General features: G+C 44.2%; 7 protein-coding genes across 27 annotated transcripts in view; 2 read left to right on the forward strand and 5 right to left on the reverse strand.

Annotated features, from left to right (window-relative positions):
• Window positions 1-736: 736 nt before the first annotated feature.
• Window positions 737-30,039, reverse strand: VSTM1 (V-set and transmembrane domain containing 1). 2 transcript variants are annotated; one of them, XM_064294232.1, is made up of 10 exons: window positions 28,417-30,039; window positions 25,714-25,746; window positions 20,935-21,216; window positions 18,440-18,478; window positions 10,918-10,956; window positions 7,096-7,188; window positions 6,231-6,258; window positions 5,976-6,013; window positions 5,843-5,874; window positions 737-1,041 (listed from the first exon to the last, which is right to left on the reverse strand). In XM_064294232.1, exons 1-10 carry the CDS (start codon window positions 28,451-28,453, stop codon window positions 982-984), a joined length of 681 nt encoding a protein of 226 aa, XP_064150302.1. In that variant the 5' UTR covers window positions 28,454-30,039; the 3' UTR covers window positions 737-981. The 2 variants fall into 2 exon arrangements, 1 of the variants encoding a protein (XP_064150302.1); XR_010323407.1 differs by lacking the exons at window positions 7,096-7,188; window positions 10,918-10,956; window positions 18,440-18,478; ... (1 more) ...; window positions 25,714-25,746; window positions 28,417-30,039 and adding an exon at window positions 6,846-7,085 and having other exon boundaries at window positions 988-1,041; window positions 5,976-6,258.
• Window positions 30,040-33,611: 3,572 nt separating this feature from the next.
• LOC111749564 (T-cell-interacting, activating receptor on myeloid cells protein 1-like) lies at window positions 33,612-49,082 on the reverse strand. 9 transcript variants are annotated; one of them, XM_064294226.1, is made up of 9 exons: window positions 48,778-49,082; window positions 45,074-45,166; window positions 41,526-41,561; window positions 41,087-41,389; window positions 40,505-40,801; window positions 39,075-39,249; window positions 38,498-38,679; window positions 34,866-36,741; window positions 33,612-34,750 (listed from the first exon to the last, which is right to left on the reverse strand). In XM_064294226.1, exons 1-7 carry the CDS (start codon window positions 48,809-48,811, stop codon window positions 38,652-38,654), a joined length of 966 nt encoding a protein of 321 aa, XP_064150296.1. In that variant the 5' UTR covers window positions 48,812-49,082; the 3' UTR covers window positions 33,612-34,750; window positions 34,866-36,741; window positions 38,498-38,651. The 9 variants fall into 9 exon arrangements, with proteins under 9 accessions (XP_064150296.1, XP_064150294.1, XP_064150300.1 ...); XM_064294225.1 differs by having other exon boundaries at window positions 33,614-34,750; window positions 34,866-35,810; window positions 36,581-38,679; XM_064294228.1 differs by having other exon boundaries at window positions 33,615-34,750; window positions 34,866-34,966; window positions 36,581-38,679.
• Window positions 49,083-62,566: 13,484 nt separating this feature from the next.
• On the reverse strand, window positions 62,567-83,764 carry LOC104845571 (T cell-interacting, activating receptor on myeloid cells 1). Of its 7 annotated transcripts, XM_023543483.2 has the most exons (12): window positions 83,596-83,751; window positions 81,772-81,968; window positions 81,289-81,324; window positions 80,851-81,153; window positions 80,269-80,565; window positions 69,265-69,315; window positions 68,662-68,709; window positions 67,412-67,507; window positions 67,280-67,307; window positions 66,832-66,881; window positions 65,987-66,024; window positions 62,567-63,496 (listed from the first exon to the last, which is right to left on the reverse strand). In XM_023543483.2, the coding sequence occupies exons 2-12, from the start codon at window positions 81,920-81,922 to the stop codon at window positions 63,353-63,355; spliced, it is 1,242 nt and encodes a 413-aa protein (XP_023399251.1). In that variant the 5' UTR covers window positions 81,923-81,968; window positions 83,596-83,751; the 3' UTR covers window positions 62,567-63,352. The 7 variants fall into 7 exon arrangements, with proteins under 7 accessions (XP_023399251.1, XP_023399254.1, XP_064150303.1 ...); XM_023543486.2 differs by lacking the exon at window positions 81,772-81,968 and having other exon boundaries at window positions 83,596-83,764; XM_064294233.1 differs by lacking the exon at window positions 69,265-69,315 and having other exon boundaries at window positions 83,596-83,753.
• A 22,059-nt stretch (window positions 83,765-105,823) lies between these two features.
• Window positions 105,824-112,931, reverse strand: OSCAR (osteoclast associated Ig-like receptor). Its single transcript, XM_064293179.1, has 4 exons — window positions 112,895-112,931; window positions 108,435-108,971; window positions 106,475-106,756; window positions 105,824-106,162 (listed from the first exon to the last, which is right to left on the reverse strand). The coding sequence occupies exons 1-4, from the start codon at window positions 112,929-112,931 to the stop codon at window positions 106,026-106,028; spliced, it is 993 nt and encodes a 330-aa protein (XP_064149249.1). The 3' UTR covers window positions 105,824-106,025.
• A 4,065-nt stretch (window positions 112,932-116,996) lies between these two features.
• On the forward strand, window positions 116,997-120,271 carry NDUFA3 (NADH:ubiquinone oxidoreductase subunit A3). 4 transcript variants are annotated; one of them, XM_064293381.1, is made up of 4 exons: window positions 116,997-117,062; window positions 117,308-117,382; window positions 119,335-119,412; window positions 120,078-120,271. In XM_064293381.1, exons 1-4 carry the CDS (start codon window positions 117,053-117,055, stop codon window positions 120,218-120,220), a joined length of 306 nt encoding a protein of 101 aa, XP_064149451.1. In that variant the 5' UTR covers window positions 116,997-117,052; the 3' UTR covers window positions 120,221-120,271. The 4 variants fall into 4 exon arrangements, with proteins under 4 accessions (XP_064149451.1, XP_003406646.1, XP_064149449.1 ...); XM_003406598.4 differs by having other exon boundaries at window positions 117,006-117,062; window positions 120,129-120,271; XM_064293379.1 differs by having other exon boundaries at window positions 117,048-117,142; window positions 119,295-119,412.
• On the reverse strand, window positions 120,234-134,188 carry TFPT (TCF3 fusion partner). Of its 3 annotated transcripts, none has more exons than XM_064293374.1 (6): window positions 133,834-134,188; window positions 133,083-133,341; window positions 129,389-129,459; window positions 121,177-121,246; window positions 120,995-121,090; window positions 120,234-120,473 (listed from the first exon to the last, which is right to left on the reverse strand). In XM_064293374.1, exons 1-6 carry the CDS (start codon window positions 133,854-133,856, stop codon window positions 120,354-120,356), a joined length of 639 nt encoding a protein of 212 aa, XP_064149444.1. In that variant the 5' UTR covers window positions 133,857-134,188; the 3' UTR covers window positions 120,234-120,353. The 3 variants fall into 3 exon arrangements, with proteins under 3 accessions (XP_064149444.1, XP_064149443.1, XP_064149445.1); XM_064293373.1 differs by having other exon boundaries at window positions 120,869-121,090; XM_064293375.1 differs by lacking the exon at window positions 120,995-121,090.
• A 105-nt stretch (window positions 134,189-134,293) lies between these two features.
• PRPF31 (pre-mRNA processing factor 31) overlaps window positions 134,294-141,609 on the forward strand; it is a 15,125-nt gene continuing 7,809 nt past the window's right edge. The window contains exons 1-8 of the mRNA XM_003406854.4: window positions 134,294-134,413; window positions 135,088-135,272; window positions 135,397-135,457; window positions 135,933-136,016; window positions 137,264-137,361; window positions 138,473-138,579; window positions 139,960-140,129; window positions 140,844-141,001. Of these exons, the coding sequence (XP_003406902.1) occupies window positions 135,096-135,272; window positions 135,397-135,457; window positions 135,933-136,016; window positions 137,264-137,361; window positions 138,473-138,579; window positions 139,960-140,129; window positions 140,844-141,001 (855 nt within the window). The 5' untranslated portion in view covers window positions 134,294-134,413; window positions 135,088-135,095. The remainder of the gene's footprint in view (window positions 134,414-135,087; window positions 135,273-135,396; window positions 135,458-135,932; window positions 136,017-137,263; window positions 137,362-138,472; window positions 138,580-139,959; window positions 140,130-140,843; window positions 141,002-141,609) is intronic.

Raw genomic sequence — 141,609 nt, forward strand, 5'->3', positions numbered from 1 at the left:
TGTTTTTCATGTTGTGCCACTGTCCTCTCTATTCTTTTCCAAAATATTCCACCACCGCTAACATAAACTCAATGCACCCTGTCTTAGTTATCTATCTAGTGCTGCTATAACAGAAATACCAGAAGTGGGTAGCTTTAACAAACAGAAATTTATTTTCTCATAGTTTAGGAAGCTGGAAGTCTGAAATTAGGGCGCTGGCTCTTGCAGAAGCCTTTCTGTCTCTGTTGGCTCTGGGAGAAAGTCCTTGTCTCTTTTCAGCTTCTATTCCTTGGCTCCTCGGTGATCTCCATGTGGCCTGGCACCTGTCTTCCCCCGTCTCTGCTTGCTTGCTTATCTGCTCTTTTTATATCTTAGAAGAAATTGATTCAAGACAAACCCTACACTAATATTGCTTAATTAATTTAACAAAGAAAACCCATTTCTAAATGGAATTATAACCACAGGTATAGATCCCACTGATAGTGACCCTATAGGACAGAATAGAACTGCCATGGAGCTGCTGGTGGGTTTGAACCGCTGACCTCTTGGTTAGCGGCCCAGCACTTAACCACTGTACCACCAAGGTTCCTACCACAGGTCTACCACAGGTATAGGGGTTAGGATTTACAACACGTATTTTGAGGGGACACTATTCAATCCATAACACCCCCCAAAAACTCCCCTTTTCCCCCTCCCTCCCACCCCTGGTAACCATTCATAATCTTTGCTTCTCAGCCTGTGTTTGAAGTCACACCATTCTAAACTCACACTCCAAATTTTGTGAAAACCCACCCAGTAATATTTGAGAGGTGTAGAAGAAAAAAGAGAGAAACTTATTCTGATTGGTATGGATTATAAGTGAAGAACATGGAGTCATCTGGGTTTCCATATTTCCAGTCACCTCAGCTGTCTTAATCCAGGCTCTCCTTCCTTCTCCAGTGGCTCCTGCTGGCTTCCTTCTACACCTTCAGGGCTGCATATTCACAAGATCGTAGGGGCTTCTCAGTAGGAAGCATAGGCTGCCTCACACAGTGCCCTTGTATTCCCCTCGGAGTCTTCAGCCTTTGAGGAAAAGAGACTGTCATAAAGCCAGTTTGGATTTCCAGAGTTTGCTGCCTCTCCATTCCTTCATTCCTCCTAGCTGTCCTGGTGGCACTGGAAACCCTGGCAGTGTAGTGGTTAAGTGCTATGGCAGCTAGCCAAATAGGGCTAGCAATTTAAATCTACCGGGCACTCCTTGGAAACTCTATGGGGCAGTTCTACTCTGACCTATAGGGTCACTATGAGTTAGAATCGACTGGATGGCAAGGTTTTTTTTTTTTTTTTTTTCCCTAGTGGCACAAGCGGTTTGCTAACCCAAAGATTGGTGGTTCAAACCCACCCAGCAGTTCTACGGAAGAAAGGCCTGGATAACTGCCTCCATAAGGATTACAGCCAAGAAAACCCTATAGAGCAGAGTTCTACTCTGTAACACATGGGGTCACAATGAGTTGGGGGCCGACTTGATGGCATCAAACAACAACTGCGTTTTCACCCGGTTTCTGGCATGGCAGTTCCTATCTTGTCACCCAGTCTCTCAGCAGTTATGGGCTCTAGCTGGCCCTCCTAGCCATGTCCTATATGGTCTCCCATGATAGAGACCCCATTGTTGCCAGGTAACCAGTACTCCTTTCCCTACCCAGCCATGTCCCATATGGATGCTGGTGATGAAAACTTCTCCCTTTTCCCACGCTTATTGTTGTTGTTAGTTGCTGTCGAGTCGACTCGTGGAGACCCCATATGTGCAGGGTAGAACTGCTCCATAGGGTTTTCAAGACTATAACCTTTTGGAAACAGATTGCCAGACTTGTCTTTCGAGGTGTCTCTGGCTGGGTTCGAACCACCAACCTTTCAGCTAGTAGTCGAGCATTTAACCATTTTCGTCACCCAGGGACTCCTTTTCCTGAGCCAGTTCTCTAGAAACTTTTTAGTTGATCAATAAGACTTCAGTATGCACTAACCCCAAGATCCAGGACTCTCCTAAGATCCCAACTTGTTGCCTTGTCCTGGGTGCAGCCCCCAGTGTGGCCTTGCGTGGAGGTGCGCTGTGGTTTCCTCTCTGGACTAAATCCTATTTGCAGCTTGCCAGCGGCCATCTAAGATACAAATCTATCGGTCTCTGATCATCTGGAGCAAAGGAAAGTGAAGAAAACCAAAGACTCAAGGCAGCGATCGACCCAAAGGACTAATGGACCACATGAACCACAGCCTATATGACCCCGAAACCAGAAGAGCTAGATGGTGCCTGGCTACCACTACCAGCTGCTCTGACTGGGATCACAACAGAGGGTCCCGGATAGAGCGGAAGAAAAACTGTAGAACAAAAGATCAAATTCACAAAAAAGACCAGACTTACTGGTCTGAGAGAGACTGGAGGAACCCCTGAGACTATGGCTCTAAGACGTCCTTCTGGACTGGAACTGAAGCCATTCCCAGATACCACCTTTCAGTCAAACCATAGACAGGCCCATAAAATGAACAAGAACATCTGAGAGGAACATGCTCCTTCCAAAAATACAAAACCAAACCCAGTGCCATCAAGTCAATTTGGACTCATAGTGACCCTATAGGACAGAGTAGAACTGCCCCATAGAGTTTCCAAGGAGCACCTGGCAGATTCAAACTGCCGACCCTTTGGTTAGCAGCTATAACACTTAACCACTACGCCACCAGGGTTCCCAAACAATCAATTATACGAAATCAAAAGGGCAACATTGCCCCAAAACAAAGACGAGAAGGCCGGAAGGAGTAGAAAACCAGGATGAAAGGAAATGGTTAACCTAGGACGGAAATGGGGAGAGTGCCATCACATTGTGAGGAATGAAATCAATGTCATGGAACACTTTATGATTATAAACAATTGATTGGGAAACTGATTTGCTCTGTAAACTTTCACCTAATGCATAATAAAAAATTAAGTAAAAAAAAAAAAAAAAGAATAATAGGAAAAAAAATTCTATTTCTTTTCTGGCCTTCTTGCGTGAGTCTCACCTCCTTCTGCCACACCTGACAGATCATCCAAAACTGGGGGAGCCCTGGTGGCCCAGTGGTTAAGAGCTCGCCTCCTAACCAAGAGTTCAGCAGTTGAATCCACCAGCCACTCCTTGGAAACCCTATGAGGTAGCTCTACGCTGTTCTTGGAATCAACCCGACAGCAATGCTTTTTTTTTTTTTTTTTTTTGCTGTCCAATATGCCAGCCACTAACCACAATTAGATATTTTAAATTCAGGTCCTCAGTTGCACTAGCCACATTTTAGATACGCAATAGCCCTGTGTGGCTCATGGCTGTCGTACCGAACAACTCACATAACATAGGACATTTCCATCACCCAAGAAAGTTCTATTGGACAGCTTTGTTCTGGAGTGACTGTGCTTTAGGAAGAATGAGGGTTTTGGCTACGGTAATAATATAACAATACTATTGTTGTTGTTGTTGGGTGCTGTCAAGTCAATTCCAACTCATGGTGACCCCATGGGACAGAGCAGAACTGCCCCATAGGGTTTTCTAGGTTGTAATCTCTACAGGAACAGACCACCAGGTTTTCTCCTGCAGAGTTGCTGAGTGGGTTCGAATCGTTGATCTTTTGATTAGCAGCCGAATGCTTGACCATTGTGCCTCCACTACTCACAATCGATTATAACTGGTGTTCATAAAAAATAATGCAAATGTATGGTTTTGAGAATAAGAATTACCATCCTATAAGAATAGGTCGCCATGAGTCTGAATGGAGTCAATGATAAATAATCACAACAACAACAAAGAATAACTACCAGGTACTTTTTTTTTACATAAATATTATACTATTATAATTGTGAACTGGGTGGCACAAATGGTTAAGCACTCAACTACTAGCCAAAAGCTTGGCAGTTTAACTCACCCAGAGGTGCCTCAGAAGAAAGGCCTGGCAATCTGATTCCACAAGGTCATAGCCTTGAAAACCCTATGGAGCAGTTCTACTCTGACACACATGGGGTCACCAAGAGTCAGAATCAACTTGACGGCAACTAACACCACCAGCAGCCACTCCCGTGGAGTCTATAGCGACCCTGTAGGATAGAGCAGAACCGCCCGATAGGGTTTCCCAGACCATAAATCTTTATGGAGGCACACTGCCACATCTTTCTCCTGAGGAGCAGCTGGTGGGTTCAAGTTGCCAACCTTTCGGTTAGCAGCCAAGTGCTTAACCACTGTAGCACCAGGGCTCCTCCAACAACAATCATTTTAATATTATAATAATATTATCATCAATTAATTGATACTATTAATCTGAGATTTAAAATACAACCATTCGTTAACTGATGCCAATAATCTAACATTTAAAATTTCTCAGACTTGCTGGTGAGCTCTTCATATTTGTTATATCACTGAATTCACAGAAGTTTTTTTTTTTTTTTACCAAGTTGATTGTCACAATTTCTTATTTCTCAATCTTTCCTCTTTTAAAAAATTAGATAGAATTTACATACAGTGAAATGTACAAATTTTAAGTGTACAATAGAAGGCCAAACCTGTTGCCATTAAGTCGATTCTGACTATTAGCAATCCTATAGGACCAACTCAACGTTTTCTACATGCACAATTCAGTGACATGATTACAGTCTTTAAGTTGGGCAACCATTCTCATCCTCCTTTTCTGAGCTGTCCCTCTGCCATTAACCTAAACTCACTGCCCCCTAAGCTTCCTATCTAGTCATTTCAACTCACCTACTTTGGACATATCATCAGGAAAGACCAATCACTAGAAAAGGACATCATGGTTGGTAAAGCTGAGGGTCAGTGGAAATGGGGGAAACCCACCAAAAGATGGATTGACACCGTGGCTCCAACAATGAGCTCAAACATAGCAAAGACTGTGAAGATGGCACATTTCATTCTGTTACACGTAAAGTCGCCATGAGTCAGAGCCAACTAGAGGGCAACTAACAATACATGGGAGGAAAGTAAGGAAACATGGACTTGCTGGTGACTTGTCTAAGATTACCCAAAACCAAAAAACCCCAAACAGTCAACAATTCCTTTAAAATGAAGATGAGAATTTAAGGGGGCAGGGAAACTAGATTAATGGAAATGAAACAACCAGAATGGAAATAATGAGAATGTTCACACATTGTGATGAATGCCACCAATGTCACTGAACACCTTGTGTAGAAATTGCTGAATGGGAACCTAAACAGCTTTGTAAACCTTTACCAAAAACACAATAAAATATTATTAAAAAATAAAATAACCCATTGCCATTGAGTTCACTCCAGCTCATGGCAACCCAATGTGTTACAAAGTAGAACTGAGCTCCATAGGGTTTTCTTGGCTGTAATCTTTACAGAAGCAGATCTCCATGCCTTTCTTCCATGGCACCACCATGTGGGTTCAAGCTGCCAAACTTTCAGTTACTAAAGTCAAGCTCAAACCATTTGTACTACCTCAGAGCCTTGTCTAAGACTACATGGGTGATAAAATAGTAGACACTGGCAGCTGGAACCCAGCTATTCCAGAATTCAAAATGTTTTTTAACCACTATACTATCTGACCTCTCATCTATTGTGTGAGTTGGGAACACAGATACTCAGAAGCCAGAGGATATGGGCCAAACCAGGAGGCAGACATGAAGATCCCAAGTATGCAGAGTAGAACTGCTCTACAGGGTTTTAAAGGCTGTGACCTTTTGGAAGCAAATAGCCAGGTCTTTCTTCCGAGGCACCTCTGGGTGATTTTTAAACCACCAACCTTTTGGCTAGTAGTTGAGTGCTGAACTATTTGTGCCACCCAGGGACCTTTCACTTCTCCAACTGAGTTCTTGGAGAATTTCTAAATGGAGAACTCACCGAGAGAGATGTCCTTTCTGGCTTGGATAAATCTATATATGATCAAGAGGAAAAAAAAAAAAAATCAGTTCCCAGGTTGCAAGAGTCAGACTTTGATCTTTGCACCCGCAAGATTCTATCATTTATCACTTACCTGTTGCCTCCTGGTTGGGAAAATTGGAATGGCTGCTTCTGAGAGAGAGAAACCCATTGAAGTATGGGATCTGAAGAATTTAGGGAGAGGATAAGGGCACTGGAGAAGAGAGGAGCAGGATTCCAGCAAGGGCTGAGAGAGGCTGGGACAAGGGCCAGGGTAGGTTTGGACAGGGGAATCACTGATATGCAAATGGTGCCTCTGAGGAACGGAAGAGGAGTTGAGTGGAACATGCCATATGTCAAGAATATCTACCTCCTGGTGGATTCTTCATCTGCTGAATCTATTTAAAAAAAAAAAAAAAGGAAGGATTTTATCACTAGATAAATTAGATAAAAATCTTTCACTTCCCCCTCAAAAAAAAAACAAAAACCTATTTGCTGTTGAGCCAATTCCTATTCATGGCGACCCTGTGTGTTTCAGAGTAGAACTGCTCCATAGGATTTCTTGGCTTTGATCTTTACAGCAGATAGCCAAGCCTTTCGTCTTCTGTGCAGTGGGTGGGTTCGAACCACCAACTTTTAGATTACTGTTGTTGTTAGTTGCCATCGAGTCAATTCCGACACAGGGCAACCGTATGTGTTACAGAGTAGAACTGCTCTCTGGTGTTAAAAAAACAAACCCTTTGCTGTTGAGTTAATGCCGACTCATAGTGACCCTATAGGACAGAGTAGAACTGCCCCATAGGGCTTCCAAGGTGAAACCTTTACAGAAGTGGATTGCCACATCTTTCTCCCATGGAGTGGCTAGTGGGTTGGAACCACCAACCTTTTGTTTAGCATATGTGCACTTAACCACTGCACCAGGAGGACTCTCTTGTAAGAATCTATTAATACCACGGGTTCCTCATGAAAACATGGTGATTTGCACCTTGTTGTTGTTAGTTGCCATTGAGTCAATTCCTACTTATGGTGACCGCTTGCGTGCAGAGTAGAGCTGCTCCATAGGGTTTTCAAGGCTGTGACCTTTCGGTAGCAGATCACCGAGCCTTTCTTCTGTGGCACTACTGGGTGGGTTTGAACGGCCAACCTTTCAGCTAGTGGTAGAATGCTTCAACATTGGTGCCACCCAGGGATCTTTCACTTCCCAGAGTGGTGGGTCCATTCTTCCCTGAACTCACCATACTGAACACATCTGTAGATGAGGAAGATGGAGAAGAAGCTGAGGAACATGGACAGGCAGCTGAAGACTGTAATAAAAATGATCCTGCTGTCTGGTGGAGGAAGAGCACATCAGAGAATCAGTCTGGTTCCTAAAACACACTGACACAGTTAGGCAGAACGGTGAAGCAGAGCCAGGCAGCCTGCCTTCAAATCTTGGCTCTGCCACTTCCAAGCTGGAGCTTCCAATTGCTTTGGACAATTTCCTTAATCCCCTTGTACATTGGCTTCCCCATCTGTAAGATGGGGATAACAAAAGTACATATTTTATTGAATAGTACCCCAGAACCCCATTGCCGTCGAGGTGATTCTGACTCACAGCAACCGTATAGGACAGAGTAGAACTGCCCCATAGGGTTTCCAACCCTATAGTGTTTACAGAAGCAGGCTGCCACATCTTTCTCCAGCGGAGTGGATGGTGAGTTCAACCCGTTGACCTTTTGGTTAGCAGCCGAGAGTTTAACCACTGTGTCAGTGAGTCAATACATACAAAGAAGGTTAGAACAGTGCCTAAAATGAACAAGCAAAAAATCAATTGCCATTGAGTTGATTCTGATTCACAGAGACCCTGTGTGTGTCAGAGGAGAACTGTGCTCCACAGGGTTTGCAGTGACTGATTTTTCAGAAGTAGATCACCAGGCTTTTCTTTCAAGGAGCCTCTGGGTGGACTCAAATCACCAACCTTTCAGTTAGCAGCCAAGTGTGTTGGCTTGGAAATTTTTAATAAATGTTAAACCGGTAGCAATAATATTCATGATTTATTGAGAGCTAACTCTGTGTTGGAAACCCTGGTGGCGTAGTGGTTAAGTGCTACAGTTGCTAACCAAAAGGCTGGCAGCCCAAATCCACCAGGCGCTCCTTGGAAACTCTATGGGGCAGTTCTACTCTGTCTTATAGGGTCGCTATGAGTTGGAATCGACTTGACCACAATGGGTAACTCTGTGTTAGGTCTTTCATATACATGCTTTCCCATCTTGACAATAAGCACATAAATTGAATGGGGATAGGTGTACTATCCTATCCCTGTTTCATTCATAAGCAAATTAAGTTCCAAGAAGCAAAGTTAATAGCCCGACTAGGTTGAGCTTTGAATTCATGTATGTCCAGATTCATAAACCAGTCTCCCTCTATGCCAGTATAACTCTGTGTTGGCACTGGGTATGAAAAGACGAGATAAATGATATTCTGAACCTGTTCCATGGAATTCATAATCTGGATATATAAACATTTACTCAGCTACTGTAATACTCAGAGTCCCTGGGTGGCATAAACAGTTAAGCTCTCGACTACTGGCCAAAAGATTGATGGTTCAAACCCATCCAGAAGTGCCTCAGAAGACAAGCCTGGCGATCTGCTACCAAAAGATGATAGCCTTGAAAGCGCTATGAAGCAGTTCTACCCTGCACACAGGGGTCACCATGAATTGGAATCGACTTAACAGCAGCTAACAACAACAGCTGTAATACCGCGGAGGCTGTGACAAGTCTGATAACAGATGCATGAAAGTCCAAACTCCCACCCAGTTCAAGAATCATTTTCTATCCTTTTGCTTTCAAAATGACATTCACTTGCCCTCCCTCTACCTCCCAGGCCTCCTAATATTAGGAAAGATTTTGCCTCTGTTTCTGGTAATACGATGCTGTTGTTAGGTGCCATCAAGCTAACTCCAACTCATGGCTACCTTATGTAACATTGAAACATTATGAAACATTGCCCAGTTCACACTATATAGGACGATGTTGTGACTGGCTGATTTTTGGAAGTAGGTTTCCAGGCCTTTCTTCCTAGTTTGTCTTAGTCTGGAAGCTCTACTGAAACCTGTCTACCATGAGTGACCCTGCTGGTATTTGAAATACCAATGGCGTGGCTTCTAATATCATAGCAACAGGTAGGCCACCACAGTATGATAAGCTGACAGATGGTGGGAAATATGACAAAAAAATAAAAAATAAAATCCATTGTTGTTCAGTTGATTTTGATTCATGGTGGCCTCATGTGTACAGAGTAGAACTGCTCCATAGGGTTTTCTTGGCTTTAATCTTTACAGAAGCAGATCACCAGGCCTTCCTTCCATGGTGCCACTGGGTGGGTTCGAACTGCTGGTCTTTCAGTTAGCAGCCAAGGGCTTAATCGACTGTAATGGTAGACCAGAAATAACCTAGCAAATGGTGAGGAAAATCAATTCTCAGATCTTGTAGCAGAATGGAAGGAGGTAAAAAGTGCCACTGACAATTTGAAACCACTAGCCAACCCTCTCAAGAATGTGGAGCCCACATTTAAAGAACCTGGGATGAAAAACAAAATGAGACTAAACAGGCACACCAGCCCTGTGGCGAGGACGAGAAGAGGAGGGGATAGGAAAGCCGGTAATGGGGAACTCAAGGTTGAGAAGGGAAGAGTGTTGACATGTCGTAACCAATGTCACAAGACAATATGTATATTAATTGTTTAATGAGAAACTAGTTTGCTCTGTAAACCTTCATCTAAAGTACAATTAAAAAAATTTTTTAAATAGCCAATAAACACATTGAAAAGAAAAAATAAATCAAGTACCATAAGAAAAAATTTTAAAAAGAAAGAAAGAACCTGGAGTGAAAAGAAAAATGGTTAAGTGCTTGGCTGCTAACTGAAAGCCTGGTGTTTCAGATCCACCAAGCAACTCCACGGGAGAAAAGACCTGGCGATCTGCTCCTGTAAAGATCACAGCCTAGAAAACCCTGTGGGGTTCTATTCTGCCGCGTGGGATCACCATGAGTCAGGATCCACTCACTGACACACAACAACAACAACAAGAGTGAAAAGAGCATGATTTAAGTACAAAGAAGAGTTTATTATTATGGAAAAAAATTTTTTGGTGAAAATATACAGAGCAAAACATACACCGATTCAACAGTTTCTACACGTACAATTCAGTAACAATGTGTAACTATTATCGCTATCCTTTTCCACATCATTCTTCCATTAACATAAACTCACTGCCTCCTACATTCCTCATCTAACCTTTCAAGTTGCTGTTGCCAATTTGATCCTATATAGACACTTCTTTAAAAGAGCACAATGCTTCAGGCAGACATTCTTTAATAATTCTGCTAAATTATTGTTTGTTTTAAAGATGACTTTGGGGGATAGTTCAAGATTTAAGGTTTAAAGATACGAAAGAGTTCTCGAAAATGAAAAATACTCATCCAAGGCAATGAGTAATAAAATGAATATTCTTAAAAATCACCTTTTAGGAATTGACTAAGAATGTAGAGTATTTATTGTTATAAAAAGAACGTTAAAAGATTTTGAGAATATATTAATATCCATAGCATGGGGATTCTTCTAAGATGCACATAGAAGAGAGAAGCAATAAAAGAAATAATAGATAAAAATTGGCTTCGAGAAAGGTTTAAACTTTTGCATAGAAAATAAAATGACAAGCAATAATTCTAAAATTAGAAAGATACTGACAAACTTTTTTATAAAGTACACTAAAGATTCATGGAAAAAAATTATTGAACTTTAGATATAAAATAAGTATAACCCATGAAATACATGTTATCTCTTTAAACTGTCATAAACAACTGCGTGAAGCCAGGCTTTTCATTTCTTCTGCAAAGAGAATATTGAGGCTCAGAGAGGTTAAACCAGGAGGATCTGACTTCTAATGCCCATTCTTTGAACCAACAACCCTCCAGATGAGAATGAATGACGAGAATCTCATCCCTGCCCAAAACCGCTCATCTCATTTCTGAACAGCTCAAACACTTATTAATTTCACTTTGACCTGATGTCATTACCTTGTTTTGAAGATAAGGTGCCCAGGTTTTCATCTCCTCCTACAAAATAAGTTACATTGTAATGGTTAGAAAGACACAATATGTATATCTAAAGAAACATTCCTGTCTTACTGGTAGACCCATGTAGTAGCGAGGGTTTTTTTTTTTTTTTTTCCTAAGTGGCTGTAGTGGTATCTAGGGAGGCCCTGGGTGGTGCAACAGGTTAACATGTTCGGCTGCAAACAGAAAGGTTGGAGGTTCTAGTCCACCCAGAGTCACCTCATAAGAAAGGCCTGGCAAGCTGCTTCTGTAAAGATTAAAGCCAAGAAAATCCTATGAAGCAGTTCTACTCTGTAACACATGGGATTGCCATGAGCTGGAATTCACTTGATGGCAACAGGTTTGGTTTCTTTTGATTTAGAGTGAAAAGGTGCAGCTGAGAGCACTCAGAGATGATCCCTAATGTGGACAATGTTGGCCCAGGGTAGAGAAGAGTGACTAAAACTAGAAAACATCATTCTCAAGAGATAAAGTTCCCACCAATAAACTAAACTCACTATTTAGCAATATTTATGTGCAAGACTACATCATAATATTTCTAATTCTTACAACAACCATGTTGTTGTTGCATGCTGTCAGGTCGATTCCAACTCACAGCAGCACTATACGAAAGAGCAGAGCTGCGCCATAGGGTTTCCTAGGCTATAATCTTTACAGGAGCAGATCACCAGGTCTTTTCTCCTGTGGGATGCTCGGTGGGTTTGAATCGCCAATGTTTCAGTTAGCAGCCGAGCTCTTAACTGTTGCGCCACCAGTGCTCCTTAGACAGCCTTACAAGGTAAGTATCTTTATTCCCATCTCATTGGTGAAGGACATACATATGTGTGAGTCCTGGGATTACTACACAGAATTGTATCCAAAGCTCAATGTTTTACTTAAAAGCAGGCAACATACAGTTGAGGCTGGTCAGCAGATTCTATACGATTCCCCCAGCCCTTTGTTTTTCTTCATACCTCAGACTAAAGAAACACACATTGTGAAACTCAGAGGAGTAGGAAGCTGAGAGAGAAGTAACTGAAGGCAAAAGGCTTGCTAACCATAGAAACACCTCACCGAGATCCTCCTTGTCTTTGTTAGTGAGCTTCAGGTCTTTCTCTGGCTACATGACGTTCAGTGGTCATACTGCAGAGCCATATCTGAAGCCCTTAGCAGTATCTTGCCCTCTGCACCAAAAGGGTCTCCAACTTGGACCCTTTCTCCACTTGGTCCTATCACTGTCTCTATGTCTACATTTCTGTATATCTATCCACCACCCATCTGTCAGTTTGTCATACCGTGGTGGCTTATGTGTTGCTGTGCTGCTGGAAACTATGCCACCAGTATTTCAAACGCTACCAGGGTCACCCATCATGGACAGGTTTCAGTGGAGCTTCCAGAGTAAGATAGACCAGGAAGAAAGGCCTGATGATCTACTCCCCAAAAATCAGCCAATGAAAAGCCTGTGGATTGTAACAGAGTATTGTCTGATATCGCGCTGGAAGATGAACCCCCAGGCTGGAAACCAAAGTGCCGTTACCACTGAGTCGATTCTAGCTCGTTGTGACCTCCAATAGGACAGGGTAGAACTTCCCCGTAGGGTTTCCAAGGCTGTAATTGTTATGGAAGCAGACTTTCACGTTCCTCTCCCATGAAGTGGCTGGTGGGTTTGAACCACCACCTTTCGGTTATCAGCCAAATGCTTAACCACTGTACCACCGGGACTCCTCTTTAGGCTGGAAGTCACTCAAAATACACTGTGGTTGCAACAATGGACTTGAGCGTACCAAGGATTGTGAAGATGGTGCAGGACCAGGTAATGTTTTGCTGTTGTATGTGGGGTCACCATGAGTTGGTGACTCAATGGCACCTAACACCAACATTATCTATTGTATCCATCCGTCCACCCATCCACCCATCCGCCCAGCCACCCAGCCACCCACCCAGCCAGCCAGCCAGCCAGCCACCCACCCACCCACCATCTACCCATCCACCCATCCATCCATCCACCCATTCATCTATCTATATAATCTATATCTGGGATCTCTCTCTATATATATATGAAATGAAACAACGTCTTAATTGATCAGCTGGGAGTAGCAAAGGAGTGGAGGATTTGTGAGAAGACATACTGGAGTTCTAGTACTGATCTCCCACTTAAAGACTTTGTAATAGGTTACTCTGTTTAAATAAGAGGAGGCAGGAGGGAGATAATAATACCTAACTTGAAGTTAGATAATGATGAAAAATACTGGCTTTAAAGCACTCATCCCAGAATCTGACTCATTTTGTAGGATAATGAGATTGTAGTTATAATGACTATTTTCTCACTCAACATACCACCCACACCCAGCTCCCTCTGTAACAGACACTGTCAGTGCTCCACCCATATTCCCCCTGTAAAAACGGTAGAGGCGGAGGTGTCTGACCTCTTCTAACTTCACAAGTGGGGAGGAGAATCATTACCGGCAACAACAGACCAAGGCTGATTTCTGTGAGGGGGTGGTCAGACATGTCTCCAACCCTCCAACCTTTTTACCAATCCTAATAGCAACTATCCTGCCTACAGCACTCTGCTCCTTGCTGGGTTCGATAACCCACTGCAATGGCCACACAGAACTCACAGACCATATTCACAGTTATGGGGCTTATTAGGGAAGGAACAGGTGACAGTTCAGGATGAGAAATGACTCACAATACAGTATCTTTGATCAGGACAGCCTCTTCTCAGGCATGACCACAGGCACGCCTCTCTCTGGCCCTCAGGCTCTTGGCCCCTCAGCACAGCCTCTGCCATGCTCAGGTAAGTGTTACAAAGCTCTTTTAGCTCTGCCGACAAGTGCCCAGAGGCAACCTACTCCACCAGTAAGCCTTAGCCAGAAGGCACTCAGCTCTCTTGTTCCATGGGCCTGGAAACCCACCCTGCCAACTCCTTCTGGTCTCCAGCTGGTCTCCTGGTCCTGCTGTCTCTGCTGCTGCTGTTTCTCTGTCACTGCTTCTCACCATCTCCGGTGTTACTGCTCTCTTTTTCTCTGTCTCCTGGATCCAGGAGTTTCTCAGTGCAGGGATTTCAGGTCCAAAGGATGTGCTCTGCTCCTAGCTTTTCTTTCTTGGTGATAGTAGGTCCCCCTGTTCCACATCTAGGATGGCTCATTTTAAGCCTAGTGGGATGGCAAAACTGACCAATCCCTTCATTAGGGTTCCATATACCTTATTTGCATGGTCCCACTCCCACAAGGCTATCATGCACCCTATTTGCATTAGCAGCAAACTGTCCAATTACCTTGGTGGGCCACAAGCACCTCATTTGCATAGTTCCACCCAATCACTGGGTGGGAATTACAAGACCCTGGTGAGAAAGGCCATATAAAAGCAATCCATTGCACTGCACCTCCAGGTTTTTTTTCCCATTGTTAGATATTCTAGATCATGGGTGCTTTCACTTTCCAAAAAGAACACTTGCATCTATTTGTTGAACTGCCTGAGAGAATCCAAAGTGTCTTTGAATTTAAGTATTCCAGGGCTATCCCTTTACCAATGACTGCTATTTGTGAAAGAGTGAATATTCTGATTTCCTTATCCCCATGAGAGTTCCTGGGTGGAGCAAATGGTTAATGCACTCAGCTGCTAACTAGAAGGTTGGAGGTTCGAGTCCACCCCGAGGCACCTCAGAAGAAAGGCCTGGCAATCTACTTCTGAAAAGTCAGCCTTGAAAACCCTACGGACCTCCTTTGCCATGAGACCAGAAGAACTGGATTGTGCCCAGCACCCAGCTACCATTACTGGCCATTTTGATCAAAGATTCTATAGACAAATTTTGGCCAAAAGGGGGAAAATGCAGAGCAGGATTTCAAATCCTCATGGACTTCATATTTTCTGGAGCCATGGAGGCTGGATGGACCCCTGAAACTATTGCCCTGAGATCATCTTTAAACCTTAAACCAAAAATATCCCCTGAAATCTTCTTAAAACCAACAATAGTTTAGTTTAGCTAGTAAAAAATGTCTGCCCTGAGCATTATGCTCTTTTAAGAACTATCTGTATGAGATCAAACTGACAACAGCGACTAGAAAGATTAGATAAGAACCACAGGGGGCAGTGAGTTTATGTCAATGAGGGAGGAAAAACTCAGAAAAGGAAGGTGAGAATGATGGCACAACTCGAAGAATGTAATCGATATCACTGAATTGTACATGTAGGAACTGTTGAATTGGTGTATGTTTTGATGTGCATATTCTCAACAACAAAATAAATAATAATAATAAAACCCTATGGAACACAGCTCTACTCTGACACACATGGAGTCTCCATGAGTCAGAGTCGACTCAACAGGCAACTGGATTTGCCTCCCTGGGCTGTGGCCTTCACCGTCTCCAGAATTCAGCAAATCTGAGGGACTTCCATATCCCACTCCTGTTAGGTCTAGTTCTATTCCTATACCTGCTTCCCCAACCCCCTAAAATGTGATTTTTACGCTAATCCTTATCTAAGAGTTTGCTTCTGGTGACCAAATGCAAGAAACCAAATCAAAAGGGACAATTCCATCAGTGCAGCCCCATGGATGTATGAAAGCCAGCAGGCACGGGTGTTCGTGGATTATCAGGGCCGCTGATAAAAGCAGAGAAGCAGCAAACCTTGCCTTGGCCTTTCAATTCTTCCCCCTTACAGCCCACAGTTCCCTTTGCACAACTGTTTCCTAAGAAAGAGAAGTTAATTTTTGCAACATAGAGCCCCAAAGCTAACTGAACTGGGCTCACTCTGTGATGTCCACATACCCTGGTCGAATTTCACATCATTTTCCACATTGCCAAAACAAACTACGAAATATCTAAGACCTTGGTCTGAGGGCACCAGACAGAGCAATGAGGTACAGGTTGACACGGGGGCATAAATGAAGTCACAGGTGTCAGAAAGGAAGATTGATCTTGAGTCAAAGCTAGGTGATGAAATTCACTATCAGCCTGCATAGCAATTGAGTATAGGTTCCCTTTTGGCAGCTTTGAAGCATACAAATACAGGCTGGGGACATCATACCTATGCCTAAAGATATTTTACTATGTTACAAATTGTGATAGAATAAATTTGAACTCAAAAAGTAGGTTTTAAGAAATTGTATATATGCCCCCTAAACCAAAAACAAAACCCATTGCCATCAGGTCGATTCTGACCCTATAGGACAGGGTAGAACTCCCCCATAAGGTTTCCAAGGCTGTAATCTTTACAGAAGCAGACTGCCACACCTTTCTCCCATGGAGCTGCTGGTGGGTTCGAACTACCAAACTTTCGGTTAGCAACCAAGTATTTAACCCCTGTGCCACTAGCAGCCAAGCCCTTAACACACCCACTAGGATCGTTATAATAATAAAAAAAAAAAAAAGGAAATAACAAGTGTTGGAGAGGATGTGGAGATATTGGACCCACGCATATTGCTGGTGGAAATGGAAAACGATGAAGCCGTTTTGGAAAACATTTTGGAGGTTCTTTAAAGCATCAACATAGAATTACCATCAGACACAGCAATTTCACTCCTAGGTATATACCCAAAAGAGTTGAAAACATGTTTACACAAAAACTTGTACATTAATACTCAGAGCAGGATTATTCATAAGGGCCAAAAGGTGAAAACAACCAAATTGAAGGAAGGTTCTGAGTTGCTGAAAGAAAGAATGAGTAAGCATCTATTCATCTGTTCATTGACTGATGAGTAGATAAACAAAATGTGGCATATTCATACAATGGAATATTATTCATCCATGAAAAGGAACAAGATACCGATACATGCTACAATGTGGATGGACCTTGAAAACGCTATGCCAAGTGAAAGAATTCAGATGCAAAAGGCCACGTATTGTATGCTTCAACTTATATGAAATGTCCAAAATAGGCCAATCCATAGAAATAGAAAGCAGATCAGTGTCTGTGTAGGACTGGGGTTGGGGGAGATGAAAAAAAAAAGGGAATGATTGCTAATAGAACCAAACCCTTTGCCGTCAAGTGGATTCTGACTCATAGCGACTCTACAGGACAGAGGAGAGCTGCCCCATAGGATTTCCAAGGAGTGGCTGGTGGATTCGAACTGCCCACCTTTTGGTTAGCAGTCTGAGCTCTTAACCACTGCGTCACCAGGGCTCCATGATTGATAATAGGTATTGAATTTCATTTTAGGGTCATGAGAATGTCTTGAAATTAGGTGGTAGTAATTTTTTTTTTTTTTTTAATATTGGCGCCGTCTTGTGAACACGCTAAATGTCTCTGAGTTGTACACTTCAAAGAGTGAATTTATGGTATGTGAATTATATCTCAATAAAAAAGAAAGACAATAAAGTATACAAGAGCTCACAATAGGAAAGCTTCTCTTCCTTTACTCTCCAATACCTCTCCACGTCTCCAGCCTCATTTCTGATATTCCTTGTTCCTCTATCAAATTTCTGATCTTTCCAAGAAAAAATTCCTGGCATGAGTTGTGTTCATCGAGCTGGAGTAGCAATTATTTCCTAAGCCTGCTAATGATGAACAAAGATGTTTTCAAAGGCTAATAATTATCCTGCAAAACCACGTTGGAGGAGTATAGCAGCGTAGATTCAAACAATAGCTCTCTTCCTGTTACCGTCTTGGCTCTTTAGAGGAGATTACAGGAAGGTTAGGAGTTGCTGAAAGAAAGGGTGAATAAGCATCTAGATTTGAATTTAACCATCCAAATGGCCATTAAATCTGGATGAGCTCCCATTTCAGCCTGTAACTGCCAGCTTGTCTAATTTTTATGAGAATTTCTGAGGACAGAATTTCAGTCAATTCCTCATTGAAGAGCAACATCAAAGAAAAAGAATTTAAATATTCATCTTTTTTTTTTTTTTTTGGAGAACTTCAAAGGGTTAGCAAGCCCCTAATCATACATAAGAGTCCCCGGGTGGTGAAAACAGTTAAGTTCTGGGCTACTAACCCGAAGGTTGGCCGTTTGAACCCACCCAGAAGTGCTCAGAAGAAAGACCTGGCAATCTGCTTCCTTCCCAAAGGTCTCAGCCATGAAAACTTTATGGAGTGCAGCTCTACTGTGCAGCACATGGGGTCACCATGAGTCTGAATCAACTTTATGGCAACTGGTTTGTTTTAGTTTTGTTTTGTTTTGTTCTGATCGTATGTATTCCCAAAGTACCTGGACTCCACGGGAGTCAAGTCCATTCCCCAAACTAGTCACACGGACTCACCTACGCTCTTCACAGAACTCCACCATAATATTTCATTATGTAAAATGGTAGGCAGTGTACTCTGTGCTATTTTTTTTTTTCCCAGAATCAGATTTACTCACCAGTTTTCAGAGCCTGGAAGTGCCTTAGAGGTCATCTCCCTGACAAGGCAATGGTTTCCTTCCAAATATCATTGACAACGTGGGCATTAAGATTCTGCTGGAGCACATTATGCAAAGGGGAGCCCTCTGTCCCGCGAGGTACTCCAGGCTGTGGGTATATAAATCTAATGGGCAAACACATCTCCTGGCTAAGTATCTTACCCGTTTTTATTGGGGGAGCTTCGTATCCTTCATATTCATCTAGGAAACAGGATGCAAGAAAAGGAGTCACAATGACTGTAACAACAGCTAACAACAATATAAACTGCTAAATTTTTGATCTTTTGTTCTGCATCAACAGATTACTAATACAGTGCCTTTCACAGTTATTCTCCATCTGTAATGATCTTTTTCTTAGTCTAATATCTCATACTTGCTTTTTTCTGTCTTCTAAATGAGAATGTAAGCTTCTTATGGCCAGTCACCACTCTACGGCCAGGATATAGCTAAGTATCTGGATTTGTAGGGTGAATGGACAATTACCTTGTGCCAGGTGTTTTCATTCATTTTTTTCTGCAAAAGGAACATTCACAGTTCCATTTTTCCATAGGTAAGGAGTAGAACAATAAGGTGAGTTGCAAAATGGCATAAGTCTGTTATGGAAGGCTGACCCTTAAAAATGAGCCGCTGATAACTGGCACCATAGCTTGTCTTCTGAAATAATAGTGCAGAGACAAGCAAGCACAAACCGGGGAAAGACAGATGCCATGTGGAGATTGTCAAGGAACTGACAAGAATGCTGGAAAAACTGAGACAAGGATTTTCCCCCAGAGCGGTTGGAGAGAGCCTTCCCCTAGAGCTGGTGCCCTGGATTCATATTTCTAGCCTCCTAAACTGTAAGAAAATAAATGTCTGTTCTTTAAAACAACCTACTTGTATTTCTGTTACAGCAGAACTGAGAAAGTAAGACAGAGGTTTAAATTACTTATCATAGAGTCTGGAACATAGGAAGTACTAGATATGTGTTGAATGTTAGTGTTTTCATTCCATACCCTCATCTGTCACCCAGATTTCCAAGTTCTTGCTGGGGAAGAAGCCCAAATACGGGAAATTCCACTGGTAATATACACAGCTGTAGTTGTCGCTGTCACTGCTTGTCACAGTCCAGAGCACGAAATCAGTTTGGTTTTTTCTCGCTTTCTCGATGTGTAATGGCTCTGGGCACCCTGATTTCGGCAAAGCGATAGCTATACATTCAGTTCCATTGTATGGAATCAGACATTGAAGTGTCACACTACGACCTGAGATCGTCTCAGGAGCCACGACGATGGAAAGGGAAGGTCTTGGGAGTGATCCCGCAGAGGACAAGGCAGTGGAGGTCAAGGGATGGGCCAGGGCGTCCCATTCTCCACTGCACCTGGAGACTCACTCATCCATCTCTCCCACACCTGCACCATTGAAACTCACTCTGAATCCTCATGAGAGACTTGTCCCCACACTCTGCCTCTATTTCCTCAATTCCCTACCCTGAAGATGTCGCATCTGCCATTTTGTTTCCTAGTGATATTGTTGACTTTTACCCGAACCCTGCGATACTGGGAAACTGTGATGGCTAAAGAAATCCCACCACCCTTTGTGTTCATGAAAATGGCTTACTTCAAATAACCACCCTTCTCATATAACTTAGATGAGACTCATGGATGCCTCCCTGTTTACCTAGGAGAAGGCCAGACACAGACTCTCCAAATTCCCATTCCTCGCCTCGTAGATGAATAACTAAATTGCTTGTCCCCATTGATCAATCAGAAAAAAAGTGTTGTTAACCAAATTTCAGTTCAGTTTCTCTCCTTCCTCCAAGTCTCTGAAACTGTGGCCCACCCTCAGCCTGAAACAGCGTACTAATAAACCAGTTGCCATTGAGTTGATTCTCACTCATGGTGACACCATGTGTCTCAGAGCAGAACTGTGTTCCGTAAGGTTTTTCAGTGGCTGATATTTGAGAAGCAGATGACCAGGCCTTTCTTTTGAGGCACCTCTGGGTGGACTCAAACCTCCAACTGTTTGGTTAATAGTTGAGTTCCTTAACTATTTGTGCCACCCAAGAACTCTGAGCCAACACACTACCCATCTTCAAGGGTCCCTCCCAGAGAATGCAAACAGCTAATGCGCTTGGCTGCTAACCAAAAGTCTGGCCGTTCAAGTCCGCTCAGTAAAGCCTCGGAAGAAGGTCCTGGTGATCTCCTGAACAATCAGCTGCTGCAAACCTTGTGGAGCACAGTTCTCCTCTGGCACACCACAGAGTCACCATGAGTAGGAAGCGACTCCATGACAGCTAGTTGGGTGTTTTATTCTTTTTTTCTGGGTAGAACAGGCTACCTCAGCTTAAAACATACTGATTTACTATTCGGTGATGTCATTCTTTCATCCTACTTCCCCACACCTGGATTTTTTTCTAGCCTTGTTTACTTTCAGTCTGTATAACAGAAAATGATTTTACCCTAGCTCTTTGAGATACTTGCTGATCTTATGGTCAGAGTGTTCTCCTTATTACAATGGACTCCTCCATTGCTATAGTTCCTTTCCTCCTTTTCTTTCTGAATAAAGCCTCTCTCCATCAAAGTCAGATTTGTTTTTTATTTGACACTAGATTCCTTCTTCCCCCAGCCAGGTGCCAATCACAGGGAGGGAATGAATGTGTCAAAGAGTTTCCCTCTCACCTGTGACCACCAGCTGTAAATGTTCACTCTCTGCCCATCCCTGGGACGCTGTTGTCTTGTAGGTACAAAAGTACTTCCCAGCATCCTTAGGCTCGAGGTCAGTGAGGAGGAGTTCAACATTGTTTTCTGCTGACTTCAGCTGTTCCTCGGACCCAGTGTTGTTCAACTTCCCCAGCCTGAAGGTAGCATTCTGGAACGTAGACCAGCACTTCAGAGTCACGTTGCTTTTGCTTTCAACCACTGAGCTGGGCAAGGCACTGAAGAAGGGCTTGGGAAGTCGCTCTGGGAAGAATTCAGAGTTAATATCCATCCACGTAGGAATGGATCAACAAAATGCAGAGCATACTGTTAACAAAAAAATATTCTGATAAAGTTAATGTTATAGAGTTTATTTGGTTTCGAAAAGATCCATGGATGGAAGCACATCTATCTCCCAGCAAAACCTAGGCGGTATTTCCCTGAACAAAAGCAAGCTGAGAGTTTTTTTTTTTTTTTAATTAACTCTTATTGACCTTCAAGTGAACATTTACAAATCAAGTCAAACTGTCACATATAAGTTTATATACACCTTACTCTGTACTCCCACTTGCTCTCCCCCTAATGAGTCAGCCCTTCCAGTCTCTCGTGACAATTTTGCCAGCTTCCAACTCTCTCTATCTTCCCATCCCCCCTCCAGACAGGAGATGCCAACACAGTCTCAAGTGCTCACTCTTCATCAGCATCTCTCTCCTACCCACTGTCCAGTCCCTTCCATGTCCGATGAGTTGTCTTCGGGAATGGTTCCTGTCCTGGGCCAACAGAAGGTTTGGGGACCATGACCGCCGGGATTCCTCTAGTCCCAGTCAGACCATTAAGTATGGTCTTTTTGTGAGAATTTGGGGTCTGCATTCCACTGATCTCCTGCTCCCTCAGGGGTTCTCTGTTGTGCTCCCTGTCAGGGCAGTCATCGGTTGTGGCTGGGCACCAACTAGTTCTTCTGGTCTCAGGATGATGTAGGTCTCTGGTTCATGTGGCCCTTTCTGTCTCTTGGGTTCTTCGTTATCGTATGACCTTGGTGTTCTTCATTCTCCTTTGCTCCAGGTGGGTAGAGACCAATTGATGCATCTTAGATGGCCGCTTGTTAGCATTTAAGACCCCAGACACCACAGTTCAAAGTGGGATGCAGAATGTTTTCATAATAGAGTTTATTATGCCAATTGACTTAGAAGTCCCCTTAAACCATGGTCCCCAAACCCCTGCCCTTGCTCCGATGACCTTTGAAGCATTCAGTTTATCCCAGAAAATTCTTTGCTTTTGGTCCAGTCCAGTTGAGCTGACCTTCCATGTATTCAGTATTGTCCTTCCCTTCACCTAAAGCAGTTCTTATCTACTAACTAATCAGTAAAAAACCCTCTCCCACCCTCCCTCCCTCCCCCCCTCGTAACCACAAAAGTATGTGTTCTTCTCAGTTTATACTATTTCTCAAGATCTTATAATAGTGGTCTTATACAATATTTGTCCTTTTGTCTCTGACTAATTCCACTCAGCATAATGCCTTCCAGGTTCCTCCATGTTATGAAATGTTTCAGAGATTCGTCACTGTTCTTTATCGATGCGTAGTATTCCATTGTGTGAATATACCACAATTTATTTAACCATTCATCCGTTGATGGACACCTTGGTTGCTTCCAGCTTTTTGCTATTGTAAACAGAGCTGCAATAAACATGGGTGTGCATATATCTGTTTGTGTGAAGGCTCTTATTTCTCTAGGGTATATTCCGAGGAGTGGGATTTCTGGGTTGTATGGTAGTTCTGTTTCTAACTGTTTAAGATAACGCCAGATAGATTTCCAAAGTGGTTGTATCATTTTACATTCCCACCAGCAGTGTATAAGAGTTCCAATCACTCCACAGCCTCTCCAACATTTATTATTTTGTGTTTTTTGGATTAATGCCAGCCTTGTTGGAGTGAGATGGAATCTCATCGTAGTTTTAATTTGCATTTCTCTAATGGCTAATGATCGAGAGCATTTTCTCATGTATGTCTTAGCTGCCTGAATATCTTCTTTAGTGAAGTGTGTGTTCATATCCTTTGCCCACTTCGTGATTGGGTTGTTTGTCTTTTTGTGGTTGAGTTTTGACAGAATCATATAGATTTTAGAGATCAGGCGCTGGTCGGAGATGTCATAGCTGAAAATTCTTTCCCAGTCTGTAGGTGGTCTTTTTACTCTTTTGGTGAAGTCTTTAGATGAGCATAGGTGTTTGATTTTTAGGAGCTCCCAGTTATCTGGTTTCTCTTCATCATTTTTGGTAATGTTTTGTATTCTGTTTATGCCTTGTATTGGGGCTCCTAAGGTTGTCCCTATTTTTTCTTCCATGATCTTTATCGTTTTAGTCTTTATGTTTAGGTCTTTGATCTACTTGGAGTTAGTTTTTGTGCTTGGTGTGAGGTATGGGTCCTGTTTCATTTTTTTGCAAATGGATATCCAGTTATGCCAGCACCATTTGTTACAAAGACTATCTTTTCCCCAATTAACTGACACCGGGCCTTTGTCAAATATCAAGCTGAGAGTTTTTACTGAAAGCAATGGACAGAGAGAGAGAGGCCAAAAAAAGGAAAAAAAAGGGAGCAAAACAAAGCACTCTTCATATTTTTTTTACAGTTTATTTTATTTTTCTGTTGTTGAGACTATACACAGCAGAACATACACCCATTCAACAGTTCCTACATGTACAATTCAGTGACATTGATTACATTCTTCAAGTTGTGCAACCATCCTCACCGTCCTCTTCCGAGCTGTCGCTCCCCCATTAACATGAACTCACTGCCCCCCCGAATTTCTGATCTAGTCTTTTGAGGTGCTGTTGTCGATTTCATCCCATACAGATAGATCTTAAAGGAGTATAATGGTCAAGGAAGACATTCTTTAGTAGTTAAACTAAACTATTGTTTGGTTTAAAGAAAATCTCACAGGATATTTTTGGTTTAAGGTTTAAAGACTATCTCAGGGCAATAGTTTCAGGGGTTCATCCAGCCTCCATGGCTCCAGAAAATATGGAGTCCACGAGAATTTGAAATTCTGTTCTACGTTTTCCCCTTTTTTGATCAGGGTTCTTCCATAGAATCTTTGATCAAAATGTGCAGTAATAGTAGCCAGCACCAGCCAGTTCTGGTCTCACAGCAAAGGAGGCAGTTGTTCATGGAGGTGATTAGCCACACATTCATTTCCTCCTCCTATTCCTGACTCTCATTCTTCCTCTGTTGCTTTAATATATCATCAGGTCATGCAGAACAATATGTACAGAAGCCTAAACATTTAACTTATCAGCTCAACAAAATGTGTTTAATGTCCAAACTAACACTTCTGAGCAAACAGACAAATCAAAACATGTATGCCAGCAGAAATGATTTTGTGCATATCAATCAATCCAGAGGAGATAAGAATTTCAGTCAGGGGGACCTCTCTAGGTGGAAGCACCCAAGCCTCTTTAACTCTTTCTAAGAGCCTTTTTTTAACTCCAGCAAGTCTGAAGAATAAGATACAAATTCAATCACATATACAATGGAATATTACTCAGCCATAGAAAGAAATGAAGTCCCGATACATGCTATGACATAGATGGACCTTGAAAACTTTATGTTGAGTAAGATAAGTCAGTCACAAAAGGACAAATACTGTATGATCTCACTTATCTGAAACAACAAGAATAGGCAAATATATAGAAACCAATGTTTGTCAGTGGTTACCAAGGACAGGAGGAAACCCTAGTGGCGTAGTGGTTAAGAGCTACAGCTGCTAACCAAAAGGTCAGCAAAAGGTCAGCCATTTGAATTCACCGGGTGCTCCTTGGAAACTCTCTACTCTGTCCTATAGGGTTGCTATGAGTCTGAATCAACTCAACTGAAAACGGGTAGGGACAGGAGGGAAGAGAAACGGGGAGTCATTGTTTAGGAAGCAGTGAGTTTCTGTTGATGGTGTTAGAAAATTTGGCAGCAATTATGAGTGATGGTTGCAAAACATGATTCATATAATTGATATCACTAAATTGTACACCTGAAGAATGCTGAAGTGGCAATTCTGTGTTGTATATATTTTTATGATAAATCCTGCTTTCTCATCCCTTTCTTTCACAGGATTGACATCTCCATCTTTCTCTGAAAGCTTTCGCTGGTCAGTTTTGTTTCCTCTCTTTTTCATCCTTTACTCTGCCTTATCGTCTGCTTCCTGGAGGACCCAACGGACACACCTGGATTTCAAGTGCGACACACGCACTGTAGGTACTTCAGGCACTCCATGTTCCTTTTATGTCCCTGCTGGTATCTTGCTGTGAAGTCATCGGCAAGCCATTTCTCTTCCTTGAGTCTTCATAGAGGAGCCCTGGTGGTGCAGTGGTTAACTGCTAGGCTGCTCACTGAAAGGTCAGCAGTTTGAACCCACTAGCTGCTCCATAGGAAAACGATGTGGTAGTTTGCTTCCATAAAGATTACAGCCTTAGAAACCCTATGGGGCAGTTCTATTCTGTCCTATACGGTCAATGTGAATCAAAATCAACTCAACGGCAACGAGTTTGGTTTTGGTTTGGGGCTGGGTCTTCATAAGGTATAATCTTACAAATGGAAGTGATCCTTAGATCTTCTAGAATTCTGGTCAGAGTTGATGACTCTTTGTTAGAGTTAATTTGACTTTTCATCTTGATGACCATAAAGACCCTTCTAGAATCCAGAGGGTTAAATAAAGGGGAAAGGTCATAAAACTAAAGATGTGGGAAATAATTACGTTTGAATGAGAGAGAACTCACCATTCTTCTCATCTTCATAACCCAGACACAGCCCTGTAAGAGAAACCTCGGTAAGAGACAACTAATGTGCTTGTCTTGGAAGTACCAGTAAGGCAAACAGAGCATAACTAGTTTGTTAAAGAAATGTCATGTTCTTTGCACTTATTTTCCCAGATTTACCTTTTACTTTTGTCCTATTGTTTGCCATTCGGATGTTGTTAGGTTTATACAGAAAATTCCCACCATCTTTTCCAATTTATTGTATTGTTTTCATGATTAGGTTTTCTTTCACCATCTAGAAGTGGTTCAACATTTACCTATACTTTCTTCTCATATTTGTCGTGATTACAGTTTTTACCACTTAAATAATGCGAAGGTTGTTTTACTGTGGAGTGTGAGGGGAGAGTTTTCTCTGTCGTTCAGACAGAGAGAATTCATTCTTCCCGACCAGGTATTTAAGGAGCCCCAGTGGCACAGTGGTTAAGAGCTTGGGTGCTAACCAAATGGTCAGCAGTTCGAATCCATCAGCTGCTCCTTGGAAACTGTATAGGGCAGTTCTACTCTGTCCTATAGGGTCGCTTTGAGTTGGAATCGACTTGACGGCAGTGGGGTTTTGGTTTGGGTGGCGCAAGGGGTAAGCACTTGGCTGCTAACTGAAAGGACGGTGGTTTGAACCCATCAGCCGATCTGCGGGAGAAAGATGTGGCAGGCTGTTCTATAAAGATTACAGCCTAGAAAACCCCGTGGGGCAATTCTACACTGTCCTTTAGGGTTGCTATGAGTCAGAATCAACTGAACAGCAACGGGTTTGTTTTTTGGCTTTTGACTAGGTATTGCAACGAATTCAGTCCTGCTGTTTGTGGGAGTATGAATACCCTGGCTCCCTTGCCCCCAGGGACTCCCTGGGTGGTGCAAATGACTAACACACTCAGCTGCTAACCTAAAGGCTGGAGGTTCAAGTCTACCCAGAGGTGCCCTGGAAGAAAGGCTTGGAGATCTACTTCCCAAAAATCAGCCATTGAAAATCCTCTGAAGCATAGTTCTACTCTGACACACATGGGGTCGCCACGAGTGGGAGTCCACTTGATGGGAACTTTTCTTTTTTTTAAGGAAACTAATACACAGGGATGAGATCAGTGCCTTGATTGTCCCTCTTACTCTGCCCTGTAGTGGGAGGTTTGGTGTAGTGTGGCTGATAGCCGTCTCTGCAGCACGAATGTGTGCGTGGGGGAGAACAGTACCCCAAAGGGGAGGACTGTAACCACACAAAGAAGGAAGGAACTGGGGCAGAGAAAGATTACTGCAGTCCGCTACACCCTAACTGCACCGAGGAGGAACTGATAGGCTTAGTGGCGTGGAACTGCTGGATCAAAGTCTAGAGCTCCTATGTGACCAAGTCTAGATTAGAATCCAGTCTTCCTTTTTACAATCTGGCTTGTTTGATTACAAAAAAAAAAAAAAAAAACCCAAATCCAAACCCACTGTGGTCAAGTTGATTCTGACTCACAGCAACACTATAGGACAGAGTAGAACTGCCCCATGGGGTGTCCAAGGCTGTAAATCTTTACGGAAGCAGAGTGTCACATCTTTCTCCCGCAGAGCATGTCTGGTGGGTTCGAACCACCGACTTTTCAGTTTGCGGCCCAGCACTTAACCACTGCACCACTGGAGTTCCTTATGTTTAATTACACTCTGTTCAAATTGAAGTTGGTTAAAATCTGTCTGCAAACATGGCTGGCCAGGAAATTTCCCTCATATCCATCCACCTCAGAGGTAGCTCTTCTCTGCAAGCCTCATACCCAAACCCAGAGCTTCACGTCCCGCACGTCTTTAAATCCTGCCCTCCTAATATTCCAACCACTGGAGAAGGACATCATGCTTGGTAAAGAAGAGGGTCAGCGAAAAAGAGGGAGACCCTCAGTGAGATGGACTGACACAGTGGCTGCAACAGTGGGCTCAAACCTAGCAAGGATTGTGAGGATGTAGCAGGATCAGATAATGTTTTCGTTCTGTTACACATAGGGTGGCTGTGAGTCAGAGCCAACTTGAAGGCACCTAACAATAACAATATTCGGATGGAGTATTTATGGCAAGGCTGTGGTATTTGGAGAATACAGACTTGGAGATCCTATCCCAGTGGCTCATGTCTGAACTGCATAAACAGTGCATCACAGCAGATCTCTGAATCTCAGATTTTTTGGCTCTAACGTGTGAGTTCCAGAATTCACGTATGTGAAGCCTACAGACTCTGACACATATTGTTAGCTGCTGTCAAGTCAGCCCCTGACTCATGGTGACCCCATGCACAATGGAATTAAGTACTGCTGGGTCCTGTGTCATTCCCATGATTGGTGGTGAATCTGACTGTTGTGACTCATAGGATTTTCATTGGCTGATTTTTAGAAATACATTGCCAGGCCTTTCTTCCTAGCCCATCTTAGTCTGGAAGCTCTACTGAAACCTACTGAGCATCATAGCAACACGCAAGCTTCCAGTGATAGATGGGTGATGGCTGTGCGTGAAGGGCACTGGCCGGGAATTGAACCCAGGTCTCCTACATGGAAGGTGAGAATTCTACCACCGAACCAACACTGCCCCCACACTCTGACGCATAGTACATAACTGATACATGGAAGTCATCGTTTCTGTACTTGCCATCTTGCCCACTTATGCATGCATTTTCTCACCCATACAAACCCATTTGTCCTAGTCCTGGTGACTCACCAAGGCAAAGCAGGGACAGGAATTCTGTGAGCATCATATCCCTTCTGGACCAGAATTCTGTCTTCAGTTTTGCAGATGAAAGGAAGAAGCAGGGCTGGGGCAGTTGTGGCTCTCTTTCTGCCCACTTTGTCTCCAGGATGTATGGGTAGAAGTTTAGCTCCAGCTGTCTGGATTTCTGCACTGCCTGGTGCAGTTTCCTCCTCACAACTGACTCAGGAAACAAGAAGCCGTCAATGACAACATCTTCCCCCAACACATGAACCTCAGTGTGTGTGACTCCGTCCGCCTTGACTCCTGTCCTGCCTCATTTGAAGTCCTGCCCAAGACATTGTTTTAAAAACAATTTTTATTTTGAAATTGTTAGTGTTGTTAGTTGCTATCGAGTTTACTCTGACTCGTGGTGACCCCCTGTGTGCAGAGTGGAGTTGAGCTCCATAGGCTTTTCAAGGCTGTGACCTTTTGGAAGCAGATTGTCAGGACTTTCTTCTGAGGCACCTCTGGGTGGGTTTGAACCACCAACCTTTCGGTTAGTAATCAAGTGCTTAAAGATTTATGCCACCCAGGGACTCAGAAGAAGTTGTAAAAACAGTACAGAGAGATCCTGTGTACCCACCTCCCACCTCCCCCCGATAGGAACATCTTACCTAACTATAGTGCATTACCAAAACCTGGCGATTGACTTTGGTACAATGCAATGAACTAGACCACAGGGCTTACTCAGGTATTACAAGTTTTCACATAGATTCTTTTTTTTTTTTTTTTTAATATGTCTGTGTGTATAGTTGTATGGGGTCCCTGGGTGACACAAAGTTAAGCACTCAGCCAATAACCAAAAGGCTGGCTGTTAGAATTCATCCAGGAAGCACCTTGAAACAAAGTCCTGGTGATCTATTTCCAACAGATCACAGCCATTGAAAACTCTATGGACAGAACAACTCAAAAAAAAGGGGGAGAATGGTTGTACAACTTGAAGACTGTAATCAATGTCACTGAATTGTAAATGCAGAAACTGTCAAACCTGGTGTATGTTTTGCTGCATATATTCTCCACAAAAACTAAACTAAATTATTAAAAAAAAAAAAAAAAACGCTGTAGAGCACTGTTCTACTCTGATACCCGTGGAGTCTCCACGAGTCAGAATCTACTCGAAGGCAAACAACAACATCGAGAAAATATAGAAATACATACACACATACACACACACATACATATATATTGTTAGTTGCTGTTCAGCTGGCCCTGACTTATGGTGCCCTTATGTGTAAACAGAACAAAATGTTGCCCAGTCTCGCACCATCTTCATGATTGTTGGTATGCTTGAGTCCACTGTTACAGCTGTTGTGTCAATCCATCTCATGGAGGGTTTCCCTCATTTTCATTGACCCTTCACTCTACCAACCATGATGTCTTTTTCTAGCAATTAATCTTTCCTGATGATATGTCCAAAATAAGCCAAAGTCTCACTATCTTTACATCTAAGGAGAATTCTGGTTATATTTCTTTTAAGACTGATTTGTTTGTTCTTTTGGCAGTCCATGGTATATAGAGATATATAGATACTCCCTTTCTTCCTCCCACCAGGTTAACTCCACCCAAACACCACATCACAATGACCACATCCTTTTGATGAGGCAAGGCTTTGGCTCAAAGATGGAGCAAGCTGTAGGTCTTAGTTCTCTAGTGCTGCTATAACAGAAATACCATGAGTGGCTTTAATAAACAAACGTTTATTTTGGCCACCATCCAGTGGCTCAGGCTGGTGGAGTCTCTGGTTCATGTGGTCCTTTAGTCCTTAGGGCTAATATTTGCTTTGTGTGTTTGGTTTTTTTCATTCAACTTTGCTCTGGACAGGATGGGGCCAATAGTTGTACCTTAGAAGGCAACTCAGAAGCTTACCCCAGACGCTACTCACCAAAGTAAGATGTAGAATATTTTCTTTATGACCTAGCTGTCCCCTAAGTCTATGGTCCTCAGCTCCCAGCCCCAGCTACTTGGTTCCCCAAAGTGTTTGGATGTGTCTAGGAAACTTCTATGCTTTCCATTTTGTCCAGTTGTGCTGACTTCCCCTATATTGTGTGTCATCTTTGCCTTCACCCTAGTTGACACTTGTTTACTATCTAGTTAATGATTTCCCCTTCTCCTCCCTCCCACCCACATAACTATCAAAAAATGCTTTTCTCTGTGTGTAAAACTTTGAGTCTTATAATAGTTGTCTCATACATGGTGTTCTTATTAGAAGAGGAAAAGAGACAGATACACACAGGGAGAGAGAATTCCATGTAACAATGGAGGCAGATATTGGAGTGATGCTTCTACAAGCCAAGGAGCACCAAGGGTTGTGGCAACACCAGAAGATGAAAGAAAGGCATGGAACAGATTTTCCCTAGAGCCCTCAGAGAGAGCTTCGCCCTGCCAACACCTTGATTTAAGATTTCTAGCCTCCAGAACCATGAGAGAATCTGTTTATGTTTATGTTTAAAGCTTCCCAGCTTGTGGTACTTTGTTATGAAAGCCCTAGGAAAACAGTGCAGTAACTAGCATTCACTACTCCATTTCATACTAATACCCAACATCTTTTGTATTAACGAAGAAATCTTCAATATCCTCAACATCAACCTCCAGGCTCAAGCCCTGGAGATTTTTGGTCCATCTACATGCATTCAACCTTCAGGTTTGAATTTGACTCTTCAGATAGAGACTATCTTGTGGGAGATTTTATGACCTCTCATTTCCTGAATGTGGTTGTGATACAAAATTTTGGGGTCACATGAGAGGAATGAACTTAATAGTTGGAGCAAAGTTGTACGCTGCCCACACACAGCTTTCCTTCCTATCATGGGTTGCAAAACAGAAAAAAGGTCCTTGGAACAGGCTGGCTGCACAGCCAGTACAATCTCTGAATTCCTTTCTCTACTCTGCTTTGGTAAATTCCTTGGGATTGATATGTACTGCGATTATAGGATATAGACTGAGTCCATGTCCATATCCGACTGTGCTTTTTCTCTTCAATCAGATCTCATTTTTTAAAAATTTATTTTATTTTTGTTGTTGCTGTTGAGAATATACACAGCAGAACATACACCACTTCAGCAATTTCTACCTGCACAATTCAGTCACAGTGGTTATATTCTTCAAGTTGTGTAACCATTCTCATCATCCTTTCCTGAATTGTTCCTTTACTTTTAACATGAACTCACTGCCCCCTAAGTTTCTTTTCTAATCTTTTGAGTTGCTGTTGTCAATTTGATCCCATATAGATAGTTCTTAAAAGAGCACAAAGTTCAAGACAGACACTTTACTAGTTAGTCTAAATGATTGTTCGGTTTTAAGAAGACTTCAGGGGATATGTTTCGTTTAAGATTTAAAGATTATCTCAGGGCAATAGATTCAGGGGTTCTTCCAGCCTCTGTGGTTCCAGAAAGTCTGGATTCCACGAAAGTTTGAAATTCTGTTCTGTATTTTCTCCCTTTTGATCAGGATTCTTCTGTAGAATCTTTGATCAGATCCCATTTTTTTAAAAACTTAATTTTAAAATAATTATAGAATCACATCTTTTGAAAAGAACTTACTATATGGAATCAAACTGTTAACAGCAACTCAAAATGTTAGATAGGAATCTCAGGGGGAAGTGAGTTTATGTTAATAAGGGAGGAATAAATCAGGAAAGGAGGGTAAGAATGGCTGTACAATTTGGAGAATGTAATCAATGTCACTGCGTTGTACACGTAGAAATTGTTGAATTGGTGTATGTTTTGCTGTGTATATTTTCAACAATAATAAAAATATTTAAAATTTAATTGCAGGAAGTTGTAAAGACAGTACAGAAAGGTCCCATATACCCTTCACCCAGTTTCCCCTGGTTATGCACATTGTGCATTATATAGTATAATATCAACACAAAGAAGTTGACATCGGTATAATGTGTCTGTACAGTTCTGTGCCGTTTTTCATATGTGTAGATACATGAAACCACCAGGACAATCAATATGCAGATCTAATCCATCACCAAAAAATCTGCCTCATGTTACCCCTTTACTGTACATAAGCTTTCATAAACTTTCTTAATATTCCATAACCAAATGCTTTCTGTCTTAATTTATGTCACCCAAGGCTTCAAGAAGCCATTTCTACGAGTGATAGTCTCTGATTACAATCACAGATGAGACTCTCAGGAGGCTCTAAGGATCACTTTCGATCTTGGATAATGTCAGAAGTTGAGCTAGGGTTACACCTTGTCACCCATGTGGTTAGTGTCCCCTCTCTTGGGAAGGAGGACCTACGAAATATAAAACATGTTCTAACGGAATGGCAAGACTAAGAGTGGTACAGGATAGAAGATGAGAATAGTAGGATTTGTGGAATATCATGAAAACAAGAAAGGTCCTGGAACGTTAGGAAGTGAGAGCAGCACAAGATGGTGGAGGAGAACCTCTGTGAGAAATGATGGAGGAGCTGAGAGCGGAGCTGAAGCCAGAGACCAGCATGGAGGAAAACAAGAACCCCTAAAAGTGTGGCATCCAAGGATCTGTTCTTGGGCAGAGACTCAAGGATGGTCCCAAAGGGATCAGGGAAGGAGATGATGGGGGCTTCAGGCAGGGAACATATCACTCATGGAGGATTCTTTTACAGAACTGACCAATGGCTAAGGATACACGAACGGAGATGGTGTTTCTCTTAGTTATCTAGTGCTGCTTTAACAGAAATACCAGGAGTGATGGCTTTAATGAACGGAGGTTTATTCTCTCACAGTTTAGACTAAAAGTTTGAATTCAGGGCACCAGCTCTAGGAGAAGGCTTTCTCTGTCAGTTCTGGGGCAAGGTCCTTGTCATCAATCTTCCCTTGGCATAGGAGCTTCTCAGTGCAGGTACCCTGGGTCCAAAGGACATGCTCCACTCCTGGCATTTCTTTCTTGGTGGTATGAGGTCCCTCTCCTCTCTGCTCTAGTCTTTCTTTTTATATATCTCAAAACAAACTGACTCAAGATACAACCTAATCCTGCGGATTGAGTCCTGCCTTACTAACATAACTGTCTCTAATCTTGTCTCATTAACACCATACAGATTAGATTTACAACACATAGGATAATCACATCAGATCACAAAATGGTGGACAACCACACAGCACTGGGAATCATGGCCTAGCCAAGCTGACATATATTTCGGGGGCGGGGGGGGGGACAAACAATTCAATCCATAACAGTGTTTCTTAATTAAACTCTCCTTGATCCTTCACCTTAAATTCCCCACGCTATCTTCCCCTCCTTTAAAAGGGCTTCCTGGGAGCAAGGTGAGTGGTCAAATCCAGCCTTTGTCTCTGCTACCCTTCCAGGACCACTTCCCAAGCCCCACCTCAGTGTCTGGCTCACCTTTTTGGTACCTGCCCGGAGTAATGTGACTCTAAGTTGCTGGACTACTTATCATCATGTATGTCAGCTTTACTCTCAGCAAAGGAGGAATCCAACTTCCCTTAAAGCCCATGCTGTTAGTTAATTAATGCTGTCAGTTGATTATTCAGAAAGAACAGCCAATTTCCCTTCATTAACCTGAGGCAGCTTGATGCAGGAGAATATACCTGTCAATATCACAGGAAAGAACTCCCCTTCAGAAGTTCCCCAGCCAGTGATGCCATGCCTCTTGTGGTCATAGGTGAGGAGGAAGTGTTTAAGCAAGAGAAATGCTCTTGCTTGACCCATTCATCCATCCTGGACAAGAGGATGAGGGAACAATCAGAGTAAGGGCAGGAGTTAAATAGTCGGACCTCCCATGTAGAGGCTTGAGAAAGGCAGGAGCAGAATCTTAGAACATTGGTTTTATCAGAAATTGGTATTGTTAGGTGCCATTGAGTCAGCTCTGGCTCAAGCTACCTTATGCATAACAGAATGAAACCCTGCCTGGTCCTGCTCCGTCCTCACAATCATTGCTATGTTTGAGCACATTGTTCCAGCCACTGTAACGACCTATCTCATTGAGAGTCATCCTCTTTTTTGCTGACTCTCTACCAAGACGGATGTCCTTCTCCAAGGATTTGGTCCATTCTAATGGACAAGATGTCTTTGCTCTGGAGTTGGGCAAAGGTGGATGTCTTAGTTTCTTAGTGCTGCTGTTATAGAAATAACACAAATGAGTATTTTTAAAATCTGCTTTATTGTTTTTTTTTTTCAATAACCTGTAAAACCTACCTCTTGACTGGTCCAGTTAAGATGGCAGCTTAGATAGATGCACCTTAACATCCCCCCACAACAAAGACTTTAGAAACCAAGTGAAACAGATACAAACAACAACTCTGGGTCCCTGAACATCAAAGGGAAGATTGAAGAATTGGGCTGAGCACCAGCTGGAAAGAAAGTTAGAATGAAATCAGCAGGAATCCAAAGATTGTCAGAGAGTCCACACCCAGCCAGCTGGCCCAGCACAGCGTGGCCATTTTGAGATAGCAACAAACAACTCACCCAGGTGAGGAGCCTGGGAAGGCAACTGGAGGCAGAGATACTGAGTGAATGACCCCGGAAGGAAATGAAGTAGGCAGGTCATGTGCCGTGTCCAAACTAACCTGAGAAGGAGACACAAGGGAAATCCAAATCTTTGAAACTAGGGAAACACAAGGAAGTGCCACTGCAGCAAAGTGGAACGGACTGTATCATTTTGTCCCACCTAGTGCAAAACTCTTCTGTCTTTTAGCTTCCTGAGATACCACTTCAGGAAATTATACCACATTTAATCTTATCTTTCTGGGTCTGGCAACCATATCGCTGATTATTATGGGGAAGCTAGACAATCACAAACCGGATGCACGATCCAGACTAGTGATCCAGATATACCCACATATATACCTTGGATGCAGACCACACCCCAGGGAAGGGTGTAACTTGAATAAGGATGGGACTTGAATCATGCCCCCCTGCAAGGCTGTGACTCAAGATACACCCCGCACCAATCTGGCCTCATTAACATGTAGAGGTTAGGATTTACAACACATAAAATGGAGAACAATCATACAATACTGGGAATCATGGCTTACCCAAGTTGACACACAACCCCAACAATTACAGTTTTCCATATACCTTATTTACATAGTCCCACTCTATCATTGTGTGTGAGTCACAAAAGTCACGGATAGAAGGGCCGTATTAAGTAATTCATTACACCACAGGCCATTCCCTGGCTCTTCTAGCCATTGGCCTTTTTATACTTGAAGGGTTAATTTACCCCTCCCAATCGTTTCACCAGTCCAAAACAGTCATTGACAATTAGTCCTTCAGTAGGGCAAAAGAGTCCTAAGTGTGAGGTTACTCAGGTACCAGCCATTCAGGTCTGCTGCAGGTATCCATCTGATCTGGTCGGGTTCTCCAATAGTTTGTCTTGTCTTCACACTTTCTGGCCTCTGATAAATTTAACTGAGAGAAAATTATTCCCTTGCTCTGAGTCCTTCTTGAGGTATCAAACATAATATTAGATTTCCCCTGCTATGGATAACCCATTTCTTCATTCTTTTACCTTCAGCTACTATTTCTCCTTCCCTCCATTTGTCATTTATTTTCACCCAAATTTTTCCACCTAGGGCAGGGACATCAGGTTCAGCTGCTGTGCTAGTCCAGATTGCTGGTAGCAAGACCAGTCTAGCAAATGCTTTCCCCTCAGTCCATGCCCATTCATGTTGGATAAGTTTACATAGGTACTACACTAGTGGGCTGTCTCGGCCACTAGGCAATATGGCAGTATTCACTGTCAACCCCAATTTTGCTAGATGGGTGGAAGGTACAATTCATTCATTCCATCAGGCCCTTGGGAATTCTAGCATAGGTGTTCAGGGGTATAGCTACTGTCTGTTGCTTAGGGATCATCCCTTCCTCTGGTACCCACAGCTGCATCCCTGGTCCTGGGATCACGGCATCCGGCAGGAAAAAAGCAATTTTGGGTGATCAGAAAGAACTATACAGTGGCACCGGCATCCTCCCCATCCTCTCTTCCCCAAGTCCCCTACAGAAGAATAGGAATCTGTCCGGTGGTGATTTTCCCTTTGCCCCCCTCATGTTGAGTGTGCGCACACACTCATGAAGGGTGTGAGCCAAACTTTCAAAACTTTATTGCTCTCCGTTTTAGATAACAAAGGTTTCAATTGCCCATTCCAGGAGTGGGAACATCACTGATTCTGCTCCATACATACCAGAATGGAAGACTGCAGCAAGAGGTGGCTGTAAGGTAACTGTTGTTGCTTGCTGTTGAGTTGATTTTGACTCATGGCGATCCCATGTGTTACAGAGTGGGACTATGCTCCACAGGATTTTCTTGGCTGTAATCTTTTTTTTTCTTATAATTTTTATTGTGCTTTAAGTGAAAGTTTACAAATCAAGTCAGTCTCTCACACAAAAACCCATATACACCCTGCTACACACTCCCAATTACTCTCCCCCTAATTTGACAGCCCGCTCTCTCCCTTCACTCTCTTTTCGTGTCCATTTCGCCAGCTTCTAACCCCCTCCACTCTCTCATCTCCCCTCCAGGCAGCAGATGCCAACATAGTCTCAAGTGTCCACCTGATCCAAGAAGCTCACTCCTCACCAGCATCCCTTTCCAACCCATTGTCCAGTCCAAACCATGTCTGAAGAGCTGGCTTCAAGAATGGTTCTTGGCTGTAATCTTAACAGAAGCAGATTGCCTGGCCCTTTCTTCCACAGTACTGCTCGGCAGGTTCAAACTGCCAATCTTTAATTTAGCTAGACAATAGAGTGCAAATCATAGGCACCACCTAGGGACCTTGTAGGGTAATTAACTGGTGATTATTTGGCGTACCTCAGCCAGACCAAACTCATTGATGCTGAGTCAATTCCAACTCATAGAGACTGTATACAACAGAGTAGAAATGCCCCATGGGGTTTCCAAGGCTGTAATCTTTATGAAAGTAGACTGCCATATCTTTCTCCTGCGGAGCGGCTGGTGAGTTTGAACCACTGGCCTTTCGGTTAGCAGCCGAGTGCTTAATCGCTGCACCACTGGGGCTCTAAATTCAGAGATCTGTCCATTTTGGCCACTCTTGAGCCAGACAGAAGCCAAAGAATGTCTTCCTGAAAGGAGCAGTGAGCTTTACAACTTGAATGGAGAGCACAGAAACATTTCCCTGGTGCCCGAGGATACCAGGAGCATTCACACTGAAAAGGTCAGCTATGTGATAAGCAGACCAGGGCAAGCCCCAGTTTTCCTCCAGTGCCTGGAAAACAGCGCAGAGGACAAAAAATGTCAGCTGCTGCTGCCCTTACCTCATCTTACCTGCAACTGCCCCAGCCACGAAAAGGGAATCTAAACTCTAATGATAAGTGAAGAAACAAGACTCACTGATCATTTGATGAAACCCAACAGAATGAAAGGAACGGGACAAAAAGAAGAACTTACATCTAAGGGAGTCATTTGTATTACAATCAAACTTGGTTTTTTAAAAAGATATCCAGAGAGTTACAATAGAGGAGATAATAGCTTAAGGAAGACAGGCCTGGTGATCTACTTCAAAAATCAGCCAGTGAAAACCCAATGGATCACAACAGCCTAACCCCCAAGCAATCATGGGGATGGGCACAGGACCAGGCAGTGTTCCATTACGCTGTGCATAGAGTCACCATGAGTCGGGGGCCAACTGGATGGTAGCTGACAATAACAGCAATAGCTTAAAAATAAGAATGAATATTTATGAAAAAGAACAATAGTATTAACAAGAAACAACAGATCTTGAAAATGAAAATATAATTGACATTTCACACCTGAAACAGAAATACCGGTTGCAACTGAGGAACAAATTGATGCCATGGAATACAGTGGGATTGTCCCAAAATTAGGTGAAAAGTTGGAAAATATGAAAGAAAATTTAGAACACATGTCTGATGAATATATAAATTCCAACATTTGCCTAATTTGAGGTCCACAAGCATAAAGTAGACAGAATGGAGGGGAAGAAATAATAAATATCATACCAAGAATCAATGTTTCCCCCACTTTCCAACGGAGGAAGTGTGCCCCCGGATGCCACTGAAACTGCTATCTAGCCTGACTTTAAAATTTTGAGTATTCATCCAAATCATCAAAAATTTATTACATGAGTTTTTATGCCCAGTGCTGTCCTCTGCCCTGGGTGGGGAGTCCAGGAAGAGAGAAGCCATCATCTTGTCCTGGAGTGGTTCTCAATAGAGCTGAGAGGGAAGACTCTACAGGAAACGGTAAGGATCAGCAAGTCTAACTCCAACAAGCATTCATCGTTTCCCTGGGAGGTTGTGAGATCTGTGAGTAGAGAAGGACACACCCGAAGTCAACAGAGGGAGGAAGAGGAGGAAGAATATTTCTCCTGGTCTCCAAACACAGGTTCTCAACCAGAGGGAACATGACCCCAACTCCCACTCCTCCCAATCCAGGGATGTTTGGAAGGTATGAATTTTTTTTTTTTCCTGTTCCACTGTGCTTGGAACTTCAACTGATATTGACTGGGAGGTTGAAAGAGATGCTAAGTGTTCCTAAAATGAGCAGGACAGTCTCATGAGGTGAAGAAATATCCCACTTAAAATGCCATTTGTGTCCATATTGAGAAACGTAAGAAGTCCCCACTGGTAGATTTTGCTGTTTTAGGTACCCCATATCACTACACAGCCCATGAAAAAGAGAAATGCTCAGTTGTTTACCTGGATCCGCATAGAGACTCCTTCTGGCTATACCCGGCTTCAACCAGGAAAGCAGCCATGATAATCAGAATTAGCGCAGCAAGACCCAGACGGATGATGTTACCCTTGGTGTAATCTCCTGATGTGGTATTTGGGGAAACTGAGGGCTTATCTCCCAAAGTGTTACCTGGGGAAACTGAAGACAGAAGGGTCACAAGGGTGGCTATAGAGGGGTATCCCCCCTTCTCAAATGACCCCACAAACTGTGACTCTCATATGCCCACTTTTATTTCCTGGTAAGTAGTCAGCTGTAAGGAGCCCTGGTGGCACAGTGGCTAAGCACTCAGCAGCTAACCAAAGGTCGACAGTTCAAACCCACCAGCCGCTCCATGCAAGAAAGATGTGGCAGTCTGCTTCCATAAAGATTACAGCCTTGGAAAACCTAAGGGGCAGTTCTACTCTGTCCTATATGGTTGCTGTGAGGTGGAATCGACTCTACAGCAACGGGTTTGATTTTTTGGGTTATATTTCCCTTTTATCTTCTCCATCCATATATTAGGAATTAGTCTTAGGAACAACACAAAAGGCTTAAGAAGCGCCAATGGAGCACTGAGATTCACTCGGCCGGCCCAGCATCCCACCTCACAGCAGAAAACAACATGTAGGCACTGAGCTTAAGAAAGTTAGGACGTAGAGGCTAAACGCTGGGCCATTATGTATCTCAGCTCCACTAAAGAAGGGCTTGAGCTTGTTGTTGGACCTGGTTCCTAAAGAGTGGTCTGCATCTGTATCATCCCACCTCACAAATCCCAATTAATGCAAAGTTCACCTCTGAGCCCAGCACCAACGTTCTCTGCAGGGAAGGTCCGCAGGGAGACATATGTAATGACCTGCCATGCTCAGGAAGCCTTCTCCACCTCTCAATACTGACCACATAGGCCTTTATTTCTTGTTACAAAACCTTCACTGACTCTATGGGAAGAACTCACAGCAAAAACAAGAATTTATATCTCCAATGTAGCACTCAATGAAGTAGAATTCTCACAGGAAACAGAAGATAATTCTGGAAAAATCTTAACAGTATGTGTTGCCAGATAGAAGAAAACACTGCATCTGTGACACAAAACCAGGAGGCTATGGAATCACTATGTTCTGAGCACAAAAAAGAGTTGTTGGGAATAAAAACCACTAAAGCCAAGGTAAACCAACCTTTTAATAGATATAGAGAAGAGTAGAAGGAATTCTCCTTGATGATAGGATTGAATATTTTGAAGACCAACATGGGAAATTATTCAAGACTGCAGAACAAAAAGTCAAAGAAGTAGAAAGTATGAAAGGAAAAAATATAAAAAGAGATGGTAGTGCAAGTGATGGAGAAACAAGAATCAAATAAAAGGACAAATGCTTTCTAATTAAAGAAAAAAACTTCCTAAAAATCAAGAAAACCTTACCTGTCACCCAGATCTCAAGGCTATCACTGGGGTGTGAGGCCCAGAAAGGACCCCTTGTCTGGTAGTAGACACAGCTGTAGTTCCCAGTGTCCTTCACTGCTACATTCTTAAGGGAGAACTGTGCCATGTCCCCAAATGGCCTCCAGTACTGTATGGGCGCTGGGGTTCCTTCCTTCAGTAGAGCAAACATTACATATGATATAACATCGCCTGGCTTCTGGCACTGCAGAGTCACCTCTTTTCTTTCAGCCACATTACGGGCTGGGTAGGCTCGGAGGGAAGGTTTAGGTAAATCTCCTGTAAAAGAAGGAAGCTGAGAGGTAATGGGAGAAAGCTCAGGTCGTCCATCACCCTGGTTCTCACAGAGTGGGGGTAAATTAAAGATTCCTAATCTCACCCTCCACTGATTCCAGGACAGAGTATTCCTTCCCAACCAGCCCTGGATAAAACCAAGATTCAAATTCTGTTCCTGTCTCTCTTCACCATCACCCACACCTCACTACACTGGAGACATAAACCCTTGTCTCTCTCTCCTCCCCTGATTCCTCCCTCATCCCCTGTCATTGCAGAGCACCTCCTCACCTGTAACCACAAGTAGGAGGACATCACTGGGCTGTGAAGCTGTGTAGGGGGACAGAATCCTGTAGTATTCACAGGTGTACTCCCCACTGTCACCTGTTTGTAGCTCAGTGAGATGGAATTCAGCCAGGCTCTCTGTAGGGTTACTCTGTGATCCTACTCTGTAGGGAAAATCCAGAGTAGTTTTTCCCTTTTTGAGAGCAAAGTGTACTTCCCTGGTAGCAGTCCAGCATCTCAGAGTCACATTGCTCTTAGGAGGGACCACTGAGCTGGGCCAGGCACTGAGTTTGGGCTTGGGAAGTGGCCCTGGAAGGGAAACAGAGTCCAGGACTGGATTTGACCACTCACCTTCCTCTCAGAAGCCCATGTAAGGAAGGGGAAGGAAAAGTGGGGAATTTAGGGCGAAGGATCAAGGCAGGGGTCTAACTGAAGAAATACTCACCATATCTTTTCACGTCTCTTTGGCTAAGACACAGACCTATAAAAGAATCCTCCATGAGTGATACACCCTCTGCCTGCAGCTCATGTCATCTCCCCACCCTGATCCCTGAGAGACCACCCTAGATTCTCTTTTTGTTAGGTGCTGTCAGGTTGGTTCCAACACATAGCGACCCCATGTGACTGAGTAGAAATGCCTCATAGAGTTTCCTAGGTTGTAATCTTTATGGGAGCAGATTGCCAGGTCTTTTCACCCACAGAGACACGGGGCAGGTTTGAACTGCCAACCTTTTGGTTAGCAGCAGAGTGCTTAACCATTAAACCAACAAGATTCCTTGTTGTTTATGTTAGTTGCCGTAAAGTTGATACTGACTCATAGCAACCTGGGTGGCACATATAGCTAAGTGCTAGACTACTACCTAAAAGGTTGGAGATTCAAACCCACCCAGAGGTACCTCGGAAGACAGGCCTGGCAATCTTCTTCTCAAAAATCATAGCCTTGAGAACCCTATGGAGCACAGTTCTACTCTGCACACATGAGGTTACCATGAGTTCCTAGAGTGTAGAGAGACATAAATGATACTCAAACACACACACACACATTTGGATGGTGTTATGAACTGAGTTGTGTACCCCCAAAATATGTGTTGGAATCCTGAGCTCTATATCTGTGGGTGTGATCTCATTTGGGAACAGGGTTTTCTTTGTCATGTTAATGAGGCCATTTCAGTGTACTGGTGTCCTAAACCTAACAACTTCTTTTTTTTTTTTAATTGTGCTTTAGGTGAAGGTTTACAAAGCAAATTAGTTTCTCATTAAACAATTAGTACACATATTGTTTTGTGACATTGGTTGTCAACCCCGTGTCAACACTCTCCCCTTCTCGACCTTGGGTTTCCTATTTCTATTGGTCTAGCTTTCTTGTCCCCCCACCCCCCGACTTCTCGTCCTTGTGTCTTGGCCGGTGTGCCCATTTAGTCTCGTATACATGGTTGAGCTACGTGTATTATCGTTTGTTTTATGGGCCTGTCTAATCTTTGGCTGAAGGATGAATCTCAGGAGTGATTTCAGTACTGAGTTAAAAGAGTTTCTAGGGGTCATATTCTCAGGGTTTCTCCAGTCTCCATCAAACCACTAAGTCTGGTCTTTTTTGTGAGTTTGAATTTTGTTCTACATTTTTTTCCACTGTGTCTGTGATCCCTGTCAGAACAATCAGTGATGATAGCTGAGCACCATCTAGTTGTGCTGGATTTAGTCTGATGGAGGCTGTGGTAGTTGGAGTCCATTAATCCTTCAGACTAATCTTTCCCTTGCAGCTAAGCTTTTCTTCATTGTCCCTTGCTCCAAACAGGGTGGGACCAGTAGATATTTCTTAAATGGCCACTCACAAGCTTTTACAACCCAGACACTACTCACCAAAGCAGGATGTAGAACATTTTCCTTATAAACTATGTTATGCCAATTGAGCTAGATGTTCCCCAAGACCATGGTCCCCAGCCCTCAGCCCAATAACTTGATCCCTATGGGAGTTTGGATGTGTCCATGAAGCTTCTATGACTTTGCCTTGGTCAAGTTGTGCTGACTTCCCCAGTTTTATGTACTGTCTTACCCTTCACCAAAGTTACCACTTATCTATTGTCTAGTTAGTGGTTTTCTCTGCCCACCCATCCCCTCCTTCATTATCATCAAAGGTTGTTTCTTTCTGTGTGTAAACCTTTCCATGAGTATTTATAACAGTGGTCTCATACAGTGTTTGTCCTTTTGTGATTGGCTTATGTCACTCAGCATAATGCTCTCCAGATTCATCCATGCTGTGATGTCACAGATTCATCGTTGTTCTTTATCCTGTTGCACAGTGTTCGATTGTGTTATGTACCGTAGCTTGTTTATCCATTCATCTGTTGATGGGCACTTAGGTTGTTTCCGTCTTTTTGCTGTTGTGAATAATGCTACAATGAACACGGTTGTGTGTATGTCTATTGTGCTATGAATGCTGTAAACAGCAGCATAGACACAGACACAATTATATGCAGAGGAAGATTGGTGCCACACGGAGATTGCCAAGAAACAAAGGAGTGCTACTCAGAGGCAATACTTCAAAGGAGTTAGGACTTCAGAGAGTGGCTATAAGGAACAGGCTCAAGAACAGGCTCAAGAACCCAGTCGGGTCTTCTCCAAACAAGCTTAGCACGGTGAGGCTAGGAACCCCACCTGAGCCACCCAGCTTCTCATGGACCCCACTGCAGAGACAAGTATGAATACATTACTGGACCTCAGAGCAAGAGAAAGACACAAGAGATATGCAGAATCCAATTGGATCCCAGGGTTTCTCAGCCTCAGCAGTATTGATGTTGTGGGCTGCATAATTATCTCCTGTGCATTGTAGGAGGAGCCCTGTGGCACAGTGGTTAAACACTCAACTGCTAATGGAAAGGTTGATTCCAACCAACCAGCAGCTCTTTGGGAGAAAGATGTGGCAGTTTGCCTCTGTAATGCTTTACAGCCTTGGAACCCCCACGGGGCAGTTCTACTCTGTCCTATGGCGTTGCTACAAGTCGGAAGCAACTTGATGACAACAGGCTGGGTTTTGATTTGGTGCATTGTAGAATTTTTAGCAGCATCCTTGGCCTCTACCTACCAGATGCCAGTAGCAATACCCGCAGCCAGTTGTGACAACCAAAAATGTCTTAAAAACAAAAACCAGGTGCTGCTGAATCAATTCCAACTCCTGGTGACTCCAAATGTGTCAGAGTAGAACTGAGCTCCATAAGGTTTTCAATGGCTGATTTTCAGAAGTAGATCTGCAGGGCTTTCTTCCAAGGCACCTCAGGGTGGACTCAAATCTCCAACCTTTCAGTTAGCAGTGAGCACGTTAACTGTTTACACCACCAGGGACTCCAGATCTTACCAAATGCCCCCGTGGGGGTTGAAAACCACTGTTCTGCAGGAGTTTGGGCAACTAGAAAGGAAGAAAACAAACCAGACGGGGCCCCTGAGTGAGTCCTCAGTGAGCGGTGGTAGACATCCCCTGCTTTTCAGACCTAAGAGTTCACGGGTCATCTCACCTCATCTCATGTTTAAGTCTTATTTGCAAAGTTACAGGATATGAGTCTGCAGAAAATCATTGATCCACAGGCTCTGAGGCAGAACGAGATGGAAAGATTGATATGACATTGAGAGCGTGAGGGGTGGCCTCCAGAGAAATTTCAAGGGCTTCATCAAGACGATGATGATGACGGAGATAATAATAATAACAAAACCAAACCTGTTGCTATCAATTCTGACTTACAGTGATCCTATAGGATAGAGTAGAACTGCCCCATAGAGTTTCCAAGGCTGTAACCTTTACAGAAGCAGACTGTCATATCTTTCTTCCTCAGAGCCACTACTTGGGTTTGAACCACTGACCTTTCCATTAGCAGTTGAGTGCTTTAACAACTGCACCACTATGACTTCTTAATAATAATAATATCCAACAATTATATGAGGAGTCTCTGGGTGGCACAGTTAAGTGCTAGACAACTAACCAAAAAGTTGGTGGTTCAAACTCACCCCAAGGTGCCTGGGAAAACAGTCCTGGCGATCTCCTTGAGAAACGCTGCTCTGACACACGTGGGGTTGCCATGAGTTGGAATCTCTTCAGTACTAACAACAACAATTACATAGCATTTACTATATGCCACCAACCGTCTGTCGGTTCGGCACACCTTGGTGGTTTTCACATTACTATGATGCTGGAAACTATGCCACTGGTATTTCAAATACCAGCTGGGCTACCCATGATGGACAGGTTTCAGCAGAGCCTTCAGACTAAAACAGAGTAGGAAGAAAGGCCTGGTGATCTACCCATGAAAACCTTATGGATCAGAACAGAGCATCATCTGACTCTCTTGTTTTAGGCACGTCATCAGGGATCAATCACTGGAGGAGGACCTGATGTTTGGTGAACTGCCCTATAGTACTCTATGAGCTTGGAAGCTAAAAATCTGAAGGCATGAAGTCATGAAGTTTTCATGACTGGCAAAGCTAGGTAAAAGCCTCTACATCTGTATTTTCTGGAATCTTTAGGCTTAATTTGTATGTGAAACAGAAATCTCCATCAAACCACAACCCTATTATATCTAAAATCAAGACTCCTCAAACTGTAACCCTTGGGACAAATCTGGCCCTCCACCTGTTTTGGTAAATAAAGTTTTATTGAAACACAGTTGTGATGGTTAATGTTATGTGTCAACTTGACCTGGTCATGATTCTCAGTGGTGTGGCAGACACTATGTACCTCCTCTCATTCTGTAATTGGATGTAGCAGCCAATCAGTTGGAAGAGGATATTCTCTGCATCCCTGGTATAAACCAATGTTCTGGTAAAGTTTGCTCTGTTTGCAATACTGTAATCTTCTCAGTGTCTGACCCCAGTTCCTGGGACTTAAGCCAGCAGGGGCCTTCAGCCTGTTGCCTGACCTGCAGATTTTGGATTCCTCAGCCCCTGAAACTACATGAGCCAGTGGAGGTCCTCATCCTGTCGTCTGACCCACACATTTGGGACTTGCCAGCCCCTACAATTGCATAAGCCATTTCCTTGAAGTAAATTCTCTCTATATACATATATCTGGAAACCCTGGTGGCATAGTGGTTAAGTGTTACGGCTGCTAACCAAAGGGTCAGCAGTTTGAATCCGCCAGGTGCTCCTTGGAAACTCTATGGGGCAGTTCTACTCTGTCCTATAGGGTGGCTATGAGTTGGAATCGACTCGATGGCACTGGGTTTGGTTTTTTGGTTTTATACATTTATCTATGGACATTTCACTGGTTTTGCTCCTCTAGAGAACCCAGACTAAGACAACAGTCATACTCATTCATGTCTGTGTTGTCTACAGCTGCTGAGTTGAATAGCTGCAATCAAGACAGTCTTGTCAACAAATCCTATCTGATTATCTGGCTGTTTACGCAAAAATTTTCTCAGCACCTACCTAAATCATTAGATTTACTGTTCATTTACCTTCTCAAGGTTTTCGCAAAAGGTGGCGCCACCACTCACTCTTTGATCATTTCCACCCCAAAGCCCCCAAATGATGACCTTTTTAATTTCCTACATGTACCTATGATCACGAGGATGGTGCAGGGCTGGGCAACAACATTTTGTTCTGTTATACAAAAGGTCATCATAAGTTGGAACAATCTCAATGGCTAGAAACGAAAACAGTGTTCTAGTATGACTCATTGGAAAATTGTGATCTTTGGGGCTAGACAGAGCAGAATTTGAATTTGGCTTCCCCACTTACTAGCTGAGTGGTCTTAGCAATTGACTTCAAGTGCCAGTCTCAGAGTCCTTGTGTGCAACGTGTGGGAATGAGTACTATCCTGAAGAACTTTTCTAAATAATGTAAAATGATTTTGTGTTGTACAATGACACAGGATTAAATAACGTTAAATCTAATCTGTATGAGAAAGTTATGAAAGTTTCTTTCTCCTCAATTCTCTCTCAATACTGATCACGTAGAAGAATATTGAGACTGGATGCTAGTCTTCAATCCATTCCTAACATTCACGCATATCCAGAGGTGGATTAACCGGTGAGCAAGGTACCCACAGGCTTAATTTTGTTTACCTACTAATCTGTAGTTAAGAATTTCACGTGGGTTTCACCACTTCAAAGATGCAAAAAACAAAATCATGCACCACAAATTGGTAAGTAAGCACGAGTAAGCCTGTGCATACCTTGATTATTGGGTAACCCATCCCTGTTCACATTCCTCAGAAACTGGAGATAAGTGTGGCTCAGAATCTACAAGCAGGCAAAACCGAAACACTTAAATCAGTTGCCGTCAATTCCATCCCGACTCATGGTGACCCCAAGTGTGTCAGAGTAGGACTGTGCTCCACAGCGTTTTCAGGCAGTGAACTTTTGGAAGCAGATCAACAGTTCTTTCTTCCGCGATGTCTCTGGGTGTGTTCAAACTGCCATCCTTTTGGCTAGCAGCTGAGAACTTAACCGATTGTGCTACCCAGGGATTCCTACAAGCAGACTGCAGCACCTAATAAGAACATAATAGTATTGCCTTAATTTCACACTGATTATGGGTCGCTATTTTTTTTTTATGAGTTATATCGACTAGATGGCACCTAACAGCAACCAAAAAAAAAAAAAAAACCCTCTGCTGTTGAGTGGGTTCTGACTTATAGCTACCCTATAGGACAGAGTAGAACTGCACCATAGGTTTTCCAAGGAGTAGCTGGTGGATTCCAACTGCTGACCTTTAGGTTAGCAGTGAAACATTAACCACTGTGCTACCAGGGCGCCTAACAACAACATGCTCTAATAATCCTCTATTTTTCATGAGTGATATCAGTTTTCCATTTATAAGGGTGTTTTATAGATCTATTTTTCCCATTTTTTAAATTGTGATAAATATGTATGTATGTAACAAAACATTTACCGTTTCAACATTTTTTACATGTACAATTCAGTGCCATTGTGTTCATCACGTTGTTCAGTCATCACCACTATCCATTTCCAAATTTTCCATCACACTTAACAAAAACCCCTAAGCTCCCTTAAGGGACACATTGGTGTCCCCTAAACAGTGAGTTCCCCTTTCCCCCTCCTTCCTGCACCTGGTGATCACCAATTAACCTTGGTCTCTATACATTTGCCTAGTCCAGATATTTCAAATAAGTAGAGTAGATCTATTTTTTTAAAAAAGGAGTGTAATATATAAAAAACAATAAAAGCTTGAGTTGATTTGAAGAACACTAACCTGTTTTAAAAAAAAAACACGTGTCACATGCACATGGCAAAATGCCTTTGGAAATTTTCAGAAAAGCTGAATTTTGAAAAACAAATAGGAAAAAAAAAAACATGTGCAAAGCACCTAACACATTCCTGGCACATAATATGTCTTCTGGAAATTGGGGTTTCTTTTGTTTGTTTATCCTAAACATTACCTAAGGAGCCCTGGTCGTGCAGTGGTTAAGTGCTCAGTTGCTAATTGAAAGGTTGCCTCGAACCTACCAACTGCCCCACGGGAGAAAGACCTGGCAATCTGCTTCTGTTAAGATTTACAGTCTAGAAAACCTTATGGGGGCAGTTTTACTCTGTTCTAGAGGGTCACTATGAGTTAGAGTAGACTCGATGGCAATGAGCTTGGTTTTTGTTTTGGTTTACCCATTATCTATCCCACAGGCATCTCCAACTCTGGCTGCTTCATAGCCTAACCCACCACCACCCATAATGACCCTATTATCCCCTAGGGCTTACCAAAGCAGAGCAGGAACAGAAATTGGAAAATCATGGCGGCCCCTTCAGCCTCTTCCAACAAAATTGCTTCAGTCTTACCGTTTGTGTTACTCAAAATGTCCTCCCGACTAGAGGATATGAAGTAACAGCCTTGCTCCAGGGTTTAAATTCTCTACACTTAAGTACCCACAGTTTCTCAGAGTCAAAATCAGGAAATGATAACCAGTTATTGCAACACCCTCCCAAGCCTCCTACCACAGGCTTAACTTACAGAATCCTCACCCAACATAGACTTCAGATCTTCTAATTGCAAGGCGTATAACCCACATAGATGAACAGAAAAAATATGTAAGAAATTGCTCACTGAATCCCAATACCCTGTCCCCTCTAGCATAATGAAAGGTTATAGCTGGATCCATGGAAACCCAGAGTTACAACTGCATTTCTCTCTCACAAGCAAGGCTTTCTGGTTAACAGGATTTGAGCACAAGTGAAGCGTTCTGCTTCTGGGTTGTTGCCTAGGGGTCGTTGGAGAGCTGGAGCTGGGTCAGAGCTGATAACAAAGAGATAAGAAGTTTTAGGGGCATCAGGTAGGGAGTGGTGTAAAAATGGTGTTGGGGAGGCATCTGACCATCGCTGTCTTCACAAGGGGGAAGGAGAATCAAGATCAACATCCAAGGCTGATTCCTATGAGGCGGAGATCCTCACTCCGCCACCTTTACCAATTCTGACATCAACTGTTCCTCCTGTGGCACTCTCTACTTCTCTGCTGGGTTCAATAATTCATTGCAATGACCACGCAGAACTCACAGACAATACTCATGATTATGGGGTTTATTAGGGAAATAAACCAAAAAACCCATTGCCGTTGAGTCGATTCTGACTCATAGCGACCCTATAGGACAGAGTAGAACTGCCCCATATGGTTTCCAAGGAGTGTCTGGTGGATTTGAACTGCCAGCCTTTTGGTTAGCAGCCATAACTCTTAACCACTACGCTACCAGGGTTTCCCTATTAGGGAAATAACAGGTTACAATTCAGGTTCAGGAATGGTCAGGACACAGTTCTTCCATCAGGACAGCCTCTTCTCCACTGTGCCCGTAGGCACACCTCTCTCTAGCCCCTCTGCCTCTGTCCTGCTCAGGCAAGTGTTGCAAAGCTCTTTTAGCTCTGCCAGTAAGTGCCCCAGGGCATCTCACTCTGCCAATGAGCCTCAGAGTGAAAGTGCTCAGCTCTAGTTCTATGGGTCAGCAAACCTAGCTCCACAAAGTGCCCAGGAGCACCTTACTCCACCAGCAAACCTCCTGCCCAAAGACACTCAGCTCTCTCACTCAGTGGGCTCAGAAGCCCACTGCACTATCTCTTGCCTGTCTCTCCTGCCACTGTTTCTCTGCCACTACTTCTCACCTTCAGAGTTATAGCTCTCTCTCTCTCTCATTCTGTCTCATGGTTTCAGGAGCTTCTCAGCCCAGGAATCCCAGGTCGAAAGGACACACTCTGCTCTTGGCCCTTCTTCCTTGGTGGTGGTGGAATCCTCTCTGTGCTCTGAAATTGGCTCTCTTTGAAAGCCTACTGGAATGGCAAAACTGGCCAATCCCCTTGGCGGGCCACAATGACCTCATTTGCACAGTCCTACCCAATCAATTGGGTGGGAGTTACAAGACCATGGCAAGAAAGGCCACGAGAAAGTGATCCATCACACCGCGAGTGAACATTTAGGAGAATGAGACAGCAAGCACTGTAAAGAAAAACAGCAACAACAAAAAAGCAAGTTGCCATTGAGTTAATTCCAACTCATGGAGACCCCTTGTGTTACAGAGTAGAAATGTATTCCATAGGGTTTCCAAGACTGTGACCTTCCAGAAGTAGATTGCCAGCCCCATCTTCCAAGGCACCTCTGAGTGGGTTTGAATCACCAACCTTTCAGTTAATAGTCCAGTGCTGAACCATTTTTACCACCCAAGGACTCCTCCATGGGGGGAGTAAAAACAACAACTTGTGGTATTTTTGTTATAGCAGCACTAGTAACTAAAAAAGCCCTCAGTAAAAGAGAGATGCTGTTGTATAATAAGAGGTCTGTACTTGAGGAGAAAGGAGACCTGGTGGCACAGCGGTTAAGTGTTTGGCTGTTAACCGAAAAGTCAGCAGTTCAAACCCAGCAGCCACTCCACAAGAGAAAGATGTGGCAGTTCACTTAGGTAAAGATTGTTGTTGTCGTTGTTGGGTGCCATCGAGTCACTTCTGACCTGTAGCAACCTTCTGCACAACAGAACAAAACATCGCCCAGTCCTGCACCATCCTCACAATCATTGTTATGCTTCAGTCCATGCTGCAGCCACTGTGTCAATCCACATCGCTGAGGGTCTTCCTCTTTTTCACTGACCCTCTACTTTATCAAGCATAATGTCCTTCTGCAGGGACTAGTCCCTCCTGATAACATGCCGAAAATATATGAACAAAGTCTCACCATCCTTGCTTCTATTGAGCACCTTGCTTCTAATGAGAAGTACTGGCTGTACTTCTTCCAAGACAAATTTGTTCGTTCTTCTGGTAGTCCACGGTGTATTCAGTATTCTTCAGCAACACCAAAAGTCATCAATTCTTCTTTGGTCTTCCTTAGTCATTATCCAGCTTTCACATGCAAATGAGGCAATTGAAAACAACACGGCTTGGGTCAGGTGCACTTTAGTCCTCAAAGTGAGGGTTTTAATACTTTAAAAAGGTCTTTTGTAGCAGATGTGCCCAATGCAACATGTCGTTTGATTTCTTGACTGCTCCTTCATGAGTGTTGATTGTGGATCCAAGTAAAATGAAATCCTTGACAACTTCAACCTTTTCTCCGTTTATCATGATGTTGCTTACTGGTCCAGTTGTGAGGATTCTTGTTTTCTTTATGTTGAGGTGCAACCCATACTAAAGGCTGTGGTCTTTGATCTTCATCAGTAAGTGCTTCAAGTCCTCTTCACTTTCAGCAAGCAAGGTTGTGTCATCTGCATGTCGCAGGTTGTTAATGCGTCTTCCTCCAATCACGATGACACGTTCTTCATCATATATCCAGCTTCTCAGATTATTTGCTCAGCATACAGATTGAATAAATATGGTGAAAAGATACAACCCGACACCTGTTTTTCTTAACTTTAAACCACGCAATATCCCCTTATCCTGTTCAAACGGTTGCCTCTTGGTCTATGTTCAGGTTGCTCGTGAGGACAATTAAGTGTTCTGGAATTCTCATTCTTCTCAGTGTTCCCCATAGTTTGTTATGATCCACACAGTTCAATGCCTTTACATAGTCAATACAACACAGGTAAACACCTTTCTAGTTTTCTCTGCTTTCAGCCAGGACCCATCTGCCGTCAGCAATGATATCCCTGGCTCTATGTCTTGAATCTGGCTTGAACTTCCAGCAGTTACCTGTTGATGTACTGCTATAACCACTTTTGAATGGTCTTCAGCAAAATTTTACTTGTCTGTGATATTAATGATACCGTTTGATAATTTCTGCATTTGGTTGAATCACCTTTCTTTTGAATGGGCATGAATATAGATCTCTTCCAGTCAGTTGGCCAGGAATCTGCCTTCCAAATTTCTTGACATAGACGAGTGAGCGCTTCCTGCGCTGCATTCGTTTGTTGAAACATCTCAATTGGTACCCCGTCAATTCCTGGAGCCTTGTTTTTTGTCATTTCCTTCAGTGCATCTTGGACTTCTCCCTTCAATACCATGAGTTCTTGATCGTATGCTACCTCCTGAAATGGTTGAACATCAACCAGTCCTTTTTGGTGCAGTGTCTCTGTGTATTCCTTCCATCTTCTTTAGATGCTTCCTATGCTGTTCAATAATTTCCCTGGAGGATCCTTTAATATTGCAACTCGAGGCTTGAGAAATGCTGAGCCTGTTCTTCCCTTTTGGTTTTTTAACTTCAGGTCTTTGCACATTTCACTATAACACACGTAAAGATTACAGCATTGGAAACCCTGTGGGGAAGTTCTGCTCTGTCCTATAAAAAAAAAAAAAAGTGGCTATAAGTCGGAATCAACTCAGCAGCACACAATAACAACATTGCTGTGTGACAATATTGTTGTTTGTTGTTTTAGGTGCCACTGAGTCAATTTTGACTCCTAGTGACTCCATGAGTTATAGAATAGAACTGCCTCACAGAGTTTTCTTGGCTGTAATCTTTACAGAAGCAGATCACCAGGGCTTTCTCTCACAGAGCTGCTGGGTGAGTTTGAACCCCTGACCCTTCATTCGTAGTGAGTGCTTAACTGTTGTGCCACCAGGGCTCCATGTCACAATATTACCACGAAGTTATTGGCTTAAACAATATACATGTATTAGAGTTTCTGGGGGCATAGCTTAGCAGGGTTCTCTGCTTCAAGACATTTTATGGAGCTGCAATAAAGATGTCAGCCAAAAATGGAGTCTGATCTGTAAGTGGGCAGGGGAAGGATCCTTTTCCGATCCAGATGGTTGTTGGCAGAATTCAGTTCTTTGGAGGAACTGGACCGGGGTCTCGGTTCCTTGTTCGCTGTTGTCTGGTGTCTTAGTTATCTAGTGGTACTATGAGAGAAATGCCATAACTGGGTGGCTTTAACAGAAATTTATTGTCTCAGAGCTCAGGAGGCTAGAAGTGCAAATTCAGTGTGCCGTCTCTAGGGGAAGGCTTTCTCTCTATGTTGGCTCTGGGGGAAGGTCCTTGTCTCTTCAGCTTCTGTTTGCTGGTTCCTCGGAGATGTCCACGTGGCTTGGCATCTGATTTCGCCTCTCTCTGCTTTGCTTAATCTGCCCCTTTTATGTCTTATAAGAGATTGGCTCAAGACACACCCTATGCTAACCCTTCCTCATTAACATAACAAAGACAAATCATTCCCAAATGAGATTTTAACCACAGGCATAGAGGTTAGGATTTATGACACATATTTTGGAGGGACACAATTCAATCCATAAAAGCTGGAGACCACCCTTAGTTCCTTGCCATGTGGGTCTCTCCATCATGGCAGCTCACTTTGTGAAAGGATGCAAGATGTTATGGATTAAATAGTGTCCCCCTAAATATAATAATAAAAAAAAAGTATTGTAAATTCTAACCCCTATACATGTGGATAAGGAGCCCTAGTGGCACAGTGTTAAGTGCTCAGCTGCTAACTGAAAAGTCAGCAACTTGAACCCACCAACTTCTCCAAGGGAGAAAGATGTGACAGTCTGAATCCATAAAGATTACAGCCTTGGAAACCCTGTGGGGCAGTTCTACTGTCCTATAGGGTTTGTATGAGTTGGAGCCAACTCGATAGCAACGGGTTGTACAGGTGGATATAATCCTATCTGGGAATAGGGTTTTCTCTGTTATGTTAATCAGGCTTATATCAGTGTAGCGTGTGTCTTAGAAAAATCACTTTTGAAATACACAAGGAGCAGATTAAGCACAGAAGTAAGCACATACAAATAGAGAAAGATTGATGCCATGTGGAGATCACCAAGGAACTGAGGAACAGAGCCGAAACAGACAAGGATTTTCCCCCAGAGCAGACAAAGAGCCTTCCCCTAGAGCCAGTACCCTGAACTCAGACTTCTATCCTTCAGAACTGTGAGAAAATAAATTTCAGTTGTTTAAACCACCCACTGTGGTACAGGTAGTCCCTGACATGTAACAGGGTTCCATTCCAACGACCACTCCATCGTCAGTTGGCTCTGATGTAAAATCAAGTATCTCATTTTCCTTTAATGTTCATTCTTATTGCCTTTTATTATCAGTATCTTTATAAATCTGATCTTTATTTGCCTTCGGGGGTTGAAAACAGTACAAATATGATGACATCATCAAACTACGCTCTGCAACATTGTATGTAGCACATGTTACGAACTATAAGATGTACCAAAAAAAGGGTGGTCCTAAGTGCAGTTTGTCGTAACTCGAATACGTCATAAGTAGGGGACTACCTGCATTCTTTTAGGCAGAAGAATTTGCTTTCTGCACCCCAAGATGCCTGTTCTTTGCTGAGTGACTACATTTAGTCCCTAACTTACGATGGGGTTCCGTTCTGACAACTCCACGGTAAGTTGGTTCTGACTTAAGTCAAGTACCGCTTTTTTTTTTTTTTTAGTTTTCCTTACTATTGCCTTTTATTATCAATATCTTAATAAATCCTATCTTTATTTGCTTTGGGGGGCTGGAAACATTACATCTGAGAATGAAAACATTAGCAAATTACACTCTGCAACATTGTGTGTAGTGCATGTTACTAACATTAAGATGTACAAAAAAAGGACTGTCATAAACACAGTTTGTCGTAACTCAAATATGTCACAAGTCAGGGACTACCTGTATTTCTGTTACAGCAGCTCTAGAAACTAAGACACAAGCCAAGAAAGCAATAAAGAGAGTCTGCTGGCAAGATGGAAGTTGCAATCTTGTGTAACATCATCACTCAAGTGATATCCCATTTCCTTTACCATGTTCTATAGGTTAGAAGCAAGTCACATGTCCCACCAAACTCATGGGGAGCAGATTACACAGGAACATGAATACCAGGAGTGAGAATCACCGAAGCCCATTTTGGAGTCTGTCTGCCACAAGGAGAGCTAGCCCAGGTCCCCTCATCCCCAGCACACAAGCTTATGTGAGGTTATGAGACAGTTTTATGGAGAGAAGAGAGTGAAAACAGAAGATTACCAGACAAGAAAGGCACTGAACATGTACCGAAAAGGAAGCAGAACACGGTACGACTGCTTTGGAAAACTGTTTGGAAGTTTCTAGCAAAGTTTAACATATGCTTACCTATGACACAGCAATTCCACTCCTAGGTAGAAATTCAAGAGGAAGGTTTGCATATGTGTATATGCATAAAAAGGATGTTTATGTGCATATAAGAATGCTTGAATGTGTATAAGAATGTATGCATGTAAGAATGCGTTCATATAAGAATGTTTGTGACCACAACTACCGTGGCTTCCACTAGACTGAGTCCAGTACAACTAGATGGTGCCCAGCTACCACCACTGACTATTTTGACAGGGATCACAATAGAGGGTCCTGGACAGAGCTGGAGAAAAATGTAGAGCAAAATTCTAACTTACAAAAAAAGACCAGACTTACTGGCCTGACAGAGACTGGAGAAACCCTGAGAGTATGGCCTCTGGGCACTCTTTTAACTCAGTAATGAAGTCACTCCCAAGGTTAACCCTTCAGCCGAAGATTAAACAGGCCTATAAAACAAAATGAGAATAAAGGGGTACAGCAGACCAGGGTAAAGGACAAGAAGGCAGGAGGGGACAGGAAAGCTGGTAATGGTGAACCAAGGTCAAGAGGGGGAGGGTGTTGACATGTTATGGGGTTGGCAACCGATGTCACAAAACAATATGTGTATTAATTTTTTAATAAGAAACTAGCTTGCTCTGTAAACCTTCATCTAAATAAAAAAAAAAAAATGTGTGCATATAAAAATGTGTGCATACCAGCCCTGGGGCAGGGACTGGAAGGCAGGAGAGAATAGGAAAGCTGGTGATGGGGAACTCAGGGTGGAGAAGGGAGAGTGTTGACATGTCGTGGGGTTGTTAACCAATGTCACACAACAATGTGTATACTAACTCTTTGATGAGAAACTAGTTTGTTCTGTAAACCTTCATCTAAAGTTCAATTTAAAAAAAAAAGAATGTGTACATATGTTTGGGAGCCCTGGTGGCACAATGCTTAAGCATTTGGCTGCAGTTTGAACCCATCAGCCTATCCTTGGAAACACTGTGGGGAAGTTCTACTCTGTTCTGTAGGGTCACCATGAGTTAGAATCAACTCAGAGGCACTGGTTTTTGGTAAGAATATTTGTGTGCATGTAAGAGTGTTTATGTGTATGTAAGAATGCCGGTATGTGTACAAGAATATTTGTCTTAGTTATCTAGCGCTGCTATAATAGAAATACCACAAGCGGATGACTTTAACAAACAGAAAGTTATTCTTTCACAGTTTAGGAGGCTAGAAGTCCAAATTCAGGGTACCATCTCCAGCAGAAGTCTTTCTCTGTCGGCTTTGGAGAAAGGTCCTTGTCATCCATCTTCCTCTGGGTGTAGGAGCTTCTCAGTGCAGAGACCCCAGTTCCAAAGGACATACTCCACTTCCGGCACTTCTTTCTTGTTGGTAATGAGGTTCCCCTCCTCTCTGCTCAATTCTCTCTTTTATATTTCAAAAGAGACTGGCTCAAAATACAACCTAATCCTGTAGCTTGAGTCCTGCCTCACTAACATAGCTGCTTCTAATCCTACCTCATTAACATCTTAAAACAACAACAACAACAAAAAAAACTAAACTTGATGCTGTCAAGTTGATTATGACTCATAGCAATCCTACAGGACAGAGTAGAACTGCCTCATAGAGTTTCCAAGGAGCAGCTGGTAGATTCGAACTGCCCACATTTTGGTTAGCAGCCTAGCTCTTAACCGCTATGCCACCAGGACTCCATTAACATCATAGATGTTAGTATTTACCACACAGGATAATCATATCAGATCACAAAATGGTGGACAATCACACAATACTGGGAATCATGGCCTAACCAAGTTGATACACATTTTGGGGGGATACAACTCAATCCATAACATCCCACCTTTTAGCCCCCAAAAGTTTATGTCCTTGCCCATCATATCAAAAGTCTTAAATCAACTCCAAGTCCAAATTGCAAAAATTCCTCTTCATCTGTGAAATCTAGAATACGAATTATCTGCTTCCAAAGTACAATGGCGGAACAGACACATGGTAGACATTTCCATTACAAACGGGAGAAATGGGAGGGAAAGAAGGGATAACAGACAGCGAGCAAGTCAGCAGAACACATTACATTAGCTCTCAAGGCTTGAAAATAATCCTCTGTTCTCTGAGACCATTTAGACAATGGCAACACCCTCTAGACTCTGGGAGTTGGCCACACTCTCCAGAATTTGGGTGAAGGCCCTCAGCTCTGGGCTTCAGTTCTGCCTCCCAAGCCCACCAGGAAAGCAACTCTGCCCCCTCGGACCAGATTTTGTCTTAGTTATACAGTGCTGCTCTAACAGAAATACTACAAGTAGATGGCTTTAACCAAGAAAAATTGATTCTACCACATTTTAGGAAGCCAGAAGTCCAAATTCAGGGCACCAGCTCCAAAGGAAAGCTTTCTCTCTTTGTTGGCTCTGGGGGAAGGTCCTTGTCATCAGTCTTCCCCAGGGTCTAGAAGTTTCTCAGCACAGGGACTCTGGGGTTCGAAAGGATGCACTTTGCTCCTGGCTCTTCATTCTTGGTGGTAGGAGGTTCCAGAAAGAGTCTGTAGTGCTGCCACTGTCCGCTTCCTCTTCCTTAGTCAACTGATTACAATGAACTCCCCATGAGGCCAAGGTACAGACTGGGAGATGGAAGGTAAAATGACAAGCATGGAGACCATGGGCATTTGGGCCATTTCCTCACACAACTTATTTGTGCCATCAGGTCCTGCTCAGGCCCCATCTCATATATACCACTCCCATTTAATGATGGAGTGCTGCTGTGCATGTCCAACTTTATGGCTCTATGGGTCAGACAACACCCAGTTCATGATGGGCAGCTCAGGCTGCATGGTGACTTGTTGGCCCATGGTTAAGCGTTCAGTATCTACTAATGCCCAGTAACAAGCCAAAAGCTGTTTCTCAAAAGGAGACTGCAGGGCTTTAGTTCAAAGTCCTAAGGGTCTGCGCTGTGATTCACCAATAGGGGCCTGCCAAAGACTCCAAACAGTATCTCTATCTGCCACTGACAATTCAAGCACCATTGGATAAGTCAGATCATATGCTCCAGGTGGCAGAGCCGCTTGCACGGCAGCCTGAACCTGTTGCAGAGCCTTCTCTTGTTCTGGGCCACATTCAAAACTAGCAGCTTTTCCAGTCACTTGATAAATAGGCTGGAGTAGCACATCCAAATGAGGGGCATGTTGCCTTCAAAATCCCAAGAGGCCCACTGGGCATTGTGCCTCCTTTTCAGTTGTGGAAGGGGCCAAATGCAATAACTTATCCTTCTCTTTAGATGGAATATTTCAACATGCCCCACACCACTGGACCCCTAGAAATTTCACGGAGGTGGAAGGTGCCTAAATTTTTGTGGGATTGATTTTTCACCCTCTAACACACAAATGTTTTACCAATAAGTCTGGAGTCACTGACACTTCTTGCTTACTAGGTCCAATCATCATAACGTCAAAAATGTAATGGGCCAATGTGACATCTTGTGGAAGAGAAAGGCAATCAAGATCCCTGCGGACTAAGTTATGACATAGGGCGGGAGAGTTGATATACCCCTGAGGGTGAACTGTGATCATTAAGGTTGTGTGTCAACCTGGCTGGGTCATGATTCCTAGTGGTTTGCCAGTTATGATGTAATTTGGCAGTTGTACAATGATGTGATCACCTCCATGATGGGATCTGCTGTGAGTAGGCAATCAGTTGAAAGGGAGTTTCCTTGGGGGTGTAGCCTGAACCTAATATATGTAAACTTTCAGGCAAGGCTTGGAGGCTTTTGCTTGCTCTGGATCCTGCACTGGCTCTTGTTCATCTGACCTCTAGTTCTCGGGACTTGAGCTAGCAGCTTACCTGCCAGTCTTGGGATTCGTCAGCCTCTGCAGCCTGTGAGCCAGCAGCCTGACCTAGCAGCTTACCTAGCAGTCTTGGAATTTCCTCAGCTTCCATAGCCTGTAAGCCAGAGGCCTGTTGCCTGACCTACCGATCTTGGGTTCGCCAGCCACTGCAGCTACATGAGTCAGGAGAAGCCTCCAGCCTGACCCACAGACTTGGGACTTTCCAGCCTCTACAACCACATGAGCCATGTCCTTTATATAAACTTTTCTCCCACTGTCTATATATATGTATATATATATACATATATATATATACACATAGATGATAGATACATACATAGACAAAAAAGGTGATCCAACCGAATGTGGAAATTATAGAATATCGTTAATATCACACACAAGCAAAATTTTGCTGAAAATCACTCAAAAACGGCTGCAGCAATATATCGACAGGGAACTGCCAGAAATTCAGGCCGGTTTCAGAAGAGGACATGGAACCAGGGATATCATTGCTGATGTCAGATGAATCCTGGCTGAAAGCAGAGAATACCAGAAGGATGTTTACCTGTGTTTTATTGACTATGCAAAGGCATTTGACTGTGTGGATCATAACAAACTATGGGGAACACTGCAAAGAATGGGAATTCCAGAACACTTAATTGTGCTCATGAGGAACGTTTCCATAGATCAAGAGGCAGTTGTTTGGACAGAACAAGGGGATACTGATTGGTTTAAAGTCAGGAAAGGTGTGCGTCAGGGTTGTATTCTTTCACCATACCTATTTGATCTGTACGCTGAGCAAATAATACAAGAACCTGGACTATATGAAGAAGAATGCGGCATCAGGATTGGAGGAAGACTCATTAACAACCTGCATTATGCAGATGACACAACCTTGCTTCCTGAAAGTGAAGAGGACTTAAAGCACTTACTAATGAAGATCAAAGACCACAGCCTTCAGTATGGATTGCACCTCAAGATGAAGAAAACAAAAACCCTCACAACTGGACAAATGAGCAACATCATGATAAACGGAGAAAAGATTGAAGTTGTCATGGGTTCATTTTACTTGGATCCACAATCAACACCCATGGAAGCAGCAGTCAAGAAATCAAAAGACACATTGCATTGGGCAAATCTGCTGCAAAGGACCTCTTCAAAGTGTTGAAGAGCAAAGATGTTACCCTGAAGACTAAGGTGAGCCTGACCCAAGCCATGGTATTTTCAATCGCATCATATGCACGTGAAAGCTGGACAATGAATAAGGAAGACTGAAGAAGAGTTGACACCTTTGAATTGTGGTGTTGGCGAAGAATATTGAATATACCGTGGACTGCCAAAAGAACGAACAAATCTGTCTTGGAAGAAGTGCAGCAACCAAGGTGCTTATCAGTGGATGAATGGATAAATAAATTATGGCATATTTACACAAAGAACAGTGATGAATCTGTGAAACATTTCATAACGTGGAGGAATCTGGAAGGCATTATGCTGAGTGAAATTAGTCAGTTGCAAAAGGACAAATATTGTATAAGACCACTATTATAAGAACTCAAGAAATAGTTTAAAGAGAGAAGAAAATATTCTTTGATGGTTACAAGACAGGGGAGGGAGGGAGGGAAGAAAAAGGGTATTCACTAATTACATAGTAGATAAGAACTCCTTTAGGTGAAGGGAAAGACAGCACACAATACAGGGGAGGTCAGCACAATTGGACTAAATCAAAAGCAAAGAAGTTTCCTGAATAAATCGAATGCTTCGAAGGCCAGCGTAGCAGGGGCAGGGGTCTGGGGACCATGGTTTCAGGGGACGTCTAAGTCAATTGGCATAATAAAATCTATTAACAAAACATTCTGCATCCCACTTTGAAGAGTGGCATTTGGGGTCTTAAACGCTAGCAAGCAGCCATCTAAGATGCATCAATTGTTTTCAACCCTCCTGGATCAAAGGAGAATGAAGAACACCAAGGACACAAGGTAATTACAAGCCCAAGAGACAGAAAGGGCCACATAAACCAGAGACTACATCATCCTAGACCAGAAGAGCTAGATGGTGCCCAGCTACAACCGATGACTGCCCTGACAGGGAACGCAACAGAGAACCCCTGAGGGAGCAGGAGAGCAGTGGGTTGCAGACCCCAAATTCTCGTAAAAATACCAGACTTAATGGTCTGACTGAGACTAGAAGGATCCCGGTGGTCATGGCCCCCAGACCTCCCATTGGCCCAGGACAGGAACCATTCCCAAAGCCAGCTCTTCAGACAGAGATTGGACTGGACAATGGAATGGAGAGGGACACTGGTGAGGAGTGAGCTTCTTGGATCAGGTGGACACTTCAGACTATGTTGGCGTCTCCTCCCTAGAGGGGAGATGAGAGGGTAGAGGGGCTTAGAAGCTGACGAAATGGACACGAAAAGAGAGAGTGGAGGGAGGGAGCGGGCTGTCTCATTAGGGGGAGAGCAATTGGGAGAATGTAGCAAGGTATGTATAAGTTTTTGTGTGAGAGACTGACTTGATTTGTAAACTTTCACATAAAAGCACAATAAAAATTAAAAAAAAAAAGAAGTACAACCGGAATGCTCCTTAGAAGCAAGGATGGTGAGACTGCATCTTACATACTTTGGACATGTTGTCAGGAGGGATCAGTCCCTGGAGAAGGATCAGTCCCTGGCAGAGTACAGGGTTGGTGGAAAAGAAGAAGACCCTTAACGAGGTGGGTTGACACAGTGGCTGCAACAATGAGCTCAAGCATAACAACGATTGTAAGGGTGGCTCATGACTGGGCAGTGTTTCGTTCTGTTGTGGATAGGGTCACTGTGAGTCAGAACCGACTTGATGGCACCTAACAACAACAACGTATATACATAGATGATAAGATAAATATATACATAGCTGATAGATAGGTGCTTCACTGGTTTTGCTTCTCTCGAGAACCCAGCCTAAATCATGTGCATATAGGATGTTTGCGTGCATATAAGAATGCTTGTATGTCTATAAAAGTGTTTATGTGCATATAAGAATGCTTGTGTGTGTATAAGAGTGCTTGTATATGTATAAGAATTTTGTGGCAGTTTTATTCATAAAAACCCAATACCAGAAACAACCCAAATGAGAGGATGGACAAATTGTGGTGAAATCATCAATGGAAAAATACTCAGCAATGAAAAAGAGCCAAATGCTGATACATGCAACATCATAGGTAAATCTCAGGGACAACATGTTGAGTAAAAGAAGCCAGACACAAAAGAGTTCATACTGTTTAATTCTGCTCATAGGAAGTTCAAGAACACACAAAACTCGCCCACAGTGATAAAAGTCAAGAAAAATAATTATCTCAAGGAACATAGCAATTGGCCAGAGAGGGTCACAAGGGAACCTGTAGAGTATTGGAAATGTTCTATACTTTTGATCTGGTGGTGGTTACACTAAGGGATAAACCAGTTGCTGTCAAGTCAGTTCCAAATAATGGTGACCCCCTATGTGTCAGAGTAGAGCTATGGGATTTCAATGGCGGATTTTATGGAAGTAGGTTACCAGGCCTTTCTTCTGAGGCAACTCTGAGTGGACCCAAATCTCCAGCCTTTCGGATGGCAGCACCAAGCCCATTAACCATTTGCACTACCCAGGGATTCCTATACTAAGGGATTAAAAAAAAAAATCCTGTTGCCATGGAGTCGATTCCAACTCATGGAGACCCCATGTTTTACAAAGGAGACTTGCCCCATTCAGTTTTCTTGGCTGTAATCTTTACAGAAGCTGGTCACCAGGCCATTCTTCTGTAGCACAATTGGATTTGAACAGCCAACCTTTAGGTTAGTGAGATATGTATGTAAAAATCACTGAGCTGTGCACTTAAGATTTGTACATTCTACTCGATGCAAATGAGATCTCTCTTTAGAAAATAAACAAGTCTTCACTGGAGATCTGAGGAAAGGGACCCCTATATGCCTAGTCCCCAAGGGGCTTTTGCTCCATCCCTCATTGCCTTGCTGGAAGTTCTTCCTTCCTGGGCTTTAGATCTTCTCCTGATTATGTCTTCACAGACGAGTACACACAGGTCTCAAGAGGCTGCCTTGTAAGGTCTGAAGGGCCCTGTCTTAGGGCTCTGATATCTAGCTCAGCGTAAGTCACTCCCTGGGGTTCTTCAGCATTTGGGTCCTGGGATACATCAGCCTGAAGTTAAGAGAGGAGAAAAGGATCAGGTTCAATGAGGAGTGTTTGGTATATCCATATGTGAACATTTACTAAGATTTATATGATATTGTTGTCGTTAGTTGCCATCGAGTCGATTCCAACTCATGGCGACCCCACGTGTCTCACACTAGAACTGCTCCATAGGGTTTTCAAGGCTGTGACCTTTTGGAAGCAGATTGCAAGGCCTTTCTTCTGAGGTGCCTCTGGGTGTGTTCAAACTGCCAACTTTTTGGCTAGTCATCTAACACTTAAATGTTTGTGCTGTCCAGTGACTCCCAGGGAGGAATATTTGACTGTGAAGATTTAACAGTCATTGTAACAACCTTACAAGGTAGGCACCCTTCTAAGGTGGGCCCCAATCACGCCCACCTCTTGGTATTCCGGACTGTTAAGGTTGAATTGTGTCCTCCAAAATATGTGTTGGAATCCTACCTGCTATACCTGTAGATGTAATCCTGTTTGGAAATAGAGTTTTCTTTGTTACATTAATTAAATCATACCTGAGTAAGGTGGGTCCTAAACCTAATCACTTCTGAGTTATAAAAAGAGTAGAACGGAATATGGTGTCTGGCTACCACTACCAACCATTCTGATCAGGGCCACTGTCTTAGTTATCTGGTGCTGCTGTAACAGAAATACCACAAGTGAATGGTTTTCACTAACAAAAATTTATTTTCTCACAGTTTAGGAGGCTAGAAGTCCTAATTCAGAGTGCTGGCTCTAGGGAAGGCTCTCTCTCTCTGTCGACTCTGGAAGAAGGTCATTGCTTCCTGATTCCTTGGAGCTCTCAGTGTGCCCTGGCACCTATGTTAACCCATCTCTCCTCTGTTTGCTTGTTTAATCTCTTATCAAAAGGGATTGACTCAACACTTCTGAGGTTTACCCTTCAGCCAAAGATTAGACAGGTTCATAAAACAAAACGAGACTAAATGGGCACATCAGCCCATGGGCAAGGATGGGAAGGCAGGAGGGGACAGGAATGCTGGTAATGGGGAACCCAAGGTCCAGAAGGGGAGAGTGTTGCATGTTGTGGGGTTGGCAACCAATGTCACAAAACAATGTGTATTAACTGCTTAATGAAAAACTAGTTTGTTCTGTAAATCTTTATCTAAAGTACAAAAAAAAGATTGACTCAAGACACACCCTACACTAATCATGCCTCATTAACATAACAAAAACAACCTATTCCCAAATGGGGTTATAACCACAGGCATAGAGTTTAGGATTTACAACACATGTTTTAGGGGGACATAATTCAATCCATAACAGCCACAATAGATGAATCCTGATAAACAGGAGAGAAATGTGGAACGGAGCTCAAAATCTTAAAGAGTCCAGACTTACTTGACTGGTTGAGACTAGAGGACTGCTTGAGACTATCACTCTGAGATACTCTTTAAACCCTGAACCAGAATTATCCCTTGAGGTCACCTTTTAGCTAAATAACAGATTGGCTCATAAAATAAAGAATATCACCCATAAGTAATGAGCTCCTTTAGGAAAAATCAGCTATAGGAGACCAAATGGTCAAAAATCACTCTAAAGCACAGATGAGAAGGTGAGAGGAAACTAGAGTACCGGAAATGGCACAACCAGACCGGAATGAATGTGACTGACGACACACTGGGAAAAATGTAACCAATATCACTGAATAATTTGTGTAGAAATTGTGAAATGGAAACCTAAACTGCTGTGTAAGCTTTCACCTTAAATACAATAAATATTAATTGTATTTAATGAAAAATAAGTAAATAAAATTACAGAGGAACAAATAAAACCTAATAATAACAATTAAAAAAAGTAAAATGGACACACAGACACACACACGGGGGAAGACAGATGCCATGTGAGGATTGCCAAAGTACCAAGGAACACCTGGGGCTGCCGACGAGGAGGGAACTGACATGATGGAGACCCTGATGTGAACTTTTAGCCTCCAGAACTGTGAGAAAACACATTTCTGTTCTTTAAAGCCACCCACTTGTGGTATTTGTGTTACAACAGCACTAAGGAACCAAACCAGTTGCCATTGAGTCAACCCTGACTCATGGCGACCCCACGTGTACCAGAGTAGAACCATGCTTCATAGGGCTTTCAGTAGCTGGTTTTTTGGAAGTAGATCAGCAGGCCTTTCTTCTGAGGCACCTCTGGGTGGACTCAAACCTCCAATCTTTCAGTTAGCAGCCAAATACATTAACTGTTTACACCACCCAAGGACTCCAGGTCATTGAACTATCCCATTAACCATTAATTCTATAAGGAGGGTCATAGATGGGAAAATGTACTCAGAAAGGAGAAGTCATGAGCTGAAGGTCCCATGGCCAGAAAATGGCATAGAAGAGTTCAGACCATGTTCTGAAATGTAGAGGAGGGTTTGAGGATGGATGAAAGCAGAGGCCCAAACCACTGGAAAAACTAGAAGGGGAATGAGGAAGGGACTGAAGGGGAATTACCAAAGAGGAAACTCACCAAGACAGGCGAGCAACTCTTCATAGCTACTGACGCATCTAGGAGGGAAGAGATTCTGTCATTGCTTCATCCCTGGGCTCCAGGGGTCAGGTAGGTCCACACATACACACACACACACACACCCCCCACATACATGCACACTCACCATATACACACATGCACTAACACACATGCACTAACATATGTCTACACATGTACACACACACAGACACACTTGCAACCCCACGTACACATACATGCATCCATTCAATGCACACCCACCATCCACATACGCATGCCTACATATACCTACACACATGCATGCACACACATACATACATGTGCACAAACATGCACACATACATACACATATGCACCCATTCAATGCACAATCACCATCCACACACCCACAACAACATACACACACATACATGCATACACACATGCACATACATGCACACATACACACCCACGTATACATATATACATGCACCCACTCAATGTATATTCATCATTCATGTACACATGTACACATACCTACACACATGTGTGTCATACACAAACACATATGCACACATGTGCACACATATAATATACACTTAAACATGTGTACACAATGTTAGTGAACACTATATACATGCATGTATGTACATACTCAAACTACATGCATGCATTTATAGGCACATATATGCATAAACACAAACACACATGTATGTGCACACACCAAATACATGCATACATGCATACAGTCATATGCACACTCACCATACACACAAAAATATACACAACACATACAAACATATATGCATATCATACAAACATATATGCATATGTAACCCCACCACTTTCTTCCCCAGTTTACTTACCTGTCACCACTTCTTCAGGTTCCTTGGAAGAGCGTGAGCTGAGACAGAAACTAAGTGAAGCATTGGAGGAAAAAGCCATTAGAGAGCAAAATCGAGACAGATGACAGGATAAGTCTCTGTAAACCAAAGTCCCTCTCCACCTACTCCCAGCTTGAATGCCCCACCCTCAGGTCTCCATGTAATTCAGAGTCCCAGGAAAGTCTTGAGAACCGAGGAGGAGGAAGTGGCTTGGGGTAATGTGGTCTGTAAGGAAAGAATCCAAGGAAAGGATATTGAGTGGGAAGTGCAGGATGATTAAAAAAATATATGGAACCAAGATAGAAACCTGAGGTGGCCACTGGTCTGGGGCATATGAAATGTTGAGGTAAAATAAAAGGTCATTGGTAGTCAAGGAAATTATGGAGGAAGAGTTAAGTACAGGCTGATGGGCTTCTCTGAGTAGCTCTACCTTTTAGTTGTCTTGGTAGGAGACGTCCCTGAGGAGAAAAAAAGGAGAAAGGATTAACCCCTTGACATTAGCCTCTATCTTCTATTTCTCGCATTTCCCCCAAAATGTTAGCACTTGCTTCCTTGTACTCACCAGGCCGAGTGTATTTGTACATGAAGAAGGCTGAGAGGAGGAGGAGGAGGAGGAAGAATAACGAGAAGACGACAATAAGGATGATTCCATTTGTCCCTGGTGGAAGGAGAACACGAGACATGTTCTAAGGCTTAAATATGGAATATGGCTACCACTGCTTAAGTTCCTATTATGTGCTAGATTCCTCGCTACAGTTTTCTCATCACTTACAAGTATCCTGGCAGAAAGATAAAATAGTTTTACAGAGGAGGAAGATGAGATTAAGAGCTCTGAAGTAAGATTTCCAAAGTCACAAGGCTAATGAGTAGGCAGAGCTCTGACTCTACCCCTGTTTTTGTTGGCTGCTGTCAAGTCAGCCCCTAGTCATGGTGACCCCATGCACAAGGAAACAGAATGTTGCCTGGTCCTGCACCATCCCCATGATTGGTTGTGGATTGGACAGATGTGATTTATGGGGTTTTCATTGGCTGATTATTGGAAGTAGACCACCAGGCCTTTCTTCCTGGTCTTAGTATGGAATCTCCACTGAAACCTGTTCAGCATCAGAGCAACACACAAGCCTCCACTAACATATGAGTGGAGATACATGACCCAGAATCCAACCCAGGTCCCACGTGGAAGGTGAGAATTCTACCACTGAACTAACACTGCCTTAGGACTCTAACCAACCCTAAACCCAAAAAACCCATTGCTATCAAGTTGATTCTGACTCATAGCAACCTTATAGGACAGAGTAGAACTGCACCATAGGTTTTCTCAGGCTATAATCTTTACAAAAGCAGATTGCCACATCTTTCTCCCAGGGAGCAGCTGGTAGGTTCAAGCCATTGACCATTCAGTTAGCAGCCAAGTGCTTAACTACTGCACCACCATGGCCCTACCCACCTCTAAAGGCCTTGCTTTTAACCATAATCTTCAGGCATCACCAAAATCCATACGTCCTTGGGAACTTTCCTAGAGATGGGGAGCTCGCTCTTCCACAAGGATGCCTCATCCCATGTTCGAACAACCCTATGTCTTGGGAAAAAGAGCCCTGGTGGCACAATGATTAGCACTGAGCTGCTAACTGAAAGGTTAGTGGTTCTAATTCACCTGGAGGCTCTGTAGGAGAAAGACCTAGCAATCTACTCCAGTAAAGATTGGAAACCCTATGGGGGCAGTTCTGCTTTGTCACATCGGGTTGCTATGAGTCGGAATTGACTTGACAGCACCCAACAACAACAGGTCTTGAGAAGTTCTATTTTATTTACCTAGTTCCATTCCTGCTGTTTGAGGAGACCTTGTTCCTTCAGTTTCATCTAGAAGACAGAATTGTTGAACAAAAAAAATTAAGTTGCAAAGCAACCATCACGTTATACTACTTACATATAATTTTTAAAACTCTGTATATTGTTCACAAAAGCATACCTATACAGTGAAAGTATACAAATATGCACAAAAATGATAAATACCAAGTTCAATATAAAAGGTTCTACTGAGGAGAGACCTCCCCCCTCCAAAAAAAATGGGAAGAAAAGAAGACTTTTCATTTTACCTTTATTTGCAGAAAGGAAACCACTTGGAGCAAAAATGACTAAATGTTAAGAACCACAGTGAGAACCAGAACTCGCCAGGACTGCTTTGTTTTGCCCGAAAGTTTTCTGCCTTTGACAGAGTACAGTCTTACAACTTTTCTATTGCCGGGTTAGTGGAAAATACTTGAGTTTTCCTTCTCTGACAGTTTTCCTCCTTACACAGGTTCTGGCTTTCACAGGTTTGCTGTATAAATCTAAGCGATGGGTGCATGAAGGTCTGTTATTTTATTTTTACTTTACAGTGTTTTTTAAAATTTCGCCAAAAAAGGAAATTCTTACCAATTTTCTTACTGGTTTCTGGAGGAGTGGTTTTTTTACTTTGAATTCCATCTAGGGAGCAAAATGAAATAACATGGGACACAGAGAAAAGACACAAGAGCACCAAAAAAAAATTTCTGGTCCCACTCAATGGTCCCAAGACTCCAGTATAGGGTGCACAGACAAATTCTCTTAATTATGACCATGTGAAATGGATTGAAATGTGCCCCCCAAAATCATGTGTTAGAATCCTAACTCCCATCCTTGCAGATGTAATCCTGTTTGGGAATAAGATTTTCTTTATGTTAATGAGGCCATATCAGTGTAGGGTTTATCCTAAACCTAATCACTTTTGAGCTATATGAAGAACAGATTAAACACAGAATCGACCACAAACAGGGGAAGATAGATGCCATGTAAAGATTGCCAAGAAATTGAGCAAGGGACAGAAGATGAAAGAGACAAGGACCTTCCCCCAGAGCTGACAGAAAGAGAAAGCCTTCCACTAGAGCTGGCGCCCGGAATTTGGATTTCTAGCCTCCTAACCCGCACCCCCCCCGCCACGTCCATCAGTTTGTCACACTTTTGGGGCTTGCATGTTGCTGTGATGCTCAAAGCTATGCCACTGATATTCAAATACCAGGAGTGTCAAACATGGTGGACAGGTTTCAGATGAGCTTCCAGGCTAAGACAGGCTGGGAAGAAGGACCCGGCAGTCTACTTCTAAAAGAATTAGCCAGTGAAAACCTTATGAATAGCAGTGGAACATGGTCTGATATAGTGCTGGAAGATGAGCCCCTCAGGTTGGAAGGCACTCAAAATACGACTGGGGAAGAGCTGCCTTCTCAAAGTAGAGTTGGCTTTAATGACATGAATGGAGTCAAGCTTTTGGGACCTTCATTTGTTGATATGGCATGACTCAAAATGAGAAGAAGCAGCTGCAAACATTTATTAATAACCAGAACGTGGGAATGTACAAAGTATGAATCTAGGAAAATCGGAAATCATCAAAAACGAAATGGAACACATAGACATTGTTATCCCAGGTGTTAGTGAGCTGAAATGGACTGGTATTGGCCATTTTGAATCAGACAATCATATGGTCTAAAAACTATGCTGGAAATGACAACCTGCAGAGGAATGGCGACGCATTCATCATCAAAAAGAACATTTCAAGATCTATCTTGAAGTACAACACTATCAGTGACAGAATAATATCCATATGCCTGCAAGGAAGACCAGCTAATATGACTTTTATTCAAATTTATCCAACAACCACTAAGGCCAAAGATGAAGAAACTGAAGATTTTTACCAACTTCTGCAATCTAAAATTGATCAAACATGCAATCAGGATGCATTGTTAATTACCGGTGATTGGAATGGAAAAGTTGGAAGCAAAGAAGAAGGATTGGTAGTTGGAAAATACAACCTTGGTGACAGAAATGATGCTAGAAATCTCATGATAGAATTTTGCAAGAACAACGACTTCAATGCAAATACCTTTTTTTGACAAGATCAATGGCAACTATGCACTTGAACCTCGCCAGATGGAATACACAGGAATCAAATCAACTACATAGGTGGAAAGAAATGATGGAAAAGCTCAATGTCATCAAGGCCAGGGGCCGACTGTGGAACAGACCATCATCAATTGCTCTTATGCAACCTCAAGTTGAAGTTGGAGAAAATTAGAACAAGTACCCAAGAGCCAGAGTATGACCTTGAGTATGTTGTTTGTTAGGTGCCGTCGAGTCGGTTCCGACTCATAGCGACCTTACGCACAACAGAACAAAACACTGCCTGGTCCCGCACCATCCTTACATTTGTTGTTATGCTTGAACTCATTGTTGCAGCCACTGTGTCAATGCACCTCGTTGAGGGTCTTCCTCTTTTCCGCTGTCCCTGTACTCTGCCAAGCATGATGTCCTTCTCCAGGGACTGATCCTTCCTGACAACATGTCCAAAGTATGTAAGACGCAGTCTCGCCATCCTTGCCTCTAAGGAGCATTCTGGCCACACATCTTCCAAGACAGATTTGTTCGTTCTTTTGGCAGTCCATGGTATATTCAATACTCTTCACCAACACCACAATTCAAAGGCGTCAACTCTTCTTCCGTCTTCCTTATTCATTGTCCAGCTTTCACATGCATATGATGTGATTGAAAATACCATGGCTTGGGTCAGGCGCACGTTAGTCTTCAGGGTGACATCTTTGCTCTTCAACATTTTAAAGAGGTCCTTTGCAGCAGATTTGCCCAATGCAATGCGTCTTTTGATTTCTTGACTGCTGCTTCCATGGGTGTTGATTGTGGATCCAAGTTAAATGAAATCCTTGACAACTTCAATCTTTTCTCCGTTTATCATGATGTTGCTCGTTGGTCCAGTTGTGAGGATTTTTGTTTTCTTCATGTTGAGGTGGAATCCATACTGAAGGCTGTGGTCTTTGATCTTCATTAGTAAGTGCTTCAAGTCCTCTTCACTTTCAGGAAGCAAGGTTGTGTCATCTGCATAACGCAGGTTGTTAATGAGTCTTCCTCCAATCCTGATGCCCAGTTCTTCTTCATATAGTCCAGCTTCTCCTATTATTTGTTCAGCATACAGATTAAACAGGTATGGTGAAAAAATACCACCCTGACGCACATCTTTCCTGACTTTAAACCAATCAGTATCCCCTTGTTCTGTCCCAACAACTGCCTCTTGATCTATGGAAACGTTCCTCATGAGCACAATTAAGTGTTCTGGAATTCCCATTCTTTGCAGTGTTCCCCATAGTTTGTTATGATCCACACAGTCAAATGCCTTTGCATAGTCAATAAAACACAGGTAAACATCCTTCTGGTATTCTCTGCTTTCAGCCAGGATCCATCTGACATCAGCAATGATATTCCTAGTTCCACATCCTCTTCTGAAACCGGCCTGAATTTCTGGTAGTTCCCTGTCAATATATTGCTGCAGCTGTTTTTGAATGATCTTCAGCAAAATTTTGCTTGCGTGTGATATTAATGATATTGTTCTATAATTTCCACATTCGGTTGGATCACCTTTCTTGGGAATAGGCATAAATATGGATCTCTTCCAGTCAGATGGCCAGGAAGCTGCCTTCCATATTTCTTGGCATAGACGGGTGAGCACCTCCAGTGCTGCATCTGTTTGTTGAAACATCTCATTTGATATTCCATCAATTCCTGGAGCCTTGTTTTTCACCAATGCCTTCAGAGCAGCTTGGACTTCTTCCTTCAGTACCATCAGTTCCTGATCATATGCCACCTCTTGAAATGGTTGAATATCGACTAATTCTTTTTGGTATAATGATTCTGTGTATTCATTCCATCTTCTTTTGATGCTTCCTGCATCATTTAATATTTTCTCCATGGAATCCTTTACTATTGCAACTCAAGGCTTGGATTTTTTCTTCAGTTCTTTCAGCTTGAGAAACGCCAAGTGTATTCTTCCCTTTTGGTTTCCAATCTCCAGCTCTTTGCACATATCATTATAATGCTTTACTTTGTCTTCTCAAGAGGCCCCTTTGAAGTCTTCTGTTCAGTTCTTTTACTTCACCAATTCTTCCTTTTGCTTTAGCTGCTCGATGCTCAAAAGCAAGTTTCAGAGCCTCCTCTGACATCCGTCTTGGTCTTTTCTTTCTTTCCTGTCTTTTCAGTGACCTCTTGCTTTCTTCATGGATGATGTCCTTGATGTCATTCCAGAACTCATCTGGTGTTCGGTCACTAGTGTCCAATGGGTCAAATCTATTCTTGAGATGGTCTCTAAATTCAGGTGGGATATACTCAAAGTCATATTTTGGCTCTCATGGACTTGCTCTGATTTTCTTCAGTTTCAACTTGAACTTGCATATGAGCAATTGACGGTCTGTTCGACAGTCGGCCCCCGGCCTTGTTCTGACTGATGATATTGAGCGTTTCCGTCATCTCTTTCCACAGATGTAGTCAATTTGATTTCTGTGTGTTCCATCTGGCGAGGTCCATGTGTATAGTTGCCATTTATGTTGGTGAAAGAAGGTATTTGCAATGAAGAAGTTGTTGGTCTTGCAAAATTCTATCATTCGATCTCTGGCATTGTTTCTATCACCAAGGCCAAATTTTCCAACTACTGATCCTTCTTCTTTATTTCCAACTTTTACATTCCAATCACCAGTAATTATCAATGCATCTTGATTACATGTTCGATCAATTTCAGACTGTAGCAGCTGATAAAAATCTTCTATTTCTTCATCTTTGGCCCTAGTGGTTGGTGCATAAATTTGAATAATAGTCGTATTAACTGGTCTTTGTAGGCATATGAATATTATCCTATCACTGACAGTGTTGTACTTCAGGATAGATCTTGAAACGTTCTTTTTGACAATGACTACAACACCATTCTTCTTCGAGTTGTCATTCCCAGCATAGTAGACTATATGATTCAAAATGGCCAATACCAGTCCATTTCAGCTCTCTAATGCCTAGGATATCGATGTTTATGTGTTCCGTTTCATTTTTGATGATTTCCAATTTTCCTACATTCATACTTTGTACATTCCAGGTTCTGATTATTAATGGATGTTTGCAGCTGTTTCTTCTCATTTTGAGTCGTGCCACATCAGCAAATGAAGGTCCCGAAAGCTTTACTCCATCCACATCACTGAGGTCGACTCTACTTTGAGGAGGCAGCTCTTCCCCAGTCATCTTTTGAGTGCCTTCCAACCTGAGGGGCTCATCTTCCAGCACTATATCAGACCATGTTCCGCTGCTATTCATAAGGTTTTCACTGGCTAATGCTTTTCAGAAGCAGACTGCTGGGTCCTTCTTCCTAGTCTGTCTTAGTCTGGAAACTCAGCTGAAACCTGTCCTCCATGGGTGACCCTCCTGGTATCTGAATACCAGTGGCATAGCTTCCAGCATCACAGCAACACACAGGCCCCCCCAGTACGACTAACTGACAGACACGTGGGGGCTTGAGTATATCACACCTGAATTTAGAGGCCATCTCAAGAATAGATTTGATGCATTGAACAGAAATAACTAAAGACCAGGCAAATTATGGAATGACATTAACGATATCATACACAAAGAAAGCAAGAGGTCATTTAAAAGACAAGAAAGAAAGAAAAGACCAAAACTGATGTCAGAAAGCACTCTGAAACTTGCTCTTGAATGTCAAGTATCTAAAGTGAAAGGAAGAAGTGATGAAGTAAAAGAGCTGAACAGAAGATATCAAAGAGTGGCTCGAAAAGAGAAAGTGATGTATTATAATGACATGTGAAAAGACCTGGAGGTAGAAAACTAAAAGGGAAGAACGCCCTCAGCATTTCTCAAGCTGAAAGAACCAAAGAAAAATTCAAGCCTCGAGTTGCAATATTGAAGGATTCTATGGGGAAAAAATTAAACGACACAGGGAGCATCAAAAGAAGATGGAAGGAATTCTCAGGGTAACTGTACCAGAAAGGACTGGTCGATTTTCACCATTTCAGGAGGTAGCATATGATCAGGAACCGAAGGTACTGAAGGAAGAGGTCCAACCTGCACCGAAGGCATTGACAAAAAACAAGGCTCCAGGAACTGACACAATATCAGCTGAGATGTTTCAACAAATGGATGCAGTGCTGGAAGCGCCCACTCATTTGCACCAAGAAATTTGGAAGAGAGCTACCTGGCCAAAAGACTGGAAGAGATCCATATTTATGCCTATTTCAAAGGAAAGTGATCCAAAAGAATGTGAAAATTACCAAACAATATCATTAATATCAAACGCAAGTAAAATTTTTCTGAAGATCATTCAAAAACAGCTGTAGCAGTATATAGACAAGGGAACTGCCAAAAATTCAAGCCAGATTCAGAAGAGGAGGTGTAACCAGCGATATCATAGCTGATGTCAGATGGGTCCTGGCTGAAAGCAGAGTACCAGAAAGATGTTTACCTGTGTTTTATTGACTATGCAAAGGCATTCGACTGTGTAGATTATAACAAATTTTGGATAACATTTCAAAGAATGGGAATTCCAGAACACTTAATTGTACTCATGAGGAACCTGTACATAGATCAAGAGGTAGTTGTTCGAACAGAATAAGGGGTTTAAAGTCAAGGAAGGTGTGTGTCAGAGTTGTATCCTTTCAGCACACCTATTCAATCTGTATGCTGAGCAAATAATCTGAGAAACTGGACTATATGAAGAAGAACAGCGCATCAGAATTAGAGGAGGATTCATTAACGACCTGTGTTATGCAGATGACATAGCCTTGCTTGCTGAAAGTGAAGAGGTCTTGAAGCACTTACTGGTAAAGATCAACGACTACAGCCTTCGGTATGAATTAGATCTCGACATAAAGAAAACAAAAATCCTCACAACTGGACCAATAAGCAACATCATGATAAGTGGAGAAAAGACTGAAGTTGTCAAGGATTTCATTTTACTTGGATCCACAATCAACACCCATGGAAGCAGCAGTCAAGAAATCAAAAGACACATCACATCGGGCAAATCTGCTGCAAAAGACCTCTTAAAAGTGTTGAAAAGCAAAGATGTCACTTTGAAGACTAAGGTGTGCCTGACCCAAGCCATGGTGTTTTCAGTTACGTCATATACATGCAAAAGCTGGGCAATGAATAAGGAAGACCAAAGAAGAATTTTGAATTGTGGTGTTGGTGAAGAATATTGAATATACCATGGACTGCCAGAAGAACGAATGAATCTGTCTTGGAAGAAATACACCCAGAATGCTCCTTAGAAGCAAGGATGGCAAGAGTACGTCTCACATACTTTGGACATGTTATCAGAGGGATCAGTCTCTCTAGAAAGACATCACGCTCAATAAAGTAGCGCGTCATCAAAAGAGAGGAAGATTCTCAATGAGATAGACTGACACAGTGGCTGCAGCAATGTGCTCAAGCATAACAACGATCATAAGGATGGCATGACACCGGTTTCATTCTGTTGTGCATAGGGTTGCTATGAGTTGGAACCAACTCAGTAGCACCTAAAAGCAACAACAGCATCCTAAACTGTGAGAAAAGAAATTTCTCTTCTTTAACACCATGCATTTGTGGTATTTTTGTTACAGCAGCACTAGGAAACTAAGACAGCACGGTTTGCAGAAAAAAGGGAGTATCTTGGCCATTTTTCTGTAGTGCTTCCAGGGATGTAATAGTCATAACACAAACTAGCAAGTATTGAATGCATACTCACATGCATCATCTTCATTCTTGCAAAAAAAACCAGTTGTTCTTGAGTTGACTCTGACTCATAGCAACCCCCTGTGTGTCACAGTAGAATTTTGCTCCCTAAGGTTATCAATGGCTGCTTTTTCAGAACTACATAGGTCAGGCCTTTATTCCGAAGTGCCTTGGGTTGGACTCGAGCCTCCAACATTTTGGCTAACACCTGAGCATGTTAACCGTTTGTACTACCCAGAGACTCCCCACGGTCAAGCAGATGGTGAGTTTAGAGAAGCAAGCACATCTTTTGTGGAAATGGGAGAAATAGAAAACGAAAGCTGACATCACAGAGTTCATTCTTTCTCGTCTTTTTTTTTTTAGTCCTCATTGCACAGAGAGATCAGGACAGGGCAAATGTGTTTGTTTTGTTTTAACAGATGAGTTGGAACCAATCCGATGGCGGCTAACAATGGTCTCCGCCTTTCAAGCCCCTGGGGAGAACTCTGGTGTCTAACTGGAAAATAGATTGTGGGTCTACAGTAGGTGTCTTACTTTCCTACTGCTGCTGTAGCAGAAATACCACAAATGGGTGGCTTTAAAGAATAGAAATGTATTTCCTCCCAGAGCTAAAAGGCCAAATTCAGGGCACCACCTATAGAGGAAGGCTCTGTCTCTGTCCTCTCTCTGTAGCCCTAGCGTTCCTCAGTTCCTTGGTGATCTTCATGTAGTATCTATCTTTGCTTGTCTCTGCCTATGCTGCTCCTTATAACTCAGAATGATGAGGTTTAGGACATACCCTACACTGACATGACATCATTAACATAGCAAAGAAAACCCTATTCCCATACAGGATTATATCCAGTTATGTCCTTGTTGGAAACCCTGATGGCATAGTGATTAAGTGCTACAGCTGCTAACCAAAAGGTCAGCAGTTTGAATCTGCCAGGCACTCCTTGGAAACTCTATGGGGCAGTTCTACTCTGTCCTATAGGGTAGCTATGAGTTGGAATCTGCTCGATGGTGGTGGGTTTGGTTGGGTTTTTGTTCTTGTTAGGTGCCAGAGCTTCTGATTCATAGTGATCCCATGTGACTGAGTAGAGCTGCCCCATAGGGTTTCCTGGGCTGTAATCTTTACGGAAGCAGGCTGCTACAACCTTCTCCTTTGGAGCAGCTGGTGGGTTCAAACCACCAACCTTTCGGTTAGCAGCCGAGTGCTTAACCATCGTGCCACCAGGGCTCCTGACATCTACAGGTATAGGGGTTAGGATTTTTACACAAATTTTGGGAGGACACAATTCAATACGTAACAGTAGCATTTGTCAGCCTCAGCGTTATTGATGTACAAAGCTGGATAATTCTTGGTTGGGAGAAGGGAGCTGACTTGTACATTGTAGGATGTTTAGCAGCATCCCAGTCTCTACCCATTAGGTGCTAGGAGCACCCACCTTTGTTGTGATACCAACATTGCCAAATGCTGCCGGCTGGCAAAATTACCCCTAGCTGAGAACCAATGGTCTAAGGAAAATAAGGGATGAGATGATGGTCAGTTACTTTTCTTTTGTCAGGATTATTGCCGTCCACCTTGCCTCTGTGAAGACAGAGAGCATAGACCTGCCCCCAGTCTTCTGATCTCAGTCTTCTAGCCCCCAAAACTGTGAGACAGTAAATTTCTGTTCTTTAAACTCTTTTGTTACTATTGGCACAAATGGTATGCCAGCCACGTCTTATGCCTCGGGACCTCAGGCAAGGAGTTATTCTGGCTCTAATGCATTTAGCACCAAGGTGGGTCCCTTTTGAAATGTGTGAAGCTCAGCAGATCAAAGTTGGAGCTTCACCGTTGTGTAGGTTGAGCATTCTTGTAGATGATAGTTCCTGGATGTGTTAGCTTTGTAAACCTTTGCCCTTTTTTTCCTTTATTTCTGTGAGATAAGACTTGCAAGCATAATTATGGCTTTCTTGTGTGATAGTTAGAGAGCCCTGATGGGTTTGTTTTGGTTTTTCTGTGTCACATCTGGAAAACCAGAGGTTTCTCATGTAATCTAATGGAAAAGCACCTGCAATAAGTTAGTTTTCTAGCTCTCTTTGGTATATTGTCATACACAGATCAGTGGCACCAGAGTGCCACTAGCCTCATTGGTGGCTTGTATTACCAGATCATATTTCTCAAAATCCATATCACCAGCCAAAAAATTAAACACACTAAAATAGTAAGCATGCATTCCAATACTGAAAACATACGCCATCCAAAAAAAAAAAAAAAAAAATTAAGGAGAAAAAAATATAATAACGAAAAGTTTAAAACCACCCACTTTATGGTATTTTGTTATGGCAGCCATAGGAAATTAAGACTTGGGGCCCAACTAAAATCCCAACAGTTATAATTATTTTTGAAACAAGAGTTCCTTTACAACATTCCAGAAAATGGGGTTATCTGCCTTCTGCTACAACACCTCCAGTGACAGGTGCTCATTCTCTGTTCAAATGGTTACAGCTGTTGAATGTTCTCTTTCATCCCAGTTATCTTGTCCCTGGAAAGGACAATGAACAGCCTTTGCATTGAGCTAGAAAGCTCAATTTTCTAGTATTGGAGTGAATTGGTCATTGTTGTGGTTAGTTGCCATCGAGTCAACTCTGACTCATGACAACCTTACATATAACAGAACAAAACATCACCCGGTCCTGCACTATCTTCAAGATTGTGGTATGCTCGAGTCCATTATTGGAGCCACTGTGTATTTTGAGTGCCTTCCAACCTAGGGGACTCATCTTCTCACACTACAGCAGACAGTAGCCTGTTATGATCCATGAGCTTTTCATTGGTTAATTTTCATAAGTAGTTGACCAGAACTTTTTCCCTAATTGCTTAATCTGAGTGCTCCACTGAGAGTGACCCTATACTGGTGGCATAGCTTCCAGCAATCACAGCAACACACAAGCCAACACAGTGCAACAAGCTGATAGATGGGTGGTGGAGAACCGATCATAGCTATAGGAAAGATGTCCCTAGGCACACAAATGCCCTGCCTTACCCCTGGGCTTCATGACCTCAGCATGGGGTGGAAAGAAAAATTCTTCTTTACTGGATCCCCGTGATCTCCATACCCACATCAGTATCTCATGGTCTGCAGCTCTGTATCAGACACCTCTGTTTGCTGAACATACCTTCCCTTTGCCAGAGACTAGCACCCCTCCTTCCTTTGGGAACTTTACTTCCTCCTACCCAACATTCCTGTCACCCTGGATGGAGCTTAATTTGTTAATTAAATTAAAAAAAATTTTTTTTTGTGAAACTATACACAGCAAAGAATACACCACTGCAACAAATTCTACAGTTACAATTCAGTGACATTGTTTACGTCCTGCATGCTGTGTGACAGTTCTCGCTATCCTTTCTCAAATCATTCCACCGTCATTAACGTAAATCACTGCCCCTAAGCTTCTCATCTCATCTTTCAAGATGCTGTTGTCAATTTGACCCGATACACGTAAATCCTTGAGAGAGCACAATGCTCAAAATAGATGTGATTTACTAATTAGGCTAAACTGTTGTTTGGTTCAAAGCAGACTTCCAAGAAATGTTTTGGTTTGAGGTTTAAGGTTTAAAGATGATCTCAGGGCAATAGTTTTGTGTGTTCATCCAGCCTCAGTGGAGCTGGATTTTTTGGCTTCTGTTTTTTGCGTGACACTGCAGCCAGTGTTAAAAAGCAATGACATCACTTTGAGGACTAAGGTGCACCTGACCCATGCCATGGTATTTTCAATTGCCTCATATGCACATAAAAGCTGAACAATGAGAAAGGAAGGCCAAAGAAGAATTGACACTCTGATTAAAGAAAAAATAAAAAACTCGAAAGAAAAAAATCAAGAAAACCTTACCTGTCACCCAGATCTCAAGGCTATCACTGGGGTGTGAGGCCCAGAAAGGACCCCTTGTCTGGTAGTAGACACAGCTGTAGTTCCCAGTGTCCTTCACTGCTACATTCTTAAGGGAGAACTCTGCCGTGTCCCCAGATGGCCTCCAGTACTGTATGGGCGCTGGGGTTCCTTCCTTCAGTAGAGCAAACGTTACATATGATATAACATCACCTGGCTTCTGGCACTGCAGAGTCACCTCTTTTCTTTCAGCCACATTACGGGTTGGGTAGGCTCGGAGGGAAGGTTTAGGTAAATCTCCTGTAAAAGAAGGAAGCTGAGAGGTAATGGGAGAAAGCTCAGGTCGTCCATCACCCTGGTTCTCACAGAGTGGGGGTAAATTAAAGATTCCTAATCTCACCCTCCACTGATTCCAGGACAGAGTATTCCTTCCCAACCAGCCCTGGATAAAACCAAGATTCAAATTCTGTTCCTGTCTCTCTTCACCATCACCCACACCTCACTACACTGGAGACGTAAACCCTTGTCTCCCTCTCCTCCCCTGATTCCTCCCTCATCCCCTGTCATTGCAGAGCACCTCCTCACCTGTAACCAGAAGTAGGAGAACATCACTGGGCTGTGAAGCTGTGTAGGGGGACAGAATCCTGTAGTATTCACAGGTGTACTCCCCACTGCCACCTGTTTGTAGCTCAGTGAGATGGAATTCAGCCAGGCTCTCTGTAGGATTACTCTGTAATCCTACTCTGTAGGGAAAATCCAGAGTAGTTTTTCCCTTTTTGAGAGCAAAGTGTACTGCCCTGGTAGCAGTCCAGCATCTCAGAGTCACATTGCTCTTAGGAGGGACCACCGAGCTGGGCCAGGCACTGAGTTTGGGCTTGGGAAGTGGCCCTGGAAGGGAAACAGAGTCCAGGGCTGGATTTGACCACTCACCTTGCTCCAGAAGCCCATATAAGGAAAGGGAAGGAAAAGGGAGGAATTTAGGGCGAAGGATCAAGGCAGGCATCTACCTGAAGAAATACTCACCATATCTTTTCAAGTCTCTTTGGCTAAGACACAGACCTATAAAAGAATTGTCCATGAGTGATACACTCCCTGCCTGTAGCCCATGTCATCTCCCTGTCCTGATCCCTGGGACATGGCCTCAGAGTCTCTTCAAAGAAAGCTGTTGTTATGTGCTCTCAGTGGCAACAGGTTTGGTGCATTGTAGAAATTTTAGCAGCATCCTTGGCCTCTACCTACTACATAACAGTAGCTACTTCTCCCAGCCAGTAGTGACAACAAAAATATCTCAACAACAACAAAAGCCATTGCTGTTGAGTCAACTCTGATTCATACAACTCCATATGTGTCAGAGAAGAACTGAGTTCCATAAGGTTTTCAATGGCTGATTTTCAGAAGTAGATCTGCAGGGCTCTCTTCCAAGGCACTCTGGGTGGACTTGAACCACTAATCTTTCAGTTAGCAGTAAGCACATAAACTGTGCCCCACAGGGACCCCAGATCTTACCAAATGTCCCTTGGGGGTTGAGAACCACTGTTCTGCAGGAGTGTGAGGAGTCAAAAAGGAAGAAAACAAACCAGACGGGGCCCCTGGGTGAGTCCTCAGTGAGCGGTGGTGGACATCCCCCACTTTTCAGATCCAGTAGTTTACAGAACATCTCATCTCATGTCTGAATCTCATTTGTGAAGTTACAGGATATGAGTCTGCAGAGAACAGTTCTTTCATAGACTTTCCAAGACAGAATGAGATGAAAAGGCTGATGTGACACTGATGGTGTGAGGGGTGGCCTCCAGGAGAAATCTCAAGAGCTTCATCAAGATGATGATGATGATGGTGATAACAATAATAACCAAAACCATTGTCATGGAGTTGGTTCTAACTCATATCGATCCTATAGGATAGGCTAGAACTGCCCCATAGGATTTCCAAGACCTGTAATCTTTACAGGAGCAGATTACCACATCTTTCTCCACTGGGCGTGGCCTACATCCATGATACAAATGAATGTTCTGGCAAAGCTCACTCTCATTCCAATATTGCAATCTTCTTGGCTTCTGACTATAGTTCCTGGGACGTAAGCCAGCAGGGACCTCCAGCCTGTCACCTGACCTATAGATTTTGGATCATCAGCCCCTGAAACCACATGCACCAGTGGAGGTCACCAGCCTGTCCTCTAACCCACGGATTTGAGACTTGCCAGCCCCCACAATTGCATGAGCCATTTCCCTGGTATAAATTTCTATATATACATATATTTTGAATCCACCAGGTGCTCCTTGAAAACCATAAGGGGCCGTTCTACTCTCTCCTATAGGGTCACTATGAGTCAGAATCAGCTCGACAGCAACGGTTTTTTTTTTTTTTATGGTCACTATGAGTTGAAATTGACTAGATGGTAACTAACAACAACAATATGCTCTAATAATCCTCTATTTTTCAAGAGTGATATCAGTTTTTCATTTATAGAGGTGTTTTATAGGTCTATTTTTCCTATTTTTTAAATTGTGGTCAATACGTATGTAACAAAACATTTGCCATTTTTTTACGTGTACAATTCAATGACATTATGTTCATCATGCTGTTCAACCATCACCATTAGCCATTTCCAAATTTTTCCGTCACCCTTAACAAAAGCCCCTAAGCTCCCTTCGGGGACACATCGGTGTTCCTAAACAATGAGTTCCCCTTTCCCTCTCCCTTCTGCCCCTGGTAATCACTAATAAACCTTGGTCTCTATACACTTGCTTATTCTAGGTATTTCATGTAAGTAGAGAACTGTTTTTTAAATGGAGTGTAGTATTAAAAGGTAATAAAAACCTGAGTCAATATGAAGAAAAATAACATTAAAAAAAAAAAAAAAGAATACAGCTGTCACATTCACATGGCAAAACGTGGTTGGGATTTTTAAGTATGACTGAACTTTGAAAAACACGTGTAAAGCACCCAACATATTCCTCTCACATAATATGTATTCAGGAAATTGGAGTTTCTTTTATTTGTTTATCCTACCCATTACATAAGGAGCACTGGTGGTGCAGTAATTAAGTGCTCAGCTGCGAACTGAAAGGCTGGCAGCTCAAACTCACCTACTGCTCCACGGGAGAAAGACCGGGAAACCTGCTTCATTAAGATTTACAGGATAGGAAACCCTACAGGGCAGTTTTACTTTGTTCTATAGGGTCTCTTTGAGTCAGAATAGACTCGATGGCAATGGGTTTCATTTTTGTTTTGGTTTACCCATTACCTAACCCACAGCCTTCTCCACCTCTTGCTGCCACATATCCCAACCCACCGCCACCCATAATGATCCTATTATCCCCCAAGACTTACCAAAGCAGAGCAGGAACAAAAATGGATCATGGCAGCCCATTCGGTCTCCTCCAACAATGTTGCTTCAGTCTTACCGTGTGTGTTACTCAAAACAACCTGCCGGCTCCAGGAAGTGCAGTAACAGTCTTGCTCCAGGGTTTTAATTCTCTACACTTATGCACCCACAGTTTCTCAGGGTCAAAATCAGGAAATGATAACAAGTTATTGCAACACCCTCCCAAGCCACCTCCCACAGGCTTAACTCACAGAATCCTCATCTAACACAGACTTCAGATCTCTAATTGCAAAGGCATATAGATGAATCAGAACAAAATATGCAAGAAATTGCTCAAGGAATTCCAATACTCGTTGTCCCCTTCTAGTATAATGAAAGGTTATAGCAAGACCCATGGAAACCCACAGTAACGACTGCAGTTCCCTCTCACAAACAAAGCTTTGGTCAATAGGATGTGACCAAAAGTGATGTATATCACTTCTGGGGTATGCCCTAAGGGACATTTGAGGGCTGTAGCTGGGTTCAGCTAATAACAAAGAGAAAACAAGTTTTAGGGGCACCAAGGAGGGAGTCAAAGCCAACTAGACAGCAACTACCAACAAAAACAATATTCCATTGTATGGATAGACCACATTTTGTTTATTCATTCATCTGCTAATGGACATTTAGGTTGTTTCCACCTTTTGCCTATTGTAAATAGAGCTGCAAGACCACTGGTGCACAAGTTCCTGTTTGCCTTCATGTTTTCAGTTCTTTTGAGGGTATACCTGATAAATGCTACAACATGGCTGAACCATGAAAACATTAAACTAAGTGAAACAAGCCAGTCACAGAAGGACAAATAGTATATGACCCCGCTTATATGAAATAGCTAGAATAGGCAAATGTATACAGACGAAAGTTATTAGTGGTTACTAGGGGTGGAGATAGGCAGAAAGGGGGAGTCACTACTCAGGAGGCATTGAGTTTTTGTTAATGGTGATGGAATAATTTGGAAACGGATAGTGGTGATGGTTCCACAACATGATGAACGTAATCAATGTCACAGAATTATACATATAAAAATTGTTGAATTGTCAAATGTTTATATATAGTATATGCATACACACATATATATACGTGCCACAATAAAACAATTAAAAGGTTGTATGAAACATTGAGAGAGAATAGAAATAAGGAAGTGAGAAGAGGAACAATGTAAGAAAGTAAAAAAGAAAATGAGCCTGAAGCTTCAAGCTGGGCTTGAAGAAGGAGAGATAGACATAAAACGGGAGAAAACAAGAAAGGAATAATAATGGCAGAGAAAGAAAGGGGAGCGGGAAAGGAAAGGGTAGGAGGGGAAAGAGGAAGAACACGTCAGAGGAAAAAGGGAAACAGGAAGAGGAGAGAAAAAGTTGAGATGTAGGGAGATGGGAATAAAAACGGAAAAGGAAGATGACGGAGGGAGAGTTTGGGTTGCCACAAACACTAAGCAATTTGATGCTCGAGAATTTGAACCCAAATGTTGTGTTATCTATAGTTTTAAGACAATTTATTTTAAAGAAAAAGAAGAACTCAAACCAAGAATGTGAAGTTCATATCTATTATTTCCTACAACACTCAACTGTGCCCAGTATACAGGAGGTCCTTGTTATAGACTGAATTGTTTCACCAAAAATACATGTTGTAAATCCTAACCCATGAAGTGGTTGTAATCCCTTTTTAGAATGAATTTTCTTTGTTATGTTAATGAGATGGTATTTATGCAAGGTGTGTCTTAAGTCGACCTCTTTTGAGATATAAAAGAGATTAAACAAGTTAGCAAGCAGAAATGGGAGGAGATAGATGTCACACCACATGAAGATTGCCAAGGAAGCAAGAAATGAGGACCTCCCCCTAATGCTGACAGAGAGAGAGAAACACTTCCCCTAGAGCCAGTGTCCTGAATTCGGACTTCTAGCCTTCTGAACTATGAGAAAATAAATTTCTGTTTGTTAAAGCCACCCACTTGTATTATTTTTGTTACAGCAGCACTAGTAACTAAGAAAGTCCTCAATAAAAAAGAGCTGGTTTTTACTCAAGTAGAAAAGAGCCCTGGTGGTGCAATTGTTAAGCGTTTGGCTGCTAACCGAAAGGTCGGCAGTTGGAATCCACCAGCCACTCTTTGGAAAACCTGTGGGGCAGTTCTACTCTGTCCTATAGGGTCACTATGCGTTGGAATCCACTTGATGGCAACAGGCTGGGTTTGGTTTACTTCAGTAGAAATGTGTGTTTACACCTTGGACCAAAAAAAAAAAAAAAACAAACCCAGTGCCATCAAGTTGATTCTGACTCATAGCGACCCTATAGGACAGAGTAGAACTGCCCCATAGAGTTTCCAAGGAGCGCCTGGCGGATTCAAACTGCCGACCCTTTGGTTAGCAGCCGTAGCACTTAACCAGTACGCCACCAGGGTTTCCACACCTTGGACAATGTCAGGATAATTGCCCTAGAGCATAACCCAAAGGACTCTGTGGAAGAAAAGGATAAAAGAATGAAAAGCATTGCACTGGATTGTGGCTCCAAGAAAAGCAATGCAAAATCACCTAATTTTTTTTGGGGGGGGAAGTCGAAAGAGAAGAATGTGATACTCCTTTCATACATATTCTCAAGTAGAGGTCTTAATAAATTTGAATAAAAAGCACTTTGTATTTTCAATCACCTCATATGCATGTGAAAGCTGGACAATAAAATAAGAAGACTGACTTGACACATTCTAATTGTGATGCTGGTGAAGAATATGCAATATACCATGGACTGCCAACCAACAACCAACCCACTGCTGTTGAGTCCATTCTGACTCAAAACAACCCTATAGGACAGGATTCCAACTCATAGTAACCCTATAGGACAGGGTAGAACTGCCCCATAGGATTTCCAAGGAGCTGGATTCAAACTGCAAACCTTTTGGTTAGCAGCTGAACTCTTAACCACTTTGCCATCAGGGCTCCATGGACCACCAGAAGAATGAACAAATTTGTCTTGGAAGAGGTACAGCCAGAATGCTTGCAGGGATGGGGAGACTTCATCTCACATACTTTGGGCATGTTATCAGGAGGGACCAATTCCTGTAGAAGGACATCATGCTTGGTAAAGTACAGGAGCAGCAAAAAAAGAAGACTCTCAACCAGATGGACTGACACAGTGGCTGCAACAATGGGCTCAAGCACAGCAATAATTGTGAGGATGGCACAGGACCAGGCAATATTTTGTTCTATTATACACAGGGTCATTATGAGTCAGAGCCAACTCGACGGCACTCAACAACAGCAATTAAGGGTTTTAATAAATTAATACAAATGACTTTGAAGAAAGCAAAGTAAGCTCACTGTCAAATTGTTTTTATTAGCCAGTAGTTTTTCAATCAACTAAATGCTTACAACAGCTGTCATTTTATGACATACTTCCCTAAAATGTATTTCCCACATCTCTGAAAGAATAAATAAATTGACTTGGTGAATGCCACAGGAAAGTAAACAAGCTAGCCTGTTAGCGCTAGCTGAATCATCACCTTCATCTCCTTGAATGTCTGTGACTTCCGTGTTAATGAAGACAATTTAAAGAAAAGAGAGTTCCTTTGAGGTTTCAAATATAGCCAGCAAGCACTTTGCTGATGAGAAACAAGCTTTTATTCTTAAAAGGAAAACTCGTATCTGATCTTACTTCTTTTTTCTTCCTAAAGAGTGTTAAGAATCCATTGGTGGCACAAATAGTTAAGTGCTCATCTACTCATTGAAAGGTTGGTGGTTCAAAACCACCCAGGGACACCTTGGAAGAAAGGTTTGGAGATCCATTTCCAAAAGGTTGCTGCCATGAAAGCCCTGTGGAGCACAGTTCTACTCTGAAACACATGGGGTCGCCATGAGTTGGAATTGACTTGATGGCAAAGGTTTTTTTTTGTTTTTTAAAAAAGGGTTAATAAAGGCGGGGCCAAGATGGCGGACTAGGTAGACGCTATCTCGAATCCCTCTTGCAACAAAGACTTGGAAAAACAAGTGAATCGATCACATACATAACAATCTACAAACCCTGAACAACAAACACAGATTTAGAGATGGAAAACCAACAAATATGGGGAAGCAGCGACTGTTTTCGAAGCCTGGAGCCAGTGTCCCAGTCAGTGGATTTTCTGGAAAAACAAGTATCCCGGTGATGGCTCGGAGACAGCAGTCCATATCAAACCACATAAAGAAGCAGACCATGACAGCTTCTACAACCCCCCAAACAAAAGAATCAAAATCTTTCCCAAAAGAAGATACAATCCTGGAATTATCAGATACAGAATATAAAAAACTAATTTACAGAATGCTTCAAGACATCAGGGATGACCTCAGAAACGAAATAAGGCAAACTGCAGAAAAAGCCAAGGAACACACTGATAAAACAGTTGAAGAACTCAGAAAGATTATTCAAGAACATAGTGGAAAAATTAATAAGTTGCAAGAATCCATAGAGAGACAGCATGTAGTAATCCAAAAGATTAACAACAAAATTACAGAATTAGACAACGCAATAGGAAGTCAGAGGAGCAGACTCGAGCAATTAGAATGCAGACTGGGAAATCTGGAGGACCAGGGAATTAACACCAACATAGCTGAAAAAAAAAAACAGGTAAAAGAATTAAAAAAAATGAAGAAACCCTAAGAATCATGTGCGACTCTATCAAGAAGGATAACTTGCGTGTGATTGGAGTCCCAGAACAGGGAGGGAGGACAGAAAACACAGAGAAAATAGTTGAAGATCTCCTGACAGAAAACTTCCCTGACAGCATGAGAGACGAAAGGATATCTATCCAAGATGCTTGTTGAACCCCATTTAAGATTGATCCAAAAAGAAATACACCAAGACATATTATCATCAAACTTGCCACAACCAAAGAAAAAGAGAAAATTTTAAAATCAGCCAGGGAGAAAAGAAAGGTCACCTTCAAGGGAAAATCAATAAGAATAAGCTCAGACTACTCAGCAGAAACCATGCAGGCAAGAAGGGAATGGGACGACATATACAGAGCACTGAAAGAGAAAAACTGCCAGCCAAGGATCATATATCCAGCAAAACTCTCTCTGAAATATGAAGGCAAAATTAAGATATTTACAGATAAACGCAAGTTTAGAGAATTTGCAAAAACCAATCCACAGCTACAAGAAATACTAAAGGATATGGTTTGGTCAGAAAACCAATAATATCAGATACCAGCACAACACAAGGTCACAAAACAGAACATCCTGATATCAACTCAAATAGGGAAATCACAAAAACAAATTAAGATTAATTAAAAAAAAATGCTCATAACAGGGAATCACTGAAGTCAATACGTAAAAGATCACAATAATCAAAAAGAGGGACTAAATACAGGTGGCATAGAACTGCCATATGGAGAGTAATACAAGGCGATATAGAAAAATACAAGTTAGGTTTTTACTTAGAAAAATAGGGGTATATATTAAGGTAACCACAAAGAGGTATAACAACTCCATAACTCAAGATAAAAGCCAAGAAAAATGTAACAACTCAACAAACACGAAGTCAAACACTACGAAAATGAGGATCTCACAATTTACTAAGAAAAACATCTGAGCACAAAAAAGTAAGTGGAAAAATGAAATTGTCAACAACACACATAAAAAGGCATCAAAATGACAACACTAAACACTTATTTATCTATACTTACACTGAATGTAAAAGGACTAAGTGCACCAATAAAGAGACAGAGAGTCTCGGACTGGATAAAGAAACATGATCCGTATATATGCTGCCTACAAGAGACACACCTTAGACTTAGAGACACAAACAAACTAAAACTCAAAGGATGGAAAAAAATATATCAAGTAAACAACAAGCAAAAAAGAAGAGGAGTAGCAATATTAATTTCTGACAAAATAGACTTTAGACTTAAATCCACCACAAAGGATAAAGAAGGACACTACATAATGATAAAAGGGACAATTGATCAGGAAGACATAACCATATTAAATATTTATGCACCCAATGACAGGGCTGCAAGATACATAAATCAAATTTTAACAGAACTGAAAAGTGAGATAGACACCTCCACAATTATAGTAGGAGACTTCAACATACCACTTTCGGAGAAGGACAGGACATCCAGTAAGAAGCTCAACAGAGACACGAAAGACCTAATTACAACCATCAACCAACTTGACCTCATTGACTTATACAGAACTCTCCACCCAACTGCTGCAAAGTATACTTTTTTTTCTAGCGCACATGGAACATTCTCCAGAATAGACCACATATTAGGTCATAAAACAAACCTTTGCAGAATCCAAAACATCGAAATACTACAAAGCATCTTCTCAGACCACAAGGCAATAAAAGTGGAAATCAATAACAGAAAAACTAGGGAAAAGAAATCAAATACTTGGAAACTGAACAATACCCTCCTGAAAAAAGACTGGGTTATAGAAGATATTGAGGAGGGAATAAGGAAATTCATAGAATGCAATGAGAATGAAAATACTTCCTATCAAAACCTCTGGGACAGAGCAAAAGCAGTGCTCAGAGGCCAATTTATATCGATAAATGCACGCATACAAAAAGAAGAATGAGCCAAAATCAGAGAACTGTCCCTACAACTTGAACAAATAGAAACTGAGCAACAAAAGAATCCATCAGGCACCAGAAGAAAACAAATAATAAAAATTAGAGCTGAACTAAATGAATTAGAGAACAGAAAAACAATTGAAAGAATTAACAAAGCCAAAAGCTGGTTCTTTGAAAAAATTAACAAAATTGATAAACCATTGGCTAGTCTGACTAAAGAAATACAGGAAAGGAAACAAATAACCCGAATAAGAAACGAGAAGGGCCACATCACAACAGACCCAACTGAAATTAAAAGAATCATATCAGATTATTACGAAAAATTGTGCTCTAACGAATTTGAAAACCTAGAAGAAATGGATGAATTCCTGGAAAAACACTACCTACCTAAACTAACACATTCAGAAGTAGAACAACTAAATAGACCCATAACAAAAAAAGAGATTGAAACGGTAATCAAAAAACTACCAAGAAAAAAAGCCCTGGCCCGGACGGCTTCACCGCAGAGTTCTACCAAACTTTCAGAGAAGAGTTTACACTACTACTACTAAAGGTATTTCAAAGTATAGAAAATGACGGAATACTACCCAACTCATTCTATGAAGCCACCATCTCCCTGACACCAAAACCAGGTAAAGACATTACAAAAAAAGAAAATTACAGACTTATATCCCTCATGAACATAGATGCAAAAATCCTCAACAAAATTCTAGCGAACAGAATTCAACAACATATCAAAAAAATAATTCACCACGATCGAGTAGGATTTATACCAGGTATGCAAGGCTGGTTTAATATCAGAAAAACCATTAATGTAATCCACCACATAAATAAAACAAAAGACAAAACCACATGATCTTATCAACTGATGCAGAAAAGGCATTTGACAAAGTCCAACACCCTTTTATGATAAAAACTCTCACCAAAATAGGAATTGAAGGAAAATTCCTCAACATAATAAAGGGCATCTATGCAAAGCCAACAGCCAACATCACTCTAAATGGAGAGAACCTGAAACCATTTGTCTTGAGAACGGGAACCAGACAAGGATGCCCTTTATCACCGCTCTTATTCAACATCGTGCTGGAAGTCCTAGCCAGGACAATTAGGCTAGACAAAGAAATAAAGGGCATCCGGACTGGCAATGGTGCAAGGGGGAAGTAAAATTATCTCTATTTGCTGATGACATGATCTTATACACAGAAAACCCTAAGGAATCCTCCAGAAAACTACTGAAACTAATAGAAGAGTTTGGCAGAGTCTCAGGCTATAAGATAAACATACAAAAATCACTTGGATTCCTCTACATCAACAAAAAGAACATTGAAGAGGAAATAACCAAATCAATACCATTCACAGTAGCCACCAAGAAGATAAAATACTTAGGAATAAATCTTACCAAGGATGTAAAAGGCCTATACAAAGAAAACTACAAAGCTCTACTACAAGAAATTAAAAAGGACCTACTTAAGTGGAAAAACATACCTTGCTCATGGATAGGAAGACTTAACATAGTAAAAATGTCTATTCTACCAAAAGCCATCTATACATACAATGCACTTCCGATCCAAATTCCAATGTCATTTTTTAAGGTGATAGAGAAACAAATCACCAACTTCATATGGAAGGGAAAGAAGCCTCGGATAAGCAAAGCATTACTGAAAAAGAAGAAGAAAGTGGGAGGCCTCACTCTACCTGATTTCAGAACCTATTATACAGCCACGGTAGTCAAAACAGCCTGGTATTGGTACAACAACAGGCACATAGACCAATGGAACAGAATTGAGAACCCAGATATAAATCCATCCACATATGAGCAGCTGATATTTGACAAAGGCCCAGTGTCAGTTAATTGGGAAAAGATAGTCTTTTTAACAAATGATGCTGGCATAATTGGATATCCATTTGCAAAAAAATGAAACAGGACCCATACCTCACACCAAGCACAAAAACTAACTCCAAGTGGATCAAAGACCTAAACATAAAGACTAAAACGATAAAGACCATGGAAGAAAAAATAGGGACAACCCTAGGAGGCATAATACAAGGTATAAACAGAATACAAAACATTACCAAAAATGATGAAGAGAAACCCGATAACTGGGAGCTCCTAAAAATCAAACACCTATGCTCATCCAAAGACTTCTCCAAAAGAGTAAAAAGACCACCTACAGATTGGGAAAGAATTTTCAGGTATGACATCTCCGACCAGCGCCTGATCTCTAAAATCTACATGATTCTGTCAAAACTCAACCACAAAAAGACAAACAACCCAATCAAGAAGTGGGCAAAGGATATGAACACACATTTCACTAAAGAAGATATTCAGGCAGCCAACAGATACATGAGAAAATGCTCTCGATCATTAGCCATTAGAGAAATGCAAATTAAAACTATGATGAGATTTCATCTCACACCAGCAAGGCTGGCATTAATCCAAAAAACACAAAATAGTAAATGTTGGAGAGGCTGCGGAGAGATTGGAACTCTCATACACTGCTGGTGGGAATGTAAAATGGTACAACCACTTTGGAAATCTATCTGGCGTTATCTTAAACAGTTAGAAATAGAACTACCATACAACCCAGAAATCCCACTCCTGGGAATATACCCTAGAGATACAAGAGACTTCATACAAACAGATATATGCACACCCATGTTTATTGCAGCTCTGTTTACAATAGCAAAAAGTTGGAAGCAACCAAGGTGTGCATCAACGGATGAATGGTTAAATAAATTGTGGTATATTCACACAATGGAATACTACGCCTCGATAAAGAACAGTGACGAATCTGTGAAACATTTCATAACATGGAGGAACCTGGAAGGTATTATGCTTAGCGAAATTAGTCAGAGGCAAAAGGACAAATATTGTATAAGACCACTACTATAAAATCTTGATAAATAGTAAACCTGAGAAGAACACATACTTTTGTGGTTACGAGGCGGGGAGGGAGGGAGGGAGGGAGAGGGTTTTTTATTGATTAATCAGTAGATAAGAACTGCTTTAGGTGAAGGGAAAGACAACACTCAATACATGGAAGGTCAGCTCAATTGGACTGGACCAAAAGCAAAGAAGTTTCCGGGATAAAATGAATGCTTCAAAGGTCAGCTGAGCAAGGGCGGGGGTCTGGGGAACATGGTTTGTGGGGACTTCTAAGTCAATTGGCAAAATAATTCTATTATGAAATCATTCTGCATCCCACTTTGAAATGTGGCGTCTGGGGTCTTAAATGCTAACAAGCGGCCATCTAAGATGCACCAATTGGTCTCAACCCACCTGGATCAAAGGAAAATGAAGAACACCAAGGTCACACGACAACTAAGAGCCCAAGAGACAGAAAGGGCCACATGATCCAGAGACCTACATCATCCTGAGACCAGAAGAACTAGTTGGTGCCCGGCCACAATCGATGACTGCCCTGACAGGGAGCACAGCAGAGGACCCCTGAGGGAGCAGGAGATCAGTGGGATACAGACCCCAAATTCTCATAAAAAGACCAAACTTAATGGTCTGACTGAGACTAGAGGAATCCCGGCGGCCATGGTCCTCAGACCTTCTGTTGGCACAGGACAGGAACCATCCCCGAAGACAACTCATCAGACATGAAAGGGACTGGTCAGCGGGTGGGAGAGAGACACTAATGAAGAGTGAGCTAATTATATCAGGTGGACACTTGAGATTGTGTTGGCAACTCTTGTCTGGAGGGGGGATGGGAGGATAGAGAGAGAGGGAAGCTGGCAAAATTGTCAAGAAAGGAGAGACTGAAAGGGCTGACTCAAGAGGGGGAGAGCAAGTGGGAGTAGGAAGTGAGATGTATGTAAACTTATATGTGACCGACTGATTGGATTTGTAAACGTTCACTTGAAGCTTAATAAAAGTTATATAAAAAAAAAAATTACCAAAAATGACGAAGAGAAACCCGATAACTGGGAGCTCCTAAAAATCAAACACCTATGCTCATCCAAAGACTTCACCAAAAGAGTAAAAAGACCACCACAGACTGGGAAAGAATTTTCAGCTATGACATCTCCGACCAGCGCCTGATCTCTAAAATCTACATGATTCTGTCAAAACTCAACCACAAAAAGACAAACAACCCAATCAAGAAGTGGGCAAAGGAAATGAACGCACACTTCACTAAAGAAGATATTCAGGCAGCTAACAGACACATGAGAAAATGCTCTCGATCATTAGCCATTAGAGAAATGCAAATTAAAACTACGATGAGATTCCATCTCACTCCAACAAGGCTGGCATTAATCCAAAAAACACAAAATAATAAATGTTGGAGAGGCTGCGGAGAGATTGGAACTCTAATACACTGCTGGTGGGAATGTAAAATGGTACAACCACTTTGGAAATCTATCTGGCGTTATCTTAAACAGTTAGAACTAGAACTACCATACAACCCAGAAATCCCACTCCTGGGAATATACCCTAGAGAAACAAGAGCCTTCACACAAACAGATATATGCACACCCATGTTTATTGCAGCTCTGTTTACAATAGCAAAAAGCTGGAAGGAACCAAGGTGTCCATCAAAGGATGAATGGTTAAATAAACTGTGGTGTATTCACACAATGGAATATTACGCATCGATAAAGAACAGTGACGAATCTGTGAAACATTTCATAACATGGAGGAACCTGGAAGGCATTATGCTGAGCGAAATCAGTCAGAGGCAAAAGGACAAATATTGTATAAGACCACTATTATAAGATCTTGAGAAACAGTATGAACTGAGAAGAACACATACTTTTGTGGTTACGAGGTGGGGAGGGAGGGAGGGAGGGAGAGGGTTTTTTACTGATTAATTTGTAGATAAGAACTGCTTTAGGTGAAGGGAAGGACAACACTCAATACATTGAAGGTCAGCCCAATTGGACTGGACCAAAAGCAAAGAAGTTTCCGGGATAAAATGAATGCTTCAAAGGTCAGCGGAGCAAGGGCGGGGGTTTGGGAACCATGCTTTAAGGGGACTTCTAAGTCAATTGGCAAAATAATTCTATTATGAAAACATTCTGCATCCCACTGTGAAATGTGGTGTCTGGGGTCTTAAATGCTAACAAGCGGCCATCTAAGATGCACCAATTGGTCTCAACCCACCTGGAGCAAAGGAGAATGAAGAACGCCAAGGTCACACGACAACTAAGAGCCCAAGAGACAGAAAGGGCCACATGAACCAGAGACCTACATTATCCTGAGAGCAGAAGAACTAGTTGGTGCCCGGCCACAATCGATGACTGCCCTGACAGGGAGCACAACAGAGAACCCCTGAGTGAGCAGGAGATCAGTGGGATGCAGACCCCAAATTCTCATAAAAATACCATACTTAATGGTCTGACTGTGACTAGAGGAATCCCAGCGGTCATGGTCCCCAAACCTACTGTTGGCACAGGACAGGAACCATCCCCGAAGACAACTCATCAGACATGAAAGGGACTGGACAGTGGGTAGGAGAGAGATGCTGAAGAAGAGTGAGCTAATTATATCAGGTGGACACTTGAGACTGTGTTGGCATCTCCTGTCTGGAGGGGGGATGGGAGGGGAGAGAGGGTTGGAAGCTGGCAAAATTGTCACGAAAGGAGAGACTGGAAGGGCTGACTCATTAGGGGGAGAGCAAGTGGGAGAAAGGAGTAAGATGTGTATAAACTTATATGTGACAGACTGACTTGATTTGTAAACGTTCACTTGAAGCTCAATAACAGTTAAAAAAAAAAAAAAAGGGTTAATAGTCCATACTTCTGCAACTCTAAAAATATCTTGTCACCAAAAGTTAAGTTTGGGCTAAGTAGATGGCAAGACCTAGAGAAAGGAAGATAGATATGAGTTAGACCACTGATTCTCAAACCTGGCTTCTGAGCAGTTTAAAAAATATATTGATGCCTAAGTTTTACGCCTGAAGATTATGGTTATTATAATAGGTATAGGACAAGGCCTGGGTGTCAGGTCTTTTAAACACTCCTGGGCAATTATCCCTGGGTGGTGCAAACGGTTTATACTTGACTACTAACCTAAAAGTTGGCAGTTCTAACCCACCCAGTGGCACTGTGGAAAAAAGGCCTGGCAACATGCTTCCATAAAGATTACAGCCAAGAAAACCCTACGGAGTACAATTTTACTCTGTGACACATGAGGTCACCATGCATCGGAATGGACTTGATGGCAGTGGGGTGTGTTTGGGGTGATTCTCATGTGCATCTGTTTGAGAACCAATTGGGTGGGACACACAGCCTTTTTCTCACCTCAGATCTGATATTCTGTTCCCTCAGTCTGGAGTTCCCTCTGCGCCCCTTTTTTTCTTGGCTAACATTTACTCATCCCTCAAAATCCAGCTTAGGGGTGCCTGGCTACCACTACCAACCATTCTGAACAGGGCCACAGTAGATGGGCCTGGATAGAATGAGAGGAAAACATGGAATAGAGCTCAAATTCTTAAGAAGTCCAGACTTATTGGACCATTTCAGACTGGAGAAGTCCCTGAGACTATCGCCCTGAGATACTCTTTAAACCTTGAACCAAACCTATCTCCTGAGGTTCTTTTAGCAAAATAACAAATTGGCCACAAAATAAAGGATATTACCCAAAGGATGGTGCTCCATTAAAAAACCATGTCTATGAGTGCAAAATGTCCACAGCTACCCTAAAGCAAAGATGAGCAGATAAGGGGGCAGTGAAACTAGAACTCTGGACACAGTACACCCAGAACAGAATTAAAGAGAATGTTAACATATTGTGGGAAATGTAGCTAATGTCACTGAACGATTTGTATAGAAACTGGCAAATGGGAACCTAATTTGTTGTGTAAACTTCCACCAAAAACACAATATTTTTTTTTTAAAAAAAGGATTTTAGGAGTTCCTTCTTCAGTAAAGACTTCCCTGAGTACCTCCCTACTGTCTTTACACTACTTATCGCAACTGCAACTAATTAATCAATTGTGTAACTGCCTTTTTAATGTCTGTCTCCCCTGTCCTTCACAACAGCCAAAATCAGGGATGACTCTCTTCTCTCAGTTCTATTAATTGATGCTGTAACTGAAATGAAACAAGATTCTCAAACTCTCATTAGACTAAGAAATCTAGCAGAGTCTTAGGCATTTAATTTTTTTTTCCATCAGGAATGTGGGAGAAGAACAACGTGCCAATGAGCCCTTCTGATTGGGCAGAACTGTTTTACAAGAATTTTTGCTGTTTGGGAATTCAGTAATGTCAATTATAACATTGTTGCCAGGGTAATAAAGTATCAAGTAACACCTCCATTCAGCCCCAAGGATACTCCTTGAAAGTTATTGTTGCGATGCTGGCAATCATTTCTAATGTCTTTGAACTCTTACAAGGCTACTTGGTGCAAGTTGTACTTTCAAGAACAAATTTATAGGACCAGAGAATGGAACACATTCGCAACTGTTATAAATATCTACAGCTCTCCATACTACACAGGGAAACAAAGGTGTAGTCTTTTGAATATCTTTTTTTGAATATCACCTTATCAAACTAGGTCTTTGGGCTAGTTTTATGACACAGAATCAATCCCTGTGTGTGTGTGTGATGTGTGATATCCTCTCTCTCTCCCTTCCTTCTATATCCTTCTCTCCCGCCTTCCTTCCCTCCCCCTGTAGCTACAAAGAAGAGAAGATACCTCCTTCATCTCTTCCTTATCCTCCTTTGGTTAATTATGAAGACTTCAATTTTTAAGTCTAGATTCTAAAATTTCATTTCTTCTTGTCACTGTTAGCTTCTGTTGAGTCGACTCCCAACTCATAGAGACCACATGCACAACAGGATGAAACACTGCCCATTCCTGCATCACTCTCACAATCGTTGGCACGTTCAAGTCCATCTTTGTGGCAACTGTGCCAATCCATCTCACTGAGAGTCTCCCTCACCCTAGTTGGCCTGCTACTTCTCCTAACATGATGTCCTCCCTCAGTGATTGATTCCTCCTGGTGGTGTCCAAAGCGAGCAAGTTGAACAATGCTCTGTAGTGATCTGTAAGGTTTTCATTGGCTAATTTTTAGAAGTAGGTCACCAGGCCTTTCTCCTTGTCTGTCTGAGTCTAGAAGTTCTGCTGAAAACTATCCACTATGGGTGATCCTGCTAGTATTTGAAATGCCAGTGGCATAGATTCTAGCCTCACAGGAATATGAAAGCCACCACAGTATGACAAACTGACAGATGGGTAGTGAGGAATTTTATTGTTGTTGTTGTTAGAGGCTGTCAAGCCAATTTCGACTCATAGTGACCCCATGTACAACACAACGGAACTGTACCCTGTCCTGTGCCATCCTTTGCTATGCTTGAGCCCATTGTTGCATCCTGTGTCAACTCATCTTGTTGAGAATCTTCCACTTTTTCACTGACTCTCTACCAAGCATGATGTCCTTCTCCAGGGACCGGTCCTTCCTGTTAATATGTCCAAAGTACTTGAGACAAAGTTTCATCATCATTGCCTTTAAGGAGCATTCTAGCTGTAAAAGACAGATTTGTTCATTCTTCTGGCAGTCCATGGTATAGTCAATATTCTTTGCCAGTACCATAATTCAAAGGCATCAATTCTTCTTTGGTCTTCCTTATTCATTGTCCAGCTTTCACATGCATATGAGGCAATTAAAAATACCATGGCTTTAGTCAGGCCCACCTTAGTCCTCAAAGTGACATCTTTGCTTTTGAACACTTTAAAGATGTCTTTTGCAGCAAACTTGGCTTTTTTGCCCAGTGCAATAAGTCTTTTGATTTCTTGACTGTTGCTTCCATGGGTATTGATTGTGGATCCAAGCTAAATGAAATCCTTGACAACGTCAATATTTTCTCTGTTTATCATGATGTTGCTTATTGGTCCAGTTGTGAAGATTTTTGTATTCTTTATGTTGAGGTGTAATCCATATTGAAGGCTGTGGATTTTGAGCTTCATCAGTAAGTGCTCCAAGTCCTCTTCACTTTCAGGAAGGAAGGCTGTGTGTCATCTGCACATTGCAGGTTGTTAATGAGTCTTCATCTCTGATACCCATATAGTCCAGCTTCTCAGATTATTTACTCAGCATACAGTTTGAATAAGTATGTTGAAAGGATACAACTCTGACACACACCTTCCCTGACTTTAAACCATGCAGTATCCCTTGTTCTGTTTGAATGACTGCCTCTTGGTCTATGTACAGGTTCCTCATGAGCACAATTAAGTGTTCTGGAATTCCCATTCTTTGCAATGTTATCCATAATTTGTTATGATCCACACCATTGAATGCCTTTGCATAGTCAATAAAACACGGGTAAACATCTTTCTGGTATTCTCTGCTTTCAGCCAAGATTCATCTGGCATCAGTAATAATATCCATCATTCCACATCCTCTTCTGAGTAAAGCTTGAATTTCTGGCAGTTCCCCTGCTGATGTACTGCTGCAACCAATTTTGAATGATCTTCAGCAAAATTTTACTTGTCTGTGATAATGATGGTATAGTTTGATAATTTCTGCATTCTGTTGGATCACCTTTCTTTGAAATAAGCACAAAAATGGATCTCTTCCACTTTGTTGGCCAGGTAGCTTTTTCTAAATTTCTTGGCATAGACGAGTGAGCACCTTTAGTGCTGTATCCATTTGTTTAAACATGTCAGTTGGTATTCCATCAATTCCTGGAGCCTTGTTTTTCACCAATGCTTTTAGTGCAGCTTGGACTTCTTCCTTCAATACCATCGGTTCTTGATCATAAGCTATGTCCTGAAATGGTAGAATATTGACCAATTCTTTTTGGTACAGTGACTCTATGTATTCCTTCCATCTTCTTTTGATGCTTCCTGTGTCGTTTAATATTTTCCCTGTAGAATCCTTCAGTATGGCAACTTGAGGCTTGAATTTTTCTTCAGTTCTTTCTGCTTGAGAAATGCCAAGCCTGTTCTTCCCTCTTGGTTTTCTAACTCCAGGTCTTTGCACATTTCATTATAAGACTTTGTCTTCTTGAGCTGCCTTTTGAAATCTGTTCAGCTCTTTTATTCATCATTCCTTCCATTCACTTTAGCTACTCTACATGCAAGAGCAAGTTTCAGAGTCTCTTCTGACATTCATTTTGGTTTTTTCTTTCTTTCCTGTCTTTTTAATAACCTTTTGCTTTCTTCAGTAAGTATGACTTATACAGACAACAATAATAATAATAAGCCAAAGGTGCCAGCTCCATGGGGTCCTTATCCCACACAACAGAGCAGAGGACACTGAAACAAAAGGGTCCAAATGACTGCAATATGAGTTGTGGGATATCCTGCTGCTAGACAGCAACTGAGCAATTTTATAACCCCATGTGTATCAGAGTAGAACTGTGCTCCATAGGGTTTTTAATGGCTGATTTTGGGGAAGTAGACTGCCAGACCTTTCTTCCAAGGCACCTATGGGTGGACTCAAACCTCCAGCCTTATGGTTAGCTGCTGAGTGCATTCATTTGCACCACCCAGGGATTCCAAGAGGTCTTATAGTTTGCAACTATACCCTGAGGATATCAGGGCAGAAAGTCCCATATCAAAAACGGAACTCATTGTCGTCAAGTGAATTCTGACTCATAGCGACCCTATAGGACAGGATTTCCAAGGCTGAGATCTTTATGCAAACAGACTGTCACATCCTTCTCCCTTGAAGAGCCGGTAGGTTCAAACCTCTGACCTTTCAGTTAGCAGAGGAGCACTTAGCCACTCTCACCACTAGGGCTCCTTCAGAAAGCCCACAGCTCATGGGAACATGAGAGGTGATGAGAAACCGTCCCACAACAGCCTCCCAGGGGAAATAGGGAGGTGATCAGGAGATGGCCTCTGTCATGGATTGAATTGTGTCCCCCCAAAATATCTATCAACTTGGTTAGGCCATGATTCCCAGTATTGTGTGGTTGCCTCCATTTTGTGATTGATATAATTTTCCTCTGTGTTGTAAAGCCTAATCTCTGCCTGTGGTTAATAAGGTGAGATGAGGTTATGTCAAAGAGGATTAGGTTGGGATGTAACATCCTTACTCAGGTCACATCCCTGATCCAATGTAAAGGGAGTTTTCCTGGGGTGTGTCCTGTATCACCTTTTATCTTACAAGAGGTATGAGGAGAGAGAAGTGATTAGAGAGTTAGGGGTGTCATACCACCAAGAAACAAGAGCAGGAGAATAGCATGTCCTTTTGACCCAGGGTCCCTGCGCTGAGAAGCTCCTAGACCAGGGGAAGACTGATGACAAGGACCACCTCCAGAGCCAACAGAGAGAGAAAGCCATCCACTGGAGCTGACGCCCTAAATTCAGAAGCCTACTAGACTGTGAGAGAATAAGCTTTTGTTTGTTAAAACCATCCACTTGTGGTATTTCTGTCATAGCAGCACTAGATAACTAAGGCAGCCTCACAGTAGATCCTCACAAGCCTTCCCAGGAGGATCACAAGGCATTCCATCAAGACTCACCTGCACTCCTCTGACCTTTTTCTTCCATGGTCACCACATCTTCTCTCCCTTTGCTTCTGTCGTCATATTTCCTTCTCTGACACTCTCTTGCCTCCTTCTTATACCAAAAAAAAAAAAAAAAAAACAACAACAACAAAAAAAAAACCCGTTGCCATTGAGTTGATTCCGATTCATAGCAACCCTATAGGACAGAGTAGAACTGCCCCATAGAGTTTCCAACGAGCATCTGGTGGATTTGAACTGCCAACCTTTTGGTTAGCAGCCGTAGCACATAACCACTATTACACCAGGGTTTTTTCCTCCCTCTTATAAGGACCCTGTGATTCCACTATGGTCCCTAGGTGGTGCAATTGGTTTGCAGTCAGCTACTAACCTAAAGGTTGGCAGTTAGAACTCACTCAGTGATACTGTGGAAGAAAAGCCTGGTGATCCGCTCCCATAAAGATTACAGCCAAGAAAACCCTATGGGGCAGTTCTATTCTGTCACACGTGAGTTCACTATCATTGGAAATGACTTAATGGCAAAGGGCTTTGTGATTATACAGACCCACCCAGCTACTCCTGGATAATCTCCCTATCTCAAGATCCTTAACTTAATGTCAGCAAAACCCCTTTTGCCACATAAGGTAACATATTCACAGGTTCCAGAAGTGTACATCTCTGAGGACCATTATCCAGCCTACTGTAGAAGGGTAGAAGTGTGGAGTCTACTTATGTAGCCTTCAGCATGGAGAGCTGAAGGAAACATACATAATCAAGTTGCGTACATTTCCTAAGAGATCCTGTGTACCAATGCAAAAATTGGTACATTTGAATTATGGTGTTGGCAGAGGGTATCGAATATGCCGTGGACTGCCAGATGAATGAACAAATCTGTCTTGGAGGAACTACAGCCAGAATGCTCCTTAAAAGTGAGAATGGTGAGACTTCATCTTGCTAACTTTGGACACATCATCAGGTGGGAGCAATCCCTGGAGAAGGAAGGACATCATGCTTGGTAAAGTAGATCAGCAAAAAATCAGAAGACTCTCAACAAGATGGACTGACAAGTGGCTGCAACAATGGGCTCAAACATAGCAACAATTGTGAGGATGGCACATGACCAGGCAGTATTTCGTTCCGTTGTAATGGGGTCTCTATGAGTCAGAGCCAGCTCAATGGTGCCTAATAACAACCTGTGGGCCACGCCCTGGGGATATAGAGATAAAACAACCTAGTTCCTATTGGAAGGAGCTTGTGGTGTAGTCTGGGAGACCAAAACCCAAACCTATTGCCATCCAGTTGATTCTGACTCATAGCGATCCTATAGGACAGAGTTGAACTGCCCCATAGGTTTTCCAAGGTGTCATCTTTATGGAAGCAGATTGCCACATCTTTCTCCTGTGGAGCAGACGATGGGTTCCACCCACCAACCTTTGGTTAGCAGCCAAGTGTTTAACCACTGTGCTACGAGGCCTCCTTAGTCTGGGAGACAGAGTCATAACACACTAAAACAAGTGCTTCAATTGGAACATAAGGCACTGTGGCAGCATATATGGGTCAACCAAGAGTTTGCAGAGGAAGCAGTATCTAATCTGAGACCTGAAGGATGAGCAGAGTTCACCAGGTAAGAGAGGATAGAATGGAGAGGCTACACCAGGTACACCACGGTCTCTTTACGAACTCTTGGAAACTCTGAGCATTTATGGGCGACAAATACAAGGAATCACTGCCTCAAGAACCATAAACTGATTTGCAGATGTTAAATGTGATAAAGTTCCTCTTCCTGGTCCCCAAAGTGAGAAAGGAGACTAAAGCCTATGAAGTCCAGAAGTCTTGACTCGACAAACTGGAATAGATAGTTGTTGTTGTTTAAAAGATGACTACAAGGGGAAAAAACAGCACCCTAACCATAAAGTCCCTGGAGAGGGACACCATGCTTGGTAAAGTAGAGGGTCAGCGAAAAAGAAGATGACCCTCAAAGACATGAATGAGCACAGTGGCTGCAACAATTGGCTCAAACATACCTATTACAGCGAGGATGGCACAGGACCGGGCAATGTTTCGTTCTGTTATACGTAAGGTCGCTATGAGTCAGAACTGACTCAACGGCACCTAACAACAACCGCACAGACTCCCCTGATGTCCCACCTGTGTCTTGGAGGGCTGTTGGTTGAAGATTAGGAAAAACATACGTGTGTCACCTGGCAAAATGAAAGGTATTCATGGTAGAAAGTGACATTAGTATGACTATTATTACTCCCTACACATTTGGTCTCTGCCAAGCCTTGCATTAGCCACTGGATAAACTATGATGAAGAAATCCCAGGCTTACTGAATAGATAAATGCATGGGTAGATTGATGGATATTAAATAGCTAAATAAATAATGAAATGAGTAGATTAAAAATTGATTGATGAACAGAGGGATGGATAAATGGCTGGAATAATGGGAGAAGGAACGGATAAGGGCAAATGAAATTATAGATTTGCGCATAAATGAGAGCTAGTAAAAGGGTGGATGGATGAATACAAAGAAATAAGAATAAGACTCAATGAATGAATGGATAGATGACAGAGAATGAATGAATGAGTAAATAAATGACATATTTATCCATTTAATGAGCAAATGAGTGGTGTCATGGAAGAAAGGCCTGGTGATCTGCTTCCATAAAGATTACAGCCAAACAAACCTTATGGAGCAGTTCTACTCTGTAATACATGGTGTCGCCATGAGTCAGAATCAGCTCAATGGCCACAGGTTTGAGTGTTTGGGATATGTGTGTGAGAACATTGTCGCAATGTAAACTTTACTTCTTACTCTACGTCCCAGTCCAAAAAAAGAAAAAATTACAGCCACTGATTTAAAGATTTCTCAAGCTCTGACTATGTGTTGGGGGGTGGTTACTTCATTTAACTCTCTCTGGAACCCAGTATGGTAGGTATTTCTAGTTTCCCCTTTCAGAGAAGAAGAAAACAAAACAAAACAAGAGGGTCTGTATATTGTTGAAGGTTACCTAGCTACTGAGTGGCAGAGCTGGGGCTGCCCAAAAATGAAATTGTCAAAAAATCGAATGTCATCCTCTTCTCCATAAAGTGGGGACAGAGGAGGAGTAGGTTGGGAAACTTAAAATAATAGCAGAGGGTGTATACTCCACCCAAATTACGACATAGACCAAGAAAGGAACACATAAGGCGTTATGCGGCAAAAATTGCTCAAACATAAAATCTATGCGTATGAGGATGGCAGAGACACTAGGTTAGCCAGATTAAAACTAGAAGAAATTACATTAATAAATTCAGGAGAAAATGTGTAGATCAGTCAGGCCTTGGGGAGGAAGGGAAGTAAAATAATGAACACAAACATTAGGCTGCAACATGGAATGGCTTGACCACAACTGAGACAGAAGCCATGAACACAGCGGGAACTCAATCAAACGCCAAGTCCTGGTCAAAGCAGTACTGTGCACACGCCCCCTGTTATTGCCTAGCAATGAACCCAGCCTTACATAATCAAGGTTCAAGGAGAACAGCCCCATGCAAATAAAGCTGGAGTTGGGGATGGGGCTCTACTTGGTCAGATCTTGGTCTATAGCGCGAGGCGGTCTGAGGAGGGGTTTAGGCTCGGTTTGCTCCAAGACCAAGAGTGATATTATGAAAAAAACTGAATGTCTTAAAAAGTGAGCTGGAGCATGCACAATAGAAAAAAAGACGGAAACCTTCGTTCCAGGTCTTGCAAGTCTGGTACGCATTGTTGATAATTACCCTAGCTAACACTTACTGAGTGCTTACTACCATCAGTTACTGTTTTAAATGCTCTGTGATTCACTTAATCCATTCAACAATCCTAGGAAGTAGGTATTATCAACACGCCAATTTTATAGCGAAAGCAACCGAGGCTTGGGGAACATCGCTTTTCTAACGCAGCGCAACGAACAGGTGGCAGCACCGGGATTGGAACTGAGGTCTTCTGACTAGGAAGCCTTAACCACGATATCACCTCTGGAACCCTGGTGGCTCAGTGGTTAAAAAGCTGGGCTGCTAACCAAAAGGTCAGTGGTTCTACCCATCAGCCGATCTGAGGAGGGGAAAAGATATGGCAGTCTACTGTGGTAAAGACTGCAGCCTTGGAAACCCTATGGGCAGTTCTACTCTGTCTTATAGGGTCGCTATGAGCCAGAATTGACGCAAGTGCAATAGGTTTGGTTTTTCTGGTTTATCACCTCCGGCTCAACTGTGAAATTGTGGAGAAATGGCCCAGAAGGAAGCTACAGAGCTGGGGGCACAGGCGAAGGCTGGTTATTATAAATTGGGGTCAGCAGGGGGGGATGAGGTTCACAGGCTGTGAGGCTTCGAAAATTGCCAGTCCAACCCCAGGGGTCTCAGCTTCTTCTCCGTCCCTCTCCAGCAAGTCTTCTCAAGCTGCCAGAGTCTTTATCCAGTTCCCCTGGGGCTCATGACAGGAGCCCCCCACCAGCGTAGCTCTGGCTGCGATAGTCAAAAGCCATCAGCGCGCCCAGGCAGATGAGGACCAGGCCAGCCAGCCCCAGACGTAAGAGGTTCCCCTGGGTGTAGTCCGAGGGTAAAGCGCCTGGGGGTCAAGAGGAGGGAGAGAGACCTTCAGTGTGCGGACCCCGAAGTCCCGGTTCCACCCTCTAGGTCTCAACCTCCCAGGTTGGAACTGGGGACCTAACTCCCCAGTCTCAAAGTTGAGGCGGGGCGGAGGATAAAAGCGGGGATCGTAGACTCCCTAGTCTGAGGCAGGAAGGGGCGGGGCCGGGACTCTTGGGTCTGAGGGAGGAGGCTGGATACCACGACTCCCCGGTCTGAAGGCGGAGGGGCTGGAGGACAGGACTCCCAGGTCTGAGGACCGAGGGGTGGGTGCATGTCCGCGGGGCCTCACCGTCCCAGCTGACGACCAGCGGCTCGCTGCGCTGCGACAGCACATAGGGCGCCGAGGGCGTGTGGTAGTAGCAGCTGTAGGTGCCGGGGGCGCGGGCGGCGGGCAGGGGGAAGTCGACCCAAGGCTGCGCTGAGTCGCGGTACTGCAGCGGCGCCGCCTCTCCCACGCGGTACAGAGCGAAGCTCATGCCGCCCACGCGGCCCGCGCAGCGCAGGCTCACGTTCGCGCCGCGCGCCACCACCGGCCCGGGCAGTGCCACCAGCGACGGTGGCGGCAGTACGTCTGTGCGGAGGACAGGAGGGGAGGGCCTGAGCGCGGGTGGACGCCGAATCCTGGGCCTCTTCCCGCCATCTGTTCCTTCTGCTCTCCCTCCTCCACTTCCTCCTCCCCTCCTTCCTCCTCCTTCATCCTCCCTTTCTCCTCTTCTCCCTCCTCCTTCGTCCTTCCCCTCCTCCTCCTCCATCCTCTCCTCATCTCCCTCCTCCTGTCTCCCCCTCCTCCTGCACTTCATTCCCCTTGTTCCATTTCTCCTCTCTCTCTTTCTCTCTCCTTTTGTCTCAGCCAGTTTCTCCATGTCTCTGTCTCTCACCTTCTCTGAGTCTCCCTCGGTTTCTCCATCTCCATGTCTGTCTCTGTCTTTGTGCGTCATGTTCCATTTCTCCCAGTCTCCTCTCCAAGCACGCCTTTTTTGTGTGTGTCTCTCTCCTTGCATGTCCCTTTCCCCTCCCGTCTGGGCCTCACTAAATTCTTTCTCTGTGTCTGTTTCTCTGTGCAAGTCTTTCTCTCCCAGGGTTTCAGATGGTTGTGTCTCTCTGAGTCTTTCTCATTGTGTTTCTCCCAAAGTTTCTCAACCTCCATACTACTGACATTTGGCGCTGGATAATTCTCTGTTGGGGAGAGGGGTGCGTCCCAGGCACCATAGGATGTTTAGCAGCATCCCTGTTCTCTGCCCACTACATGCCAGTAGTATGCCCATCCCCCAAGTTGTGACAACCAAATATGTCTGTAAGCATTGCCAAATGTCACCTAACCCTCTTCTGTGGAGTCTGTTCCGACTCATAGCAGCTGTATAGGACAGCGTAGAACTGCCCATTTGAGTTTTCGAGGCTGTAATCTTTACGCAACATTGCCATAGGAGTGGCTGGTGGGTTCTAACAGAACCGAGCACTTAACCACTGTGCTGTCAGAACTCCTTAAATGTCACCTATGGGGATAAAATCACCACTGAGCCACCTAGGGGGGCAACATAGAGCCACTGTTTCTATAGTATATGTCTCTATCTGGATGTGATTGTTTCACTGAGACTTTGCCTCTGTTCCCATCAAGCTGCTTCTAACTCATGGTGACCTCATGTATGATACAGTGGAACTGAGCACCATAGGGTTTTCTTGGCTGCCATTTTTATGGAAGCAGATCACAGGCCTTTCTTCTGCAGTACCACTGGGTGGGTTTGAACTACCAACGTTCAGTTAGCAGCCCAGTGCAAACCAGTTGTGCCACTCAGGGACTCTTCTTCCTTCTCTCTTCTGTTAGCTTTTTTCCCCTCTGTGTCATTACTTAAGCCTGCCCTTCTCCATTTCTCTTCTTTCCTCTATTTCTTTGCTCCTTCTCCACATGTGTCTCTGTGAATCTATTTATATACTTCTCTCTGCCTGTCTCCTTGTATTTCTCTGTCCCTTCTCCCCATGTCTGTCTTTGGTTTCTGCAAATTAATCAATCTCTATCCGTAGCTCTGTGTATATCTCCCTTTCTCTCTCTCCCTGTATTCTCTGTCCCTTCTCCCCATGCATCTATTTCTGTGAATCATTCTGTCTCTCTGTCTCTCTATGTATGTATTTATAGATACATGTATGTATTTCCTGTGTCTCTCTTCCCCTATATCTCTCTATCCCTCTTCTCTCCCCCATCGCATCACCCCTGTGCCCCTTTTCCTCTCCACTCCTCCCCACCTGGACCTCACCTGTCACCAGCAGTTCCAGGGCATCACTGGGTGGGGACCAGACCCCTGGCCCCCACCCTTGCCTCCTGTAGCAACAGCGGTAACTGCCTCCCTGGCCTGGGGTCACTTCCTCCAGGAAGAACTCCGCCAGCTCCGCAGCCACATCCCGAAGCAGCACTGGGGTAATCTCTCCAGCCTTGAAGAGTGCGAACCTCCAGGAGGGTTGGGGAGCTTGGCACCTCAAGGTCACGTTGACCCCGGGAGTCACAACTGCGCCTGGCTGAGCCTCCAGCCATGGCTTGGGGTATGAGGCTGGGGGGACTGAATAGATGGAGATGCCTGGGTCACTGGGCTTCCTGGCAGCCCGAGGAGATGAAGAGGGAGGTGGGGAAGGAGGAAAGTCACCTGGAGCAATCACTACCCCTTTCTCTGCCTTGGTTCCCTGTTTGTAAAATGGAGGTGGAGCTGAACTACAATCAGGGCTTCTCAAAACCAGCTGCAAACAAGAGGAGTAGGATGCAAAATACAAATGCAAACACAAACCCTGTGCTTTACTGCCTAGTTGTTAAACTATGGGGTGGGCCCCAGAAATCCATAATTTTAAATAGCACTCCTGAATATTTGCAACATATTTCAATAGTTCACACAATTTGCTATCTATTTGGGGGAAAAAGTAATGTTGGATCCCTACCTCACACCATTTCCCAAACAAATTACAAATGAGTTAAAGACCTAAATGTTAAAAAAAAAAAAAAAAAAAAACTACAGAAGCATTAGAAGAAAATGTGGGAAAATATATTTGCCTTGGGGTAGGTAAGGTCTTTTTTAAATACAAAATGAAAAATTCATAAGGGACAAGATTAATAAATTTGACTACATTGGTGGAAATTCTTTTACTCATAAACGACATAGATTAAGAATATAGAAAGTTGGACAAAGGGAACGAATAGGAAATTTACAGAAGAGGAAGCACACAATTGATCAAAACACATTTTGGGGAAAAAGTTACTCAACCTTAGTGGTAATTATTAAAAAAAAAATGGAAATAAAACAACAGGAAATATTTTGCCAATCAGGTTGTCAAAAATTAAAACAATGGTTAATATTCCATTTGGGTGATGCAGTGAAATGGGCACTCGAGTGCACTTGATAGGAGCCCTTTGAAGAAGGCAATTTGTAAGTTTCTATCAAGATACACAAAGAGCATAACCAATGACCCACACAATTCCACCACTCCACCCTAAATAAATGCACACACATGTGCACAAGGAGCTCATACTGGAGCTCTCATTGGACACTGATTGTGAAGGTGAAAAATTGGAAACAACCTAAGTATACACCAAGAGTGGAATGGCCAAATCAACCAGAATCCACCAATTCAATGGCAACAGTTAAAAAAAAAAAAAAAAGTTGAGCTAGCTGTGTTGTTGTTAGGTGCCATCAAGTCGACTTTTGACACACAGCAACCCCATGTGACAGAGTAGAACTGCCCCGTAGGGTTTCCTAAGCTGTAATCTTCATGGGAGCAGATCACCAGGTCTTTTCTCCCACGGAGCTGCTGGATGGGTTTGAACTGCCAGCTTTTCAGTTAGCAGCCAAGCACTTAACCATTGTGCTATCAGAGCTCCTTGAGCTAGCTATAAAAAAAAAAAAAAGTGACACAGAAATATCTTCAAGGGAGATTATGAAGTGAAAAATGTAAGCTGCAAAATAGAATGTGTCATGGAATATCATTTTTGCTTTAGCAAAAAAAGTACATAAAAGAAGAAGTGTATAAGGTCATACATGTGTGTGAATGCATGGAAATTTTTTTGTAAGGATTCAGAGGATTAAGGAAATGGGAAAGAGAGAAGAGGGAAGCTGTTACTCCTCTCTTTATAACCTTTGGTAATAATTTAATTTTTAAAACCATGACTTTATATTAACCTTATCATTAAAAAAAAACTGAATTAAAATAAATTGATAGCTAAAGTGTTATTCTCCAGGTGATTCTTATTTAAGGTTGGGGTATAGTGAGAGAAGGTTTGAAAGAAAGGAGCGGTCTCTCACATCCAAATGTCAGAAAACCTAGGAAGAAATCTAGAAATATCTTAGGGTGAGACACACAACTTTTGTGGGAAAGGGCTTCCAAATGGGAAAAGCTGGGGGAATAGTTGGAATTGTACTAGTTGCTATTTCTTGAGCCCTACACCGTTACATCCTTACAGTAGCCGATTTTACAGAGAAAAAAAGTGATTCTTGGCGAGCAGTGGTTTGTTGAAGGTCATCTAATTAATATGACAGCATAATGGGTGAAATTAAAAAAAAAAAAAACTCGCCGTTGCATTGATTCTGCATCATAGCGACCCTGTAGGACAGAGTAGAACTGTCCCATAGGGTTTCTAAGGCTGTAATCTTTACAGAAGCAAACTGCCACATCCGTCAGAGCAGCTGGTAGATTTGAACCACTAATGTTTTGGTTAGCAGCTGAGTGCTTTAACCACCATGCCACCAGGGCTTCAATGGGTAAAATAGTGTCTCCCAAAAAGTCGTGTCCACCCAGAACCTGTGAATGTGACCTTATTTGTAAACAGGGTTTCGTAGAGGTAATCAAGTTAAGATGAGGTCATACTGAATTAGGGTGAGTCCTAAATCCAATATGACTGCTAATTTATAAGCAGAGAGAAATCTGGACATGGAAACATGGACACACAGGGGAAAGACGGCCATGTGAAGATGGAGGCAGAGATTAAAGTGATGCATCTACAAGCCAAGGAATGTCAAGGATTGCGGGCAACCATCAGAAGCTAGAAGAGAAGCATGGAGCAGATCCTCCCCTAGGGCCTTTAGAGTGAGCCATGAAACTTGATTTTGGATTCTCATCTCCCAGAACTGTTGTTTTAAGTCACCCAGTTGTGATATTTGGTTACGGCAGCCCTAGAAAACTGATACAGATGGTGAAACTGTCCCCTCCTCCCTCAGGACCCAGAAGCCTAGTCCCCAGCCTAGTTCTCTCCTAGGAGCTTGGGAATCTAAGAGCCCACCTCCATCTCCCCTCAGTGATCTGGAATTTCAGGCCCTCGGCCCACTCCTCCTCCAGGACCTAGGAGTTTAGGCCTCCTTCCCCCTCCTCCCTCAGACCCTGGAGTCCAGATCCCTAGCCCTGCCTCAAGATCCAGAAAATCCTCCCAACTCCTCTTCTTCTAGGGACCCACGTTCCAGCTTAGGTCTGTTTAGCACCAAAATTCATGATCTTGACCATAACGTCATCGTTGTCACTAAAGAGATCAAGGAAAGAAGAGACGGAGGGACAGAGAAAAGGAGGAAGGAGAAAAGGAGGAAAGACAGGAAAGAAGGAAGTCTAGGGTGGAGCTGGGCACCAAAATAAACCTGAGTAGCTGGAAATAAGGTGTCAAGGAGGGTGGCTGGGGGATGTTACTCACCAGGCGAAGAGATATCTGTATGACATTCAGGCCCTGTGGAAGTTGGAGCTGTTGTTGTTAGGTGCTATTGAGTCGATTGTGACTCATGGCAGCCCCATATGACAGAGTAGGGTTGTCTTGGCTGTAATCTTTATGGAAGCAAATCGCCAGATCTTTCTCCTTTCAGAGAGCAGTGGAGTGCTTAACTTTGAGCAACCAGGGTTCCTTGGAGAGTGGTCAGTGTTGTCAAAGCCCTAGGGTGCTCTCAGCCACACCTCATTGGCAGTCCAGGAATCTGAGTACTCAGCCCTTCTTTCCTCAGGGAAAGAAGAATCCTGCCTCTACTTCCTCCTCTCTCAGAAGCCAGGAATCCCATTCCCCACCAATTTAAGAGGCCAGGAGTCTGGGCCCCGCCCCCTCTTGCCTGTACATCCAAGAGTTCAGGCCCTGGGGCTCCACATTTTCCAGTATGCTGAGCTCACAGTTTCTCGTCCCTGGGGTTCAGGAGTTTGGGCACCCAGCCCCCTTCTCTCCCAGGATGTAGGGAGTCCTGCCTACACCTCTGTCTTTTTCCAGGGACCCAGGAGCCAGGCCCCCAACCTATTTCTATCCTAGGGGCTTGGGAATCTAAGACCCCACCTCTTTCTCCCCTCAGTAATCTTGTGGTCCAGGCTATCTATCCTCTAGGACCTGGGAGTTTAGGCCCCCAGCCCCTCCTCCCTTAGACCTGGGAGTCTGGGCCCCCAGCCCCTCCTCCCTCAGACCCAGAAGTCCAGAACCCTAGACCACCTCAGGATCCAGAGAATCCTGCTCCCAACTCCCTTCTCTTCCCAGGAATTCCAGACCCCCACCTCCTTCTGTTTTAGAATTTAGGAGTCTGGGCCCCAGGCTTGTCCCCTCTTTCTGGCCTAGAATTCCAGACCCCCAGCTAGTGTTGCCTGATAAACCTGCATCCGCCCTTTGGGAGACTCTGTAGTTCAGTTCCTTGCCCCCTGCTCCCTCGGGGTGTCTGGGTCCTCAGAGCCTGTCTCCCTGCCCCCCAGCCCAGCCTGGGGCCCAGGGAGAAGAGGGAGTGCTCACAGAGAATCAGCAGCAAGAGGAGCAGCAGCAGGTCCATGGTGGGCAGATCTGGATGCAAGCTGGAGCTGTGCCCTGTCACCTTCCAAGAAATGAGGCAACACCACAAAGCCAGAAGCAAAGCCCTGTATAGAGAAGGGTGGAGGGATCTGGGAGCCCCTGAGTGGCTGTGTCACCATCCCATGCTGCTGTGGAAAAAGTTGTGAGAGGAGGCATTCCTAACCAGCTGTGTGCATTAATCCAACTTTTTTTTTTTTTTTTTAATGAAGCACTCATTCCTTCCTAGACTCTGTGCTGCTTGATGCCAGTGGTACAGAGGGGAATCAGACCCCATCCGTGCCTGCAAGCAGCTCCCAGTCTAATGGACAGACCGGGAACAAGTCAGTTCAAAAAGGTATAATCTGGATGGTGCTCAGCTACAATTGTTGGATGTTTTGATCAAGGACCTGACAGGTGGATCTTGGTCAAAAAGAGGAAAAGTGTGGAAGAAAATTTCAAACTCATGTGGAAACCTGACTTATTGGATCCATTGAGACTGGGGGAAACCCCAAATCTAATGCCAGGAAATAATCTTTAAACCTTGAACTGAAATAATCCCATGAAGCCATCACTAAACTGTAGTTTAGCCAATTAATAAAGAGTACTTGCCTTGAGCATGTTGTTGTTGTTGTTAGGTGCTGTTGTTTCTGAGTCATAGCGACAGTATGTACAACAGAATGAAACACTGCCTGGTCCTGCACCATCCTCATAATTGTTTCTGTGTTTGAGCCCATTGTTCCAGCCACTGTGTCAATCCATCTCATTGAGGGTCTTCCTCTTTTTAGCTGACCCTCTACTTTACTAAGCATAATGTCCTTCTCCAGTGTCTTAGTTATCCAGTGCTGCTGTAACAGAAATGCCACAAGTGGATAACTCTGACAAACAGAAATTTATCCTCTCACAATCTAGGAAGCTAGAAGTCCGAATTCAGGGTGCCAGCTGAATTCCAGGGGAAGGCTTTCTCTCTCTGTCAGTTCTGGGGCAACGTCCTTGTCATCAATCTTCCCCTGGTCTAGGAGCCTCTCAGCACAGGCACCTCATACCACCAAAAGAGAAGAGCCAGGAGCAGAGCATGTCTTTGGCCCTGGGGCCGCTTGCCCAATAAATTGTGAAAGAATAAATTCTGTTTGTTAAAGCCATCTACCTGTGGCATTTCTGTTATAGCAGCACTAGATAACTAAGACAGAACTTGGTACCCAGAGTGGGGTGCTGCTTTAACAGATACCTAAAATGTGGAAGCTGTTTTGAAACTGAATGGGTAGAGGCTGGAAGGGTTTTAAGGTGGCACAGTGGTTAAGAGTGCAGGTTGCTAACCAAAAGGTTGGCAGTTCAAATCCACCAGCAACTCCTTGGAAACCCTGCAGGGCAGTTCAACTCTGTTCTATAGGGTCACTATGAGTCAGAATTGACCCAATGGCAATGCGTAAGTTAAAAGCCTAGATTGCCTTGAAGAGACTCTTGGTGGAAGAAGGTAGTTTTAAATACCAGCTACAACCACGTGACCAGTTGTAGAAATGAGGACTGTAATTGTTATGAGTATTTCTTCCTTGTATGTGTGCATCGTATATTTTTGTTTTCTGAACTTATTAGATGTAAGACATAAACAGGGCTAGTGTGTTTTCAGTTGTACACCTGTTTGTTGCATCAGGTTAGTTGCAAATATGATTTTATGGTTGTTTTTATTTAGAGGTTTTGTATGGTTTAGGGAGATGTATACGGGTGCCAAGTTGACAAGGGGCGGACTGTAATGGTTGTGTGTCAGCTTGGCTGGGTTTGGCACTTATGATGTAGTTTGGCAGCTATGTAATGATGTAATCATCTCCATAGTGAGATCTGATATATATAATTACCTCCACAATGAGATCTGCTATGAGCAGCCAATCAGTTGAAAGAGAGTTTCCTTGGAGGTGTGGCCTACATCCAATATATGTGGACTTTCTGGCAAAGCTCACTAGCTTTTACTTAGTCTGGATCCTGCACCTGGCTCATTGTCTGACGTCTGGTTCTTGGGACTTGAGCTAGCAGCTTACCTGCCAATCTTGGGATTCATCAGCCTCTGAAGCCTGTGAGCCAGCAGCCTACCATCTTACCTGCCAGTCTTGGGATTTGTCAGCCTCCACAGCCTATGAGCCAAAGGCCTACCATCTGACCTGCCAATCTTGGATTTGTCAGCCCTGCAGCTACCTGAGTCAGGAGAAGCCTCTAGCTTGATCCATGGACTTGGGAATTTCCAGCCTCTACAACTACATGGGCCATTTCTTTAATTTAAATCTCCCTCTCCCTACATGTACCCAGTGCCATATATATATATATACATCACTGGTTTTGCTTCTCTGGAGATCCCAGCCTAAGACATCCAGGGACCAGTCCCTTCTGATAACATGTCCAAAGTATGTGAGGTGAAATCTCGCCATGCTCATTTCTAAGAGGCTTTTTGGCTGTGCTTCTTCCAAGACAGATTTGTTTGTTCTTCTGGCAGTCTATGGTATATTCAATATTCTTTGCCAAAACCGTAATTCAAAGGCTTCAATCCTTTGGTCCTCTTTATTCATTGTCCAGCTTTCATATGCATATAAGGTGACTGAAAAGACCATGGCTTGGGTCAGGTGCACCTCAGTCCTCAAAGTGACATCTTTGCTGTTTAACACTTTAAAGAGGTCTTTTGCAGCAGATTTGCCCAATGCAATGTGTCGTTTGATTTCTTGACTGCTGCTTCCATGGGTGTTGATTGTGTATCCAAGTAAGACGAAATTCTTGACAACTTCAATCTTTTCTCTGTTTATCATGATGTTGCTTATTGGTTCAGCTCATGAGGATTTTTGTGTTCTTTATGATGAGGTGTAATCCATACTGAAGGCTGTAGTCTTTGATCTTCATCAGTAAGTGCTTCAAGTCCTCTTCTCTTTCAGCAAGTAAGGTTGTGTCATCTGCATATCATAGATTGTTAATGAGTCTTTCTCCAGTCCTGATGCCACGTACTTCTTCATATAATCCAGCTACTTAGATTATTTGCTCAGCATACATATTGAATAAGTATACTCTGAACATAGTGCTCTTATAAAGAATTATCTATACGAGCTTAATCTGACAACAGTTCATCTAAAGCAAAGGTGAGAACTTTAATGGACAGAGAGTCAAAATTAATGGTGATGAAACAATGTGGGTAGAGATAGTGAGAATGGTGACACAATGTGAAGTATGTAACCGATGTCATTGAACAGTTTATGTACAAATTGTGAATAGCTGTGTTTGGTTGTGTATATTGTCACCAAAAATTTACATGTATGTGTATATATATATATGGAAACCCCAGTAGTGTAGTGGTTAAGTGCTACGGCTGCTAACCAAAGGGTTGGCAGTTCGAATCCATCAGGCGCTCCTTGGAAACTCTACGGGGCAGTTCTACTCTGTCCTGTAGGGTCGCTATGAGTCGGAATCAACTCGACGGCACTGGGTTTGGTTTTGGGTATATATATATATGAAATTGCGATCTGAGCTTTAATGGGGGCGGCGGAAAGGTAGTACAAGGCAGTGCGAGAGCCACAGACGGCTCCTAACCCGTCTAGGGTGAGAGCTAGCACTTCTTGGACAAGATTATTCAGGGCTGAGACCTAAATAATAAACACGCCATTCATTCGACTGCTCAGACCCTCCGTTTTTCAATCTGGAAAATGAGGTTTCATAAGTAAGCTGTTAAATGTGGAATCTAGGATTTTGCCTTAGACGAGCTGCAACAGGAGGACTTGAAGATACTCCTCCGAAGAGACTTCAAGGCTGAGAGAAAGAGCCTAAAGGTCTATCAGCAGACGCGCCAGCTGTACAAAGACCGGCTGCACTTAAACTTGGAGCGCTCTGTCTCCTCCCGCCGCTACAAAAAAAAACCCATTGCCATGGAATTGATTCCGACTCATAGGGACCCTGTGACAGAGTAGAACTGCCCCAGAGTTTCCAAGGACCGCCCGGTGAACTTGAACTGCCGAGCTTTTGGGCGCAGCGGTAGTTCTTCAACACTACGCCACCTGGGAAATTCTGTTCTGCTCCAGGGCGCACGCGCGAACTCAGCTGGGCCGTTCCACAACTCCCAGAGTGCTCCGCGTCCAAGCCGCCCCCTCCGGGACGAAGATGGCGGCTAGTAAGTGCGGGCGTCCCAGGCGCGCGGGGGCTCGGGTAATTTCAGGAGCGCTCCCCTCCCCGGGCAGAGACCGGGAGAAGGTGTGTTGGAGCACTCGAGGAGACGGTGGGGTCCGTGCCGCAGGGGAACGCTGAGGTCACGAAGGGAGGTTACGAAGGAGTTCTTTGGGCAGGGGTGGCACAAGAGAGTTAGAGGTCACCGCGGGCAGACCCTTTAGAGGTGACCCTCCTCGCCCATCCCTCCAGGACTCGCCGCCTACCTCAAGAATGCCTGGGGCAAGGAGCCGGTGCTGGTCGCATCCTTCACCATCACGGGACTCGGTGCGTGAGTGCCCCAGGCGTAAACGTGTATCACCCCGCACCGGCGTTCCACTTTACCCCGAAGACCCCATCGCCCACCACTAGCGTCCAATCTTTACCCCCAAGATCAAATCCCCCCCCAACCAACATCCCACCGCTAGCGTTCCATGTTTATTCCCAAGGCCCCATCGCTGCCCTGAACATTCTGTGCCGTCACCAGTGTGCCAATACCCAACGACTTTCCATTGATGACACTTATCCCAAACATTACAACCCCTCACTCCCAGGAACTACAGTTCCCTCAAGAATATTGCATAATCCTCTCACCGCCCTCCCCAGGTCCAAGAGGTTCGCTATCCGTTTAAAGGAGAGGCTCTTACCCTCCATGCTGTGCATTGAAGACCGTTAAAGCAAACCCACTGCCTTGTAGTCTATTCTGACTCACAGCGACCCTATAGGACAGAGTAGAACTGCCCGGGAGCCCCCTGCCTCCCACACCTACATCCTGCATTGAGTTGGTTGGGTAGAAGGAGCTGGGGAACCTGTATTTTGTGAAAATGCCCCACCCGTTCTAATATGCCACCCTGTTTGAGAACCTCTGCTCTAGAGCAAGGTTGCTCAAACTTCAAAGAGCATTGGAATCACTGGAAGTGGGGAAGGGGGCCTTGTTTAAACGTAGGTTCTGATTCAGTAGGCCTGGGATGGAGCTTAGGATTCTGCATTTCAGAGTTTAAAGGCATTGGCAATAGGCCAACAAAATCAAATCCATTGCTATGGATTCCAACAAATATTGACCCCATGTAACACAGGGTTTCGAGGGGTGTAATCTTTACGGAAGCAAACTGCTACATCTTGGTCCTGCTGAACGGCTGGTGGGTTTGAACCACGGACATTGTAGTTAGCAGGGGAGCACTTAACCACTGCTCCTCTAGGGCTCCCTCACACTGGCAATACTGTGTGCCAAAGGCCACACACTGGGTAAGGTTCAGGTAAGCTGGTCGGGCCGATTAGTAGGGCAGCTAGGAGCCACACATGGCCATTGAGCATTTGAAATGGGGCTGGTGAATTGAGATGGGGTGGGCGGAAGTACACACTGAACCTTGAAGCTGTAGTGTGACCAGGAGCCTGGTGGTTCAATGGTTAAGTGCTCAGCTACTAACTGAAAGGTTGGTAGTTCGAACCCAGCTGCTTCTTGGGAGAAAGACCTGGAGATCTGCTCCTGTAAAGATTACAGCCTATGGAAATGCCATGGGGCAGTTCTACTCTGTTACATGGTGTTGGTATGAGTTGGAATTGACTTGATGCCACCCAACAACAATATGACAAAAAGAATGTAAAATAATTTTTTATACTGGTGACATGTTGAGATGATACTGTTTTGGATATATCAGGTTAAATATATTTTTTTAACTAACTTTACGTGTATATTTTTCATGTGACTTACTAGGAAGTGTAAAATTATTTATATTGCTCATGTCATCTTTCTATCGGCCAGCACTGGCCTAGAACATTCCTGTTACACACTCCACCCCCCAGGACTCCTGCTCCCACCTTATTCAGTCTGTACCTCCTCAGTGACTGTTCCTCCCCGCTCCCAGTTAGTAACAGTTCATCATTCCTGCGGAACATTCCCAAGACACCTCCCTTCCCGGATGCTCCATGAACACCCCTACACCCAGACACACTCATTTCCTTGAGCACCCACTTCCTCCCTTTGCCCTCTAGGGCTGATGTATCCGTAAGTGCATGGCTTCCACCCCCACCCCCTAAAAAGACTTGTAAACAAATCCCCTACCCATAAATGGGGATTCTCAAGGTGCCCTGCAGGGTAAAGGTGCTACACCTCCCTGCCCTCAAACCCCCATGCACTCAACCCCCCTTCCTTTGCCAAAATTCATTTTCTGTCCCCATGCTCCTCCCTCCCCCTCCCCAGTGCCGCCACCTCCTGGGCCTCACCCTGTGTCTCTCCACAGCTATAATTCTGCCCCTGTTCAGCCCCTACACCAAGTACTCCAGCATGATCAACCAGGCCACCCCCTACTGCTACCCAGGTGAGTAGGAGCCAAGTAGGGTCCTCTGGGACAGACCCAGTCTCCCTGTGCTGGGGAACGATAATTAAGGGTGGGTCTTTCCTCAGCATCCCCATGGGGCAGTTCTAGTTTGTCCTATATGATCACTATGAGTGGGTTTGGTTTTGGTTTTCTTGGGATCTTTTTTTTTTAATGGAGAAATAATTCATAGACCATAAAATTAATCCTGTCCATTTTTGTGCTTTGAGTTTCTGCTGTCTTTCTGGATTTCTGTTCCTCTCTGAAGGAGCCCCGATGGCACAAAGGTTAAGCACTCGGCTGCTAACTGAAGGGTCAGCAGTTCGAACCCACCCAGTGGCTCCACAGAAAAAACTGGTGATCTGTTCTTGTAAAGATTACAGTCGAGAAAACCCTGCGGGGCAGTTCTACTCTGTCACATGCTATTGCTGAGTAGGAATTGACTTACCAGCACCCAACAACATATCCGTTTCTGGGTTTGCCTCTCTGTTGCTGTCTGGATTTTTGTCTTTTTGGGTCTCCATCTTTCCAGGTGTCTCTTCCCTCTCTGGTTTCCCATATCTCTAGGTCTGTCTCCCAGCTGCTCTCTGCATCTCTGATTCTCTGTCCTCTCCACCCTCCTCTCTCTTGCCCTCGGGGTTGTGATTCCCTCTCTGAATATAAGATAGGCCAGCACCGGAGCTGTGCTGGTCTCAACGGCCCACCATCCCGTCTCACAGTGCCCCTCCGAGATGATGGGAATATGCCCGACGTGCCCAGCCACCCTCAGGACCCCCAAGGCCCCAGCTTGGAGTGGCTGAAGAAACTGTGAGCACCTCCACAATGGCTCCCCTGTGGCCGTCAATAAAAACCTGAAAAGCTGCCCCAGACTTTGTGTGTGTGATCAGAGGCATGGCCGCAGACAGTGGCCACAAAATGTGGGGGTCAGTTTATTGGGGGGCGTGTTAGTCGAAGGGGGAGCTGGCCAAGGTGGGGTAGGGCAGCAGTTTGTCTGGCCCCCGAGACACCCAGCTTGAATCCAGGGCCTCATCCGCTTCGAAGCCAAAGTCTTCCTCGACCTTGATCTGGGGAGGGGAGGAATAGGGTGTAAGTGGTCCTGGAGTCCGGCGAGTGCCCACCAGCCTCCTAGTCTTGCTTTCCCAGGCCGGACAACTTTGCCTCCAGGACTTCAGAGGCAACCCCAGTATCCCTAGGTCCAAACTTGCTTCAACTCCCCCTGCATCCCCTTCTTTTCCCACCCAATTTTCTCTGCTCCTTCTTCCTCCTCTACTCCTAACCTTCTCCAGGTCTTCTTTCTCTCCATCTTTGCCTCCTTTTCTACACAACACCCTGCCTGCCTTTTTGCAACTCTTCTACTGTCCAACTGCAGACCTTTTCCAGCCCTCCCTGCATCCCCTCCATGTTCTCCTGCTCTCCCCTGCCCTGGGCCTGCACCCCCTTGGTCCCACCCACCCCCCACCTGCACTGGGGCCAGCTCTGGGGTCAGCGCAGTTCCTGCTCCCCGACGTCCATCCCGGGGTGCCCGCCGCCTCTTCCGCCCACTGGGCCCCTCCCCAGCAGCCGGGCTGCTGGGCTCGGGGGGTACCGGGGTCCTTCTGGGCGGGGACAGTCCCTCTTTCTCAGGAGGCTCGTTCTCAGCATTGCCTGGGGTGGGGGCATCAGTGCCCTGGCTGCCCTCGTCCTGGAGGGGGGAAGGGAAAGTGGGTGGAAATGGAGTCCTGGCTGCTCACAGTTCCCCTGGCCCACTCAGAAGAGGGGTGCCCTCACCTCCAGCACGATAGTGAACTGGCCGGCCCGGTAGTCATCCCCGTAGGAGTCCAGCACTCGCATGAGGAACCTGCATGGGAGAGAAGCGCCAGTGGAGTCACATTAATGGATTGAACTGTGTCCCCCAAAAGCGTGTGTTGTGTGTAACTCCTGACCTCTCTACCTGTGGAATGGGTTTTGAGATACCAAAAAAAGCAGATTAGGCAGAGAGGCAAGCAGAGATGGGGAAAGACAGATGCCACACCACATGAAGATCACCAAGGAGCCAAGGACCTTCCCGAGAGCTGACAGAAAAAAGCCTTCCTCTAGAGCCAGTGCCCTGAATTCACACTTCTAGTGTCCTAGACTGTAAGAAAATAAATTTCTGTTTGCTAAAACCACCTACTTGGTGGCATTTGTTATAGCAGTGCTAGATAACTTAGACAAGTAATGTTCTCAGTTAGCAGTTGAGTAAAAAGGGCAGACAGCAGAGCCCAGTGCTGATTCCCTTTGAAGCCAAAGTTGTCCTTGACTCAGAAAGTTATGAGCTCTGGAGGCTGACAGATCTGGGTTCCAAGCACTTGACCAGCAAGTGGGCCCTGGGCAAGACAATCTGAGCCTTGGTTTTCTGCTCTGTCGATGAGAGAAGACAGCCTTGACTCGGCTGGACTGCCGTGATAGTGACAGTGACATGATACCTACAAAGCACTTAGTATGAAATCTCGTACTGAGCATTCAGATGTGAGAGTTATTATTTCACATAACTGGAAAAAAAAGAGAGGTAGGTAAGTGCCTGGGTATGTGCAGAAAATATCCTACTGGTGCCTTCTTTCTCCCTACCCTGCTTCTAAGGTTTTTTCTTTCTTTTAAATGCTAATTAAGGACACCTGGTGGTGCAGTGGTTCCATGCTTGGCTGCTAAACAAGAGGTCCACAGTTCGAACCCACCAGTGCGCCACAGGAGAAAGATGTTGCACTCTGCTTCTGTAGAGACTGCAGTTTAGGAAACCCTATGGGGGAGTGTTACTCTCCTGTAGGGTGCCTATCAGTCAGACTTGACAGCAGTGGGTTTTGATTTGTTTTGGTGGAGCAAAGATTAAGTGCTAGGCTGCTAACTGAAACGGTGGTGGTTCGAATCTACCTAGCGGTTCCACAGGATGGTCCTGGCGATCTGCTCCCATGAAGATTACAGCCTAGAAATTCCTATGTGGCAGTCACATGGGGTCGCTATGAACTGAAAATCGACTTGACAGCACCTAACAATTGTTAATTGATTGACCTGGAGAGAGGGCTGTATGTAACACTGAAGATGGCAGGATACATCACGGAACAAAACAAAGATCCCTGTGCTTATGGAACTCTGGTTCTTGCAGCAATTAAAAAATCAGCCAAATACACTAAGTCAGAATGAAGGAAGGAGGGTTGATTATACCTGGATGAAGGACTGTACCTTAACAAAAGGACCATGAGGGGAAGCCTCACTGAGCAGGCGTTACAGATTGAATTGTGTCCCCCAAAAATATGTTTACTTGGCTAGGCCATGATTCCCAGTATTGTGTGGTTGTCCATTTTGGGATCTGGTGTGATTATCCTGTATTATAAATCTTAACCTCTTTGATGTTAATGAGGCAGGATTAGAGGCAGTTTCGTTAATAAGGCAGGATCAAATCTGTAGAGTTAGGTTGTATTTTGAGTTAATCTCTTTTAAGACAGAATCAAGCAGAGAGAAAAAGGACCACATACCACCAAGAAAGAAGCGCTGGGGGTGGAGCGCATCCTTTGGATCCAGGGTCCCTGTGCTGAGAAGCTCCTAGAGCAGGGGGAATTGATGACGAGGACCTTGCCCCAGAATCAACAGAGAGAGAAGGCGTTCCCCTGGAGCTGGCACCCTGAATTTGGGATTCTAGCCTTCTAGACTGTGAGAGAATCAATTTGTTTGTTAAAGCCATTCACTTGTATTTCTGTTACTGGGCACTAGATAACTAAAATAGCAGGTGAGACTTCATGTCCCTGAAGGAGGTGAAGGAATGATGGAAGAACATTTCTGGCAGAAGGAACAGATGTGCAAAGACCCTGGGGTGGGAGCATGCCTGGTGTGTTCTAGGTAGAGCAAGGCAGCCAGTCGTGGTGTGGAGGAACACTTGTTTGGCCTTTCTCACCATGGTTTTGTAACTCACTTGAGTGGGATTGCAAGTAAGGTTAACCAAGGGGATTGGTCAGTTTTACCATCCCGCTGGGCTTGAAATGGGCCATCCCAGAGGCAGGAAAGAAGACTCCACCACCACCAAGGAAGGACAGCCAAGAGCAGATTCCTGCACTGAGAAGCTCCTGGAACCAGGAGACCATTAGAGAGAGCTGTAACACTGAAGACAGCAGCAGAGAAACCGCGGCAGGAGGTACTAGCAGGAGCCAGTGCAGTGGGCTTCCTGGCCCATGGAATTAGAAAGCTGAGTACCTTTGGGACAAGGCTTACTGGTGGAGTGGAGTGTCTCTGGGCGCTTACTGGCAGAGCTAAAAGAACTTTGTAGCATGCCTGAACAGGACAGAGGCCAGGGGCCAGAGAGAGGTATGCTTGCACGCACGGCTGGAAGGAAGCTGTCCTGATGGAAGAACAGTATCCTGAGTGTTCCTGAACTTGCAGTGAATTATCAAACCCAGCAGAGAAGCAGAGAGTGGCGTGGGAGGACAGTTGGTGTCAGAATTGGTAAAGATGGTGGAGAGAGGAGGCAGGACTGAACTCCGTCTAATGGGAGTCAGCCTTGGGCTGTTGATCTTGATTTTCCTTCCCCCTGGAGAAGTTAGAGGAGGTCAGACTCCGCCCCCACACCATTTTTACACAAATGTAATGAATGGACTGTGTGATGTAGGGTCTTGGCAACTGTTGAAACGATGATGGGTCCAATGGGAGCCACTGCAGGGCCTTGAGCAGAGGAGGAGTGAGTTGGCATGTACTACATTTAAAAGGACCACTTAGCCACCACCTGAGTTTCTAAAGCAGTTGGTCGGGGCGGGCGGGGGGTGGGGGCTGAGTCCTTGCACTTGTGACCATTTCCCAGGCACCTCAGAAGAAAGGCCTGGGATGTACTTCTGAAAAATCAGCTACCGAAAACCCTATGGAGAACACAACAGAGAATCCCTGATGGAGCAGGAGTGCAGTGGGATGCAGATCTCAAATTCTTCTAAAAAGACCAGACTTAATGGTCTGAGCTTAGAAGGACCCCAGAGGTCATAGTCCCCAGATCTTCTGTTGGCCCAAGACTGGAACCATTCCCAAAGCCAACTCTTCAGACAGGAATTGGACTCAACTATAAGATAGAAAATGATACTGGTGAGGAGTGAGCTTCTTGGCTCAAGCAGACAAATGAGACTGTGGGCAGCTCCTGTCTGAAGGGGAGATGAGAAGGCAGAGGGGGACAGAAGCTGGCTGAATGGTTACGGGAATACGGGTGGAGGAGGAGTGTGCTGTCTCATTAGAGGGAGAGCAACTAGGAGTACATAGCAAGGTGTATAAAAATTTTTCTATGAGAGACTCACTGGATTTGTAAACTTTCACTTAAAGCACACACACACACAAAAAAAAACCCTGAAGAAGAAAACCCTATGGACTCCTGAAACTGCTGCCCTGAGATAATCTTTAAAACTTAAACCAAAAATATCTCCTGAAGTCTTTTTTAAACCAAACAATAGTTTAGCTTAACTGGTAAAGAATGTCTGCCTTGAGCATTGTGCTCTTCTAAGGTCTATCTATAGGGAGTCAAATTGACAACAGCAACTCAAAGATTAGATGTGAACCTTAGGAGGCAACGCGTTTATCTTAATTGTGGAGGAACTCGGAAAAGGAGGGTGAGAATAGTTGCACAACTTGAAGAATGTAATCAATGTCACTGAATTGTTTATGTAGAAACTGTTGAACTGGTATATGTTTGGCTGTATATATTATCAACAACAACAAAATAAATAAAATCCTTAAAAAGAAAACCCCATGGAGGGTAGTTCTACTCTGACATACATAGAGTTACCATGAGTCAGAATCGACTTGACGGGAACTGGCTGACACCACACTTTGAGAACCAATGGGCCAGGCTCCAAATAGAACATTCAGTAAGAATCATTACCTTCACTGACCCACATGAAACTAGTAAGAGAAACTTAGCATGTTCAGATACTTACCCAACTTTTTGATATTTAGCTGTAAACTACTGCAAAATAAAATATGGGCTCGTAAGAGAGGTGGGGCCAAGATGGCCGAGTAGTCAAGGTGGTTCCAGTGGTCCCTCTTACAACAAAGACCCGAGAAAACAAGTGAATCGATTATATATATAACAAGACAGGAACCCTGAGCATCAAAGGCAAAGTTAAGAAATCGGAGTGACAGAGGAACAGAGAGATGGTGCAGAGGCAGCAAGGAGTTGCCGAGTCAGTGGCAGCACCTCAGCCCCTATTCCCCTGCGGCGTGGCCGGTGGTAGCGTCCCAGGATGTGGCTGCTTCAGCTAAAGAAGGCAAGTGAAGTGGTGCACCCCTGACTCCCTGGTGTGACTGAGATGGGGCTGGCGGTGGCATTTTGGATGCAGCTGCTTCAGCAAAAGGAGGCAAGTGAGGTGCTGCAGCCCTGACCCCCTGGTGTGACCGTGGAGCCAGCACACACAATCCACACACACCTCCAGAATCTGAGATAAAACAGTGCTCTTGGCACAAGATAAGTGATTTTGTCTAGTTTACCAGAGGATCTAGTAGCTCCTCCTTTTCAAAGAACTATCTGATCCCTCCTCCCACTGCCCCAGCCAGCTTCATTAACAGTTGATTTCCTTGGGCCAGAGATAGGCCCTGCTGCGCTCCCTGAGCCATTCCCCTGGCCTTGGAGAACGCACAAACTAACAAATGGAGGAAAAATACTCTGCTGACTACCCTAATCTGAAAACTCAGAGCAGAAGCAGCTCCAGTCCAGGCCCAAGCAGTCCACAGACTTTGTCTTCACCTCTGCATAGATCCAGGTGGCCCGATTACAGCAGATAGGATCGGGCTGTTATATTGCAAGGGCAAATCTGTTTGAGGTCTGACTGTAACTGTTTCAGCTGTGTGCTGGAGAGGCAGGTTTTTGACATTTGATACCACTCTGCCTATTAAACAGGCCTCTCACCTACCCACAGCTGGGGCCTGAGAACTGGAGGCTCCACCCACACCACCTAGCCACCTGCAACAGGGCTCCAAGGATAAGTGGTGCCTACCAGTCCTTATGTAAAAAGCACTGGATGCCTATGGTACTGCCACAGAGCCCACCCACCAGAGCGCTCTAGAGAACAGGAACATGCCTTCCTCACAGATATTTGGGGAAAAGCTGTCAGCCCCCTGCCCTCCTCAGAGTGTGAGCTCCTGCTGCTACCAGAAACTTGCACGTACACCAATCATCACTGCTTCTCTAAGATTGTAGGTGAGAGCGTGCACCACGCACTAGGTGACCGACTACCAGGACACCTGAGCTGAATCTATACAAGAATAGTCAATGGACTCCTAGGCTCATATACCTGGTAAAAGGTCTAGCCATCTGGTAACAGGATGTTAGTGCTTCAAAGGCTCACCAATAATCAAGTTAGCTCACTCTAGTAACCTATTTGGGTATATCGAAACAAAACAAAGCAAGAAGCTAAGACATGGTGAGCAAACAAAGTAAACTAATACAATAACTTATAGATGGCTCAGAGATAACAGTTGATATCAAATCACATAAAATATTGGCTAATGGTACAAATTAAGGAGCCCTGGTGGTGCAGTGGTTGAAGCGCTTGGCTGCTAAGTAAAAGGTCGGTGGTTCGAACCCACAAGCTCTTCTATGGAAATGTGGCAGTCTGCTTCCGTAAGCCTTGGAAACCCTGTAGGACAGTTGTATCCTTTCTTAAGGGGTCACTGTAAGTTGGCAGTGGGTTTACGGGTTTTGTTTGTTTTTATATAATGGTACAAACAGGAAAAAAAGGGTTTACTAGGCTGCTGAGAAAAGAGACTTGGGGGAGAGGGTAAGGGAGGATCTGGGAGACCAGTTAGGAACACTTGGCGGTAATCCAGGCACGAGGTGATGGCCTGTTATGGGTTGACTTGTGTCCCCCCAAAAGATATGTTGAAGTCCTAATCCTTGTACCTGTAAGCGTGACCTTGTTTGAAAACAGAGTTTTTCTTTTCTTATCAGTTAAATTAAACAAGGTCATACAGGTTTAGGGTGGGTTCTAACCTCAATCCCTTCTCTCTTTTTAACATTTTATCGTGTTTACAGTGAAAGTTTACAGAGCAAATTAGGTTCCCATTTAACACTTTCAACACAAATTATCCACTGATTCTGGTTCCGTGTTTCACAATGTGTTGTCATTTTCATTCATTGTGTTCTGGCTGCACCATTTCCAGGATTCCAGTTTCCCGTACTCCAGTTTCCCTGACCCCTTACCGCCTCCTCTTTGCTTCAGAGTAATTTTTGGCTATTTGGTCTCACACAGATGGTTTTTTAAGGGAGCTCATCAGTCATGGGTGAGATTCTTTATTTTGTGAGCCAATCTGTTATTTCACCAGAAGGTAACATCAAGGGATAATTTTGGTGTAAAGTCTTCATCCCTTCTAAGTTAACGTCTCACATAAGGGGAGAACACACATGGAAACAGACACACGGGAAGACAGACAACATGTGACAACAGAAGGGGAGAACAGACATGGAAACAGACACACGGGGAAGACAGACACCATGTGACAACAGAAGGGGAGAACACACATTGAAACAGACACACGGGAAGACAGACACCATGCGACAACAGAAGGGGAGAACAGACATGGAAACAGACACACGGGGAAGACAGACACCATGCGACAACAGAAGGGGAGAACAGACATGGAAACACACACAGGGAAAGCCAGGCACCATGTGACAACAGAAGGGGAGAACACACATTGAAACAGACACACGGAAAGACAGACACCATGCGACAACAGAAGGGGAGAACAGACATGGAAACAGACACACAGGGAAAGACAGGCACCATGTGACAACAGAAGGGGAGAACAGACATGGAGACAGACCCACGGGGCAGACACCATGCGACAACAGAAGGGGAGAACAGACATGGAGACAGACCCACGGGGCAGACACCATGCGACAACAGAAGGGGAGAACAGACATGGAGACAGACACACGGGGAAGACAGACACCATGCGACAACAGAAGGGGAGAACAGACATGGAGACAGACACACGGGGAAGACAGACACCATGCGACAACAGAAGGGGAGAACAGACATGGAGACAGACACACGGGGAAGACAGACACCATGCGACAACAGAAGCAGATGCATCAACAAGCAGCCAAAGAACGCCAAGGGTTACCAGCAGCCACCAGAATTGAGGAGAGAGGTGTGGAACAGATTCTCCCTCAGAGCCCTTAGAAGGAACCAACACTGCTCTTACCCTGATTTGCACTTCTAGCCTCCAGAGCCATGAAAGAATAAATTTATATTCGTTAAAGCCATCCACTTTGTGGTGTTTTGTTACTGCAGCTCCAGTACTATGTGCCGTCCAGTCGATTCCAACTCATAACAACCCCGTGTAACAGAGGAGAACTGCCCCATACGGTTTCCTGGGCTGTCATGAGAACAGATTGCCAGGTCTCTCTCCTGCAGAGCTGCCAGGAGGGTTCAAATCTCCAACCTTCCAGTTAGCAGCCAAGTGCTTAACCGTTTGTGCCACCACAGCTCCTTAACACCCTCTTAAAACCAAAACCAAACCCAGTGCCGCTGAGTCGATTCCGACTCATAGCGACCCTATGGGACAGAGCAGAACTGCCCCCTAGAGTTTCCAAGGAGTGCCTGGTGGATTTGAACTACTGACCCTTTGGTTAGCAGCTGTAGCACTTAACCACTATGCCACCAGGGTTTCCAACACCCTCTTAGCTGACAGGAAATAGGCTCAGAAAGGGGCTGTCGCTTGCTCAGAGTCACACAACAAAAAAGGGCTTGCAACCAGGTCTGAGATGCTAATGCTTGTGCTCCTCCCATTCTGCTGTGCTCCCTGTTCAGAGAGAGCACACACACTCCACCTGGCCTTCCCCTGGTCCATCTCAGCTGCCAGCACCCAGCTCCGTCCTCTCCTCCTTCAGGCCTGTGAGGCCAGGCAGACAGGGAAGATGGCAGAGAGATGGCAAGTGGTGGCAAGCCAGTTTAGGGGCAGAGTTACAGGGGCCCTGTGCGGGTTTGGAAGGACTTACCTCCGTTCCTGCTGAAGTCTCCGTGTTATCCTCTGTACCTGATGGAGTCTGTTCAAGACCCGCTCGTTCACCTGGAAGGAAGTGGAAGAAAACACAAGTCAATGCCATTCCACTCACCCTCCCATTCATTTAATCTCCACCTGTCTACATGCCCAGCCTTCCTGGCCTAGCTGAATGAATCTTTCATGTACTCATTCTTCCATTATTGCTTCCTTGACACCTCTTATGTTTCAGGCACTATGCAAGGCTCTTGGAACACTGTCTCCTGTAGGAGCTTCCCTGACAACCCAGATTGTATCCCTGATGTCTCATGTGTGCTTCTCATCCTCTCCACTGACCACAGGCTCAAAGCCCAGGCCCTTCAAATCTCCCACACCCTGACACCCAATAACCCCTCACTTCCTGTCCCTTCTGCCTCTTGAATTTCCCTTGGGTTTTGGGTCTGCTTCTCCCCTTGCATCCCCATGGCCCCTGCCTCAGATTCATATTCTTTCTCTCTTTTAACGTTATTGCGATAAAATAATGAAACATGCTATTTTAACCATCTGTAAGTGTACAACCCAGTGACATTAATTACATCCACCGTGTTCTGTGACCATCACCACACCACCACATTGTCTTGTCTGAATCATTGGGGTAACTGCTTTGGTGAGAATGAGGATGGAGTGGTAAGCAGGGCCCAGATCCTGGAAGGCCAGGAACCCCAGATCAAGAAGTTTAGAGTTCTTTTCTTTAATAATATCTTATTGTGTTTTCTGTGAAGGTTTACACACCAGTTTAGGTTCCCATTCAATAATTTCTACACAGATTGTTCAGTGACATTGGTTACGTTCTTCACAATGTGTGAACATTCTCAATATTTACATTCTGATTGTTCTGTTTCCATTAACCTAGTTTCTCTGTCCCCTTACTTTCTCATCTTTGTTTTAAAGTACATTAATTGTTGATATGCAGACAACACAACCTTGCTTCAGTATAGATTATACCTCAACATAAAGAAAACAAAAATCCTCACAACTGCACCACTAAGCAACATCATGATAAATGGAGAAAAGATTTAAGTTGTCAAGGATTTCATTTTACTTGGATCCACAATCAATGCCCATGGAAGCAACAGTCAAAAAATCAAACAATGAAACAACCCAGATGCCCATCAACAGATGAATGGATAAACAAACTATGGGACCTACACACAATGGAGTATCACACAACCATAAAGAACAATGATGAATCTGTGAAGCATCTCACAACAAGGATAAATCTAGAGGGCATTATGCTGACTGAAATAAGTCAATCAGAAAATGACAAATACTGTATGAGACCACTACTATATAAAAACTCATGAAAAGGTTTACACACACACACACAAACAATCTTTGATGGTTACGAAGGAGGGGAGGGGTGGGGATGGAATAATTAGACAATAAAAATAGATAAGTGGTAACTTCGGTGAAGGGTAAGACAGTGCATGATATTGGGGAAGCCAGCACAACTTGTAAAAGGCAAGGTCATGGAGGCTCCATAGACATCCAAACTTCCTGAGGAACTGAATTACTGGCCTGAGGGCTATGGGGACCATGGTCTCAGGGAACATCTAGCTCAAATGACATAACATAATTTATAAAGAAAATGTTATCATCTGGGGTCTTAAAAGCCTGTGAGCAGCCATCTAAGATACTCCAGTGGTCTCACCCATTCGGGAGCAAGGGAAAATGAAAAAAACTAAAGACACAAGGGAAAGATTAGTCCAAAGGACTAATGGACCACAACTACCACAACCTCCACCAGACTGAGTCCAGCACAACTAGATGGTGCCCGGCTACCACCACCAACTACTCTAACAGAGATCACAACAGAGGGTCCTGGACAGAGCTGGAGAAAATGTAGAACAAAATCTAACTCACAAAAAAGAAGACCAGACTTACTGGCCTGGCAGAGACTGGAGAAACCCTGAAAGTATGGTCCCTGGACAACTTTTTAGCGCAGTAATGAAGTCACTCCCAAGGTTCACCCTTCAGCCAAAGATTAGACAGGCACATAAAACAAAACAAGACTAAAGGGGCACACCAGCCCAGAGGCAAGGACTAGAAGGCAGGAGGGCACAGGAAAGCTGGTAATAGGGAACCCAAGGTCGAGAAGGGAGAGTGTTGACAAGTTGTGGGGTTGTTAACCAATATCATAAAACAGTATGTGTACTGTTTAATGAAAACCTAGTTTGTTCTGTAAACCTGCATCTAAACCACAATAAAAAAAAAAATATTGCATTGGGCAAATCTGCTGCAAAAGACCTCTTTAAAATGTTAAAAAGCAGAGATGTCACTTTGAGGACTAAGGTGCATCTGACCCAAAGCATGGTATCTTCAATCGCCTCATACGCATGTGAAAGCATATGAATAAGGAAGACTGAAGAAATATTGATGCATTTGAATTACAGTGTTGGTAATGAATAGTGAATATACCACGGACTGCCAGAAGAATGAACAATCTGTTTTGGAAGAAGTACGGCCAGAATGCTCCTTAGAAGTGAGGATGGTGAGACTTCATCTCATTTACTTTGGTCATGTTATCAAGAGGGACCAGTCCCTGGAAAAGCACATCATACTCAGTAAAGTAGAAGGTCAGTGAAAAAGAGGAAGACCCTCAATGAGAAAGATTGACACAGTGGCTCCAACAATGGGCTCAAGCGTAACGATGACTGTGAGGATGGCACAGGACTGGACAGTGTTTCGTTCTGTTGTACTTGGGACTGCTATGAGTCAGAACTGACTCAATGGCATAACCATGGTTGACCATTTGGTCTCATACAGGTGGTTTTTTAAAGCAGCACAGTACTCACAGGTGATATTCTTTATTTTGTGACCCAATCTGTTACTTAGCTAAAAGGTGACCTCAGGGACTAGTTTTGGTTCAAGGTTTAAAGACTATCTCAGAGCAATAGTCTTGGGGAGTCCTCCAGTCTCAACCAGTCTAATAAGTCTTGTTGGATTTTTTGTTTGTTTGTTTTGAGAGTAAGATAGAACTATCAATAACTTTCAAGCAGGAGAGGGACAGAATCATGTCTGGGTGTTTGAAAGACTCTCTGAAGCTGGTCTCCTGGAAGGGGAGAGGCTGGAGGCCAGGCAACGAGGGAGGAAACTGAAGCCTGAGCCGGGTAGGAGGTAAGGAGATGAAGAGGAGGGGGCAGATTTGAGAAGCAGGAAGGAAGTGACAATTGAGCCAAATCTTAGAATAAAGACAAGTTTGTTAGACTGGATACTATGGAGCCTCACAGCTCTGCCTACCCTAAGATTTGGAGAAGCTGCCCTGAGCTCTCCACCAGGGAGTCCCAGGAAGGTGGGCCTGTACCTCCATGTTCTGAGGGGCTGCGTTGTGGTTAAAGAATGGGTACAGGTTCATGCTGTCTGCCTTCAAATCCCAGCTCCACTTGGGCAAATGCTTTAGTTCCTGTGAGCCTGTGGTCAGTGGAGAGCATGAGACGCACTGTGCAACATCAGAAACAATCTGGGTTGTCAGGAAAGCTCCTAGAGGAGACAGCTCCCCAAGAGAGTCTTGCATAGTGTTGAGAAAACGAATAATGAATGAACGGGTAAATGAAGACTGGAAGGAAGGCTGGACATGTGGACAGGTGGGGACGGAGAGGAGGTGGTAACTTAGGCCAGGGGATCCCCAAACCGGGGGATCCGCACTCACCTACCTGCTCGATCTCCCGGCAGCGCCGACCCAGTGCCTGGTACTTCCTACGATTTAGTTCCCGCTGGCGCCGCCGCCGACCTCGGGCAGCCTCTTCCTCCTCATCCCGCTCCCGAAGCCCCGAGCCGCCCAGACCACCGGACACAAACTCTACTTCGGTTTCTAGCTCGCTTTCCAGGATGTGGCCGCCAAACAGCGGTGGCAGCGCCAACTCCGAGCCTGGCGGCGCTGAGAACTCCTCAAAGCCCACGGCTGCCATGGTCCTGTAGGGCCAAAAGGGGTCAGGGACCCAGGACTTCAGGCACCCAGCCCTCCTCCCTCAAACCCCGGAGGCCGGGGCCCCAGCCCCCGCTTCCCAGGCCCCACAGAATTCGGGTCCCCAACCCCTCCTCCCAGGATCCAAGAGTCCAAGTCCATCTTCCCCCAAGACCCAGGCGAACTCAAGACCCTAATCCCTCAGATCCAGGAGTCCGGACCCCCAGGCTCTCCTCCCTCAGGCCTAGGGGTCCCATCCCCCAGCCCGCTCCTCTCTCAGACTTAGGAGTCCGGGCCCCCAGCCTTCTCCCCCAGGATGCTCGAGGGCAGACTCCAGTTCCTAAAAAACCTCTGGGCGGGGGGGGAGAGGGGATAGATTTTTAATAGTTGCATGAACTACAACTCCCGTCAGCCCTTAGGGTAAAAGCGCAGAAGGTTACATATTTGCAGCTGCAGTGTCTTTCGGAATTGTAGTTTTTCTGAACGGTTCAGCCACTTACCCTTCTCTCTGTTCCAGCTCCATCTCACTCTCGCTCCGGGCGCCCCAGGCTTGGGAACTTCCGACCCCTTCAAACCTCTAGCTCAAGGCGTTCAAAAAACTACCTGTCCCATCAGGCTTCGCGGCTAAGGAAACCGGGCCCGAAACCCGATGCCTCCTGGGAATTGTAGTTCCCTATTTCCGGTTTCGCTCCCACACCACCACCACTTCCACCTCCACCCCGAGTCCCTGCTTGAATGTCTCGCTTTCCCGTCTAACGCCACCACCAGTCTTCTGAGTTGCCACTCTCGTTTCGACACCCTGTCGTTCGGCCACGGCGATCCTCCGCTTACCAGACCCAGTCCACGGCGAGCCGTGAGCCTGCTAAGCCCCTTCCCGCATTCCCGCTCTACCCCTTCTGAGCCCCGCAGCTGCTGCTGCTAATAAAGTTGTTGTTTAAAACGCAGCGGGAAACGTCACCGTAGGTGGCTAAACAGACGGTAGCTTTGCTGTCGAGAACGCGAGTGTGCTACGTCATCAGTGAGCGCCGACCGCTCTTGGGAGGCTTGTTTTTTAGAAACAGTCGTTTGAGGAGAGAAAAGGTAGGTATGATGAAGAGGAGGGGAAGCGGGAGACCAGACTTCTGGGTCTTGAGAAGGAAGTGTGGAAGGAGAGGAGCGGGTGTTTATAGGTTGCTTGATTCTTTATAGATTGCTCTTTGGGTAAGTGCTCCTGCGATGCTATGGCCCTGGGAATATGGTTGGAGCAAATATTGTTCCCTGCCCACTTAGGCCTTTGCTTAATGCCTTGGGAGGTAGCCTTAATCAAGTAGTCACTTAAGTAATCACAAATGTATGACGTGCCTTGGGGTAGAAGACACACAGGGCGTGTGGTGTGTGGTTCAGGGAGGTGATTTCATAGTTGCAAAATGAGACCTAAAGGCTGAGGAGGTGTTGGGTAAGTAGAGAGGGAACAGGCATTTTGTTGTGTGCCATGGAGTCAATAACGACGCACAGTTCTACTCAGAGTAGAACTGCCCCGTAGGGTTTCCTAGGCCTTAATCTTTATGGGAGCAGATCGCCAGGTCTTTTCTCTCACAGAAGGGGTGGTGGGTTCACACTGCCAGCCTTTTCCCAGTTGCATCATCAGGGCACCTTCCTATGTGCTGGGATGATAAAGAAGGAACAGGGCCTCCTGGAGGAGAATCCCCTCCCAGCAATGTGAAAGGATTTGGACTGGGCAAGGTTGTAAGGAATTCTGCTTTTCCTGCCCACAGGCCTCGGGATGTCTCTGGCAGACGAGCTCTTGGCTGACCTCGAGGAGGCGGCTGAAGAGGAGGAAGGAGGAAGCTATGGGGAGGAAGAAGAGGAGCCAGCAATTGAGGATGTGCAGGAGGAAACACAGCTGGACCTTTCTGGGGACTCAGTCAAGAGCATCGCCAAGCTATGGGACAGCAAGATGGTGAGAAGGCCACAAGGCTCGCAGGCAGACTCTAAATAGAAGTTCCCGGGAGGGGCCGATGGGGGCAGGAGCACTTTCTTTGTGAAGATTCCTGGCGTCTGATCTTACTTTCCCTCCCACACAGTTTGCTGAGATCATGATGAAGATCGAGGAGTATATAAGCAAGCAAGCCAAAGCTTCAGAAGGTAATTTCTCTCCCCCGTCCACCCTCCTGTCAGACCCCTTGGCTCTTGCTGCTTGTGGCATGAAAACTCTATGGAGCAATTCTGCTCTGACACACATGGGGTCACACACTAGTTGGAATTGACTTGATGGTAACTGGATTTTAGTTTTAGGTCTGGGTGTAGAAGGAGGAGAACAGGGGGAGGCGATAGCTAAAGGGTGCAGGGTTTCTTTTCATCGTAATAAAAGTATTCTAAGATTGACTGTGGTGATGGTTGTATGTATCTGTGAATGTACTAAAAACCATTCAATTGCACACTTTAAGTGGGTGATTGATGGTGTGTGAATTACTTGTCACTAAAAGTTGTTTAAAAAAATCTAATTTGGCCTCTGGTTTACCATTCTGCTTCTTCCCTCCAGCTCACCCCAGTCTCCCTGCGGTGGAGGAGTGGGGGTGTTTAGAGTCACACTCACACCCACGCTATCTTGTCTTCACAGTGATGGGCCCAGTAGAGGCGGCCCCTGAATACCGGGTCATCGTGGACGCCAACAACCTGACCGTGGAGATCGAGAATGAACTGAGTGAGTGCCAGGAGAGGCCAGTGAGGAGGGCGGTGGACCCCAAACCTTCCCTCATCCCCAAATGAGGGAGACAGGCAGGAACCTGGGCCACTTCCTCCACCGGCTTCTCCCAGGGTTCTGCTCTCAAGCCTCTTGTATTAGCAGGTTCACAAGCCCGTCATAATGGCAGCTTCACAAGCCCCTCATATTAGCTAGAATGCAGGTTCTGCTGTTGTAACAGGGTGGCTTAGACAAGAGGGAAGTGGCTTTTCTGATCACATAAAGTCTAGGTGAGCTATTCCAGCCTGCACAGCTTCTTGACCACCTGTGGAGCCCAGGCTCTTCTGACTTGTTGGTTGGCCATGTATTTCATGGTCCAAGGTGACTGCTCCACCTCCTGCCAGCACCTCCACGTCCCTACCAGCAAGGCATGGGAGAGGAGAGAAGGGCACAGTTATTAGGGGTGTGATGCAGATTCTGGAGAGGTCCTGTCTACCAGCTCCTAAGTAAAAGAAACCAGTCACGGGAGACCATGGCGGGAAAGAGGATTAGAACCTCCGTTAGCCCTGTAGCCAGGTGTGGCTCACTCATATCCTCTATAACAATCCCACAAAGAGAATGTCCTTCAGGTTACCTCAGCTTCCTAAAGCTTCCTGCCATCAGATGCTTCCCTACAGGCCCTAAGCACATCACACAGGTCGCTTCAGCCCATGTCTTGTGGACCAGGATTAACCCATGTGGCCACTCTGGCATTAAGGGCACGAGACAGTGGTGACCCAGTGGTAGAATTACCATCCTCCTTCTGGGAGACCTGGGTTCAGTCCCTGGCCAATGCACCTCATGCACAGCCACCACCCATCTGCCAGCGGAGGCTGGTATGTTGCTGTGGTGCTGAACAGGTTTCAGCGGAGCTTCCAGACTAAGACAGACTAGGAAGAAAGGCCAGGCATTGTACTTCCAAAATCCAGCCAATGAAAACCCTATGGATCACAATGGTCCAATCTGCAACCAATCACGGGGATGGCTCAGGACTGGGCAGTGTTTGGTTCCTTCGTGCATGGGTCGTCATGGGTCAGGGGCCAACTTGCTGGCAGCTGATAACAGCAGTATGAAGGGCAACCGATAAATATAGCCTTCATCCTGGGTGTCCGTCTACCCAGCTAGAACTCAGGGGCGCAGTTCCTAAAAGAAAAAGGGGAAGCGGATGCTGGGACACCAGCAGAGCCTGCCCCGCCTCACCAGACCCCTCCTCTCCCTGTGCGCCTTAGACATCATCCATAAGTTCATACGGGATAAGTACTCGAAGCGATTCCCCGAGCTGGAGTCCCTGGTGCCCAATGCGCTGGATTACATCCGCACAGTCAAGGTGAGCGGAGGGGAAATGGGGTAGGGGGACAGTGGGCTGCAGAAGAACCGAGGCTTCTTGACCGCCACCAGCCTGTAAGGGAGACAGGGCCCCACTCTTGGCTTCTCCCCTTACCAGTTGCCGTGAAGTTAATTCCGACTCACGCGACTGTGTGTGTGTCAGGATACAACTGTGCCCCATACGGTGTTCTTGGCTGTAACCTTTACCAAAGCAGATTGCCATGCCTTCGTTCTGTGGTTCTGCTGGGTGGGTTTGAACCACCAGCCTTTAGGTTAGTTGTTGTTAGGTGCCGTCAAGTCGATTCTGACTCCTGGCAACCCTATATGACAGAGTAGAAGTGCCCCATAGGGTTTCCTAGGCTGTAATCTTTATGGAAGCAGATTGCCAGGTTGTTCCTCCTGTGAAGTGGCCAGTGGATTCAGACTGCTAACTTTTTGATTAGCAGCTGAGCACTTAACCATTGTACCACCAGCTCTCCTTTTTTAGGTTAGTAATCGAGTGCAACCTTTTATACCATTCAAGGACATTATTTACAGGTACAAGGGTTAGGATTTCAACTTGTGTTTTTGGGGAACACAGTTAAATCCATAACCGGACCTTCAGGGTTGGGGATTTTAGTTTCCTTGTGCTGCAGTAGTACAATCCCACAACATGGGCGGCTTTAAAGAGCAGAAATTTATTCTCTTATAGTTTTCAGAAGCTAGAAGTCCAGATCAGGGTATTGGCCATATTGATTCGTTCTGAGGGCTCTGGCGGCTGCTGGTAACCCTTAGCTTGTAGCTGCGTCTTCCTCCTCCCGTGTGTGACTGTTTCCTTGCCTGTCCTCCTCTTTCATAAGACACCAATTGTACAGGATTAGGACCCACCCGACTCCAGTGTGTTGTGTTTAACTGACAATATCTGCAAAGAAAGACCCTAATTCTCCAAACAAGGCCACATTCAGCAGCTACAGGAGTTAGGGCTTCAACGTATCTTTCTGGGGGACACAGTTCAGCCCATAACAGCATTCTATGGGCAAGTCCATAGAGGATTTAAGTAGAGGGGGTCAGGTTCGAGTGAAGACAGTTTCCACACCCCGTCCTCTGCCCGTCTCCTCATCTCTCACCCCCAGGAGCTGGGCAACAGCCTGGACAAGTGCAAGAACAATGAGAACCTGCAGCAGATCCTGACCAACGCCACCATCATGGTAGTCAGCGTGACCGCCTCCACCACCCAGGGGTATGTGCACAGCAGGGAGAAGGACCCAGAGCCTGCCTCAGACCCACCTACCAGGCAAAGACAGTCTGGGGATTCTAGGGTCTCAGTCTCAGGAGGACAGCTCAGTTCTGTTCTACGTGTGTTTAGCTGGGCTCGAAGGGTCCCACAGGGAATGAGGGAGCCATCTCACCCGAAAGGAGCCTGTAGTCTCAAGGGGTGAGGCAGAGAGTAAACATGTAGTTACAAGTGTTCCTCGTATGGAGTCCCTGGGTGGTGCAGATGGTTAACACTCTCAGCTGCTAGCCGAAAGGTTGACAGTTGAAGAGGCATCTTGGAAGAAAGGCCTGGTGATCTACTTCCGAAAGGTCATAGCCATTGAATACCCTGTGGAGCATAGTTCAACTCTGACACACACGGGGTCGCCATGAGTTGGAGTTGACTGGACGGCAACTGGATTGGTTTTTTGGGTCCCAGTATGTCTTCCCTGCGCCCCCCCCACCCCCCCGCCGTTAGAATGAAAGTTCCCATGTGGGCAGGGATTCTGTCTGTTTTGCTCACTGCTGTGTGCCTCATAAATAACACAGAGGCCGACACCACCCAGTCTGCACTTTTTGGGGATGGGAGAATGGGTGTGTGATTGGACAGGGCCATGGGCTAATGATCCAAGTGACTACTGTGTGCCAGGCATGCACCTGCCTTAAAGCATCTGCTGTTTCCTCAGCTGGAATGCTGTGCCCCCGGCATCTGCATGGCTTGCTCCCTTGCCTTCCGAGCCCCCTGTTCAAAATTGCAGTCCATCCCCGCCCCTGCCCCCACCCAGCGGTCAGGTATTTGGGGGGTTCCTGCTGTGTGTCAGGTTGGAGATTTGAATCCACCCAGTGGTACCATGGAAGAAATGCCTGGCAGTGTGCCTCACTAAAGAGTGTAGCCAAGAAAATTCAATGGAACTCAGTCCTACTCTGTGACACCTGGGTTCGCCATGAGTCGGAATCAACTCGATGGCACTGGGTTTGGTTTTGGGTTCTTGGTGCTATGTGTAAGGCGCTGGTCCACTGGCCAGGATCACAGAGGAGGGAGGCCAGGCCTAAGGTAGCCAGGTCATCTGTCCTGGGGCATACAGCCAGGTTGTAACCCACGTACACGTGTTGCACATAACACACACAGGAATACATGTGCATACACACATATATACACAGTTATACATGCATGCATACACGTGCATACATGTATGTCTGTGTCCATGTGCACAAATGCACACATGTACAGGCGCACATACATGCAGATGCACACACGTGCACGTGTGCACACACACTGAGGGGTAGGGCATCTGACAGCAGTGAGATGGGACACCTGAGAGGGTGGCCAGGGTCCATCCCACCCATACCACGTGCCCCCCCACAGGCAACAGCTGTCGGAGGAGGAGCTGGAGCGGCTGGAGGAGGCCTGCGACATGGCCCTGGAGCTGAACGCCTCCAAGCATCGCATCTACGAGTACGTGGAGTCCCGCATGTCCTTCATTGCGCCCAACCTCTCCATCATCATCGGAGCTTCCACTGCTGCCAAGATAATGGGTGAGGCCTTGGGGCCGGGCATGGGTGTCGAGCAGCATCCCCCGCCGTGATGGTTTGTCCCCTGCAGTGGTGTCTGGGGTAGCCTGACTTGCTGTGTGACCTCGGGCAAGTCATGCCCTTTTTCTATAAAGCAGGGTATTTGGCCGGGGCCCCAGCACTGCGTCTCTCTTGCTCTTGCCTGTTGTCTCTCCTTGTGCTCACAGAGTCTGAATAGCCTGCTTTTCGTGCCGACAGGCAGAGAAAAGGATGCAAACTCTGACCTTGTTTCTGTCCCCAAATAATGAGCACAGCTAGGGGCAAACAGGCAGTAAAGGAGGGAGGTGGGGTGGCCACAGGAAGAGCAGGGCTCCTCCCTTGGTGGGCAGATCTGAGGCAGCTCCTGGCTCTGCTGTGGGATTCTTCGAGGTGGCCTCAGGATTGTAAAGTCAAGCCCTGAGCCTCCATTTTCTCTGCAAGACTGGGATGCTGATCCTGACTGTGTTGTTTAAGTGGCTGGGTCTCCCTGCCCCCAGGACTCTCAGGCACGTGGCTTCCCCTATCTGAACCATGTCTGAATTTCCCCCTCTGAAATGGGACATCTGACCTGCCTCTCGAGGCCGCCTCAAATCAGGGATCCAAGCACAAACTTGAGTTAAAGTGTACAGCACACAGCAAGCCCCCAAGCATGCCCCATGGTTCTCCTGACCCGACCCTTCCCTGTCGCTCCTGCTGCAGGAGTGGCTGGAGGCCTGACCAACCTCTCCAAGATGCCCGCCTGCAACATCATGCTGCTTGGAGCCCAGCGCAAGACGCTCTCCGGCTTCTCGTCAACCTCTGTGCTGCCCCACACGGGCTACATCTACCACAGCGACATTGTGCAGTCCCTGCCCCCGGTGAGCCACCCACCCCTTCGTGCTGTGAGCCTTCGTCCTCCACCTTGTCTGTCCTTGCCCACTGTGCCACTAACAGCCTGGTCACCAAAGGCCGTGTGTGTTAATCTCTGTCTTAGTTATCCAGTGCTACCATTATAGAAATAGCACAAGTGGGTGGCTTAACGAATGGAAATTTACTTTCTCTCAGTTTAGAAGGCTAGAAGTCCTAATTGAGGGCACTGGCTTAGGGGGAGGCTCCCTCTTTGTCGGCTCTAGGGTAAGGTCCTTGTTTCTTTCAGCTTCTCCAGCCCCGGCATGCCTCGGTTCTTTGGTGATCTCCACATAGCATCTGTCTTCCCCCCATTAGTGCTTGTGTCCTTGTTTCATCTGCACTTTTCATAACTCAGAAGTGATTAGGTTTGGGGCACACTATACTATACTGATATGGCCTCCTGAATGTAACAAAGAAAACCCTCTGCCATGTGGAATTACACATCCATGGGTGGGTTGTTGTTAAGTGCCCTTGAGTTGATTTTCTGCTCATAGCAATAGAGTAGAACTGCCCCGCAGGGTTTTCTAGGCTGTAAATCTTAATGGAAGCAGACTGCCACATCTTTCTCCTGTGGAGC

Source organism: Loxodonta africana, chromosome 11 (genome assembly GCF_030014295.1).
Source record: "Loxodonta africana isolate mLoxAfr1 chromosome 11, mLoxAfr1.hap2, whole genome shotgun sequence".
NCBI classification, from domain to species: Eukaryota; Metazoa; Chordata; class Mammalia; order Proboscidea; family Elephantidae; genus Loxodonta; species Loxodonta africana.

Coding starts and splice junctions, on each gene's coding strand:
- VSTM1 (XM_064294232.1), bottom strand. CDS start 28,453: ATGATGCTCACAGAATTCCTGTCCCTGCTTTGCCTTG. Junction 10,957..18,439: donor AGCTCCCCCAATAAAAACGG/GTAAGATACTTA, acceptor CTTATTTTGTAG/GAGGAGATGAAAACCTGGGC. Junction 1,042..5,842: donor CAGAAAGGACATCTCTCTCG/GTGAGTTCTCCA, acceptor TTTTCCTCAAAG/GCTGAAGACTCCGAGGGGAA.
- LOC111749564 (XM_064294226.1), bottom strand. CDS start 48,811: ATGATTTTCCAATTTCTGTTCCTGCTCTGCTTTG. Junction 41,390..41,525: donor AAGAGACGTGAAAAGATATG/GTGAGTATTTCT, acceptor TTTCCCTTCCAG/GGCCACTTCCCAAGCCCAAA. Junction 38,680..39,074: donor GAGTCTCTATGCGGATCCAG/GTAAACAACTGA, acceptor CTCTACTCACAG/ATCTCACAACCTCCCAGGGA.
- LOC104845571 (XM_023543483.2), bottom strand. CDS start 81,922: ATGTTCTGTAAACTACTGGATCTGAAAAGTGGGGGATGTCCACCACCG. Junction 81,325..81,771: donor CAACCCCCAAGGGACATTTG/GTAAGATCTGGG, acceptor ATTCTTTTATAG/GTCTGTGTCTTAGCCAAAGA. Junction 69,316..80,268: donor CCTTGAGATCTGGGTGACAG/GTAAGGTTTTCT, acceptor TTTGCTCCCTAG/ATGGAATTCAAAGTAAAAAA.
- OSCAR (XM_064293179.1), bottom strand. CDS start 112,931: ATGGACCTGCTGCTGCTCCTCTTGCTGCTGATTCTCT. Junction 108,972..112,894: donor CCTCTTGCTGCTGATTCTCT/GTGAGCACTCCC, acceptor TTTAACAACTAG/GCAGTAAAGCACAGGGTTTG. Junction 106,757..108,434: donor CCTGGAACTGCTGGTGACAG/GTGAGGTCCAGG, acceptor TCCTCCGCACAG/ACGTACTGCCGCCACCGTCG.
- NDUFA3 (XM_064293379.1), top strand. CDS start 117,053: ATGGCGGCTAGTAAGTGCGGGCGTCCCAGGCGCGCGGGGGCTCGGGTA. Junction 117,143..117,307: donor CGGGCAGAGACCGGGAGAAG/GTGTGTTGGAGC, acceptor CCATCCCTCCAG/GACTCGCCGCCTACCTCAAG. Junction 117,383..119,294: donor CTTCACCATCACGGGACTCG/GTGCGTGAGTGC, acceptor CCCCCTCCCCAG/TGCCGCCACCTCCTGGGCCT.
- TFPT (XM_064293373.1), bottom strand. CDS start 133,856: ATGGAGCTGGAACAGAGAGAAGG. Junction 121,091..121,176: donor AGTTCACTATCGTGCTGGAG/GTGAGGGCACCC, acceptor TCCCCCCTCCAG/GACGAGGGCAGCCAGGGCAC. Junction 120,474..120,868: donor CAGAGCTGGCCCCAGTGCAG/GTGGGGGGTGGG, acceptor TCCCCTCCCCAG/ATCAAGGTCGAGGAAGACTT.